Source organism: Haliotis rubra, unplaced genomic scaffold (genome assembly GCF_003918875.1).
Source record: "Haliotis rubra isolate DU_JTF1 unplaced genomic scaffold, ASM391887v1 Scf1485, whole genome shotgun sequence".
Lineage (NCBI taxonomy): Eukaryota > Metazoa > Mollusca > Gastropoda > Lepetellida > Haliotidae > Haliotis > Haliotis rubra.
The window spans coordinates 63-144241 of NW_025765431.1; the positions used below are offsets into that span (position 1 = coordinate 63).

At 40.5% G+C, this 144179-nt stretch overlaps 14 protein-coding genes and 1 long non-coding RNA gene across 16 annotated transcripts in view; 6 read left to right on the forward strand and 9 right to left on the reverse strand.

Annotated features, from left to right (window-relative positions):
• Positions 1–2284: 2284 nt before the first annotated feature.
• LOC124269886 (arrestin domain-containing protein 3-like) lies at positions 2285–5931 on the forward strand. Its single transcript, XM_046704931.1, is given in 6 exon segments — positions 2285–2298; positions 2909–3028; positions 3030–3091; positions 3816–3945; positions 5176–5359; positions 5783–5931. Coding segments are annotated over 6 exon segments (648 nt in total). The 5' UTR covers positions 2285–2295.
• A 5608-nt stretch (positions 5932–11539) lies between these two features.
• On the reverse strand, positions 11540–20307 carry LOC124269895 (D-beta-hydroxybutyrate dehydrogenase, mitochondrial-like). Its single transcript, XM_046704940.1, has 7 exons — positions 20243–20307; positions 18448–18661; positions 17509–17709; positions 16557–16709; positions 14465–14658; positions 13388–13624; positions 11540–11983 (listed from the first exon to the last, which is right to left on the reverse strand). Exons 2-7 carry the CDS (start codon positions 18659–18661, stop codon positions 11876–11878), a joined length of 1107 nt encoding a protein of 368 aa, XP_046560896.1. The 5' UTR covers positions 20243–20307; the 3' UTR covers positions 11540–11875.
• Positions 20308–20567: 260 nt separating this feature from the next.
• Positions 20568–26381, forward strand: LOC124269896 (D-beta-hydroxybutyrate dehydrogenase, mitochondrial-like). The gene is made up of 7 exons (XM_046704941.1): positions 20568–20625; positions 21690–21904; positions 22577–22777; positions 23458–23610; positions 24395–24588; positions 25231–25467; positions 25848–26381. Exons 2-7 carry the CDS (start codon positions 21691–21693, stop codon positions 25950–25952), a joined length of 1104 nt encoding a protein of 367 aa, XP_046560897.1. The 5' UTR covers positions 20568–20625; position 21690; the 3' UTR covers positions 25953–26381.
• Positions 26382–27546: 1165 nt separating this feature from the next.
• On the reverse strand, positions 27547–34905 carry LOC124269897 (D-beta-hydroxybutyrate dehydrogenase, mitochondrial-like). The gene is made up of 6 exons (XM_046704942.1): positions 33972–34905; positions 33370–33570; positions 32223–32375; positions 31020–31213; positions 28261–28498; positions 27547–27756 (listed from the first exon to the last, which is right to left on the reverse strand). Exons 1-5 carry the CDS (start codon positions 34186–34188, stop codon positions 28370–28372), a joined length of 894 nt encoding a protein of 297 aa, XP_046560898.1. The 5' UTR covers positions 34189–34905; the 3' UTR covers positions 27547–27756; positions 28261–28369.
• A 1277-nt stretch (positions 34906–36182) lies between these two features.
• On the reverse strand, positions 36183–41133 carry LOC124269898 (D-beta-hydroxybutyrate dehydrogenase, mitochondrial-like). The gene is made up of 6 exons (XM_046704943.1): positions 40797–41133; positions 39411–39611; positions 38612–38764; positions 38231–38424; positions 37273–37510; positions 36183–36855 (listed from the first exon to the last, which is right to left on the reverse strand). The coding sequence occupies exons 1-5, from the start codon at positions 41011–41013 to the stop codon at positions 37382–37384; spliced, it is 894 nt and encodes a 297-aa protein (XP_046560899.1). The 5' UTR covers positions 41014–41133; the 3' UTR covers positions 36183–36855; positions 37273–37381.
• Positions 41134–43492: 2359 nt separating this feature from the next.
• Positions 43493–46422, reverse strand: LOC124269889 (retinol dehydrogenase 7-like). The gene is made up of 6 exons (XM_046704934.1): positions 46206–46422; positions 45523–45723; positions 44965–45117; positions 44540–44733; positions 43909–44139; positions 43493–43685 (listed from the first exon to the last, which is right to left on the reverse strand). The coding sequence occupies exons 1-6, from the start codon at positions 46420–46422 to the stop codon at positions 43572–43574; spliced, it is 1110 nt and encodes a 369-aa protein (XP_046560890.1). The 3' UTR covers positions 43493–43571.
• A 5977-nt stretch (positions 46423–52399) lies between these two features.
• Positions 52400–69950, reverse strand: LOC124269891 (retinol dehydrogenase 7-like). The gene is made up of 7 exons (XM_046704935.1): positions 69522–69950; positions 55116–55332; positions 54429–54629; positions 53871–54023; positions 53446–53639; positions 52816–53046; positions 52400–52592 (listed from the first exon to the last, which is right to left on the reverse strand). The coding sequence occupies exons 2-7, from the start codon at positions 55330–55332 to the stop codon at positions 52479–52481; spliced, it is 1110 nt and encodes a 369-aa protein (XP_046560891.1). The 5' UTR covers positions 69522–69950; the 3' UTR covers positions 52400–52478.
• Positions 60161–69361, reverse strand: LOC124269899 (U-scoloptoxin(05)-Cw1a-like). The gene is made up of 4 exons (XM_046704944.1): positions 69310–69361; positions 62536–62673; positions 60913–61184; positions 60161–60855 (listed from the first exon to the last, which is right to left on the reverse strand). Exons 1-3 carry the CDS (start codon positions 69347–69349, stop codon positions 60979–60981), a joined length of 384 nt encoding a protein of 127 aa, XP_046560900.1. The 5' UTR covers positions 69350–69361; the 3' UTR covers positions 60161–60855; positions 60913–60978.
• Positions 69951–72700: 2750 nt separating the features above from the next.
• LOC124269900 lies at positions 72701–80694 on the reverse strand. Its single transcript, XM_046704945.1, has 4 exons — positions 80625–80694; positions 76520–76592; positions 75905–76042; positions 72701–72952 (listed from the first exon to the last, which is right to left on the reverse strand). Exons 2-4 carry the CDS (start codon positions 76572–76574, stop codon positions 72777–72779), a joined length of 369 nt encoding a protein of 122 aa, XP_046560901.1. The 5' UTR covers positions 76575–76592; positions 80625–80694; the 3' UTR covers positions 72701–72776.
• Positions 80695–81229: 535 nt separating this feature from the next.
• LOC124269892 (retinol dehydrogenase 16-like) lies at positions 81230–97294 on the forward strand. The gene is made up of 7 exons (XM_046704936.1): positions 81230–81247; positions 82630–82696; positions 89067–89267; positions 89889–90041; positions 91503–91690; positions 96341–96613; positions 97164–97294. The coding sequence occupies exons 1-7, from the start codon at positions 81230–81232 to the stop codon at positions 97230–97232; spliced, it is 969 nt and encodes a 322-aa protein (XP_046560892.1). The 3' UTR covers positions 97233–97294.
• Positions 84439–87622, reverse strand: LOC124269902 (thyrotropin-releasing hormone receptor-like). Its single transcript, XM_046704946.1, has 2 exons — positions 87558–87622; positions 84439–86812 (listed from the first exon to the last, which is right to left on the reverse strand). The coding sequence occupies exon 2, from the start codon at positions 86808–86810 to the stop codon at positions 85569–85571; it is 1242 nt and encodes a 413-aa protein (XP_046560902.1). The 5' UTR covers positions 86811–86812; positions 87558–87622; the 3' UTR covers positions 84439–85568.
• A 6806-nt stretch (positions 97295–104100) lies between the features above and the next one.
• LOC124269893 (glycoprotein-N-acetylgalactosamine 3-beta-galactosyltransferase 1-B-like) lies at positions 104101–107739 on the forward strand. Its single transcript, XM_046704937.1, has 3 exons — positions 104101–104143; positions 105236–105894; positions 107560–107739. The coding sequence occupies exons 1-3, from the start codon at positions 104101–104103 to the stop codon at positions 107737–107739; spliced, it is 882 nt and encodes a 293-aa protein (XP_046560893.1).
• Positions 107740–117280: 9541 nt separating this feature from the next.
• Positions 117281–119054, forward strand: LOC124269894 (glycoprotein-N-acetylgalactosamine 3-beta-galactosyltransferase 1-B-like). The gene is made up of 3 exons (XM_046704939.1): positions 117281–117296; positions 117652–118310; positions 118875–119054. Exons 1-3 carry the CDS (start codon positions 117281–117283, stop codon positions 119052–119054), a joined length of 855 nt encoding a protein of 284 aa, XP_046560895.1.
• A 6740-nt stretch (positions 119055–125794) lies between these two features.
• The window catches only part of LOC124269887, a 40386-nt gene continuing 22001 nt past the window's right edge, over positions 125795–144179 (forward strand). Inside the window, exon 1 of one of the 2 annotated variants that reach the window (XM_046704932.1) lies at positions 125795–125907. The gene's annotated coding sequence lies outside the window, so the exon portion shown is untranslated. Of the gene's footprint in view, positions 125908–135264; positions 135479–144179 lie in introns of those variants that run through there. The other variant, XM_046704933.1, reaches the window with a different exon arrangement.
• Positions 127709–142984, reverse strand: LOC124269888. Its single transcript, XR_006896638.1, has 3 exons — positions 142972–142984; positions 141954–141963; positions 127709–127822 (listed from the first exon to the last, which is right to left on the reverse strand). It is a non-coding gene; the product is annotated as an uncharacterized LOC124269888 (long non-coding RNA).

Here is a 144179-nt window from a genome sequence, read left to right on the forward strand (position 1 = left end):
ATCATCAGTGATGTATTTAAGAAATGTATTTATATCGAGGAAACTAATTATTTAAAATCACTTATCTATGGCCTCGGTGCATGACCAAATATGGACAAAACTACAAAATATTTTTTTCAAAAAGGATGTGGCAAAATGTGGTGCAACATGGATGCAAGAATCTACCTACAATGAATGAATATGTTGTAGCAGTTAGGGCTTGGTCAGGGGCGTATAAATGCACAGGGTTGTCTTGGGTGGTAATAGCCGCTCTGTTTGTGCGCGCTTTTAGCCCTGCCACTTTGTGGAGTGGAATTATTGCGCGGTATAAGTACTGTCATTAATTATTATAAAGATGGCGTATCGAGGATACAGATATAGAGAGCTGTAGCGATATACTCTGCAGCAAAAAACCGTCAGTACGATGAATTCAAAATTAGATAGACACTGTAATCAAATCATTACAGAAATGGACATAATAAGCCGGATCAAAACTTTTTGTGTACGATATCTTTGCCACATCAATGAATAACTCGGCATGAATTTCAAGACATTACGTGAACGTTTGTAGGAATTTCACCCATCGATTAGGATGAAGGCCATTGGCACCTGGAACCACACTCTGAGAAAAGGCCTGGCGCAATAAATCGGCTGGTATGACATATTCCAGTCTCCTCACCTTTCATCCCAAAGATGTTCAACTGGGTTTAAAATCAGGACTAAGGGCATTGCCGCATAATTATTTGACACCGTTCTGCTGTAGGAAGTTACGTGTAGCTCTGGCAGTATGGGCCCGGGCGTTAACATGCTGGAAAATGTTTTTTTCGGTGACGTGCGAAATGTGGTATGACGTAGTCACTGGGCTTGCGGTCGATGAAAGCACCGCTGTGTATACCGCCTCCTCTCTCCCTGGACCAAGGTTCTGGAACACCACAGGACCGACATCTCTGGTTCAGGCCTATTCCACCCCGTAATACCATGATGCTTGCACCTTCCGTATGAGTCTCTTTCCATAACACATTGGTCTGAGTAACTGCTGGCCACGTCGTCGCCATATTCGCATTTCTGCCATCTGCAGTTGTTTACCTACGCACTGACCGACTCTCATCTGTGAACAGAACAGTTCTCCATTACCTGTATCGCCAGTTTAGGGTGTTGTGGAGAAGACAGAGCTGTAGACGTTCACGCCGATGACGAGGGTGAGGGTTATCCGTTTCTGCGAAGGGGAAAATTCAAACTGTCGTTGCTTTTTGCTGCTTAGTATATATGCCATAACATAAGATGCAGACCTTTATCATACGTCCATTTGATATATCTACGAAGTCTTCTGATGCGCACCTTTGACGTAAGTACTGACGCCATGAATGCTTGGCCATCAATATAGATAGTTGGCAAGAACCTTATGAGACGTACCCTTGAGGTAAAGGAATGCTGACACCCTATCGTACGCACCACTGATTAAAATTTTAAAGGTTTCCCCACACGTACTGTTGGTAAATACTGGAATCGCCATTAAAAGAAAATATTACGGTAAAGCCTTCCCTGATGAGGAGAAATTGACATAAATATTTTTTAGTAAAAGCAGCAATATGGCATATCTTCTTTCAAGGATAGCGATAAACAAGCGTATAGTTAGAGGAATATCACTTGAAAATATGTTTCATTGTCCATTGTGCTGTGTAACCGCAGGCCATGTAGATTTACAATCAGTCAGTCCGAATGGAATTAAATATAAAAATAATTACTAAAACAGCTGAAGCCCAAGCGCATTAGAAATAGGTACGGTTGTTCTGCTTGTTACAATATACAACAATATACGTTTGTCTGGACCCTGGATTAAACAGAAGCCGGTTTGCATACACTTACATTTAGAGGCACGCTCATTTAAATAAATGCACGTGGCAGAAGTAATAATGTATCTTTAATCGAGATTGGTAACCACTATTATGATGTTATTTTATTGTTATGCGAGTCCATCCGAAGCCATCGAACGCTGCATTGTAACAAACGCCCCAGCTATAGAGCCGTAATTTAGAATGATAGAATACTATATTAACTAGTACGACCAATGTCTTTGGGATTTTGCAGCGTCGGGACAAAGGGGAGATAACCCTTCTCTGCCGGCGGGACGTTATACATATCCCTTCCGATACCAACTGCCACTCGGACTCCCGACCTCGTTTGAGGGTTCCGTAGGAAGGGGTAAAATTACTGGCTCAAAGTACCATTGACAAGCCATGGAAGTTTGACCACACAACGAAAAGGGCTTTCACAGTGGTCAGTCTGTTGGACCCTCAACACACTGTACCTGGAGCTATGGTGAGTGAGTGAGGTGAGGTGAGTGAGTGAGTGAGTATGGAAGTTTGACCACACAACGAAAACGGCTTTCACAGTGGTCAGTCTGTTGGACCCTCAACACTGTAAGTACCTGGAGCTATGCTATGAGTGAGTGAGGTGAGTGAGTGAGTGAGTAAACTAAACTTAAGTTCTCCGTGGTATGCATGAATTATTGCAATGAGTGAAGATGTCATCAATTATTCACTACTACATACATTACAGATGTCCCCTCGTTGTGGCAAGTGCTGTTTCATTAATGCTGTCGAGTTTAAAATTTTATTGAGTAAATGCCTATACTGCCAAATGTTGATTTAATTGTCCCTTTAAGGCTACGACCAATTCATAACCACGGTTTATCAACCCGTGAAGATCCGGGTTTGAATTGGTGTTTCAGCAACCTACGCTTGTCGAAAGAGACGACTAACCGGTTTGGGTGGTCAGGCTCGCTGACTTAGTTGGAGACATGTCATCGTATCCCAGTTGCGTAGATCGATGCTCAGGATGTCTGTTTGTCAATATATTATTTGTCTTTTTTGTACGTTATCGTGTCTTTCAGCAATATTTTTTGAATGTTTGTGATCTGTGATTGTAGGAAAGTTCTTCAGGTGCAAATGAAAAGAATCTGTGTTGCTTATGCTGTAAATCTGGACCAATCAGCTCCAGGTTTCAAATTGATCGACGTGGCTATGTTCCGGGGGAATCAATTCCTATCAAAGGCAGAAGTCACCAACCACAGCAACAGGAAAAAAATGACGAGATCATACGCTTCAAGATTGTACATGGTCAGTAACAAATTGTGTGATGGAAACATCGTATCCCTGACAATACAGCTTTATGTTTTCCTTTAAATGTTCTTTTTTCATCGACATTACTACTGTATTTGGAATAAGGAAATTCAACTGTAAAAAGGTGTAAAAACTATATAATATTATAACAACGGTTAAAGGGGACTGCTTTAAAAAGTTTTTAACGGCATTGCTTATTTCTATTTTAAATATGGAAAATGAACGACTGTAAAAAGGTTTGAAACGTATATATGATGGTAATGTTTAAAGGGGGCTGTAGTCCATTGTCTAGATCGCCATAATTAGTACCATGTGTTTAACAGAGATATTGCCTGTAAGGACAATCAGGAACTCTCGGATTCCAATTGAATGAGGAATAATGGAACCAAAAGGTGACAGAGTTGATGTAAACATATCGCTAAGAATAAAACGTACCCTTCGAAATTGAATAATTCACTTCAGGTATGAAAATTTCCAGAAGATGAATTTAAAGTCATATTTGGTGAGTTTACACGTAACACTCTTAGCATTGTGTTGCGTCGGCTTTGCATCAGGACACTTGATATACATGCATTGCTATAGGTACTAGATATCATGTAAATTTTACTTCGTTCATGTGTTTTATTGGCTCATAATATTTTGACTTCACATCTATTTTGTAGGTTGTTCGGTATCATGCAAGAGGCAAGACGCGAACAAACTTTGAGAAAATAGGGAAATATCGCATGGAGAAATCCTTCCTGGAGATTCTGATGTATGGAATGGTGACCTTCTAAGGGTACCGCCCGTACCGCCATCAGAGTTACAGGGTTGCAGAATAATCGAAATTAACTACTTTGTGCAGGTATGGCCATACTAAAATTCTGTGAAAAGTGTTTAGTGTAAAAATTTGTACTAATGTCATTGTGTATTTCAATAAGTTAAGCATTGAGAATTAATGGTCAGGCCCGGAGAGGGTTTTATGCTGAGAAGGGTACACCGAATGTTGAATGCATTAAACAGACAAAGGAGATAGAATTTCGGTATACTTTGGACATATATTGAAACAATTAGATCATTAGGATATATGAAGGTTTAAGAAATCTATCGAAATGGTTAGCTCTATGGCACTATTAAAACAATCACAGTGTTGTGTTGTTATCAAAGGGTCGTCACTGCTTGTCACATGAACGAAATCCATCTCAGTATAGGCGCTCTGTGCATTTGGTAAAGGTAAACTGTGCTACCACGTTGTTTTAACTGAATCAGATGTCTCTAGTGGGGTGGATAAGGCAGGGTTTGGCAAAATGGGACACTGTGGCTTAACTTGCATCACACGCTTCACATTTATACATCGAACAATTCTAAACTCTAGCTCAGTAAAGTGGCGGAAATCAAAGATGGCCGCCAATATAGCGAAACGGCTGTCAGTCAGTCATCATTATATCGTCAGACTTTGTATTTTATTCAGAATTATTCGTAACAGTGCTGTACGTGATTAACTATCTAGCGCCCCCACCCCACCACCCCCACCCCAATATATATTCTCAAAGCTCTCTCGCCCGTGTTGACCAAAATGCAAGACGGCCGTCAAATATATATTTTCAAATAAATTTTAGAATTTTTGTAGACATTATCAATATTATTGTTCAATGTTATCAATTTGGGATTAAATCATTATGTCGGTAATGAAATAATACCAACATTATTCTACTCGGTCTTATGCAGTAATGTACCAACATTATCATACTTGGTCTTATGCAATATTTTCGGTGGAAGTTCTGACCAACGTTTCATTTGAAACCGCTTGTGTTGAAGCATTGTTGAACGCTGACGGCTCAATCTAAAAGCAATGTTCTTTAGTTAATAAGGTTTCACCTTCATTCCGCTTAATTTCTGTTCATCCTCCACGGTCACGTCAGCTGAATAAGGAGCAACTTTTGACATTTATTTTTTGCTCTTCGGCAAATCAGATGACAGCTGTCTAAAATGTTCGACTTCATTGTTCGTTTCAGAGTTCTATAATCTGAACCTTGAATTTGTTATGGATATACCACTATGTCTCGAATCTGAGAAATATTTGGTGTGGTTACAGTTTTGTGTGAGTCCTGCCGGACCCGCTTTCAAGCTAGAGATACCACTCGGGGTGACCATCGGGTCCATACCACTCCGTGCCACGCTCCAGCAGTACGGGTTCGCGCCTCCTTCCCAGGGCCTCGGCCATCCCGAGCGTTACCAGGAAGGGGCACATGCTACTGCCCCTCCTGAAGAAATAATGCGTGAGTTTACTTTGCAGTCATCGCACCTGTCACTTATAAGTTCTTGTGTTAAAGTTAATAAAACTGTTACAGCAATATTTACTAGAATATTTTATGTGTCCGTCGATTCAGCCCATGCAAAACTGTAAAAGTTCGTGTTTTCACACTTTGTCACCAGAAAGCATTTTGAATTCTTCACATTATCAGTGTATCAGATGGTACACTGAAGCCCATGTAACTCCGACTGTCATATATGTACCGTGCTGCCATGTTTAACAATCATCAAAACACGTCATCTTATTATTAACCTATTACAAGACTTTCTTTAACAGATCAAGAACACCGTTTGAAATTGTGCATAAATTATTACGTTGTGTTCCTTACGTAAGACAAATCCTTTGTGATTGTGTTACCCTGAAAATTAACGTACCGTTTGCCTTTTAGCGCCTCCATCCTACGCAGAAAGTGTGTTTGGTACTGTGAACATTAAGGACGATGCTGACACGGATTTTACCAAAGGAGACATGAACTATGCTCCTGTGTACACGTACTACAACTGGGAACAGAGGACACAGACCTCGGCGCCGATGTAACAGATGCATCTTAATCAAGAGCATCCGTAACGCCATGCAGCATTCAGCATAGGCTTCTTCGCAGAAGACACATCAGCCACCACATTCATGTCTTCTGCAGTAAATGAGTCTTCATCCATACCATCTGCAAACAGATGAGTTCCATGCAGAATTCAGCCCATCATCTCGACTGCAAGAGATGGAAGTTCATCCATACCACCTTAGCAACATGCATTAATTCAGCCATCGCTGCCACTGCAACAGATGAAAGTTCATCCATACCATCTGTCACGCTATAGAATAATTACACCAGCGAGCCATCACTTCGACTGCAACAGATGAAAGTTCACCCATACCACCGTAGCAACATGCATTAATTCAGCCTTCGCTGACACTACAACAGATGAAACGTCATCCAAAACATTTGTAACAACATGGAACAATTCACCCATCGCCTCCACTGCAACAGGTGCAACTTCATCCATACCAGTTGCATCAGCCATCACCTCTGCTGCAGTACCACCACGTCGCGCGACGATGTTCACAATATTTCATTTGTCTGGACAAGACTACATGTATGCCCTAACAGGACGCTATGATACAGCTGTACTTTGCGGACAATTGTTTTAAAGGCACAATGTCACAATTTTTCGACAATATTTTGTTTTCAATTATCGATTTCAGGCGTAAGGGATAAAATAAGTGTCTTTATTGTAACACTAGAAGGCTAAAGTGAGTGCATCAGGCGTAAGGGATAATAAGTTCAAGCCTAAAGGCAAGGATGGCAAAAAGAATGAAACGACTCGCAGCAACCAAAACGATAATTATAATTCACCCATCACCTCCACTATTATATATTGGGGCATATGCACTCACTTTAGCCTCCTATTGTTACAATAATAGACTTATTATCCCTTATGCCTGAGATCGATAATTGAAACTTCGAGGCGAACAGCTTCCAAACAGATACCACTTGCCATATATGGAACGTAAACAATTGCTCCGTACACCGAAAACAGTCCCACGCGGTGTTGTCGGTGTTTGCCGAACGGGCGTCAATCACAAGTTGCGTTATAGGATATTCGTGAAGAGTGTTCCAAGGGACATAACTCTATGGGGGTTCGCTTGAAATAAAGTTCGGTCGGTAGAGGATGCGAGAGTCGATTTAATGCAACGTTGCCTTAATTCATTGGAACGTTTTAATTTAATATTGCAATTTTAATACGTACTGTTTTCGGAATAAATTATAATCTTCGCCAGAGATATATACCTCTTAAATATTCTGAATTTCCAACTTTGACAAAGTTTAATTTACTAATGTCTTCTCAACATGCCTCAAATCTTCGCCTCAAAGCTCTGGTATAGTATAAGTACCTTGTATTATGTATCACAATATTATTATAATCTCCTTTATGTCTCCTTTTTAAAACTCTTGTATAAAATTTATGTTTTAGTATATATGGAATGCTAGGTCTTTCATGTCTTGATGCACTTGTGTAAGCGCTCGGTATAACTATGTATAATCGAAAGTGGCCTGATATATCTTCCATGCTGCAAATCTCCGACCTTCAAGCACTTGTTTATATACTGTGTAAAACTAATATCTCCATACCATGATGCATCTGTACTTTGTTAAACCCATGGATTACTATATATAGACCGTCCTATTTTCCATGTCTTGATGTTCTTGTATAGGTATCATTGTAACAGGTAGCATTGGATATGGACTGTTATATCCTCTAGGCCTTAAGACTTTGCCTTAAAAAGCTTCACATGTATAATTACCTTGTAAAATTATGCATCATTGTTCATGGATTGTTATATCTTCCATGCCTGGACACACCTGTATAAGTATTTTGCAAAATCTATTGTATCGTCACATAGCCTTGCTGTACTTGCATAAGTTCCCTTATCATGTATGGACCATGTTGTACATAGGGTGATGGCCCATACCACTGTCCCGAATAAAGAAATTTCAAATATGGTAGCTTCGCTAGGGGCTGGTAGTTAGGTTTAATGAGATAAATGCATTATTAGAGAAGTGTGGCGTGATAGTGTGCCTTTAAGCAGAGAACAGAATTTGGTGCAGTTGGGGAAGCGGATTTGGCGGCACCATCTCCCGATCATAGTATGACAATGTTATCAAGCTGCATATAACGTTCGTATATCACTTTTTCGAACCACCAACACTATGAATAATGGACACTGTATACCATGACAACGGAAGGTAATGCTAGCTGTGTTAGTAGTCTAATACCAAAATGTGAGCATTCAAACATGTTTTATAACATGTTTTATTCTGGCTCCTGGATAGATATCACACACAATAACCTCTCTTCAGTATGCAGTTTTTGTCACGGAGGCCGCGTGTAGCCATTTGCTACCTTTGTACAGCGCTTGTGTTCTGCGGAGATCTGCTTCCGTATAATTTTGTGTTGTTGGCTTAACTTTGCCATTGTCTTGTCAGCTACTAACAGTACAAATCATTCTCTTTACATCTTGATGTACATTTTAGTATTAATCACGTTCTTTCTATACATGTATCACACTTACTGTACATATTCTTATAAAGTTGCTGCAGCTAATTCTGTCCGGCAAACATGCACATATATGTTGATCAGCCTGCCAGGTTAACTTAGACGACTACGAAGACAGGTTGTCTTCTCCGACGTCCGCACACGTTTGTTATATAAGACGGGTTGAGTCGAGTCAACATTGACTGTTAGGCCAGCTGCTATTTGTCTCCTGATGATCGCCACTGAAGTCTCGACCTGAAGCTTGGATGCAGATTGTTTAATTTAGAGACAGCTTTCTGTTTTCTGTACTGCTGAAGGTATTGTTTATGTATGTTTGATGTACATTGTTTTATAGCAGTTGCTTCAAATCTTAGACTATACATAATATATATGGGTTCAATTCTCCACATGGCTACAATGTGTGAAGCCAATATCCGGTGTCCCCTGCCGTGATATTGCTACTAACAGCGTAAAAGTAAACTCACTAACTCATTCACTCGATTATTTAATGTTTGTCTTAATAAACTGTGTTAACAAAATCCATTTGTATTCCTTGTTATTGCAATACAGATTACTTCTATTTGTTCATCTGGGAAAACTGATATTCAGATACTGGTGTATTGACAGCTTTGCACAGTGCAGTTTCAGCCGTATAGTCAACGTCGGTTCTACTCGCGGGCAGACTGATGGTTTGTTTGACAAATCGGTTCCCAATTGCGCAGATACCGGGGTAGAATTGGCCTTCAGTAACCCATGCTTGTAAGTGCCGACTAACGGGATTGGGTGGTCAGGCTCGCTGACGTGGTTGACACATGTCATCGTATCCCAATTACGTTGATCGATGCTCATGATGTTAATCACTGGATTTTCTGGTCCAGAGTCGATTATTTACAGACCGCCGCTATGTATCTGGAATACTGCTGAGTGTGGGGTAAAACTAAACTCACTCACTCACCCACTGATGGTTTGTCATACGGAATCTGAAGTAAAGACGTTAATGTGATGCAATATATGACTCCGATTGTAGTGACCTAGTCAATGACCTAAGTGCAACATTTGTAATGGAGATCACGGCCATCTACCAAAGAGAGCTTTCAATTTACAATTATGAACAGTGAGAGGCATTATGCAAATACGATAAACATATGAACTCCATTTCATTCATAATCTCATGCATGTTTTCCAATGTTTTGCAATTCCTAATCAATCCCAATATGTACTTACTAACATCTCACTTTGAAAAGGGCGGTGGGGTAGCCTGGTGGTTAAAGCGTTCGCTCGTCACGCAGAAGACCCGGGTTCGATTCCCCACATTGGTATAATGTGTGAAGCCAATTTCTGGTGTCCCCCGCCGTTATATTGCTGGCATATTGGTCAAAGCAGCGTTAATCCAAACTCACTCACTTATTTTGAAAAGATGTAAATGTCCATCTACTGTCCAGATTTGTAAATATCTTCACATTAATCTCCAAATGGAGGAAATAAAGATGATGATGATGATGGTGATGATGGTGATGATGAGGTATCTGAAAGATTTACGTGTACATGTAAGTCTATACTGTCTTTTGTTTGTCAGTACAAGCCAGACTTGCAATAGCTCGTTATAAACCAAGCTATGTGACCATCCTATCCACGTACACGCGTCTCACTCGCAGATGAGGGATCAGTGATCACTTGCGCAACAAAGGCACGAGGTATAAGGCCATGACAAGCAATACTGTGAACATCGAACCAGAAATGACCCCACTGTGTTACGGCAGCATGTTAATAATTCCAACCTGGGCACAGCATTCACTAAAACCTTCCACAGCGAACCACACTATTGCGGTTTGGCATACTAGCAGCCATGTTACCGAACTTTAAAACTAGGGCTGTGTATTGGCAAATAAATTGTATTGCAATATATTGCGATTCAGATACCCGTATTGCGATACGTATTGAGATATATTGGGAACTTAAGTGTTTGACATTAAGTGACACTAATTGTACATGTCGATCCAGTTTTCTATATTATAAGTACCTACAAATATACGTTATGGTTCTAACAGCAATCGCAAACTTAAGTTGCATAGTCAGGGATTCTATTTCCTTTTTATACATATTTTTAATGGTATGCCGTGTTGTCATTGAATGAAGAAGTAAAACATCTCTTGTGAAGGAAAGTCTGTATAGATTTTACTTTAAACCATAAAAATAAGCACAAAAACTTTTTATATGTTCTTTACCCAATATACCGGTTCTCAGAAAAACATATTGCAATACGTATCATTTGAAAAGCGTATTGCGGTATACCGGTAATACCGTGCAACCCTACTTAAAACGCAGTGTGTGTGGTTTTGTGTGAGGGTGTGTGTGTGTGCTTTGTTGGTTTTTTGTGTGTGTATAGAGACCGGTTTGTGCTTGAGTGGGTTGGTGTATTCCAGTGATGCCCAGCCCTGAGTGATGCTTTCTAAACCTCATTCGTGTAAGAATGTTCCAAATATAAAGCATTGTACATGCAGATAGTCAGTGAGGGACAGAGATCTTCTATATTCTGACCTAGGTAGTTGGATAATCTTCTGGAGGCTTTCTCTTGTGTGTACAATGGGAGCTAACTCTTGCCACTCTCATATTACATCTCAAGAATACCAGCAATCTTATCCTGGATATATATCCGGCCTACTTTTGGATACTTGATCATTGTTGCAGTGACGTGAATATTACCACCTTTGTCTATGGGAGATAACTCTTGCCTCTCTCATATTACATCTCAAGAATACCAGCAATCGTATCCTGGATATTCATGCTCGGCCTACTTTTGGATACTTGATCATTGTTGCAGTGACGTGAATATTACCATCTTTGTCTTTAAAGCTATTACCACTGCTTTTTGCATAGTACTGCAGTTGAAATTGTACTACCAGTCTATTGCATTGTATTATCACGGTAATATTTTATTAATATGTCCAAATATTCCCAACAAAGCTCTGATTGTTTGTCAATACATCTGACTCAACCACCGACAATTGAAATCTTCATCAGATTGTTGTCATCGGACAATATACATATTTGAAAATCATTGAGTAAATATCTTTCACAAGTTTGCCGTAGAAGGAATGAATAACTGTAAAACAAATCAATACTAAACTATACTCAGCCTTACTCAGTATGTATTTACTTTTGCCAAATGTATGTATTATGGGCCTTGGGCCTAAATTACCGAATAAACCTGTATGTCTGGTAATGAATTTGTAGTAATTAGTATGAATTTGTTTACTTAGTTAATTTTAGTACACAGTTGTAAATTACATCAAGCTGCTTTGTTGCTTTCACACTTATTGTTTTACGGGTTGATTTCCGGTTCACTATTTGCATTTGTTTCTACTTCGGAATCAACACGTACTAAAAATCAACACAACTCTGTAATCAGCAGTATTGTTTTGTACGATAGATAACCAGCGCTTTACTCCTCATGCTTCCTTTTTCAGGGCATCAGCAATGGGTCCTCCTCCAAAATAATAGTCTACAACTTTGTCCATCCACGTCTCGGGAAGAACGCTATATAAGCGGGCACACAGCTGAAACGGACAATAAAGAATGTTAGTGAGTGAGTTAGTTAGTTTTACGCCGCCTTAGCAATATTCCAGCAATATCACTACGGGGTACACCAGAAATGGGCTTCACACATAGTACCCATGTGATGAATTGAAGTCTTCGGCGTGACGAGCCAGCGCTTTAACCACTAGGCTACCCCACCGCCCTGTGAAGAATCTTAAGGTAGTTAAGGAAGAACACGCAGTACGAAACTATGATTATTGGACAGTCGCTGGGATACAATAGGTAATCGTTGAAGGTTAGAGGAGGGGTACGCTGCATTGAGTTGCACGTGTCATATGTCCATGAGAATTTATCAGATAGTATGGAAGTAAAGTTTACCTGCCACTTCTTAAACTTGCAATTTGTGTTTGTCTGACATCTTAACTGAATACATTTGCCATTTCTCAACATGTTGCAGTCATATTCAAGACAATGGTGGCGGTGGGGTAGCCTAGAGGTTTAAGCGTCCGCTCGTCACTTCCAAAACCCTGGTTCAATTCCTCACAATTGTACAATGTGTGAAGCCCTTTTCTGATGTACCCCGCTGTGTTTTTGCTGGAATATTAGTAAAAGCGGCGTATATGTAAACTCATCAACTCACGCAAGATAATAAATGACAATGTATACGATCAATTATTCTTGTCTCTTCCCTTTCACACGTTTTGATCACCAAGGAGCCACGGAAGTGAAGCTACACTGTCTTTCCCAAGGTCAGATCGGAGTAAGATATTTTCAATCACATGTTCTCGTACGGATGAGGATTTTGTTATTATTACATTTGCGTATGTCCACTGTGCACTTGGCAATGTGGATTTTATCAGCAGATTTGGTAGATACAGCTGTTGTTTGTTTCTGCATTCTTTACGTTTGACTCCGCTCTGACCATTGGCCTTAGAGCGAGTTTGAGTGAGTGAGTTTAGTTTTACACCACTTTCAGTAATATTCCATATGGTGGCGGCCTCTAAATAATCGAGTCTGGATCAGACAATCCAGTGATTAATATATCATGAACATCCATCTATGCAAGTGGGATACCATGACATGTGTCAACCAGGTCAGCGTGTCTGAACAACCGATCCCGTTAGTTACCTCTTACTGAAGACCAATTCTAACACGGATCTTCACGGGTCTGTGGCCTTAGAGGCGTGCATTAATGATTAAACCGATTAGGTCTCTGGAGTCAATCTTTGATCTATATGATCGTTAGTGTGATCACATGATCATAATATATCTAACCTGAAGTACACTTCAGACATGACACCACATATTGTAGAAAATAATAGCAGTTGTGGGTTGTTGATTCTAATTGTATAATGTGTATGTGACGAAAATATGTTTCCTGAAGGAAAACCTTGTGATTGGAGGTATGTACTGGAAATACTTACACAATATGGGTCGTACAGGCCATTGCTACCATCAGTTAAATATCTTTTTTGTGGTTGCTCGTTCAACAGTGCATCCTTGAAAGCGACCATAATGGGATGAAGAGTAGGGAAGCTGGTTGAGGAAGAGGCAATGGCGGCCTGGAATTGCTCGTCAAGGTAGTCCTTCCCGTAGGTTTGTCTCACATCCTCAGACGCCTCCTCCCACTGCTCGTCCAGGTCCTTCCTGATACGGGCAATCTGGAGTCCAGGGAGACACAATGAATTACACCCATCTGAATGGCGGTTTATATGACATACATGTGTCTACAGTCTCGGGATAGGTGGGTTCGTGGATGGGTTTAATCCTAAAACAGGAGAAGACTTTATCCAATCTTGTCGCGTTAACTTGACAGATGCTCTGTCGTAGACAACTGGCTGTATACCAGAACAGAGTATCGTGCAACAGTATTAATGTGGCGAACACAGCGGATCATTGATGCTGAATCTTGATCAGAGTCTGGGTAGCCTAGTGGTTAAAGCGTTGGCTCGTCCCGCCGAAGACCTGGGTTCGAATCCCCACATGGGTACAATGTGTGAAGCCCATTTCTGGTGTCCCCCGCCGTGATGTTGCTGGAATATTGCTAAAAGCGGCGTAAAACCAAACTCAGTCAGTCAGTTGATCAGAGTCTACAGATTTTCAGTTGCACTAACATGTATCGAATATTACACAACGTTTTCCAATTTCTGCTTTCAAACCCAAGGCGCAACACAAGTATGAAAAGTCAAAGTCGCCATTTCCAGGAATATGTATGTAGACTCGACCGGTAATGAAAATGCTTGTTTATTAAGGGAAACACATTCTTTTATGGATAGACAACTTCTTCATTGCTACAGATGCAACGTTTCGGCGTAGATGCTAACACCGTTATCAAGCAATTCATGAGTGTTAACGGTGTTACCATCTACACCAAAACGTTGCATTTATTCCAAAAAGGAAGTTGTCTATACTTGACAGATTGTTCCTCTTCACCATACCAGCTTCTAGATGCCACTTGACAACATTTTATGCAAATAATTTGTTTGAACTATTTTACATACCCCTTCTTTGTTAAGACACCCTGTGGCCCCACCAAAATGACCTGGTTCCATGATAATGACCTTGACCCCGAACCTCTTCATCTCCAGTCTAAGAGTGTCTGACAAATTTTCTCCTGCCCATTTGGTCATACTGTATGCAGCGTTGGAAGGCAAGGCGAACCTACCCTTGACGCTGGTTACATTCACTATGCGACCTGAAACCAATGGTACATAATCAAACAGAAAATTAGAACATATCGTCACCAGTTAAAACATTCAGATTATTCTACATAGAGATTTTAGTCTGAATACATTTACATACAACTGAATCTGTGCAAAGTGCAGCTCATACAATGTATGTCGTGATGTGATTCACACAACTATGCTACGGTCTATATGTCGTACCTGCAATATGAGAAGTGTTTCACCCTAACTAATAAGAGCTGTCGTGGGGTACATCTTTCCCACTGGATAAGAAGGTTTCCGCCTGGTGATGTCCTCCACAAAAGTTTGCAAAAGTCCAGCGCAAGTTTGGGAAGAGTTTGACACTTGAGAGTGCCAATTCTGGTGATTACGGATGCTGTTCAAAGAGTTTGAAGAAAGTTTATGGAACAACAGACCAATGCGCTGATGCATTTCCTTCATACAGAACGACATTAGTGCACTTTCTTCAACACTAATATTGCCATGCAAGTGCATAAGCAGATTAGTATATTAGTTTAGGCCAACAGTAGAATTCATTTGGAATCCTAAGAAAGAGAAGCCATATCCTTGTCAGCGGACGGAGCTGACTTTGCCTTCTTCAGAAGATACGTTAGATGTATCCACTGGCTTAGAGAGGTGAACTCATGAATAACTGACCCTGATAGTTTGATTTTACGCCGCTTTTAGCAATATTCCAGTAACATCACGGCGGGGGACACCAGAAATGGGCTTCACACATTGTACCCATGTGGGGATTCGAACCCAGGTCTTCGGCGTGACGAGCCAACGCTTTAACCATTAGGCTACCCCACCGCCCCTCATGAATAACTAGATTCACTAGGTTACTTACAGGTTAATCACCCTCACAAGCCCTACCGTAACTACCGTAGTGAGGGTGATTAAACGGCTTACGTATTTAATACGCGCGTAATGCATATGTATAAGGCATGATGAACATGTTTTCAAATAGAGTGAGTGAGTAAGTTTAGTTTTACGCCGCACTCAGCAATATTCCAGTCTATATGGCGGCGTTTTTAAATAGAAATAATTGCCCCAGGGCAGTTCATCAGTTATGCTAATAAAACACCTTCAAGAACAATGGACATAACTTTCCCTAGCGGTTTAACAGTTTTTTATAGTTTGCCCGTAGTTATTAATCACACAACAAAATCAATGCTTTGAAAAAGGACGAAGACTATCACAAGATGAACTGCTTTTATGAGGAGTCGTTAGCCTTGCTGAAACCTTGGTCATGCCCAGTTCAGTCCCCAGAATGTTCCAAACTTTTCTCAAGATAAAGCTAACAGTATTGGCTATGTGACAGAATCGTGTCATGCATGTTTGCACAGTTTGTGTTAGTGGTGACAATTACAGGTCTTTCTGACCCTGGAACATCTTCGAGGCTCTTCCCCTCTTGGACCACGCAGCCCATTTCGTAACAGTGGCAGAGGAAGGGGAAGCATTCACTGAAGTTGACACAATGGTCGCATGGCTAGCTGACTGTTGCATGTAGCCGTTTCAGTTTAACATACTTGATGGGTAGGTTGCCGACTTGTACATATTCGTCAGCAGAAAGTTCCTAAATCACACTGATGCCTGCAGAATCGCTGCCGCGTTGTGCATTTGGTTCAAATGCAGTTTGTAAGCATGAAAATGAATGCACTTCATGTATATTGACAAATGATTAGTTGGTTATTGTTTTACGCAGCATTCGGCAATATTCCAGTTATATGACCAGACAACCCAGTGATCAACATCGTGAGCATCGATCCATGCATTTGGGTTACGATGACATGTGAAGACAAATGAGGGTGTATTATTAATCCTTATAGTGATGGTCAGACGAGTCATATTGCAGCTACTGTATAACGTTGTACTGGTTTGTTTATATAAATACACATTGGTGTACCTCTTGCCTTTCGTATAAGAGGAAGGAACGCTTTTGACATCCTTAGAGGACCAAAATTATTGACGTTGTTAATGTGGCTGTACTGTTTCATGGTAGCAAGCTCTACATCGCCCAGAAAGTTTATTCCAGCGTTGTTGACGAGAGCCCACAATCCTGTAACCAGGAACATAATACTATCAGTAATGTAACAACACAGTATTGGTACAGAATACATGGTATAGTATTAGAGGCAGGTTATGTAAATACATCTTATTATAATGTCAATCTCGATGTTTGCAAATGTATATATATCATATTTGTGTAAATATTGCGTTAATATTAATGTCGGAAACAGATAAAACTTTCAGAGTGAGTGTGTGTGTGAGTGGGTGAGTGAGTATGGTTTTACGTCGATTTTAGCAATATTTCAGCAATATCACGACGGGGGACACCAGAAATGGGCTTCACACATAGTGGGAGTCATAGACTGTGGTTAAATGTTAATGTTAAATGTTCTCAGCGCAGCATTAAAGATTTACGTAAATGAGCTCACTCTGGTTTCAAAGGGCAAACAGAAGCGGGACTTCTAGCATTTGTATTATTATCAACCGAGTCCATTAGAAAACTGTCAGCATATGGGTGCTTACATGTAGGTTTCGCTTAACCATTGTCTATACCAAATATTCTACACAGTTTCCTCTGTCCATCATAACCCATGGGCCATTCAGCGAACAGTTCCCTCTGAATTTAAGCCTCTTGGACAACAGAGGCCACCTCTGACCACAGGGACCAATTTGACAATTTGGCGTCAAACCAGTATAACATCAGTCCCTCTTGTACATCATTACAAGTGTGACTGACTTTGGATCCATACCAAGGCCCGGGAGAAAACATCTATACAATTACATGATGTTATTCGGGAAAGGTCCGTTTCTGGAAAATGAAAAATATTAAAAAACCAATGCTTGCTAACCTGTCATTTTGCATTCGTTCTCGACATATTTCAGACTGTTTGCGACACTTTCATCACTTGAGATGTCCACCTCCAATACATGCATTCGTTTGGACCCCGCCTTTCTCAGCTGCTTTGCACCTTCTCCCTCTCCTCGCAGACATGTGGCTATCACACTGAACCCGATGTCATCTAACGTTATAGCCAAGCTGTGACCAATACCTGTAAATAATTGCAGGCTTTTGTGTGGTGACAGATACATAACACGTGTCTGAAAAATTAATACCTTTCCAAACTGGTATTTAGGGACTGTTCATAATTTATGGCTAGGGGGTGATGATGATTTTAAGGGGGGTCACCCAGTTTGTTATAGGGAGGCAGGGAGGTATCAACACTTCAATGTGATACATCATGCGTTTGGGATTTCTGAGAATGCTCTTTTGCATGACAACTGCATCATCAACACTTAAGTGTGATACATCATGCGTTTGGGTTTTCTGAGAATGCTCTTTTGCATGGGAACTGTATCATCAACACTTTAGTGTGATACATCATGCGTTTGGGTTTTCTGAGAATGCTCTTTTGCATGGCAACCGCATAATCAACACTTAAGTGTGATACATCATGCGTGTGGGTTTTCTGAGAATGCTCTTTTGCATGACAACTGCATCATCAACACTTTAGTGTGATACATCATGTCTTTGGGTTTTCTGAGAATGCTCCTTTGCATGGGAACTGTGTCATCAACACTTGTTTAGACCGAGGGGAATCTGTGTTTGAAGGAAGTCCCCAGCGCCATAAGCTTGTGTTAAGAGGCGACAAAATGGATAAGACAGACAGGCTGGCATCATACCAAATGCCAGGATCCATGGTTAGGATGGCAATCACTGCATTGTCTGGTCCAGAATGGAATTTTCACGGACCTGGAATACGGGGTTTATCAACACACTTCAAATTAACCTGTGTCACAGCCGGTGATGAGAACATATTTGTCTGTAGGCACTGCATATTTGGCAGTTCTCCTTCCGATGACCTGATACGTGTAGTAGACCAGGGAAAAGAATACCAGAGACATCAGCATATGTAGGGTTAGGGCTGAGTACAGCAGCAACAGGAAGGAGAGGAAGAAAGTCACCTCAAATGCCTGTGGTCCCAGTGTCTGGAGCAGGTCCATCTGCAGTGCACAAGGGTATATTGTTAGAGTGTCGCGGAGTATCACATGTCAGGTATTGACTTGTTACATTGACGGGAACATTGTTTATTTGTCTATAGTTTTACGCCGCACTCAGCAATATTCCAGTCACGGCGGCGGTCTGTACCCGGCAATACAATGATTTTGAGATTTTGCAGCGTTGGGAAAAGGGGGAGATAACTCTTCTCTGCCGGCAGGACGTTATACATATCCCTTCCTATATCAACTACCAACGTTTAAGGGTTCCGTGGGAAGGATAAGGTATTGGCTCAAAGGTACCACTGACGTTTGATCGCACAACGAGTGAGTGAGTAAGTGAGTGAGTGAGTGAGTTTCCTTTTGGAGAATGATGGATGCTTCAGGTAGAGCAGGACAAGCTGACCCTTCTTGCAAGCACCTGGTGTCATTACTACTTTCCCGTGATCCATTCATATAATTGCCACTGCTATTTTGTCCTTACAGCTGTTTGTTGTTGTATTCCCATCACGAAAACAAGGATTTTTTCAGACGATAGTCAAGACTGGGTATTCTTTTCTACTGACTTTCTATATTTTGAAACAATATATACATACTTTTATAGAATATTGTGTGACTTTCAGTACATAGACATTGTTGTCATACTTTAGTAGTGTTATGATCACGGTGTCTGTTGTTAGTACATAGTTATTACTTATGTGTGCGACGAAGTGACAAAATATTTTCCAGTTTTCATCACCAGCTTTGAATAGCGCTGTGGTAATGAAAACTGGGAAATAATATAGGAACGCTTGAATATTCCGGTGATCCTTTATTGTTTTCTCTCAGTATATTTTTGCGAATTTTGTTATCGTGGATATTTTCAGATTAAATTAAAGAGTAGATACGTGCAGGTATTTAGACACAACAGTGAGTATGTTACACACTATAGATTACAAAACTTCATATCATTATAAAATGTGTTAACATGAACTGGATTTTAAGTGAGTGAGTGAGTTTGGTTTTACGCCGCTTTTAGCAATATTCCAGCAATATCACGGCGGGAGACACCAGAAATGGATTTCACACATTGTAACCATGTGGGGAATCCAACCTGGGTCTTCGATGTGACGAGCGAACGCTTTAACCACTGGGCTACCTCACTGCTCCTGGACATCTTAACGTCTGTATAAATACAACAAAATCATATAACTCGCAAGTCTAAATAAACTAACAAATTCGTGTTATATCTGTTTTAAAAATATAGTTAACTCCTTTGAAGTATTGATTTAGTTGACAGTATTTTTACCAAGGGTTCAGACCCTCACACCTTAACAAATATTTGTAAAGAATATGTGCCCCAAACTCCTTCAACGGCGTTATTTCATATCAACATGAGAACTAAATGCATGAAAGGAAAACATAATTCCACACGATACAAACAAGTCACATTGATCTCCCACGCTGTCCTTGACGATCAGGTTAGCGCGCCACATGAATGAGGTTTTTACGTTTGGCAAATCGCCTTTCGTCGACTCCCGGGTAGAGGTGATCATGGAACAAAACACAAGTCATCGACTGAAGTAAAGTACATAAAGGAAGTCTTACTTTGTTAGGTCTAACTAAGAAAATCACGCTTCCGAGAATGCTAGTGCATACAGGTGTTGTCAGGATACAGGTCAAGGATACAGCTGTTATCACTTTGAGGCTCTACATCTGGGGATCACTCCAAAATATTAACAATTTCAATAATAATTTACATATTATAGGACATACAATCGCACAAAAATCTATAAAATCCACGTGGTGGTATTTGTAATGGTTATTGTAATTCGGATTCGTTTTAATTGTGTTAACGAAGCATGGTCTGACTTAAGTGAGACGAGGAGACAGTCTAGATGGAACGCACGTGTTTACTTTCCAGTGAGATTGAACCTCGACCCCTGTATCTCGCGTCACGCTCATGTGGAGATATACCCGATCGAAACAACGTAAGTAGACGTCAAATTGCACCGTGTTAATTTAATCTGGTGTTTACATAACGTACCAGCTAATGTTAAACATTTACCTTTGTCAAGTGTACGTGTGGAGTGCAAATAATGTTGTACATGTGTTTCTGTGTACGTGCTATCAACAACGTTGATCTCTATACTTTCACTGTACAGCGATCTTCATCATACTTATTACTTTACTGAACAGACACTGAAATACACGCACTGTATGTCCAGTTAAAATGACTATGTGTCGGTGTCAAGGATTAAACAGCGTGGTAGAGTTAAATCGCCCGTTAAATCGCCCGTTTGTCACGCCGAAGATCCGGGTTCGATTCCCCATGTGGATACAACATGTGGCGCTCATTTCGGCATTCCCCCCGCGGTGATACCGATGGAATATTGCGAAAAGATGAAACTCACTCACTCATGAATTAGACATGTTGTTTCATATTTGTGGAATACATTACCATTTAGAGATGCACATTGTACTTCTTGGTTACGATAAATTACCACAGAGCAGATCTATCAGTTGAGACGTGTGTGTCTTACATTCGCTGACACTGGCAGTATACACCATTTGCTACACTTCTATAAGTCAAACATTACTCGCCAAATCACATCGAGTTACCAGTATCTCTATTGTACCCGTGAAGATCCGGGTTAGAATGGTCTTCAGCAACCCATGCTTGTCGTAAGAGGCGACTAACGGGACCGGGTGGTCAGACTGGCTGACTTAGTTGACACATGTCATCGTATCACAATTGCGTAGATCGATGCTCATGTTGTTGATCACTGGATGGTCTGGTCCAGACTCGATTATTTACAGACAGCCGCCATACAGCTGGAATATTGTTGAGTGCAGCGTAAAACTAAACTCACTCACTTACGCATTCAGTCAATTATGTGCAACAGCAACAGCTCATGTATGTGTGCGTTGATCACTGGATTGTCTGGTCCAGACTCGATTATTTACAGACCGCCGCCATATAGCTGCAATATTGCAAAGTGCGGCGTAAACCTAAACTCGCTCACTCACTCACAGTGCACAATGTCTGTTTTAGAATGGGGCTGCTTGAAACACTGGGGCTCCAGTTCTTCGAGATCACATTCTGTGGATGTATGGCGCTAATGGTCTACGCCTGTCTCCAGAAAGCCGTGCTCGTCAGTTGTTGTGTTGGCCTCATCTTATTTTACACCTTCCGAGTGATACAGGAACGAGGCACGGAGCAGATAACGCCGGATGGCCGATACGTCCTTATAACGGGGTGCGACACAGGTATTGTATATGCCCCCTCGTACCATTCCATTGAAGGAAAGTTTGACCTTTCATTAATACAAATACCTCATTGGCAATGCTTTTCCCTTTATTGGTATGACAATGAAAAAAGGTGAATATAATAAAGGTGAATATAATAAAGGTGAATACGTCAGATGAGAATGAAACAGACTCTCTTGGGACAAAATGTGTTACGACAATTTCGCCCTTTATTAACTGCAGCACGTGTTTACATATCGACTATACGTCTTGCGATTTCGCTTTACATATGCTCACGATATTAAAGAGGTATGTGTAAAACATGCAATAACATCTGAAGCGATGCATGAAGTGGTTACAACGCTGGCTCGTCACGCCGATGGTCCGGGTCCGATGTTCCACATGAATGCACAACGCGGTGTCCATTCTTTGTTATGATTTCTTTTGAATGGTACATCTATTCGATATCATTTGACGACCAGTAATTAAATCCAAAATAAAAATAAAAGGGATTTATTACTAATCAATATATTGACTTAATTTGAACTTACTCATAAATATGAACTTGTACTTACATTTAAATGTACCGTATTCTTCGATTTTGTAGCTGTTTCACTTTACAGAAGTTTGAGTCAAGCACATTTAAGTTTATTGAGGTTTAGACCTTTGTTGTTCTGTTTTACTTGTACTTAGGTATCGGTAAAGTTCTTGCCAAGCGCCTGGTCGCACAAGGCTTCAACGTACTGGCCACGTGTTTGGATGTTAATAGTAGCGGAGCATCGGAACTGAAGGAAGCTGGTGGTGAAACAATGCACGTGCTTCCTCTTGATGTCACTTCCGATGATAGCGTCGAAGCCTGCGTGAGAACAGTTCAACAGAACACTAGCGATAAAGGTAATGAACATATTCATACATGCAAGTCGACTAGTTCATACTAATCTGTAACATGTGTGCCTGCACTGTCCACCGGACTGTTAATTGATATGTTGTCAAAAACAGAAGATTTAAAACTTTTCACAATTTAAAAAAACACACTAGAAAAATGTATTCACAAAATACACTATTGACTACAGGTATTTTAGAAATGATTTCGGTAACCCATGCTTGTCGTAATAGGCGACTAACAGGATCGGGTGGTCAGGCTCCTTGACTTGGTTTACACATGTCATCGTATCCCGATTGCGTAGATCGATGCTCATGCTGTTGATCACTTGATCACTTACGCCGCCTTTAGGCATATTCTAGCAATATCATATCACTGCGAGGGACACCAGATATGGGCTTCACACATTGTACCCATGTGGGTAATGAATCGGTGAAGGATATATAGGCATAATAACATTTTGTTGAACATCACAACAAATAACATAAATGGGGTGTTTCGCCTCTCGTTATTCTACCGTGTTCACTACAGCGCTTGTAGTGCAGGCGTAGTCGCCATGCTGGGGAATTCATTACACATGTCATAGCAGAATAAGGACACAGAGCGGCAAGCATCCTAAGTCAGTTCCTATTGCAAATTCTCATTTCATGCACATATAAACCTATTACATAGAAATAATACCCGTTTTCAGGTCTTTGGGCCATCGTCAACAACGCAGGTGTGATAGGCATGGGGGATGTAGAGCTTCTGACAATGGACATGTATAAGCGACTAGCTGATGTGAATCTCTTTGGAATGATCAGAACTACCAAGGCCTTTTTACCAATGATCCGAAAATGTAAAGGTAAGTCATTTACATGTTCCAGGTATGCTAGTGCTGACGTCATTGCGGATCAATGCATTGCTGATGTCACCCTCATGCGGGTGTTGTCCGGTGAGGTGATGAATCAAAAGAATGCCAATAGAGGAATGTTTGCATGAATACAAAATCAGGCTTCAAATAAATTGTTAAAAAGGTATAAGCTCAGTCTAGTTTCTGGTGCTATCCCATTCAATTCCGTTCTCGATTCCCCATCATGATTTGGTAGATCATGGATGACTCTTTCATACCGACCGCGACCATGGTGAGATCGATATGGTGTCTGCCGAGAGAGCGGAAGGTTCGATGTTCAGTTACTTGCGTAGGCAGTATGGGGATGGCACAAGAAGTAGGCGAGTCATTCGGGGTCAGTATACTGTTTGTTTGTTGTCTGGACCAGACAATCTAGTGATCCACATCATGAGCATCAATCAATGCAATTGGGATACAATGACATGTGTCAAACAAGTCAGCGGGCATGATCACCCGATCCTATTAGTCCCCTCTTACGATAAGCATGGGTTGCTGAAGACCAATTCTAACCCAGATCTTCACGGGTTCAGTATACTGTATCATGTACAACGGCGGCCTGGTCTTTCAGTGGTCTAGCATCAGTGAGGTGCCAATGTTACACAGAGGAAAGGTATGACAGTGAGCTAGACCCATGAAACCGCGGACAATTCACCACCACCGTAGCCAAATCATCCCCCTTAAGTGGGATTACTGAATTGATGCACGAAATATAGTGATGTCTCTTTTTCCTGAAAAGGTCGAGTCATCAATGTAACAAGTGTGCGAGGCGTTGTTGCATTCCCGGCCAACTCCACATACGTTGTCAGCAAGTTCGGCGCTGAGGGCTTCTCTGATTGCCTTCGTATGGAGATGAAGAGGTTCGGAGTCAAGGTCGTTATCGTCGAACCAGGGAACTTCGGTGGGGCCACAGCGCTGTGGGATGAAGCGAATGTAGGTAATTGGGACAGTATATCTCGGTACAGTAGTGATAATTCGAAAGAAATGGAAGACAATTAGTGGATATTTTATATTGCAGTGTTCATAGAAACAATATTCATACTGAAGTTTGTAGAGTTAAATCATCTGTTATGACTCAACCCCTCTAATTTTTTTATCATATTTGAGGACGATTAAGAAACGAATGTTTTCGGTTTTACATCATATTCCAACTTTTGTACACACCATGCCGTTTAACCAAGAACTCGTCATACTTCGAGCAGTGAGTGAGACAGACAGACAGACAGTACAACTGTCTATTTATCGATTACTTCAGTAGATTTGTAACCTTCAAGTACAAAAAATAAATAACAAATGCTTAGTCATGCATGTGCGATCCATTCAAATACATTTGCTTCAAACACTTCGGGTAAATACGTTTCCTTTCCAATGATCTCCAGTTCATATTCCAAGCAGGTTTACAGGTGTAGATGAACTTCTACCTCAGGGTAATCCGGATTGACAAGCTCAAAGTTCACTATTACTCGCAGAAAGAGAAACAAGAAAGTAAGATACATAAAGACCCTGGAAAATACATGAAGAACTTGTTGTTGATGACGTCATTGTTCTCATCAATGACACCCTTCTGTCATGTAGGTTCAGAGGATGAAGAACGCCAATGCAGAAATGATGTCAGCAGCTAGTCATGACGTCATCACGGCGTATGGGCCCCAGTATCTTGACACGATGTTTGCAGGGGCTGTTAAAGGATGTTCTACCTCATTTCCCAATCTCGAGCCTGTCATGGCGGCCCTTGTAGCTTCTATAAGAAGCATTTCTCCTCAAAACCGTTACCTCGTAGACGGCAGCAACCAATGGTTCGACGTTGACTGTGTAAGAATGAATATTTCACCAGTGTAACAAATGCTTTTCGGACTTAGTAACAAACTAACGTTCCATTAACAGATGTTACTCTTTAACACCATGACGTGTTAGAGAGTTGGCCTAAAGTAATTATCAGGCACACGATACAATGGATATGGAATGAGCTTCAATCGAGTATATGATGCAAAGCGTGGATTCAGATAAAAAATCATGTCATTAAATGATTAACACTGTCTTACCGTACATGTGAACAACACGAAAAATAAAAACATAGATTTATTTACAATCATACAATATGGAGATCTGTGTCCGATACATTACTTCTCTTATATCTGATACAACACAATCTAGGTATTTTTACAAGTGTGTTATATTCCACATGTTGACAGGTTATGGCCCGTCTTCGTCCTTTCGTGCCAGTCGGAATCCTGGACTATCTAATGCTGAAGGTGCGAGGACATCCTCCAGTTGCTGCGCAACCAGAGTTCCATTGATACTAAGAAATACTTGAAAATTTGGGGAACATCCTAGAGTGTGCCGAATATGACATATATCTACAGTGTACGTGTAAAATAGTGTTTGAATATACACCAGGGATATTGATTCCAATATATCCACATGAGTCTTAGTGCTGTGTGCAGATGTAGGCAGCATTTGACAGTTGCCTAAAACAGTGCTCTGATACTGAAAGGGGAACCAACAATTCAACCATTAGGAGATGCAGGGTATTAATGATATACATTTGCATTTTATTTATTAATGGTGTAGCATTCGTGTGCACATTGTAGTAAAGCAAGCATTTAATTGCTGTTTATGTAATAATGTGTATATCACTGCGATAAAAGTAATTGATGAATACTTGTAATTATTAGTCTATGAAAGAGCTAATTTATTTCGAATATAAAGAAGTATGTTGTAGAATGTCGCAGTTATCGTCAGTTGTTTTTGACCTCATGTGCGCACCATGTCATTGAGACCATTCACTGTGCAGAATTGTCTCACTGTTGTTGTGCAGAAACCAACGATCATGGGTTCGAATCCAAGTTCGCCCCGAGTTTGTGGTAAATACGCCAGTACTGTGCTGGTGTTTATTTTCTAAAGTCGTGACCTGTATCACTTCGGGCTTTCCTCAGTATGATTGATTGATTGATTGATTGTTGTTCACGCTTCACTCAGCAATATTCCAACTATTTGTTGGCAGTCTATAAATAATGGAGTCTGGACCAGACAATTCAGTGATGAACATCATGAGCATCGATCTACGCAATTTTGATACGATGACATGTGATGCGAGCCTGACCACCAGGGTTGCTGAAGACCAATTCTAACCCGGATCTTCAAGGGTACCTCCCACAGTAAGCTGGCACGCCGTTTAAACTGGAGGACTAACCACACCTGTACTGTGTTATCGAACTCTCTCGGTCACTCATATTTATTTAGGACTAAGTGCTATCTCATACGAGATTGACAAACGTCTTTTAGAAGATATCGACTTGACTAAAAAGTAACAGAACTATTTTCTCTAATCATAAGAAAACCCTACTAAAGCAGAGGCTATTACACAGTGTTGAGTAGATTTGCTATATACAGAGACGACACCTAGAAAGGGTGGTCACATCTTGCCCCAGCACTGCCATCCGCCAATAACACATGCAAAGGAAAGTCAATTGTTCTTTCTTGAAAATACAGAACATACGGTACAAATAAAATTAGGGCATTGTCATGTACACGTTGTGTCACTGGTGACTAAAATATGGAAAGATGTTGGGAAGTTTAAATTTCAAACAGGAAAAATGAAGTATGATGCTTTATTCAGGTAAAGGGCCACCGGCCCATTATACAGGATTATAACATGAGCGCTGTATATAAATACACGTACAATGCAATATTGAGAACATTAATGTAGCTTCAATATCATTTTACAGATATCCCGTTGAAAAAAGAATAGCAGCAAGAAATATATATTTTGTAAATTTATTGCAGATATTATGATTACTGGAACACAATAACAAAAACATTTTGGAAAAATAGTTAAGATAAAACGTAATATGCGATGCAGCAACATAATGTGTTTAAGAATATCCCAGTTCTGTTCATCGGCGAAACCGAAACCCCAGCTGTATAGCAAACCAACTGTAGTTATTATTCCAGTCAGAAAATGCATTGTATTGACCAGGTTATTAACACCTCACTTCACGACGTAGTAGTGTAAAAGGCCTCTTTTGGCAGTGGCTGGAGCCAGAGATAAAGAGCATCCATCACCGACACCGGCAGAAAGTTGCGTAGTCGTGCCATCATCTACAAGAAATACTACAATCTGCAGTGACGTATATATAAGAGCATAAGTCGTCGATTCGTCTAACCTCAGGTGCTCAAGCACATATCATGGCCTCATAGATTTATAACCTGTTATCGTCGGATCACAGAATCGGAAAAGTGAACTTGAACTGTTGCACCCACTTGTTGATCTCTGTGTTGCTTTGAGTGAGTGAGTGAGTATGGTTTTTTAGCAATATTCCAGCAATATCAGGGCGGGGGATAGCAGAAATGGGCCTCATATATTGTACCCATGTGGGGAATCAAACCCACGTCTTCGGCGTGACGAGCGAACGCCTTAACCACTAGGCTACCACACCAGCCCCCTGTGTTGCTTTGAACTGGGAAAGGGAACGGTTGCTTGCTTGCTAAATTTGCTATTTCTTGTTTAAGTTTTAGCTACAATCCAACTTCCGGGTATGGATTCTTTCTCCCCTCAACTTATAGTGTTGAGGAAATATAACAATAAAACATTGTTAGACTTACACACAATACGTCAATCCTGTTATGAATTCCATCCACGAGGTATCGATTGTCTGGGGTTGTGCTCAGTATGGCATCCTCAAATGCATCCAGAACACCTTTTAGATCTTTGTCAGAGGATCCCCGGGATCATCTTAGGGACGCGCATATATGTATCCAAATATTGTTGTCCATACGCTGTTCGTATCTCGTCATCTACAGAGTCTAGTAACTTCTGGTACACTACCTTTTGTTGCTTAACCTGTGATGAAAGAACATAGCATTGTCAAACGAGTGAGATCGTTAGCCTAATTGGTTGAAACATATTCTGTTCTTCATAAATACATTTGATCTTTCCTTTCTCAAATTTGTAAACGGCCACTGGACAGCTGATTATATTGGTAGTGTAGTAAGTGAGTGAGTGGGTTTAGTTTTACGCCACACTCAGCAATATTCCAGCTACATGGCGGCGGTCTGTAAATAATTGAGTCTGGACCAGACAATCCAGTGATCAACATCATGAACATCTATCTACGCAGTTGGTATACGATGACACGTGTCAACCAAGTCAGCGAGCCTGACCACCCGATCCCGTTAGTCGCCTCTTACGACATGGATGAGTTGAAGATCAATATTGTAACCGGGACCTTCACGGGTAGTAATTGAGTGGGTATGATTTTCACCATGTCTAGCCACATTCGGGGGCCATGTGGAATGGGATTCACACACTCCTATGTGGGGAACCAATCTTGGTCTATTGACATGACAACCACTTAGTGGCCCTACAATGATCGCATAGTGTGTGTATGATTGGTACACACAATTAAGCTTTGGTTGTTGGAGCTAAATAATATTTACCGTCATTCTCAATGGCTATATGAGTGTAACACAATGACACCAATGACATGTATTCCGACTAATGGATTCCTGACACAAAGGGAGTGCTGCAGAAATCCCCGGTAAGTTTATATCTTTCGATGCACGTTTAATATTTCAAACTTCTGCTTAACACCGTTAGTTAGAAATATATTTTGCCAACCGTATAGCCCGAGATTGAGTGAGTTTAGTTTTACGACGCACTCAATATTCTATCTATATGGCGGTGGTATGTAAATAATCGAGTCTGGACCAGACAATCCAGTGATCAACAGCATGAACATCAATCTACGCAATTAGAATACGATGACATGTGTCAACCCAGTCAGCGAGCCTGACCATCCGATCCCGTTAGTCGCCTCTTACGACAAGCAAGGGTTACTGAAGATCAATATTCTAACCCGGACCTTCACGGGTATAGCCCAAGAGGTCATAATGTACGTGTCTGTACGAAGTGCATTGAGACGCCAAAATCAATCTGCGTTCAGATGCAGCTTGCAATACTACAAAGATGTTACACTTAAAACGTTTTGGAATTGAACTCACTAGCTAGAACAAATAAAATCTTTTGTCACTTAAATGATATAATACATAAAATATATCGGGCATGAACTTTATGATTTACTACATCACATCCACATTTCACACAGATTATTAAGCCAATCCCTATTAAAATGATGAATGCAAAATAACGTACACGTATGAAATGAATATTCATGTGTGATTCATTTAAGATAAAACCAGAATAGCACGTGAAAACGACACATTCGAATATCGATAATAATCATATGAATGTTGAATTGTTACAGTTACATGTACAAACTAGACACTTTCACACCTATATTGGCAAATGACAGAATGTCTTATGGATCATTTACAGCACTGGTTGAGATGGTAAATATATGCGACCTCAGATAGAGTGCGATCATTTACAGCACTGGTTGAGATGGTAAATATATGCGACCTCAGATAGAGTGCGATCATTTACAGCACTGGTTGAGATGGTAAATATATGCGACCTCAGATAGAGTGCGATCATTTACAGCACTGGTTGAGACTGTAAATATATGCGACCTCAGATAGAGTGCGATCATTTACAGCACTTGTTGAGATGGTAAATATATGCGACCTCAGATAGAGTGCGATCATTTACAGCACTGGTTGAGATGGTAAATATATGCGACCTCAGATAGAGTGCGATCGTTTACAGCACTGGTTGAGATGGTAAATATATGCGACCTCAGATAGAGTGCGAATATGAATATTTATAACGTATCTCCGTTAAGCACAAATTGTATTGCAACGAGGGTAATGCAGATGATCATCTAATGGTAAAAAATAATTCCATCCGCATGAGATATTATTGCACGATGTGCGATACCGCCTTATGTTTATTAAACACCGAACATAAAAAAAACATATGAACCTATTCAAAGTAATAATTTCAAACTTAAGAGTATGTGTGCATAGTTTTGAATGTCACGTCATAAATAGCGGCCCGTAGACGCTTACGTGTCTGTTAAAGTAACCGTTTTACAAGATACAACATGTAACAAATCGAGACCACCATTTAATATACAAATATTTACAGAAAACACTGCTATATATAATAAATATTGGAGGCGGTAAAAATAACATCACAACTATTTTGTAATAATATTGTATCGTTGATTCAACATGATATTATTGTTAATAAAGCAATATTTTTTACTGTTTTTATTGGTTTTATATAATTAATATATATGCTATTTATTCATTGTCACGTACTATTCACAACACAATATTTATTAACAGAATATGATTAATAAATCAATATTTAGTTATTTGGTCATGGTCAAAACCGTAGAGTGCGAAAAGTAATACCGGGGGGACTATATAAGTTGTAGATTATCCCTGGTAATACGTACGTTCTCCACACTAAACAAACCAGTGCTGAGCCCATAACCGCCTGGTTCTATAAGGATGACCTTGACCCCGAATCTCCTCATCTCCAGCCTCAAACAATCTGTGAATCCTTCTGCGGCAAACTTACTCATGACGTAAGCTGTGTGACCTTGACATGCTATCAGACCACGCACGCTGGTTACGTTGATTACGCGTCCTGAACAAAAGCAACGTTCTTAGGCCCGAAGCCGACTGAAATCCACTCGAACCCACAGCTTTTGTTTTTGCAGGTTCTTATGGACGACAGCTCTTTCATCCCCAATAACTAAGAGTATTATTTCCATATTCAAATATAGAGCCTACACATTTTGATCAGGACCCACAACTTTGTATGGTTCTGGGTCCTTAGTGCCTGCAGCTTTTCAGAGTTAAGGGCAAACACTGAACAAAAGGTCAAATGATTAGTCATTTATGGATATCAGCTCTTATAGATTATTTCTTTGAAATGTAATTGTCAAACAAACTGTGTTGATCCTTGCATCTGATGGCGGTTCTATCAGTATTGTAATAGTGCTTGTCATCACGTTGAAACCCTGGAACGGCTGACGCCGAATTTCCCCGTTGCAGTCAGCCGATGCCTTTGAGCTTCTGTCAGTCATGACATGTTTCAGTTTTCATTTGCTGTACAATTGTGATGGCAGACAAGTGAAAGCCCATCGTTTTCACAGACCAACAAATCATGATGCACGTTCACTCCATGCCGGTGTGTTCGGCCGCATTCTCTGACATGGTTGCGTTTTTGCGTTCCCCACACGTTTTCGGTATATTTGTTGCTTAATTCTACTCGCACAAATCACACCTCACGCATGCAGTCATGGGAATATCATATTTGGTATTCAATTTGTATGAATATCAGCAAAACCCATTTTACTACCTTGGCGTTTCATTATATATACACTCTGCAAATTCTAGATTCGTTCTCACAAATTCGAGTTATTTCTGCGGGATGCATAGTGTAAGTACAAAAGTGTTCCTAACCTTTTCTTTGCCTCACTAGAGGTAGAAACGTCTTGCACATTCGAACCATACCAAACAGAGGGAGACATAGTGACAAGGAATTGTTTGGTATGGCCGCGTGTAATAACCGTCGTATTTACGTCAATATTTATTCTTAAATTCAATTCATATCAGTATGTAAACAATATATAAAAGCATATTTTTCTCACCTTTTCTTTGCCTCACAAGAGGTAGAAACGCCTTGCACATTCGAACCATACCAAAGAGATTTACTTCTGCAACTCTCCTGTAGATATCCATTGTCTGTATCTCCACATCCCCTGTGTATTGTATGCCAGCATTGTTTACCAAGGCCCATAATCCTGAAAGGTAACATTACACTTCATAAGTAAAGATTTTAATCAGTATTGACATGTTAAAGAAGATAGACAGTTTAAATTATGGCCTTACAACTGGTACAATTTTGTATCGTTGTCTATATTTTCTGCATTATCCACTGAGTGTTATTTACTTGGGCCAATAGTTTCAATCATAACATATCCATAGATTTAGACCTTGCTTTCTAATAATATAGCGAGATTTGGCTGTGCTTGTACTTGACCGGAATTATGCCGGTGCCAATATAAATACAATCTCGCAGCCCGGTCCGTATATTTTCACCCCAGGCAGGGTCACAAGCTTTTAAGTGCCATTATTCATCGTTATGTGATAGTACGTGGCCAGAAGATCCACCACACCAGGAAGGTGGTCAACCACACAGTGTTGTGTGACGGTCTTTTCTTGTGTAAGATCGTTCCAATTGTGTAATACTGTAACTTCTGCCGACAGTCACTGAGTGTACTGTATATTGAGACTTGTGCTATGTGTAGACAGAGATCTGGAAGCTACTACAAGGTGCTACGATTTTATGAGCCTTTATATTTTGACCCAAGGAGTTGGAGAATCTTCTGTAGTCGTGTTCTTATATATATAATGGAAGCTACTTATTTCCTTTCATCTAACATGATATACATCTGTACAGTAACCAGGAGACCTGTAATTTTGTGGAGATCAGCCTTACCCTGGAAACAGGGTCTATATTGGAAACTTGACCATCGTTCCAATGAAGAGAATATTACATCTCTGTCTCTACTACTATAAACATTGCTTTTATATTTTATACTGCCCTTGAACTTGCACAGCCACTGTGATACATATGTCGAGATTTGTATTAATCTTTATCATATCACATTGTTTTGTTGTTTGTTGGTTCCCCACTGAGTTTTTGTCCTTACTGATTTTTCAGTTAACTCCCCCATTAGTCTTTACTTGGGAATCAAAAAGTGACTGAAGTAATCTAAAGATACCCCAATGTACCTTCTTTGTTACATAGCGTCTTCACCCTCTGAAGACATGAAGCAACACTTTCATCCGAAGTTACGTCTAGCTGTAAAACACACATGCGCCTGCTCCCTGTTGTCTTCAATTGTTTGGCACCGTCACTTTCCTCAGAGAGACACGCGGCGATGACGTTCAGTCCCTTGGTGTCCAGTAGTCTAGCGAGGCTATTCCCGAAGCCTGTGTATGGCAAAAGTCTATATGTTTGGCTTACAACAGGAACTTATGATTTGGGGTCAATGTCTTGTGTACCAATATTGCTGAATTATTATAATTTACCCTCTCTCTACCCGACAACATATCACATAAAGATAGTCAGTAAAGATACAGTCATACATTTTCTTTGTTTCCATGTATTCAATTCGAGTAACCACACACATGCCAATCTTCTCTTCGTGTGTTTGGGCAAATCCTTGACATTAGCCCTGACCTTGTAAGCTTTGGTAAGCAAATACAATTTAATACAGAACTGAAAGAAACATAAGGTTATTAGACTATTTCTTCTAATAAACACTTTTAGGCGTAAATATACATGTAATATCTAAAATCGTACTATGTGTCAAAGAGACGTGGAGACTTACCTGTGTCACACCCTGTAATAAGAACATATTTCCCTTGTGTGTCGACCATCTTTGTGCCTGCTTTGCGTATAAACCAGTAACTAACAGAACACGCAAGACAGAGTAGACAAAGGTTGAGCACCTGTCCCCATAATGTGACAAATACCAGTACTACAAATAACACGCCTAAACTGGTCTCGAAGACACACAAACCAAGCATGTCCACCAAACTAGACATAATCTACAAGAGAGAACAGACTTCCCATTCCACACATAAGTACCGGCACATTTGCCAAAATAGGCTACACGAATTGTCTGCTGAAACGGCACCTGTTCATACTGCAATAGTTCTGTGACGCCTCTATGGCCTACTTCTTTTTTATCTCTTAAATTGCGTGATCTATTTGCTCACCTGAGGTCTTACCGTGATTGAATTTGGAGCAAATGTGATTTCTTCGAACACTCCAAGAACTGTGTGCACTCTAAATCGAGGTACATGAATTTCATGTCTCTTTGTAAACAAAAAAAGAAGTGAAACGCCAATGTTGTGCCCGATATCATCACACATGATAAATACTACTTAGATATTATGTAACAGTAATCGAAAACACAATGAGAATGCTATGTTTTGTCGTGAACCACGCAATCTTACACCATGACGAGGACGTCACGCTATTGTTGTTACAGTTGATTCTCAGCCAGGTCGTGGTGGTTTCAGTCGAAAAGACCATGGTTAAACCGAACCTTTCCTTCAGAGAAATCACTCAAATGTAATGCTTTCGGAAGGAGTGTCAATTCAAAGAACCAAGAGTTTGATAGGTTCTCCATTGCATAATTTGATATAAGACCGCCGTGGGAATCATATTTGAAATTCCATTGTGCTCGTGTCATTTCCTCATTTACTGTTGTAAAATTAAGTGAGTGAGTGAGTATGGATTTAGCAATATTCCAGCAATAACACGGCGGGGTACACCAGAACTGGGCTTCACACATTGTACCTATGTAGGGAATCGAACGTGGGCCTTCGGCGTGACGAGCTAAAGCTTGAACCACTAGGCTACCTCACCGCCCCTGTAAAATTAAGAGAGTCTTCTAGAACAGCTACAACTGGGATGGGATGGTGCATCAACGAATACACCAAAAGAACTTTAATTGCACTAACACATACTAGCAATCAATCCTGTTAGAACATTGGCTGCCTCTGAATCATAAGAAGTGTGTCAATCTTTGAATCGGTTAGTAGTGCAATAGTGTACATTACCGTAAAGCCTGCATCTTACTTGGAGAATGAACCACATGTGAAGTATCCAGCAAACATATAAAATCATCTTTTGTTTTAAGACACTTGTGCTCGATCTTTTCCAGGTGGACAAGCTCCCTCGCATCGGCACTGATGTCAAGCTTTATAAACAAGGCAATTGATAGCTCCCCATCTTTTCCAATATTTTGGCACATTCACTCTGTGAACATATTCATCTTAAAAAACCCCATTCATTTACAATGACGCTGATGGGTGAAGATTTTTGTGTTGGCGTCGCTCGAAATGCAGGAATGTTGATCGATATTTTGTCTCTGAACACCGTAAACACTGATACGTGTGTTTCTATAAGGCCTCTACAGACTGCGGGCATTTTCAGAAATTAAATATTGTGAATAAGGCAGAATGAAGGAAATGAATAATTTATAGTATTACTCTTTTGTACCGATAACGTTACTTCAAGTACTGTGACCTGCGCTGAGTTGTAGATTGCCTAGGTCTGCAACAGTACAATCTGCATCATATCGTCCTGGAAATATTCGAGAAAACTAGATACCACCCACACGGCTAGTGGCCCTAGAGGTTGTGTGTCGAGTTGTCCCATAAGCCGAGCATGTGACATATCAGTACACACTGTAGTCCATGTCCTCAAAAAGCCGCGGCTGAAAAGAAACTTTGAATAGCCGTATCCCCGCTTGGGACAGCTCTCTACTGTTGCTTTTGGAATGTGCTGCGTGTCAACACTGTGTGTCATAAGTGTACGCTTACAAAAAGCCTGTTTGACGCATGAATCTAGATGTTACACCCAATGTGGGCAAATGCAATATTTGCTCGTTTCATGCAATGGACAGGTAATTGTTCTGCCCGATGCACGCAATCGGAAATTTGTATTGTTTTACATGTCTGTTTTTTGTATTAATCAAACGCTATTATTAAATGAATTAACTGTAATTGATAACCACCAATCAGAAATGTGATCTCAAGAAAGTTTATTTTCTAACTAAAACACATATCAAGAAAAGTGTTACGAACACGGTAGACATAAAGGGTCAATATGTAGACCGTCCCTATGTCCTCAGCCTCCTAGTCCTCCAGTTGTCTAAATGAGGATGATCCTCCTGTGTCTCCTAGTTGATCGTGCGGCATCACCACCAACGACGTTGATCATTGCTCATTCTGACTAGTACTGGCTATCAGTATACAGTATAAGGCCCAGATACAAGAATCTAGAGCTGGGGATCAAACCTGCATGTATCACCAACGTTATTCAATAGTAATCATGACACAGACACTAACGTATATCTTCTCAGTGACGTACGCTCGTACGTCAGCAGCTTATCCAGTTAGTCAAAAAGAAACGTAATAATAAAGACACGATACTTTATCGATGATAAAGTATCATATTATGATGAGACGTTTTGAAATAAGTTCTTATACCGTTGTCAAGCAAGAGCGAATTGTCATATCTTCAGCAAACCAACTGCAGTTTACTACTTAAACCGTCAACTAACATTGCATTGACCGGGTTAATAACGCCTCACTTCACGACGTAGTTGTGTAAAAGGCCTCTTTTGGCAGTGGCTGGAGCCAGAGATAAAGAGCATCCATCACCGACACCGGCAGAAAGTTGCGTAGTCGTGCCATCATCTACAAGAAATACTACAAGCTACACTGACGTATATATATGGCGTTAGTTATAACCGTGGCTCAACTAAACCAGTTTCTAATGTGTTTATGCTATTATGAATGTGTGGTTTATCTCTTGAAGCATTCACTAAAGCTGTCACGATGTCAGTCCATCTTTCTCCTTACCTTTACTATGACGCTGATACGGCTTGATATATCATCGGATCCTCATACTCCAAAGGACTACAACTAACCTAAAGATGATGCTATTGAGGCGAAAAGGCCACCCATGGCTCCATTTGCCTTGTGACTGGGGTAAAAAGGGATTGCTTACCTGCAAGTGCAGCCATGTTTGCAGTAAACAAGTTTGGGAAAAAGTAGTTTCAAGACGAAGTTGTATGTCTAAGAACGGTGACCATGTAACAGGGTGTTACTTACGCACAATACGTCAATTCTGTTACGAATGCCATCGACGAGGTATCGATTGTCTGGGGTTGTGCTCAGTATGGCATCCTCAAATGCATCCAGAACACCTTTAAGATCTTTGTCAGAGGATCCCCGGGTTCATCTTAGGGACGCGCATATATGTGTCTAAATATTGTTGTCCATACCCTGCCCGTATCTCGTCATCTACAGAGTCTATTAGCTGTTGGTACGCCTTCTTTTGGCGCTGAACCTGTGATTATAAATAAAATGTATCTTGATCTCACCCAACCTAAACGCCTCTGTGTTAAGGTACATGTACTGTATGTAATACTGGGTGCAGCTCATGAGACAATGCACCAGAACCTATACCTGTTGGTTTGGTTGGTTGGTTGTTTAACGCTGCACAAGGCAATATTCCACCTGTGTGGCGGTAATCTGTAAATAGTAGAGTCTGGACCAGACAATCCAGTGATCAACAGCATGAGCATCGATTGCTGAAGACCAATTCTAACCCGGATATTTACGGGTGTCCTCTACCTGTATGTACTTGCTGCTATTAACGCAAAGTCTGTGAATGCAAGATGATGTCACGTATGAACTGACATACCTAATAACAAGGAAGATACACACTGAACACTTCTGACATTCAAAACATCAATTTTTAACGGGTATGAATGCATAGTTGTCAAAGAGGCGTCCTTCATTGCTGCATGTATACGTTATGTGAACAATTGTCGGACACACGTAACAAATAGAAATATAAAACACAATTTATCATCAGAAAAATATTGGAATATTGTAGTCTTAGCGGCTGTACCAAATACATGCACTTTTTAATACGTTTTGTAAAAGATTATATCTTTAACGGAACGTGTTTTATACAATTTCATTTAATTAATGTTTACTTAATTGGTCATGATTAAAACCATACTGTACACACTCCATATGTAAAACTTTAAGCAATACGTACGTTCTCCACACTAAATAAGCCAGTGCTTTGGCCAAAACTTCCTGGTTGTACAAGGATGACCTTGACTCCGAACCTCCTCATCTCCAGCCTCAAACAATCTGTGAATCCTTCTCCAGCAAACTTACTCATGACGTAAGCTGAGTGACCTGGGCCCGCCAGCAGACCACGCACACTGGTCACGTTGATAACACGTCCTGAACAAAAGGTCACAATATTGGTCATTTATGGAGATAAAAATCTGTCACTCCTCACAGGGAGACATGGTGACATGGAGTTGTGTGGAATGGCCTGGTGTAATGACCGTAGTATTTATGTCACTATTACTTCAAAACTGTGATTCAACTCAGTATAGAAATAATATATAAAATCATATTTTCTCACCTTTTCTTTGCCTGACTAGAGGTAGAAACGCCTTGCACATTCGAACCATACCAAAGAGATTTACTTCTGCAACTCTCCTATATATAGTCATTGTCTGTATCTCCACATCCCCTGTGTATAGTATGCCAGCATTGTTTACCAAGGCCCATAATCCTGAAACATAAAACCTGTATCAATATTACAGTTAGGTATACAATTTGATACATTGTGTATATTAGCTCAAAACTGGTATAACTTTAAATAATTGTCTGCAAAGTTTGCATTAACCATTTATAGATTGTAAGTTAATTATGTTGTTTTACTGAGTGACCTTTCGGTACACATAGTGGTTAACCAGGGGTAAGTGGGTTAGTTTGTCCCGCTCAAGACTCATGTTTGATTCCCCACAGGAGGAGCGTGTTCAGTTACAAGTGTCCCTTCAGGTGTGCCTTGAATACTGCTGAAAGCAGCGATAAACCACATCCACATCTAAATAGCTATTCATTGTCAGGAACCATCAAGATGATATTTTGACACAATGTACATACACATGAACAACGCCAATGAAATTAAGCTCAGGTCATTGTCAAGGTCTGAAATTGTCTGAAGCATGTATCAACAAAGAAAACGTTTAATCATGTTTTGCAAAATGGTGTATAATGTTCAGTCATACGTCAGCAATATGTGTTTTCAAAAGCCATTGATTTGAGGTATTTGGTTGTTAATTTGGCTCGGTACTTTATTAATAAATTATCCCTATGCTTTGAGGTAGTCAGTAGCATATTAACATATCAAATGTATTTAAGACACCCCAATGTACCTTCTTTGTTACATAGCGTCTTTACCCTCTGAAGACATGAAGCAACACTTTCATCCGAAGTTACGTCAAGCTGTAAGACACTCATGCGCCTGCTCCCTGTTGTCTTCAATTGTTTGGCACCGTCACTTTCCTCAGACAGACACGCGGCGATGACGTTCAGTCCCTTGGTGTCCAGTAGTCTAGCGAGGCTATTCCCGAAGCCTGTGTATGGCAAAAGTCTATATGTTTGGCTTACAACAGGAACTTATGATTTGGGGCCAATATCTTGTGTACCAATATTATTGAATTATTACATGCTACCCGTTTCCTACCCTACAACTACGTTTGGCTTAAAAACAATAACGTTTTGGACTCAATACACATAGTTTTATATACGAGGAGTGTTCAAGAAGTTTCCGGCCTTATCATGAAAAATACGATATGTATGAATATCTTTCTACCTATGTTTCAACATAGTCATCCTTGACTTCTGTACACTTGATCCAATATTTCTCCAACATTTGTAACCCATCCGAAAACCACAGTTTGTCACGTGACCCTAAAATGTCCTCCATGGCAGTAATAATGTGTTCATGTGTCTTAAATGTGCTGCCTCGGAAAAAGCGGAAAGAGGAAACAGTCAGAGAGCGCTAGATCTGGAGAATAACCTGGACGTAGGGGGTGAATGAAAGCAAGGAAGGTAACTCCGCCAGTAGTTATTCTAGTGGACAGGTGATTCAAGAAGTATATTTAGAGTTAACTCACCCGTCCCTTCACTCGGCTGAACAGGAAGCTGACAGGGGTAATGAAGACGAAGAACGATTTGATATGCCAAGAATGGCGCTTAAAATGTTTAATGAAATATATTCACGTGAGTAATTATTAAATATGAGGTTGGAAATGTGTGTCTACCTTTGATATTTTATTTTGATATTAAAAATATTTTTCGAACTGAAGCGAGGGAAGTACGTTTCCAACCTATTGGCGCTACAGCTTGCCTGTGAATCAGCACAGCACTGATTTACTGTACTATATGAAGGGCAAGTATCACCTAATGTTTGTGGCATGTCTTCATGAATGTGCTTGAGAGTATATACTTTTTTAAAATTTTGAGCAGCTGTTGAGAGTAAATGGAAAGGAAGTGAAGCTTGACAGGAGTATATATGCAGTTCTAGTTTGTGCAATTCAAGCTATTCATGTTACCGTCATGCTTTAATCCTGATCTATATACACAGGCAGTTTGGTTGTGTCTGGGAGATCCGTTCATTGTCAGGCCGGAAACATCTGGGACATCATTAGTAAATCACTGAATCACACGGTCCTGCTGTTACATTAGGTCTTCCAAACACTGTTTTAATACACAGTCTAAACTTATACCTGTTTTTTTTAAGAGACGTGAAGACTTACCTGTGTCACACCCTGTAATAAGAACGTATTTCCCTTGTGTGTCGACCATCTTTGTGCCTGCTTTGCGTATAAACCAGTAACTGACAGAAAATGCACCACAGAGTAGACAAAGGTTGAGCACATGTCCCCATAATGTGACAAATACCAGTACTACAAATAACACGCATAAAATGGTCACAGATACCACTGGACCAAGCATGTCCACCAAACTATGCATGGTCTACTTCGGAGAACTGCCTTCCCTTTCTCCACTATAAGAATCCTGTGTTGCGGCAACTGTCGTAAGGTTATTGCAACTGGGCTAATTCAGCGATAGGCGCACTGTAGTGACACATTGAATACTGCAACAGTTCTGTTAAGCCCCTGTGACCTAATTCGTGTTATCTCGGCAAACTGCTTGATCTACTTTCAGCTCCCCTAAATCCAGGGTTACAAAGACCTTATGCCTTGGCACGTTGTTCGAACCTTCGTTCGTCCGACTGTTACAACACCTGAATGAACAACACTTTCTCAGGAATTTATACCATATCATGAGCTGTGTGATGTGGTCACAGGTTACTAATCTATTTAAGGATATTGTTCGGACAGCTCAGTTGAAAACTGCAATTTTCATATAAGAACAGCAAAGTTTAATTTATTGCGAATATGAGTTCCTGTAACAATGCTGATATCACAATTTCGAAAACTTCTTCTGGAAACCTAAAGGGTAGTGACACAGGAGTGTAACATCCATGGCAACCGCCATAGCGCGTATAATTAATGACGGTAAGTAAACTGAATTCCAAAAGAAACGTGGATATTACAATTGTTTGAAAGTATTTGAAATGAAACATGTTGAGGCAAAGTGGTATGTGTTCGATGTTCAGATAGGCATTCTGGTCACTGTTCTGATGATACCGAAGTGACTGCTGATGGAGGCCATATTCGACACTGAAATGTTCTTTCCCATGACCCATAAGTGACGTTACCAAATGACGATGTCATACTGACAACATCAAGACACAGTTCTGGTTATAAATATGATGTGGTAGTGTGTGGCCTTGTGCATTGTGCTCAGGTCACAAATCAGTTGAAGTTAAGCAACGCTGGGCGCGGAGAGTTATTGCATGGGTGACCGTGTTTGGCAGCTTGACTCCTGAGAGTTTCTAGGATTTTAGTCCTGCCCGACATGTGATACATATAGTCTCACCTAAGGCAAGTGAGTTTGTTCAAAATTGCCTCTGTTTACCCAGCAGAACATGGGTACTTGGCGGGATATGATATGTGGCTATTAACCTTCTAGCGCCTCACAAACAGCTTGGGTTATCTGGGGTAATAATGATCTGATTGTGCGCTTTGAGCAGGATGTGAAGCCTGGAAAGGCGCGTTATAAATATTCACCATTATTTATTATTTCAAAAGCAAACATCAATATCTTCATTCATCACTGTATCAAAGCTTTACTTTATTCGCGTTCGTTTGGATTCGAGTATATATATATTTCCTCGAGAAGCCTACGCATGTATAATTATGTCATTGAGACATTTACAGTAGCAATAACAACTATTAGTCACTTTTGTTAAGTTCACGTTACGGATAAACGATCACTCGTGAAGATATCCAGCTGCACATTTCCCCAGCCATCGTGTTGATGTGTCGGTCACTTCGACGCCGTGTATATATACTAGCCACATAAAGAAACTGTGCATTATCAAAATATTATCCCAGTTGATAAGTACGATAACAATGTCAAAGGTACATATAAACTTTAATGGAGGGATCATGAGACCATAACAAGTCGGGATAATTTCAATTGAAAAGTCAATCACAATGACGTCACGAGTCCACAAGCGGGACAGGGGTCAAATGACCATGTCACAAGCTCAATAACGGGTATATCCACCATCGGCATTGAGAACAGCAGTGCATCGACGATGCAGAGAGCCTATCAAACGTGCATGGAAAGCTTGTGGGATGTCACGCCAGATTCTCGCAAGTTCTGTTGCAAGGCCAAGGATGTTATCTGACGTCGTGGTCTGATCCCGTGATGACGTAAACGTTGTCGAACTGTGTTGGGGTGGATACGGCGAAGTCCTGGGATGGTTCGGGCAGTCATCACTGCAGTCTGAAACCTGTGGCGAAGGTGGGTCACCCTTATCCATCTGTCCTGTCTTGGCGTTGTTACACGTGGACGTCCAGAACGTGGCCGATCGATGACGTCATTTGTGTTCTGATAGCGTCTCACCAGTGCAGAAATGGTGTTCCGGTGGCAGTGGAAATGTGCAGCCACTTGTCGTTGAGACATTCCCCCACGGACCATCCCAATGGCCTCATGACGTTGTGCAGTCGTGAGCCTTGGCATGCTATGCGTTTCAATAGCCGTTTAATTTTTTGAACGATTGCAAGGGCAGGGGTTGAGCTTTCCAAAGTGACGGAATTGTGGCGCATTCATTTGCTCTGTTTCTCTTTCCCGGAATGCACATGCAACAACGTACTGCACGTCTCAAGGACGAACCCACTGACGTCATGGAACGTGGCACGTGCATGCATGTTGGATACATGTCAATAATCTCTGAATTTAAATCCTTATGTGTCTACACAGGTTTGATAAATTTACATTTTAAATTTTTGTATGCACAGTTTCTTTTAGGCCTAGTATATTTGAAAGAAACTTAAAACAGGACGAGGCCACCCACACATGAAAAATGGATTCGGAAAATGATAAAATACCTTTATTAAGCACTCCTGAGCATTAACTAAATTCATTTACAAATGTTTATTTGCACGTCAGCTTCTTCAATGCCTAGAAGTTGTACTTGCATAGAAAGCTTCTTTTGGCAATGGACGCAGGTAGAAATACAATGGATCCATAATAAATACAGGCAGGACATTTCTGAGGCGAGCCATCGTCTGAAAGGTTAAGACAAGTTTGGATCATGTACATGCATGTGGAAAGATATTAAGAAGCATTAAAGGCAAATACAACAAGAAATTATACCGGAGGTTCAGTACGTTTTCCAAATGATGTTTAAATACCAGAATATATTTCACAGATTTAGTTTTTACATGGTTGATGAGCAATCAAATTTGTCCATATTGAACATATACTTCATACACATTGTTCTTCACTCACACAGTCGCCGTCCACCCTCTGCCCATCAACAAGGTAGCGACTGTCTGGCCGGCAGCTAAGTATGGCATCTTCAAAGGCATCAAGCATTGGTTGGATGTCCTGGTCGGAAGACCCTGGGCGCATTTTTGGCACCCGCATGTATGTGTCCAGATAGTCTTGCCCATACGCTGTCCTTATTTCATCGCTGACATTATCGATCAGCTTCTTGCTCAAAACTTTGTATCGTTCAACCTGTTTGGGGGGTGAATAAAATGCGAACATATAACTAGTTATCAACATAAACACATAAAGATATTAGCATGCATTTACCTGATGAAGGGGCAAGAAGTAGCCCAGAAACGGCGTGTTGTAAATAATGAAGAAGTTGTAAATCAACACCGCACGTTGTTATGTTACTCTTAAATGCCCATCAAACATGTATTGTTTGAAAGAATTCATGCCAAATCAAACTATATAGGAAGCGTAAACACCAGAGAATAACCATTCTCGAATTTCTGCCAATTCCATTTGACGTTATTGGCAAATTGGAGAGGGGGAAAATGATAGGAATAGATAACAACAGGTGTTCAATAAAGATATGGAACATATTCTATTGTAAATACATAGCATAGCAAAGAACCAACAACCGTACGTTTTCTTCATTGAATAAACCAGTGTTGAGCCCAAACATTCCGGGTTCCACGTGAATGACCTTGACTCCAAACCTCCTCATCTCTAGCCTAAGACAGTCGGTAAAACCCTCAAGACCAAATTTACTCATGACATAGCCGGAATCCCCACAGAAGGCTTGTAATCCTCGGACGCTTGTGACGTTAATAACTCTGCCTAAAACACAAACGTCATATGTTGGTAATCATTAATATGTGACTATCTGCATATCAATGGGCATTTTCAAAGAATAAATAAAATAAATCTTCAAAGTTGCTCTCATATCCACAACTGAAAACAAGCAAACGTAGCTCACCTTTACATTTTCTAACAACTGACAGAAAGACTTTACACATTCGTACAGCCCAAAATATGTTGACGTCTGCAGTTCAAGCAAACGTAGCTCACCTTTACATTTTCTGACAAGGGGCAGAAAGGCTTTACACATTCGTACAACCCCAAATAAGTTAACTTCTGCAATTCTCTTATACGCTTCCATGGTCTGTATCTCCACATCGCCTTTGCAGATTATCCCAGCATTGTTTACCAAGGTCCACAAACCTGAAAAAAGAAACACAGCATCACAATGACTAAAACGGTAATATTTTATTTGTCCTCTTCAAAATGTTCATATCAAAGGTTTGGATGTGAACGACCAAATGCGTGGTGTACCAGATTATCATTTGGTGTCGAATGTAACAATTCGGCCAATATGCGAGGCAAAGTGGTTGGAACAAAAGTGATACATTCTTTTATGTACTGAATTGTTACAAAGAAAATGTTACAAACTTTGTAAACCAATTCAGCCATGGTATAATAGTAATGTACGTTTCGATGAAGGTTGCGTTTTTGTTATTCATGTGCGTGCTGCAAAAAGCTAGATATGCCATAATCCAAAACGACGCGAACATTTCAATTCATCTACAATGATGTCTTCGAATTCATCCCAGAAATGCCCTAATGTACCTTCTTTAAAACATATGGGCTTGATCTGTTCAAGGCAGGCAAGAACGCTCGCATCCGAACTGACATCCAGCTGTAAAACACGCATATTCTTGCTTCCATCTTTCTTCAATAGTTTTGCTCCTTCACTTTGTTCAGAAAGGCATGTAGCAAATACCTTTAAACCTTTGCTATCAAGGAGTCGAGCAAGACTATTTCCAAAACCTGAATCGAGAAAACGTTCATGTAAAATCTCTATGCAATGACGCTGATAGATTACTTTGTACGTGCTCAGCTTCGGTGACTACGCCGACACACCATGTAACAAACGATCAAGCTCATACAGTATAGATAAGATTAAATTGGAAGATATATTTTCACTGTCAGCACTTTGTTCATCTTCCTCTCTTTTAGAGTCTTGGTCATCGCTCTCACGTTTATTAATTGTCATCACTCTCACGTTTATTAATTGTCATCACTCTCAAATCATTAATTGCCATCAGTCACAATTGTGTTTATTTGGCCATCATTCTTACGTTTATTAATCGTTATCACTTTCACATATTTACCTGTCATCACTCTGACATTTTTATCATGTCGTTTAATCGGCTTCAGTCTCTTATGTTCATGAATGGTCATCACGTTTAGAAGCTTATTCACAGTTATAATCCTATCGTTATGTGAGGTCGTTACAAACTAAACCTTACCTGTGTCACAACCTGTAATGAGTACATATTTCCCTTGTGCATCAATCCTTCTTGCTCTTGCTCTTCGAATTAGCCAGTAGCATACAAAAATGCCTCCGGTAAGAAGAAAACTAGCAATAGTCAGTCCACATGGTGACACGTACATCAGAAAAAGGGCTAACACACAGAAAAGCAGCTCGGTGGCGCCGAGACCAACCCTTTCAACACAGCGAGTCATCTTTAAACAGAAATGGGCCAGTATTATTCTTAATGAAATCATATATCCCTCTTTTACAATATGTAGTTCATTTCCACAATCGTTTTCAATTAAAGGTTGTGTTATGTCAATGAGGAATATACGGACAATTCGTGTCAGAAAACGGGTCTATGTCAATGTCCTCATATCTGTCTCAACCTATTACTTATGAAGCAGAATTATTGCAATTTACCTGTTTCAACAATGAAAAGGGAAAAGCTGGTTCATCGACGATGAATTTGTAATGAATTGAAAACATTCGACTCAGCACAACTTCACGTCACCTGTGCTATTTTCGTATAACACTATCTATCACTTGCTAGATAAAACAACAAATACACAGTTTGTTCTTCTTAATAGTTCGAAGTTTGGAAGTAAATATGTGACAGTTAAGGACGCAACTCAGGCATGCAACTTTAATTTTAACTTGATAACAGATGTTTACAGAACACCTACAAAACACTTGAAAGAAGACTCACCTCGACATTCAACCGTCGTAATCAGTAACCGTTGACCTGCCAGATTAAAACCACCACGTACACCTCTATTAATAGCCGTTGACCTACGCATCTTAGCGGTCCGGGTTGGTGGGACAAGTATTATGATCAACTAGTTCGCTCGTCACACCGAAGACCCGTTTTCGATCACCCAAATGGGTGTTTAGGTAAAATGACTCTACATATGTGTCAACCGGAGAGCGGAAGGTCGCGAGTACGATCCCCGACCACGTCATACCTAAAGACGTTAAAATATGGTACTTGTTGGTCCCTGCCTGGCGCTCGGCATTAATCGGTGCAACAAGGACTGGTCGGCTCGGAGTCAGTATAATGTGTCTGAGTGGGGTATTCACGCTTCACTACGGCATGGTATCCCAGTGGGCTAGCACTATAAAACCTTCTTAAGTCTGGGCTAGTACAAGCAGCCGCACATACACATACACACGCATGCACGTCGTCATATGAGCGACATATTCTCAAGCACGACGTTAAACCCACTTTCACCTCACCTCACTTCACATATGTGTCAATAATTTAAAGGGGTGTTATAGAAGCTAAGTGGTTAAATCGTCTGTTTGTCACGCCGAAGGCCCGAATTCGATTCCCCTCATGGATACAACACGTGGAGCTCATTTCGGTGTTCCCCGTTGTGATATTGCTAAAAGCGGCATAAAATCACATCCACTCACTCTTAGCATTCCATTAGTATTAGACTCCACTCGGCATATTTCGTTAGCTATAGATATACCTCGCACACCAAAGGCGTAATTCACTGTAACCCGCTAGTGGAACAAGTAGGTTAAACAACGTTGCCACCTACCTTGAGTGGGTGAGTGAGTGAGTTTTACGCCACGTTTAGCAATATTCCAGCAATATCACAGCAGGGGACACCAGAAATGGGCTTCACACATTGTACCCATGTGGGGAATCGAACCCGGGCCTTAAGTCTGACGAGCAAACGCTCCCGGACATCAAGAAATGTCTTACTGGTAAATACCATCGAGTATGCAGCTTGTTACATAGCAACATTTAAGACGTAAACAAGACCCCCACACGGGGTTGTATGTTGAAAAGGCAGTTTATGGCTTCTAAAAGCACATTTGATATATGATCAATCAGTGCATTCGTATGCGGTGTCCATGAGGCGGGACTACGATGATAGTGCATGTATATTCCATTCATAATTGCAGTGAGTATGGTTTTAAGTCGCTTTTAGCAATATTCCAGCAACATCACAGCGGGAGGACACCAGAGATGGGCTTCACACTATGTACCCATGTCGAACGGCCTTCGGCGTCATGAGCGAACATCACACTCACTGGGCTACCCCACCAGCCCTCATATTTGGAGAAATTGGAACCAAGTAGTAACAAATCCATGTTACCAAACAGTGTTTTACATGATATGATTGACACATGAATTAGTGAAACTAATCACAAGGATGCCAAAATGACAGAGATGAGTCGCAGGAAATGATCGTCAGGAGTTGACATTGTGGACAAACAAGTAAATATTTATATTATCGTAATAAACAGCAACTCACCCCCACCTGTACAATCTGTTCAGAATATACAAACACAATAGTGCCACGTGTAAGCGTTCTTCTACACGCGTTTCAATGATTTTAATATACCTATATAATGTGCTACAGTACCGCATGGTGAACGATGCATTCATTTGTCAACTCATCAATACGAGCTTTGCTCAGTCTCGATATATATACAAGTTTTGATATATTTAACACAACTAATCGTAGTGCTTATTTTGTGAACTGAAATTGCATATTTCAGCCAGATGTCGAAACCTCAATGAGAAATACATACTCTAATACAAGCACTCCTATTAAGCACATTGTTATTGGGCAAAATGTATCACTTTTTAATCATTGTTATACGGTAGAGACAATAGGCACAAAGGCAGTTTCCACCTACTACCACATTGGTGCTGTTATTTGACTACGGGTACTCGGTTGTACAAGGCTTATTCAAGGAAATGCTGGAATGCAGGTTTGGCCTCTGAGCGTGAGTGAGTGAGAGGATTGGATTTTACGCCACAGCAATATTCTTAGTCTGTCGTACAGACCCTGAAGTAAATATATCCAAGAAAGCCCATGCAAGTCTAGAAAATGTGGCAAGTCTAGATTTCCTCAGCTTCAGGATGAAGAAAGTCTCAGGGCTCTTTTTCATTATATTTTTTATTTTTTTACTATGAACTTTTTTTCAGTACAAATGTTCATTTTAGAGACTAGTTCATTTTAGAGACTAGTTGTTAGTCTACAATATTCTGTATACTGGGGGATCACATTGTACCCATGAGGGGGAATCGAACCTGATCTTCGGCGGAACGCATTTAACAGAACAGTGCTGTCGATGACATTTATTTAGGACTTGTCTGCGTAGTTTTTCGATTGACTTAGGTATGATTTTGTTTGTTTAACGCCGCCTTTAGCTATATGGTGGAAGTCTGTAAATAATGGAGTCTGGACCAGACACATTAATCAACAACATGAGCATCGATCTACGCAATTGGGATACGATGATTTGTGTCAAATATGTGAGCGAGCCTAGTCACCCGAGAGTTTCGAGGACTTCAGTCTTGCCCCACAACGAGGCACACGTGACACATGTGATCTCACCCAGGGCAAGTGAGTTTGTTCATAAATTGACTCCGGTCACCCAGGAATGAATGGGTACCCGGTGGAATAAGTCATATGACTGTAAACCTAATCCGGGGTAATGTCGTACGCCTTGATCATGCACAAGTGCGTGGGAACAGGTGCTTTATGAGGAGCCATTATTATTATGTACATAGCCAATGCTGCACAGAGATTCAGCGCTTCGGTTAAAACGAAAAACCCGCCTTCCACACTCACTGTCCTCTATATTGCTCGAACAGTGCCGAGACGACATTGCACTATTATCAAGGTAAATATGTTGGTAAACAGAGTAGAGAATATAAAGGGTAGTATATTCCACATTGTGCCCTTTGACAGCGCTCATACAGTGTCGATGGCCGCAAAATCAACAACGGGGCTTATCAGAACGTGGCAAGCAGCTCCTCTTTATTGATTGTGTAGAACAGGAGCATGCTGTAGCTTAAATTCACCTACATGAAACTATCAGGTGTTATAGAGATCACTTACTTCTCTTGTAAGGAGCATTATATAGTACATCAGCTCCCCTAAATCCAGGGTTACAAAGACCTTATGCCTTGGCACGTTGTTCGAACCTTCGTTCGTCCGACTGTTACAACACCTGAATGAACAACACTTTCTCAGGAATTTATACCATATCATGAGCTGTGTGATGTGGTCACAGGTTACTAATCTATTTAAGGATATTGTTCGGACAGCTCAGTTGAAAACTGCAATTTTCATATAAGAACAGCAAAGTTTAATTTATTGCGAATATGAGTTCCTGTAACAATGCTGATATCACAATTTCGAAAACTTCTTCTGGAAACCTAAAGGGTAGTGACACAGGAGTGTAACATCCATGGCAACCGCCATAGCGCGTATAATTAATGACGGTAAGTAAACTGAATTCCAAAAGAAACGTGGATATTACAATTGTTTGAAAGTATTTGAAATATGAAACATGTTGAGGCAAAGTGGTATGTGTTCGATGTTCAGATAGGCATTCTGGTCACTGTTCTGATGATACCGAAGTGACTGCTGATGGAGGCCATATTCGACACTGAAATGTTCTTTCCCATGACCCATAAGTGACGTTACCAAATGACGATGTCATACTGACAACATCAAGACACAGTTCTGGTTATAAATATGATGTGGTAGTGTGTGGCCTTGTGCATTGTGCTCAGGTCACAAATCAGTTGAAGTTAAGCAACGCTGGGCGCGGAGAGTTATCGCATGGGTGACCGTGTTTGGCAGCTTGACTCCTGAGAGTTTCTAGGATTTTAGTCCTGCCCGACATGTGATACATATAGTCTCACCTAAGGCAAGTGAGTTTGTTCAAAATTGCCTCTGTTTACCCAGCAGAACATGGGTACTTGGCGGGATATGATATGTGGCTATTAACCTTCTAGCGCCTCACAAACAGCTTGGGTTATCTGGGGTAATAATGATCTGATTGTGCGCTTTGAGCAGGATGTGAAGCCTGGAAAGGCGCGTTATAAATATTCACCATTATTTATTATTTCAAAAAGCAAACATCAATATCTTCATTCATCACTGTATCAAAGCTTTACTTTATTCGCGTTCGTTTGGATTCGAGTATATATATATTTCCTCGAGAAGCCTACGCATGTATAATTATGTCATTGAGACATTTACAGTAGCAATAACAACTATTAGTCACTTTTGTTAAGTTCACGTTACGGATAAACGATCACTCGTGAAGATATCCAGCTGCACATTTCCCCAGCCATCGTGTTGATGTGTCGGTCACTTCGACGCCGTGTATATATACTAGCCACATAAAGAAACTGTGCATTATCAAAATATTATCCCAGTTGATAAGTACGATAACAATGTCAAAGGTACATATAAACTTTAATGGAGGGATCATGAGACCATAACAAGTCGGGATAATTTCAATTGAAAAGTCAATCACAATGACGTCACGAGTCCACAAGCGGGACAGGGGTCAAATGACCATGTCACAAGCTCAATAACGGGTATATCCACCATCGGCATTGAGAACAGCAGTGCATCGACGATGCAGAGAGCCTATCAAACGTGCATGGAAAGCTTGTGGGATGTCACGCCAGATTCTCGCAAGTTCTGTTGCAAGGCCAAGGATGTTATCTGACGTCGTGGTCTGATCCCGTGATGACGTAAACGTTGTCGAACTGTGTTGGGGTGGATACGGCGAAGTCCTGGGATGGTTCGGGCAGTCATCACTGCAGTCTGAAACCTGTGGCGAAGGTGGGTCACCCTTATCCATCTGTCCTGTCTTGGCGTTGTTACACGTGGACGTCCAGAACGTGGCCGATCGATGACGTCATTGTGTTCTGATAGCGTCTCACCAGTGCAGAAATGGTGTTCCGGTGGCAGTGGAAATGTGCAGCCACTTGTCGTTGAGACATTCCCCCACGGACCATCCCAATGGCCTCATGACGTTGTGCAGTCGTGAGCCTTGGCATGCTATGCGTTTCAATAGCCGTTTAATTTTTTTGAACGATTGCAAGGGCAGGGGTTGAGCTTTCCAAAGTGACGGAATTGTGGCGCATTCATTTGCTCTGTTTCTCTTTCCCGGAATGCACATGCAACAACGTACTGCACGTCTCAAGGACGAACCCACTGACGTCATGGAACGTGGCACGTGCATGCATGTTGGATACATGTCAATAATCTCTGAATTTAAATCCTTATGTGTCTACACAGGTTTGATAAATTTACATTTTAAATTTTTGTATGCACAGTTTCTTTTAGGCCTAGTATATTTGAAAGAAACTTAAAACAGGACGAGGCCACCCACACATGAAAAATGGATTCGGAAAATGATAAAATACCTTTATTAAGCACTCCTGAGCATTAACTAAATTCATTTACAAATGTTTATTTGCACGTCAGCTTCTTCAATGCCTAGAAGTTGTACTTGCATAGAAAGCTTCTTTTGGCAATGGACGCAGGTAGAAATACAATGGATCCATAATAAATACAGGCAGGACATTTCTGAGGCGAGCCATCGTCTGAAAGGTTAAGACAAGTTTGGATCATGTACATGCATGTGGAAAGATATTAAGAAGCATTAAAGGCAAATACAACAAGAAATTATACCGGAGGTTCAGTACGTTTTCCAAATGATGTTTAAATACCAGAATATATTTCACAGATTTAGTTTTTACATGGTTGATGAGCAATCAAATTTGTCCATATTGAACATATACTTCATACACATTGTTCTTCACTCACACAGTCGCCGTCCACCCTCTGCCCATCAACAAGGTAGCGACTGTCTGGCCGGCAGCTAAGTATGGCATCTTCAAAGGCATCAAGCATTGGTTGGATGTCCTGGTCGGAAGACCCTGGGCGCATTTTTGGCACCCGCATGTATGTGTCCAGATAGTCTTGCCCATACGCTGTCCTTATTTCATCGCTGACATTATCGATCAGCTTCTTGCTCAAAACTTTGTATCGTTCAACCTGTTTGGGGGTGAATAAAATGCGAACATATAACTAGTTATCAACATAAACACATAAAGATATTAGCATGCATTTACCTGATGAAGGGGCAAGAAGTAGCCCAGAAACGGCGTGTTGTAAATAATGAAGAAGTTGTAAATCAACACCGCACGTTGTTATGTTACTCTTAAATGCCCATCAAACATGTATTGTTTGAAAGAATTCATGCCAAATCAAACTATATAGGAAGCGTAAACACCAGAGAATAACCATTCTCGAATTTCTGCCAATTCCATTTGACGTTATTGGCAAATTGGAGAGGGGGAAAATGATAGGAATAGATAACAACAGGTGTTCAATAAAGATATGGAACATATTCTATTGTAAATACATAGCATAGCAAAGAACCAACAACCGTACGTTTTCTTCATTGAATAAACCAGTGTTGAGCCCAAACATTCCGGGTTCCACGTGAATGACCTTGACTCCAAACCTCCTCATCTCTAGCCTAAGACAGTCGGTAAAACCCTCAAGACCAAATTTACTCATGACATAGCCGGAATCCCCACAGAAGGCTTGTAATCCTCGGACGCTTGTGACGTTAATAACTCTGCCTAAAACACAAACGTCATATGTTGGTAATCATTAATATGTGACTATCTGCATATCAATGGGCATTTTCAAAGAATAAATAAAATAAATCTTCAAAGTTGCTCTCATATCCACAACTGAAAACAAGCAAACGTAGCTCACCTTTACATTTTCTAACAACTGACAGAAAGACTTTACACATTCGTACAGCCCAAAATATGTTGACGTCTGCAGTTCAAGCAAACGTAGCTCACCTTTACATTTTCTAACAACTGACAGAAAGACTTTACACATTCGTACAACCCCAAATAAGTTAACTTCTGCAATTCTCTTATACGCTTCCATGGTCTGTATCTCCACATCGCCTTTGCAGATTATCCCAGCATTGTTTACCAAGGTCCACAAGCCTGAAAAATTAAACACAGCATCACAATGACTACAAAGGTGATATTTTATTTGTCCTCTTCAAAATGTTCATTTCAAAGGTTTGGATGTGAACGACAAAATGCGTGGTGTACCAGATTATCATTTGGTGTCGAATGTAACAACTCGGCCAATATGCGAGGCAAAGTGGTTTGAACAAAAGTGATACATTCTTTTATGTACTGAATTGTTACAAAGAAAACGTTACGAACTTTGTAAACCAATTCAGCCATGGTATAATAGTAAGGTACGTTTCGATGAAGGTTGCGTTTCTGTTATTCATGTGCGTGCTGCAAAAAGCTAGATATGCCATAATCCGAAACGACGCGAACATTTCAATTCATCTACAATGATGTCTTCGAATTCATCCCAGAAATGCCCTAATGTACCTTCTTTAAAACATATGGGCTTGATCTGTTCAAGGCAGGCAAGAACGCTCGCATCCGAACTGACATCCAGCTGTAAAACACGCATATTCTTGCTTCCATCTTTCTTCAATAGTTTTGCTCCTTCACTTTGTTCAGAAAGGCATGTAGCAAATACCTTTAAACCTTTGCTATCAAGGAGTCGAGCAAGACTATTTCCAAAACCTGAAACGAGAAAACGTTCATGTAAAATCTCTATGCAATGACGCTGATAGATTACTATGTACGTGCTCAGCCGGTGACTACGCCGACACACCATGTAACAACCGAATGATCAAGCTCATACAGTATAGATAAGATTAAATTGGAAGATATATTTTCACTGTCATCAATTTGTTCATCTTCCTCTCTTTCAGAGTCTTGGTCATCGCTCTCACGTGTTTAGTAATGGTCATCACTCTCACGTTTATTAATTGTCATCACTCTCAAATCATCAATTGTCATCAGTCACATTTGTGTTTATTTGGCCATCACTCTCACGTTTATTAATCGTCATCATTTTCACATATTTACTAGTCATCACTCTGAAATATTTATCATCTCTTTTAATCGGCTTCAGTCTCTTATGTTCATGAATGGTCATCACGGTTAGAAGTTTATTAACAGTTATAATCCTATCGTTATGTGAGGTCTTTACAAACTAAACCTTACCTGTGTCACAACCTGTAATGAGTACATATTTCCCTTGTGCATCAATCCTTCTTGCTCTTGCTCTTCGAATTAGCCAGTAGCATACAAAAATGCTTCCGGTGAGAAGAAAACTAGGAATAGTCAGTCCACATGGTGACACGTACATCAGACAAAGGGCTGACACACAGAAAAGCAGCTCGGTGGTGCCGAGACCAACCATTTCAACACAGCGGGTCATCTTTAAACAGAAAGGGGCCAGTATTATTCTTAATGAAATCCTATATCCCTCTTTGACAATATTTTGTTCATTTCCACAATCCTTTTCAATTAAAAGTTGTGTTATGTCAATGAGGAATATATGGACAATTCGTGTCAGGAAACGGGTTCATGTCAATGTCCTCATATCTGTCTCAACCTATTACTTATGAAGCAGAATTATTGCAATTTACCTGTTTCAACAATGAAGAGGGAAAAGCTGGTTCATCGACGATGAATTTGTAATGAATTGAAAACATTCGACTCAGCACAACTTCACGTCACCTGTGCTATTTTCGTATAACACTATCACTCGCTAGATAAAACAACAAATGCACAGTTTATTCTCCTTAATAGTTCGAAATTTGGAAGTAAATGTGTGACAGTTAAGGACGCAACTCGGGCATGCAACTTTAATTTTAAGTTGATATCAGATGGTTGTTTTTTGTAAATATTACAGAAACTTTACAAAACACTTGAAAGAAGACTCACCTCGACATTCAACAATCGTAATCAGTAACCGTTGACCTGCCAGATTAAAACCACCACGTACACCTCTATTAATAGCCGTTGACCTACGCATCTTAGCGGTCCGGGTCGGTGGGACAGTATTATGATCAAATAGTTCGCTCGTCACACCGAAGAGCGAAGGTTCGATCACCCACATGGGTGTTTAGTTATAATGACTCTACATATGTGTCAGCCGGAGAGCGGATGGTCGCGAGTTCAATCCCCGACCGCGTCATACCAAAAGATGTTAAAATGTGGTACTTTTTGGTCCCTGCCTGGCGCTCGGCATTAATGGGTACAACAAGGACTGGTCGGCTCGGAGTCAGTGTAATGTGTCTGAGTGGGGTATTCATGCTTCACTGCGGCGTGGTATCTCAGTGGGCTAGCACTATAAAACCAGCTTAAGTCTGGGCTAGTACAAGCAGCCGCACATACACATACACACGCATGCACATCGTCATATGAGCGAAATATTCTCAAGCACGACGTTAAACCCAATTTCACCTTACCTCACATATGTGTCAATAATTAAAAGGGGTGTTATAGTAGCTAACTGGTTAAATCGTTTGTTTGTCACGCCGAAGGTCCGGATTCGATTCCCCTCATGGATACAACACGTGGTGCTCATTTCGGTGTTCCCCGTTGTGATATTGCTAAAAGCGGCATCAAACCACATCCACTCACTCTTAGCATCCCATTAGTATTAGACTCCACCCGGCATATTTCGTTAGCTATAGATATACCTCGCACACCAAAAACGTAGTTCACTGTAACCCGCTAGTGGAACAAGAAGGTTAAGCAACGTGGCCACCTACCTTGAGTGAGCGAGTGAGTGAGTTTTTACGCCACGTTTAGCAATATTCCAGCAATATCACAGCGGGGGACACCAGAAATGGGCTTCACACATTGTACACATGTGGGGAATCGAACCCGGGCCTTAAGTCTGACGAGCAAACGCTTTATCCTCTAGGCTACCCACCGCCCCCGACATCACGAAATGTCGTACTGGTAAATACCATCGGGTATACAGCTTGTTACTTAGCAACATTTAAGACGTAAACAAGACCCCCAGACAGGGTTGTATGTTGAAAAGGCAGTCTATGGCTTCTAAAAGCACATTTGATATATGATCAATCAGTGCATTCGCATGCGGTGTCTATGAGGCGGGACTACGATGATAATGCATGTATATTCAATTCATAATTTGAGTATGGTTTTAAGCCGCTTCTAGCAATATTCCAGCAACATCACAGCGGGAGGACACCAGAGATGGTCTTCACACAATGTACCCATGTCGAAGGGCCTTCGGCGTCACGAGCAAACATCACAGTCACTGGGCTACCCCACCAGCCCTCATATTTGGAGAAATTGGAACCAAGTAGTAACAAATCCATGTTACCAAACAGTGTTTTAGATGATATGATCGACACATGAATTAGTGAAACTTATCACAAGGATGCCAAAATGACAGAGATGAGTCGCAGGAAATGATCTTCAGGAGTTGACATTGTGGACAAACAAGTAAATATTTATATTATCGTAATAAACAGCAACTCACCCCCACCTGTACAATCCGTTTAGAATATACAAACACAACATTGCCACGTGTAAGCGTTCTTCTACACGCGTTTCAATGATTTTAATATACCTGTATAATGTGCTACAGTACCGCATGGCGAACGATGCATTCATGTGTCTACTCATCAATATGAACTTTGCTCAGTCCCGATATATATATATATATATATATATATATATATACAAGTTTTGATATATTTAACACAACTAATCATAGTGCTTATTTTGTGAACTGAAATTGCATATGTCTGCCAGATGTCGAAACCTCAATGAGAAATACATACTCTGATACAAGCAATCCTATTAAGCACATTGTTTTTGGGCAAAATGTATCACTTTTTAATCATTGTTATACGGTAGAGCCAATAGGCACAAAGGCAGTTTCCACCTACTACCACATTGGTGCTGTTATTTGACTACGGGTACTCGTTTGTACAAGGCTTATTCGAGGAAATGCTGGAATACAGGTTTGGCCTCTGAGCGTGAGTGAGTGAGTGGATTGGATTTTACGCCACAGCAATATCTGTATACTGGGGTATCACATTGTACCCATGAGGGGAATCGAACCGGGTCTTCGGCGGAACGCATGTAACATAACAGTGCTGTCGATGGCATTTATTTAGGACTTGTCTATGTAGTTTTTCGGTTAACTTAGGTATGATTTTGTTTGTTTAACGCCGCACTTAGCTATATGGTGGAAGTCTGTAAATAATGGAGTCTGGACCAGGCACAGTAATCAACAACATGAGCATCGATCTACGCAATTGGGATACGATGATTTGTGTCAAATATGTGAGCGAGCCTAGTCACCCGAGAGTTTCTAGGACTTCAGTCCTGTCCCACAACGAGGCACACGTGACACATGTTATCTCACCCAAGGCAAGTGAGTTTGTTCATAAATTGACTCCGTTCACCCAGCAATGAATGGGTACCCGGTGGAATAAGTCATATGACTGTAAACCTTATCAGGGGTAATGTCGAACGCCTTGATCATGCACAAGTGCGTGGGAACAGGTGCTTTATGGAGCCAATGATGCACAGAGATTCAGGGCTTCGGTTGAAACAAAAACCCGCCTTCGACACTCACTGTCCTCTGTATTGCTCGAACAGTGCCGAGACGACATTGCACTATTATCAAGGTAAATATGTTGGTAAACAGAGTAGAGAATATAAAGGGTACAATATTCTACAGTGTGCCCTTTGACAGCGCTCATACAGTGTCGATGGCCGCAAAATCAACAACGGGGCTTATCAGAACGTGACAAGCAGCTCCTCGTTATTGATTGTGTAGAACAGGAGCATGTTGTAGCTTAAATTCACCTACATGAAACTATCAGGTGTTATAGAGATCACTTACTTCTCTTGTAAGGAGCATTATATAGTACATCGTACAGTATAAGTAACGCATAAGCGGCCGTTGTCCCCGTGGGAAATAGACAGTGTGTTATTGGGCACAATCCGTCTTTAAAAACGATCAAAACCAACACTGGCCACATTACGCAGACATTTTGTCCGACCGATCCCAATGCATAACATTATTTGGCTTTAACGCTGCTTTGAACAGGATTCGGGGCTGTGGGTTAGCCTAGTGGATAAAGCGGTCGCTCATTACGCCGAAGACCGGATTTCAATTCCTCATATCGGTACAAAGAGTGAAGCCCATTTCCGGTTGCCACCAAGCCGCAAGATTGCTGAAATATTGCTAAAATCGCGTAAATTCGTACTCACTCACTCATTAAACAGGATTCTAGTTACATCCCGACGTGTCGGTTTAATGCGCGCGGAAAGATAGACATTATACAGTTTATGCAGAGGTTTGTCATGTGCATGGTGCTAACAAACCCATAACCGGGGATAGAACAAGCATTGGTTTCTGGCGTGCCTAAGGGATGCAACTCTGCACAGCGATTTTCTGTACGAGTGAGTATGAATTTACGCCGCGCAATATTCCATCAATATCACGGCGGGGCACACCAGAAATGGCCTTCACACATTGTAACCATGTGGGGAATCGAACCCGGGTTTTCGACTCGACGAGCGAACGCTTTAACCATTAGGCTACCCCACCGCTCCTTTTCGGTACGAAAGAAGGAACACATCACACAGACATATAAAGTCGTTTAAGTAGGTGTATAAAACATAGATATATCCAGCAGTTCATACACAGATTTCAAGCATTCACACATTAAGATTATGAGAAAAAGGAGAATATTTCATAACGTTTATTACCTAAAGCCGTTGATCTTTAATGTACAATACTGTTAATTCATTATTTACACACCCATCAAACATAACAAGTCCACAGTTAAAACAGAGGAAAAAAACATGTACCTAAAATACATAAAGGAAAACACATATATATTGAAACTTAAACGGTGCCTTCGTCTCTTTAACCAACTGATGTCTTCAGTAGTCACTTCCAGTGATGGAACAGCTCCAAGATAGAACAGGTTTCACACACTGTATTGTGGTAAATAGACGACACATATTTGGTCAGGTAGTCATTTACTTGATTATTTACAATCCGCTGTTTTATAGCTGGAATATTTCTGAATACCTGTTATGATATTCATCATACTGTAGACATGTTTCAACCTGAGAACAGTTCAAGCAATATTATGCATTAAGAAACATATCAGCGTCTTCGTACTGACCTCATCCTCAGCGTGTAGTGAACAGGGCCTAGATTTTCGAAGCTCTCTTAGCGCTAAGGTAGTCGTAAATGGCACTTACAACTATCTTAGCGCTAAGAGAGCTTCGAAAATCTGGGCCCAGGTCAGTGAAAGGAACAGTTTTATCAGTTGACCACGCTCAGTATCAATGTAATCAGGTTCCAGGTCACGTTAGGTTAAGCCGCGTCTTCCCGCACAATACATTACAATCCTTGTAGATTGTATCAACATAGACTCCTTGTTGAAATGCTGTTTGCGAAAAATCTAAGATGACACCTGTTGTCAGTGTAATGGGATGAGATACCCAGCGGTGAACATGAGTCATGTTAGGACGACACCTGTGACATGCGTGTGAGTAATACCACCAGGACACCGTTAACATGGACATCAGGAATACCACGGTGAGACGTCACCTGTACATGTCACGTGTATATGTGTAACACCGAAATGAACCTTTAATATGGACACATGGGTATTTCCAGGAGGAGATATATCAACTGGTCAGGAGGAGACGTCACCTGGACCGGAGTATTGCCAGGAGGAGACGTCACCTGGACAGGAGCATTGTCAGGATGAGACGCATCACCTGGACAGTATTGTCAGGAGGAGACGTCACCTGGACAGGTATTGTCAGGAGGAGACGTCACCTGGACAGGAGCATTGTCAGGAGGAGACGTCACCTGGACAGGAGTATTGTCAGGAGGAGACGTCACCTGGACAGGAGCATTGTCAGGAGGAGACGTCACCTGGACAGGAGCATTGTCAGGAGACGAGACAGGAGCATTGTCAGGAGGAGACGTCACCTGGACAGGAGTATTGTCAGGAGGAGACACATCACCTGGTCGGGAATATTGTCAGGTTACGTCCTGTCACCTGAGCCCCATTAAAGCCAGCATGACACATAACGTGATGATTGTCCCTGCAGGACAGAAGGGTTGGTTTGAGTTAGGCACTGAGTTACATCCATCTGTGTCGCATGTTTCGTAGCAGACTTCCGTCTTCTGGTTCTCCATCAGCTGGCTCCTGCAGATGCTGTGCATGTCCACGTAGCTGCAGTCGCGGAACACAACACGACCTGTTGGAGAAAACGTGGACTTCAGATTGCAATGGAATATACGTGTACAGAAGCTGATCATAGTCAAGGGATTGAGTTTCGGTTTAACGACGCTTTGAACAATATTTCAGTTATACCAGGGTCAGCTATATGAAGGATAAGGTGATCCAGATGTTAGACGTGTACAACTTTCATGAAAATGGGAACCACGGCTATAGTAAATATAACAGGTCGAACTGGGATTCAACTAAGTACCATTGGTTTCTGCCACGCCTAAGACCCGCATCACTGCAGGGCGAATTACATCGCCTCAGACGACAGCGACAGCCGGGCCCCGGATTTGGGCTGAAGCATTTTTCAGTTACGGCACTGCACTTAACCAAATGACAAAGTAAAGTCTAAATGCATCAGAGTGCTGTCGTTTACCATGAAACCCGGGCGAATGGGTAGGGTGTAGACGAATGACTGGTTATAATCGAGGCGATTCTAGGATTCGACTTCGAAACAAGCTCTACACATAAATGCGGGCCTTATTACTTAAGTCACTTAGACCCTACAACATCTGCACACTGGATGATTTAACAATGACAATTTATCACAGTAAAACACATTTATCTAACACATGTTATAGATGGGATTACACTGTCTCAGTAAAGTACAGATTCTGGTACTTCAGTTTAATTGAGTACCATTCGGGATTCGAACACACACCCTCAGAGTCCGACACCTAATCGCCAGCACACAAAGTCACATATGGAAGCCGCGGTGAATGAGTGGGTTTGCGGCTAAATTTGACCACTTTCTATTGTCAGGACAATCATTGTGTATTCATAACACATTTATCATCCAAGTGGGTTATATGCCTGCAGAGGTGAGGTGAGGTGAAATTGGGTTTTACGTCGTGCTTGAGAATATTTCGCTCATATGACGACGTGCATGCGTGTGTATGTGCGGCTGCTTGTACTAGCCCAGACTTAAGCTGGTTTTATAGTGCTAGCCCACTGAGATACCATGCCGCAGTGAAGCATGAATACCCCACTCAGACACATTATACTGACACCGAGCCGACCAGTCCTTGTTGTACCCATTAATGCCGAGCGCCAGGCAGGGACCAACAAGTACCATATTTTAACGTCTTTAGGGATGACGTGGTCGGGGATCGAACCCGCTACCTTCCGCTCTCCGGGTGGACGCTCTAACCACTACACCACGGAGGCGGTTTATATGCCTTCAGACCCCACACATAGCTACGCATACCAGTTGTAAACAATACTCTCTGAATATACCTCGCATTACTTCGTGACATGGAAACAGACTCTTATAACACCTGACACTACAGACATGGAGATGACCCGGTTGCTGTACAGCCTACCTGTTCTGATAGTGCCCGAGTAAGTCACACAAAACTGGGCTCCTTGATATAGTCCCATGCAGTCTGTCGGCTCGACTCTCCCGTTCGCACAGGGTCGGGTGTGGATTGATGTGCACTGGGCACACTTTAGGCTCAGCACTGAAAACTCAACAGAAACAAATACATCATATCTACGTGCAGTCCTCAGTAAACGCGTTGGTGCTTCAATAACACGTATCCATATTATTCTGCGTCGCCCAGAAGGCGGTGTCAAACTATACTCACGCTCTACAGCTTACATGCAATCCAGGCTTCAGAAATTAAAGCGGTTAAAGCGTTCGCTCGTCAAGCCGAAGACCCGGGTTCGATTCCCCACATGGGTGCAATGTGTGAAGCCCATTTCTGGTGTCCCCCGCCGTGATGTTGCTGGAATATTGCTAAAAGCGGCGAAAAACTAAACTTACTAACTTAGAAATAACTTTTCAGGCAAAGCCAGTGGTAATTGTAACATTCAAAGAAATCAGATGATTATGTTACAGTGTTGGTCCGAGGTTGGTTCGGACCATATCCTAGGTTTGGTTTAGTTTGTTGTTTTACGCCGCACTCAGCAATATTCCAGCTATATGGCGGTGGTCTGTAAATAATCGAGTGTGGACCAGACAATCCAGTGATCAACAGCATGAGCATCGATCTGCGCAATTGGGAACCGATGACATGTGTCAACCAAGCCAACAAGCCTGACCACCCGATCCCGTTAGTCGCCTCTTACGACAAGCATGGGTTACTGAAGGCCAATATTCTAACTCGGACCTTCACGTGTCTTCACACCATGAAACATGTGGGCATATATGTAGTACTTCAATTCGAATTCAGCGTCGTCGTGAATGACAACCTAGCACAACAAGAACGTCAGACTGGTAACGAGTACCTATCTCACTGTATCAGTAGACATACCATAAGTCCCAGTACAAACGTTCGAATTTCAAGAAACGAACAACGATTGTCAGCTTTTAAAACTCACTCACTTACTGAGAAAAACACAAAGGTACCATACCACATCCTTATACGATACACCAGTTCCGTATTCACTCTCGTTGGTTCGAACTGAGTAAATCACGTTAATTTGGACCCCATCAACGAGGTATTTTAGGGCCGCTTCTTAGAGCAAACAGATTTGTACTTTGCACAGCCACTTGCTCAAAAAGCAGTGACTCTCCAACTGATCCCAGATGACATTTGTGTGTATCCGTAACTGAACTGAAATGCTAGTTTCACTAGTTCGCAACGCAATACTGTGGAGGAAGCGATCCTTTCTTTCAGAGTACACATTGATGCATACTATGCAATAATACAATACAGCTCTATTTCTGTAACTACATGGGTTCGGTCGATATCCGGTTTACAGTGAAAGTATGCAGTATCTCTACTCCACTGAAGCCCGAGGTATTCAGACTGCTTGCAGTCTGGGCTGACATAACAATTTACCAGGTTTGACGGAGAGAGCCGAACGGAGGTCGCGTTGTTCTTGCAGAAATGGGGGCGGTGGGGTAGCCTAGTGGTTAAAGCGTTGGCTCGTCACGCCGAAGACCAGGGTTCGAATCCCCACATGGGTACAATGTGTGAAGCCCATTTCTGGTGTCCCCCGCCGTGATGTTGCTGGAATATTGCTAAAAGCGGCGTAAAACCAAAAGTCAGTCAGTCAGTCTTGCAGAAATGTGTAGGCACCGGAAAGGGCCGAAACAACTATGAACATATACAAGATGTTCGTACAGCATGATAATTGGCGTCGTAACTTATGAATGTTGAATGTGTACATTAACATAAAACCAAATTATACACTGCATATTTCCCTTATGAGTGATTACACTATAGCTTTGAAACTGCAAGACTTCCAGGAAAAAACCCTTAAGAGGCCATCATGTAATTTATGGTCACTGGCCCTAACTATTACAAAACAGCCAAGTCCCCTGTGCATCGACTCGTTCGGGTCGAGAACGTCAGTTAGTCATTGGTAATAGATATGACAGTGACGGGTTTGACCTGTGATACGGGAACACCACGGCAGGTCCTGGTGACTCACGGACTGGTGCGACCTGCTCTACCTCTTTGTAGGTCACATCTCATTACCAAGCAGTAGTCATGGATGCATGGTGGTCGGACAGACACTAGTCCCAGAAATATGTACAGGTGTCTCATTTAAATACATATATCTAAAACATACAAAATATAATCAAAACGGAGCCCAGATCAATGGGGAATTTCAAACATGACCGATCATTCGGATGAGGAAATCTAGACTTGCCAAAACATTCTGAACTCCTTTAGCAATTAATCTCAACGTGACAGACTCGGTGGTCAGAATGTCCGAGAATGTATAGCACGCCGTTTTCACATTTATTAAGAAATTATCGACATTATTAATTGTTTTATAGATACCATCTTGAATTTGAATATAATGAGTGAGTCAGTGAGTGAGTTTACTATTACGCCACACTCAGCAATATTCCAGGTGGATGGCGGCGGTCTGTTAATAATCGAGTCTGGACCAGATAATCCAGTGATCAACAGTATGAGCATCGATCTACGCAACTGGGATACCATGGCATGTGTCAACCAAGTCGTCGTGTCTGACCACCCTATCCCGTTAGTCGCCTCTTTCGACAAGCATGGGTTACTGAAGGTCATTTCTAACCAGGACCTTTACGGTATCGGAAAACAATTGAAGATATCTTTGATTGATTTCTGATATCCAAAATAGAATCACTGATATCATAAAATGCTACTGTGATATCAAGAAAATATTCCGTGTGTTAAAGATATCAGTAAGACAATGACCATCAAAATGTACATAATTCTATCAGAATTCAATTCAGCATATCTTAAATTCAACTCAAGGTATACTGAAACAGTATATACTTATCCACAGACGCATTATAGATATATTTAATACAATAAGAGATATCTTCTATACAATTAGAGCTATCCTTAACCCTGAGATATCTTCAATTCTTGCCATTACTGATGCCAATAATGAAAATAGATAGATGAAGAAAGATATCAATATATCAGTAATTGATATCTGTAATAAAGACGACAGGAAAGAACAGCAAAAATTAGCTCTATTCGAGATATCATTAATTCATTTCAAGATATCTTCAATTCATTTAAGGGATTTTAAAAAAGGTTAAACAAAACGCTTTTTTATTACATGTCATTCAAACATGAATATATATCACATCTGCACCATTCATTTATGGAAAAAAAACGTAAACATTATAAATATGCACCAAAACTATAACCACTTTAGCCCCGCCCACACGTATGCTTGTTTTTATTTTAGCAGTCGGCCGAATATGGTTGTGACGTCATACCAGAGAGTCCGTATCTTGTGTTGACCTTTTTCTGTAGCGTATACGCCATCATGTTGAAAGTGACAATTAATTAAAGATATCTGTATTTAATTGCAAGATATCAGCAACTGAATTTCATACACTAACAACATCATTTGTATAGTTAATCACATTATGACATTCATTTCGCGATATCACGAATTTTATTACAGATATCACATATCTATATTTATCTCTATTAGAGATATTTTTAAAATTCATTTTATGATATCTTCAATTCAAGATATCTCAATTTTCATTCAAGATATCTAAAACAACACTATTCTCCCTTCCTATCCTTTTCCTGTCATATAGACTATGTTGTTTATACCGTATATAATTCACAGGCTAAGTGTTAGTGTAGGTTTAAGCATGCAGTATTAGGATGCTAGAAGTAGCACTACGGTATGACCGTCGAATCAATTTATCATAATATGGAGATTAGTTTGTCGCATACACGTGCGCTAACAAAATCCATAACAGGTACAGTTTGTATTGTGTATACGGATTGATTACCAATCTCGTGTGTATCTCGGGTTTGACGTTCACGAATAATGAAATATGAATTAAGGAAATCGTTGAATAACCATATGTATTCTGCAACATGTGGTTCGTGAGCTTGAGTAGACTATTATACAATGTTACAGCAATTGAGTCTGAGGTGACGCAGTTCCGGAACGGTTTTGTTGATAATGAATGAGTGAATGAGTATGGTTTTACGCCGCTTTTAGCAGTATTCAAGCAATATCACGGCGGGGACACCAGAAATGGGCTTCACACATTGTACTCATGTGGGGAATCGAACCCTGGTCTTCGGCGTGACGAGCGAACGCTGCAACCACTAGGCTACCCCATCGCCCCCATTTCAGTAATAGATGTCCTGAACCGAGGGTGGGGGCTCCATCTAGACCTGATCAGAGACCGATATTCGGAAAGGATTTTCAGCAAAACAAAAATGACAACTCAAAAATGAAGATCCAAGTAAAGAATTGGTCTTCAACAACTCATGCGTGTCATAAGATACGACTAACGGGATCTGGTGGTCAGGCTCGCTGACGTGATTGACACATGCCATCGCATCCCGACTGCGTAGATCGATGCTCGTGATGTCAATCATTGGATGGTTTGGTCCAGACACCATTATTTACAGACAGTCGTCATATAGCAGGAAAATGGTTGGGTGCGGCGTTAAACAACAAACAAACAAACAAACAAAAGTATAACATCCAAAAATGGAATCAAATGATTTCTTCATTCATGCTAACATGGTTAACACAGCAGATGATAATACCTTGTAGAGGAAACATGCACCTCACTGATAACAGGACCAAAAGGAGGAAGAGGGTTTCATGCTTTAGTTAGGTTAAAGTATTGCATTTATGCAATGTTAACACGCCTGGCTAAAATACTTCTGAATTTAAAAAAAAATAGGAACAAATAATATTTCCCCAATTTTTCTGCAACAATTTTAAATAGTTAATTCTGAACCATCGAACTCAAGGTGAATCCCCACTGGAAACAGTCAAATCTTGAAAGGTCGTGCTGCTTATCACTGAAACATCGCTGTATTGTAAGGCTATATATTTAACGCAACCACACTAAGGCCACATAAAAAAATAGCTTGTTTCTCATCACTTATTTAAAAAAAAATGGGTAGTAGGGAGGATTTTATTTTTTAATAGTTTGGCTGATTTTCTGTACAATGTTAGCGAAAACTTGGAATGCCGGAAGCTGAGACGGATTTCAGGAGTCTGTCGGCTTTATACACGCAAATCTACCAGTGCAAAAAAATAAAAATTAGGGTGGGGCGATAACGAGAAACAAGAAAGTATTTTCATGTGGCCTAACACCACACCCATCCTGGGTATACATTCGTAACTACTCGTGTCATTCCGGCAAGCCGAATGGCGTCTCGTACACCTCTCGTGGCCATGTTTACGACTGGGCCCTGTCTAAGCGCAAACGGGCATGGAGATGAAAATAGTCTAGTACTATTACCAAGGAAAGATAACTCTGAATTTCCAAACATGGCACCTAGAATATCCAATATCCTGTGGGTGGGCAGCAATACAGTCATTTCCTTTGAAAATATGTTTCAGTGTTTAAAGTTTCTGATCCTATAGCTCAAAGTTTATGTTTAAATTGTGCTTTGCATAGTTTTAGCGAAGTTTCAAACTTCAACGGTGCCGCAATTTTCATGCTTCGAAATGCGTTTTACTAGATTTGATTGGTTTGCCACGATTATAATCGCAATAATGGCGTACGATAGGGGTACGAGTCTTCTTGTAGGTCACGGAAAGGGGCGAGTAGTTACGAATGCCTGGGTATAATGTCCATTGGCAGTGTCCGCACATACAGAATCATGTCATGACTGTTCTCCCATACATCGTCCGTCACCAGTTCATGAACTCTGTGACGTCACTACACTATTTGCAGGGCCGAATTATAATTACAGGAAATCACCCACGACCAAAGAAAAACACTTCCCGCAATAACAGGTTTCAGCCCCTCGACTGAATGTGTAATGGGTCCCTGCGATAATATTGACAGTGCTGCGTCTATTCAGATAGAATATCAGTAGTGTATGCCGAATGTTTAGCAGCAATAAGTCAGATGGTCCTAATGTATCGGCGATAATGTCTCCAGTTGTCATTACTGAGTAATTAGATGGTTCCATTGTATAAATCATAAGAAAATCATGAGGAAACGAAACAATGTAGTGTCACCAGAATATGTCAGTTTAAAGTCCCGTTAATTGGTAATGCCGGTGCGCACAAAATGATTTAAAAGTACTTTAAATCCAAATATTGTGTTCTGTTATTCCGGAGTGTTTCTGTAAAACGCTGTTCTTGTCTGTTACTGTTAATCAGTGTCTTGTCTATATGACGTTGTCTGTACCATCTTACATATCGGGTGTGAATATATAGTGGAGATAATGTTGAGATATTGTGTAGAATGTAATGTTATAGAGATGTGTGAAGACAACGTTGTAGGGATATGAGAACACAACGTTATAGTGATATGCGAACACAACGTTATAGATATGTGAACACAATATTATAGAGATATGTGAACACAACGTAAAAGAGATATGTGAACACAACGATGTAAAGATATGTGAACACTACGTTATAGTGATGTGTAAACACTACGTTATAGAGATATGTGAACACAACGTTGTAAAGATATGTGAACACTACGTTATAGTGATATGTGAACACAACGTTATAGAGAAATGTGAACACAACGTTGTAGAGATATGTGAACACAGCGTTATAGAAATATGTAGACCCAACGTTACAGAGATATGTGAACACAACGTTGTAGAGATATGTGTAAAGTATCATACAATAATACAATCGTTCGATCGTTTCTTCGTCGAGCACAAAACGAGAAGTAAGTTTACCACCAGGGTTCAACATGCCATACAATGCATGCATTTTCATTAATGTCACTCAATGGCTGTTAGCGGTGGTTGCATACACCGAAGACGAACACTCTACAACGCAAACGAAAGAATGCGATGCAGTTATTCGCTGTGATAGATATTTTACAGAACTGGCATGTTGTCAATTACACTACATTTTGGGCTGGACGATAACACAGTTGCTTACTCACCTGATGCAATCCGAGCACAGACAGCCACGATCAATACAGCAACACGTGGGAGAGCCGACATGACTTCTTGCAGCCAGGGCTGTGGATCCCGTGATCTCGCCGCAGCACGTGCATCAGCACGCGATGTAAGTTGCACGTGCGTAACTGTAAACAATCCTTTGAAGTGCGAGATCTGACTACATGCCAGCGGTATATACCGGTACAGCAGGTTTGACTGATCGGACGCGGTGCTGTCACGAGAGAAGCGTGGAAGTCGGGCGACTAATGCATGCACGCCGAGTGTTGTGCGAATGGGACGGTGGAAACAGCAAGCTTATTAAAGGCGTATTTCCCACAATGAGGATAGAGTTCACAAAGTACAGGGTTAAACATACCTACTTGAATGAAATTTTTCTTGATTCTCGTTGTGGACTTGTTGTAATTTCTTTGCTTGCTTATTCTTAAAAAACTACATGAACTAATAGCCTCACTGCATTGCAGCACGTGATCTCTTTTAGCCACGCCCACTCAGCCATTGTGGCCACGGCTCATTTGCGCGAGTCTCGCATCAATGAATACTACGGTGTTCGCAAAAAGAGGTAAGTCTGGTGCAAAACCGAAATTTGACTGAAAATACTGAATCATAAATGATAGGTATCGTGAACATTTTTGTAGAAGACTGGGCACACTCATTCACAATTTCATAAAAACACGACGTGTATTTGCGTGTGGGGTTAATAAAGATTATATAAATTACCAAATTCGTAATTTCGAGTTAGGGTTAGGTAATTAAACATACATTGGGTTTTTTTGGGGTAAAATGGACCGAACTTTGGTTTAGTCATTCTACTTTTACCTTGTAAAATGACGTTGCATAAAATTACCCGTCACGTGGTGAATAATAAATGGTCTTCAAGAACTTGGGACAGTGACGTCGAAAGTGACGGCGACGTGCAGAGGACCGGTTTTCAATGAAGATGTATTATATATCAGCAGGAAGCACAAATAACTCCCCGAAGTCCTTGTCCACAAAGTCACTGTAATGCGTATCTTTATGTTACACCGAATTCTAGATACAACTTACCTAATTAATGCAAACACGAATTCGTGAGTCAGAATTTAATAGAAGTAAAATAAATTGCATTTTTAATAGTCCTTATTGTAAAATATGCTGTATGGAGAGAGTGTGTGCCTTTAATTAGGTCCCTCGTAGTTTCCACACTGCCTCAATCTGAAAGGTTATCAAGGAGGAAGTAACCAATTTGTCCAAATTACTCAAAAGCGAATAACGAGCAAGCCCTTTCAGTCGGTGCGGATAGGTCTTTCAGGGGAGATAATTCTTCCTAACTTATTGATGGTTTACCGGTTGGTTGAGGTACGAGAAAATGCATTTAAATTTTCCTTTCAAACGCTCCAACTTGGAAACATATGTCTGAAATATATGTTTAATGGATTGATGTTATTGTCAGTGCATCCAGCGTGTCTAAGTGACATCTACGACAGCAACTCTGCACAGCGAATAGTGGCGCCTTGGAAGACAGGGCAGCCGTTTAACCCGCTAAAACATTTCTGTATGCTGAAATTTATCATAATAAGTAATAATGCCTAAGATCACGAAGAGCCCCTAGGGTAGCCTTGGGGTTAAAGCGTTCGCTCGTCACGCCGAATACCCGGGTTCGATTCCCCACATGGGTACGGCATTGTCCGCCTTGATATTGCTCTAGAATATTGCTAAGAGCGGCCTAAAACAATACTCACACACTCATTCATAGTATATAATGTTTTCGCTAACGACGTGTAAACCAGGCTGACGGCAATAGACTGATAAGAGTGACTGTCACGCGTATGACTTTTCCCCTCGATAATAATAATAATAATAGTCCATTAATATTGCGCGTTTATCCATGCACATTGCATGCTCAAAGCGCTGACATATTACCCCTGGTCAACGAGTACAGAACACTCCATGTGGAGAATACAACCGGTTGCCTGTCAGGCGCTCAAGGTTCAAATTCCGACTACCATCGCAACATACCAGGTACCCAATTTTACAGCTGGGTGGACAGAAGCAAATTTCAACAAACTCACTTGCCTAAGGTGAGACCACATGCGTCATATGTGCTTCGTTGTGGGGCAGGACTGAAGTCCTTGAAACTTTCAGGAGTCAAGCTGCCAAACACGGTCACCCATTTGAGGACTGTCCGCGACCAACGTTGCTTAACAATTTGTGACCTGAGCTCTACGCACAGGACCACACACCGCCACGGTGTGTAACTGTGAAAGGGAGGTAACTTTTGAACGTCTATTTGTCAATGTTATCTCGTCGACTGTCCGCACGTTTTATGATAATGTTAAGCAAGATTCGTTATTGTTGACTCAATAAGTTGTGTGTTTCATGATGAAGAGTAACCACAGTCGAGTAGAGTAAACGTGCGATCCTGAATCCATACTGCTAGCATTGGCGGAGGGTGGGGAAGGATGTTTCAGGGGTTTCGACACCCCACCACCCCTTTGAAAATGAATAAAGACCACTTTGCAGTTAATGTTTTGCACTGGCGGACACCCCCACCCCCCCCCCCCTGAAAATTCCTGGATCCGGCTATGGCTAGTCTGGAATTAAACAACGAATTACGATGTGATGGTAGGAATGGGATTTTATGTCACGTTTAACAATATTGTCTCCAAACCACGATTGGTGGAAAACTGGCCACTTTCTAAATGGCACTGTGTAGTCATCCCCTTGGAAGTATCAGTCCAGCACTTGCGGCCCTTTACTGGTTATATCGTTAACAAAGCATTCTGTCTGTGACTCGTTTCCATGTGTGCACGACTCTCCTTGGCTGTGAAATGCTGACTATGAGGTCCCCTGATAAAAAGTCAAATAAATGGCCTCCTGTCGTTCAACTTAGCAACAGAAAAGTGGAACAATGTTACAGACTAACTGAAATCGGTACACATTCTCCTTTCAAAGCACAACCTGATATATTCTTCAATCAGACTTATAACTAACATTGTATGTGCAGGGGCATGCTACCGACTTGGAGTTCGGCGCCTTTACATTCATATACGGACATCTATAATGACGTATGACGCAATACAGTTAATGGTGTGACGCGCGTCAGCGCCCAAAAAGGAATGACAAACAGTCTTGGAGTAATCATGAAAAGGTTTGAACATTACTGCGAATCAAGAAAACAATATTCATGCCACTGATTTATTTGTGCGAATACCGTACATGCCCTTGCTTTGATAATGTCTAATGTGTATTTGACACGTTTAAACTACAGTCTCCGATATTGGCCGATTGTAAGAATGCGTCCCTTGCAACGGGTAGCCATTGCAGCCATCTTGATCACATGACCGGAAGCAGGAGATGGTGTCATGGTTATCTACGACCTTTGTGGTACACCTGTTGATCTCAGCAACTCCACAGTCACGGACTACCAGATGATCTGAAATAAGATTTACGTTTACCAGGAATAGGTAACAAAATGCCAAACCTCTAGAACCAGCCAAGAAGCAAGAGTATTGTCCATGTGCTTTAAAGAATTGCCGATAACCTAGAAGAGTTTGTTATGTTTTGTTTATCCGAAATGAGTGCTGTATATAGCTAGTGACTTTCATTGTCATTACATCAACAAGGATATTGTGTGTGGTAGGCAGAAATATTAAATTTATAACAGTGTTTGTTCTGATTAAAGCATGGCACCTTCAATCGTTTATCCTTAAATCAAGCCACATGTTTATCAAACCTTGCGAATGTTTGCTGAGGAATTTGTTTCGTCTGCCAAACTAGAAGTAACATTAAACTCAATTAGGTGCATCGTTCGGTTTCTCAAGACCAAACAAATTGCTTATTCTTTACCAAAATTAGTCATGTCAACGTAAAACGTACATTTATAACTTATAAGTATAAAGTACAAGTATAAGTTAACGTATATACTACTGCAAACGTTTTGTTCTTATAAGATCCTGGAAGTGGCCGGTTCACAAAGCACATTATAACATTTAAACAGTTAATATATTTACTGACTTTACATAGAATTTTCTGTTGTTCCATTTTTTCTCTCATTATCTGATTATGGCAATAAGCCCTGGTCGAGCGATTTTGTTAACACCCCCATTCCACAGAGATTTCTGGCTCATCGGCCACTCATCGGAAGCCACCGGTGACCCACCGAAGAGTGTCGAATCACAGTCCGAGATATCCGATTTGTGTTTGTCAACCATCAGGTCAGTGTCCGACGTGTCGGGCGTCATCCGATGAGGCGAAATCGTCCGATTGTCGGACGCTATTTCCGGTCCCAAATCGAGTCAGTGTCGGATGAATGTCGAGTCAGTCGGATGTATGTCAGATTCGTGTTCTGCAACTATCGGATGTGCCTAGCCAACGTCTGATGGCTATCTGATCCATGTCCGACGATTAACAGTCATCGGACGCTCATCTGATTGCAATCTGCAGTCTGCCCGACGCGCCTGATAGTCGCCCATCAACAATTCGACTCTCCTTGGAGGGTAATATGACTGACTGACTGACTGAGTTTGGTTTTACGCGGCTTTCAGCAATATTCCAGCAACATCACGGCGGGGGACACCAGACATGGGCTTCACACCTTGTGCCCATGTGGGGATTCGAACCCGGGTCTTCGGCGTGACGAGCCAACGCTTTAACCATTAGGCTACCCCACCGCCCCGGGTAACATGATATTTAGCACCTTCCGATTGCTATCCGTTGTGACATCGGGGGTAATCGCTCTTTAACTCAACTGCCATCCGACACTTATCGCATATCAAGCGGTGACATCTGACGGCCAATGGACTACAAAAGGACGGTCAGCCGACATTCACATCGCAGAGTTTCATCGGACACTTACAGCACCAAGATCCTGAAGATGGGTCCAAGAAAGAACAGAAATGTTCGCGGACAGAAGGCAAAGAACCAACCTCCCATTCTCCAGGTATGATGTTGTGGTTGGCATCCTCTGTATGCAGCTGACCATGGTGCATGGCTGGGTGCCGGATTTGGATCAGGTTGTGGAGGCAGACACAGGTTTCTATGATATTACGCAACGTTAAGTCGTTGCTGTAATGTTCCTAGGAGACTCTGGAATCTGGCTGCCATTATTCCGAAAGCATTCTTGATGACTCTTCGGGCTCTACTAATGCTCTGTAAGAGTCAAGTTCTTTCTAGAGTATGGCTTCATCATGTGGGTTTGCAGAACAAAGGCGTCATCCCCGATCATGAAGTATGGCATGTTCTGGTTGTCCTTGGCCATTGGCTCAGATGGGAAAATCCTATTTGCCCACTATCCACTGTCTCTTTTGAGCTCAGATGCATTGTATATCTGTGGTCCAGACATGTGTCCTTGACCACCGGTGTCTATCCACAAGAACCATTAGTTCGCATCAACAAGTGCCACGAGGACCACTGAGAAGAAATGTATGGTAGAGACTGCCTGAGTTCTTCAGTATCCTGAGTGCCACGTGCTTGCCATCAAGTGCCCCCATTACATGTGGGACGTTCCAACGCCTCTCGTATTCTTCAGCAATTGCATGCCATTCTTGCAATTGACAGACTTCGTGGATAAACTTGCAAATGGTTTCTCGAGCAACCCTGAAGCTGTATGACAGTGGTGGATACCGGTCGCCATCTGCAAGGTGCCTTAGGGTGCAGGCTATCTTGCGACCAGGTTCAAGGGTTCTCCTGGCATTGGTATCACCCTTCGTGAGTCTTGGTGCGAGTCTCTGGAGTAGTTCATCAAAAGATTCTGGCGTAACTCTCAAGAAATTAAAAAGGCCGTTGGATCCTCCATTCTCAGTTCATTCATGAGTCTGGTGTAGTGCCTTCTTCTCAGCCTCCTCCTCAGGACCTCAAGGGTCATTGCATCTTGTTGCATAGTTTGTTGCTGCAGCATAAAAACAAAGTCCAGGGCTGCAGCGTTGCGAGGAAGTTGATCCATGACTAGAACCGTCAGGAGGTGCAGCCCGCTTTTATACTCGACTGCTGATTTTGGCGACAAATCCGACCAGTATTGGGTCAGTGTCCGAATACCCCACGAATAGTAACCGATTTGTTGGATTGGTGTCGGGATAGTGTTGGAAGTGTCAGATTAGTATCAGGTCACCCTCGAATTATAATCCGACCGTAGTCGGATGCCGCCCATGAATATGGCGGACAGACATCAGGCCGCTACCAGTCTTTCATCCGATTAACCCGATCAATGTTGGATCTCCATCGGATGTTACGGAAAAAGGGGAACCCAAAACAAAGGATGTCTGGTGAATTCTCACCGGAACTCATCGGAACGCAGAAATTTTCGCAAAATTGGGATCAGATGGACTTCTGATGAGGTTCCGACGGTCATTGGAATGGGGGTGTAACCGTAAAATAACTGTGACCTTACCTGTGTTGTCGCGAGCGAAAGACACGTAGGTAGAACAATGCTCAATGTGAGCCGGACAATTAATCAGGAGCAGACCTGTCCCAGCAGTGCAGCTGGGCTTCGTGAGGGACACACATCGATAACACCATATGCCATCAACTGTTGAGAAGAGATGTGAATTCATATGTCTCATAACGCCGATACTACAATGCTACTCTGGAAACCATACATGCGCATATGTAAGTTCTAAAATGACGAGGAACCAAACTTGTTAACCCTACCCCGTGTTAATTACCTCTTATGACAATTCTTCTACAGACCAATAATTATTCTAACCCGGATCTTCATACGATGAAAGTGTAGTCATACATACACACATACACGAATATGTTTCTTCAGATAATGAATAAAGGGTGCAGTTTTTAAGACCAGTCTATAATCTAGGTATATTCTATTAATAGATGCGTAGCTTTTATCCCATGCCCATATTAAGACTGAAAGAAACTGGAATAATTTAATCATATCAAGAAAATGAAAAACAAAAGTTAGCAACTATACATTCTTGAGTTTAGTCACATGAAGAAAATTATAATAAAATTTAACAACAATACATTCTTGATTTGTTTGATGACATACCTTCACCGAGACATCCGATCGTCAGAACAACCAGAAGAAGAATTCTGGACTCCATCGTCGCATGAACAGAAAACTGCAACAGAAAAATACTCTGACATCAGGTTAGTGCCTTTATGTTATGGGCTTGCATTTGTTCGACAGTCTAACGTAAACGGTCACTAGAGGTTACCCCCGGATGGTCCCGGACTCATCTCACATCCTGCATGAATTGATACAAAATTACAGGATGCTTCGGCTTAAATAGAATCCCTGATGAGACGGTATCCCTGTTAGATACAATACAAAGTATCTTTCGTAATTAGAATAAATGCAAGAACCTATAATTTGTTTTGAAAAGCGTTTGTTACTTCGTACTTTTTCATGACCAAATCGTGCAGGTTCCTTCACAACACTCTTGTGACTGTAGATGTCAATTACCGAGAGTGGCGAACTCAATATGTATATTTCTGTGCTGCATGGAAAGTGAAAAACAGCTCATACTGCTTGTCTGAGAGCACGCATTAAAACGGACGAAATAACAATAATGTGTAATTTATTTACACTATATTCATCTCACATTTCTAAATTTCATGTAATCCACATATTTGTGTGATCTTGATAACATAATTTAAATGATGTAATAAATTAAGCGAATATAGGTATCTTGTAATTCTGTTTCTTATACTGGTTCCCTGGAAAGACTATTTTTTCCAACCGCAACTGTGGTCATTGAATAATAATCCCAATAACGAGTTACTTGAGAAGTGTGTTGATCATGCTTGTCAGTTCATGGTCGTTTATATAAGGATATTGCTACTCTTAAAACAGAGAGACATAGGGAAAATAATTAGATTGTTGGTTTGGTATTTTGATGACACAATAGTAACAAATGCAATGTCTATTTTTTATTGAATGATATTATTCTGCCATTCTAAACATCGCCACACGGCGTCTTGAAGCTGCAGTTGACCAGAACATAACATCCCGTTTATGGGACTGGGTGCCGTTGTTCAAAACAACCTTAGCGCTAAGGCTACCTTAAGTCAGTGTTAAGGTATGGGAGTTACGGTCACCTTAGTGCTAAGATCGCTTTGTACAACGGCACCCTGGTATACACGCTTCAACTCATCAAATAATCCGGTTGCTTTAGTGCAATTACACATACCTTTGAGCAACCCATTGTGCAAAATAGCAGTGACTAAGCAAACAAAGTATTATCGGTTAATCCTTTGAAATGTGATTGCGTTGTGGCTAAACTGACCATTGCTGCCATGTGCATGTTACACGTCATGTAGTACATTCATCACATCATGTTTCAAGTAATAAATCAGTCATAAAATGAATAATTACCCTAGATATGCCAAATGGGAACCTTTGTCAGGCAATCCGGCTGGTGCTTCCACTAATTATACCACAGTGATGGATTCATAAACAGAGCATCAAGTTAGTGACGACAAATACACAGGTGTAGGAAGATACTATGAAACATGGACTCCAACGAGGTAGTAGTACCTGTTGTAGTTTGTTTCAATTTAGTTGTGAGTTTGAAACATCAAGACGTGCCACGTATTATTGACGGGGTTGCATATGATATACCTGGTCCAGAGTCTGAATGGAACAGCCTCATCCTCTGACAGTGTAACCAAACTCTCCCAAAGGTTTACCTAACTCATTCGCGCCCACCATTGAAGATCCGGGTTAGAATTTGTCTTCAGCAACCCATGCTTGTCGTAGGAGCCGACTAACGGAATCGGGTGGTCAGGCTCGCTGACTTTGTTGACACATGTTATCGTATCCCAATTGCGTAGATCGATGCTCATGCTGTTGATCACTGGATCATACATGATCACTGGATCATACATGGTTGGCACACATCTCAATTGCGTAGATCGATGCTCATGTTGTTGATCACTGGATCATACATGGTTGGCACACATCTCCATTGCGTAGATCGATGCTCATGTTGTTGATCACTGGATTGTCTAGCCAAGACTCGATTATTTACAGACCGCCCCTATATAGCTGCAAAATTGCTGAGTGCTGCGTTAAACAACAAACAAACAACTTTAACCTTCCCCAACAAACATCCTGGAGCCCCATTTCACTCTGGCATCCATATTGGGTGTTTGGTGTTCATTATAATCAAGAAACTCGACACGGCACGTCAGATAAATGATACTGAACCATGTTCTGGACACATGACCCATGTCATCTCCTATAACTAGATAGAGTTACCATAGATATCAGTTCAGCCAACAGAACCTGGGACTCAACGGTATAAGGTAAAGTACTGTGTTTCTACTTTCCATAGAAACTGACCTTCCCTGTGTATGAGTTCAGTTGCTTGAGTGTGCAAATACTGTTCATCCCTGTGAGATATGGTCCCAGAAGCTGGAGGATTAGCTCACGGGCCTAGCTCACCCATTGAGGTGGACAGTCAACTTGCCACCTTCAAGACCAGACTTCAAGCTGGTGATTTGTCTGTGACTGAGTACACATATAGTGTATCCCATCTCACTGGGTACTAATGTGTGTGGTGTATGAACTGATGTGTATATAAGATGATGTATATAAGATGAAGTTAAGATTATGTATATAAGAGTATTTAAGATGAGTGAGTGAGTTTAGTTTTACGCCGCACTGAGCAATATTCCATCTATATGGCAGTGGTCTGTAAATAATCGAGTCTGGACCAGACAATCCAGTGATTGCATCGATCATGACCATGAACATCGATCTGCGCAAATGGGAACCGATGACATGTGTCAACCAAGTCAGCGAGCCTGACCTCCCGATCCCGTTAGTCGCCTAATACAACAAGCATGGGTTACTGAAAGCTCATTCTAACCCGGACCTTAACTGGTCTGTTTAAGAAGAGAGTATTTAAGATGTATTTAAGATGATGTATATAAGATGAATATAATATGTATATGTATATAATATGAATATAAGGCAATGTAAATTATTAATATGTGTCATGTAAAAATAAAAGTGTTCGATCAATATTCTGTCACAGTCATACCTTAAATTAAAAGGTTTCAAAGTTTACAGGATCATACAACACAGTGACTAAATATCACAGGTGACCAAATATCATAGGGAACAAAATATAAAGCGCACCTTTTGTTGTAGGGGATTATGTCGCTCAAGTGAACTGGGACCCTAAAACAAAAGGTGCTGGGTAAGTGAGAATGACCCGTGGTGTATTAGCCTTCATAGAGTGAGGGACAAACTTTGCAGTTTGGACAACATTCATCGAATGTCTGATAGTTCAGATGAATATTCACCAAGAAAAACTCTTATTTCGAAGCACTGAGAGAAAACCGATGGCTTCAGGAGAAAAGCCTACATTGTTCCGGAAACTGCTCTAGGACAGTAAATTATTCAATATCCAATGCAGTGTCAATGTATGCTAAACAATGAGAAATTAACCAATAAGCTATGCACCTGTGTTAGGTTATATAAATATATTAAGTGTTGTGAGTGAGTTTAGTTTTACGCCGCATTCAGCAATATTCCAGTCTGTAAATAATCGAGTCTAGACCAGACAAGCCAGTGATCAACAACATAAGCATCAATCTACTCAATTGGGATACATATAATTGAAGAACATAAAAATTGGGTGTACTCAATTATCTAATTCCATTCAACATATGTGTACAATGACTGAAGACAACTTGTGATGTGCCATGCAGTGACTTGACTCGAATATTGCAATAGCTGGCGTGAAACAATATTCCCTCGCGGTGCTTCGTTTGAACGTGATCAATTAACACGCATCGGTTGTATATTAGGCGCGCCGTCAGACATTTGACAAATATTCGTATTACATGACCGTTTCTTGATACCCAACTATCTTTCAACACCTACTGCTGGACAGTTTCTACACACATTTAACAAACCAAACTTCTTTCAGAAACGGATAAGAATACCTGTTGTTTTGGTAAAATAAATATTGAGAATATTGATACACATGTACTTACATGCCCGACGCTCAGCCTGTTCCTCAACAATATTTAGAATGTGAAATGAAGCCACTGACACGGATTGTAATGATTTGATTGAGGAGAGGATGTGACGATGGTAGTTATTAACGCCGATGACAGCTCATTAACAATAACCTCACCTTTTCTGGCGTCGAATTTATTTCACGCTGTGTTTCACTTGGCGTTAACGAATTAAAGGTCTGCACTGCCTTGTAGTCATCTTTTGATTAGATCATGGGAGGATGCAACCCTTTTTATTGTTATGATGAGTTAATGAGGAAGTAGTGCTTTCACAGCGCAAGAAATATCTGACGATTATTATCTAGATCCTTCAAATGTGCAAGTGTTAACGTTAATCAACACTTGCCTATTCCAACAATAAACCGTTTTGTAGAGTTGCATCCCTTAGGCGTGCCAGGAACTTGTGGCCGTGGGTTCGAATACCTGATTAGCCCTTTTCATGCATATCGCATCATCATATCCTCGATACTGGTCAAAGCAGCATTAAACATATGTCACGTGCCTATTAACTTACACAGCATTATTACAAGGAGAGGTTGTATCCTGTTCATCAGTATGTTGTATGTGTAAGACAGAAGACCTAGGCTTCGTTTCACAAACACGTATGTGTCTATGTGTCTGTCTATGTGGTTAACGAGTTTGAATTCGTTTCTCTGACTTGTACGGATACTGGTAAAAGCGGTGTAAAATCATTATCATCTGTTTCTTTGACCTTCAACTCGACATGAATGTTTGCGGAAATGTGAGCATATCAGATGACGGCTTACTAAACTGATTTGGATTCATAAGTGGATGTATGCAACACCCCAAAAAGGGTAATGCCACTGCTTCATATGCACGTCTGAATTTTAAAGACCAAATCTAAACAAAAGTAATTAGTTATGTACATCAGATGATCACATAGTTCACCTGGTGCGACATTCTGAGGAGTCGTATTCATAATTTCACTCCGGGAGGTGAGTGAGCGAGTGAGTTTAGTTTTACGCCACACTCAGCAATATTCCAGCTATATGTACATAATCGAATCTGGACCAGACGATCCAGTGAGAAACATCATGAACATCGATCTAAGCAATTGTGATACGATGACATGTGTCAAACATACCTAGGCATTGTTAAATCATTTTCTATTCAAACAAAGTGAGCGAGCCTGTACACCCGATCCCGTTAGTCGCCTCATACGACAAGCATGGGCACGTATGAATTGGCATGTCTAACAACAACATACATGTATACACGTATACACTGAACCCCATTGACATTCAAAACACGTATGAATGCATAGTTGTCAGAGAGGCGTCCTACATTGCTGCATGTATACGTTATCCTGTGAACAATTGTCGGACACACGTAACTTAAAACACAAAACACAAAGAAACATAAAACACAATTTATCAACAGAGCAATATTGGAATATTGTTCAACATATATATACAAAGGATACGATGACATGTGTCAACCAAGTCAGCGATCCTGACCGCCCGATACCGGTAGAAGCTTCTTACGACAAGCATGGGTTACTAAAGATCAGTTGTAACCCGGATTGTTCACGGGTCTTGGAGGTATTGTATGAGAGTAAAATGTCTTATTTGAATAAAATTGCCGTACGAAGTGCTTAATTAACCCGGGTGATAAGTTACGGTACTTGGTCGATTCCGTGTGATGGCACCCCGACAGCGTTGGGCGTCATATTATCGGTCACTAGTTTGCCAGTTACAGACATGATTATGTGCAGGGATATGCAGAAATACGATGACTGGAACAACAAAATCAGTACGAATAGTCAACCAAACGCCCACACTTATAGCAAGTAGGAACATGCCGAGTGTTGGGCGTGTGTAAACGTATCCATAAATAGCCCATACTCAGCTATCCATATTCCCGTACAAACAAAACAATTTGAGGAGTAGGGTTGGGGATTGTTAACAGTGCCTTATGTAATGAAAAAGACGCAGTGGGACCACAGAGTAAATAAACGGGCATCTTTCCTTTCCGCTGTCAACATGAAACTTTATTAGATACTGTCTCAGTTTCAGCTGAAGGGAGACCGGAAGTGAGGTCGTCACGTGACATGTTCTACATTGGTTGTATCGTGATCGCCGTATTCCTCCTCTACACCATTAGACGGAAAAACTGGCCCAGCAAGTGTCGCCACTTGGGAAATATGTTCTGATAACAGGATGTGACTCGGGTGAGAGCTTAAGTTTCCTTTTCATGTGTACAATCTGTGTCAAAATTAAGTGGCACTTAATTGCGATTGTCCTTCAGCTATTAGAACAACGCGTTTGTTTACAGCGTTTGATAATGTCACATAAAGACTTGTGGATGAAATTTCAAGTTGGCAAATCCCGTTTCATTTCATTTTATGGTTTCATTCTACGCCATACAATGTATTTAGTTTCAAAGTGCGACTGATATCATTTTTCGCATCAGTCGTGTGTGTTGTTATATTTAAGTTGTCAGAAAGTATGTAAATACATTCATCATAAAGAAGCAGTTGTGCTGGGCTGTAGTCCTGTGCATAGAGCTCAGGTCACAAATCAGTTGAAGTCAAGCAACATTGGGCACGGAGAGTCCTTGGGTGGGTGGCCGTGTGTGACAGCTTGACTCCTGAGAGTTCATAGGACTTCATTCCTGCCCCACAACGAAGCACATGTGATACATGTGTTCTGACCACAGACAAGTGAATTTGTTCAAAATTGCCTCTGTTCACCCAGCAGAAAATGGGTACCCGGTGACTGTTACGAGACTGTTAACCTTCTAGCGCCTCACAAGCAGCTTGGGTTATCCGGGTTTATAATGATCAGATGGTATCTTAGCGCTTTGAGCATGCCCCTCTGTGGTGCGGAATTCAGCGCATTACAAATGTCCTTATTATCTCATACGTGGGATTTCCATACATGCCAAAAGAATCTACGATTACCTGGCCCGTGTTGTCGTCGGATTTGCGTCCCTTTGGCATGCCAGGAACCTATAACTGTATTTCGAACCCAGAGTTTGCGCCATACCATCGCTCGTGGGTTCTGATAAAGCATTAAGACGTACATCGCGTCAGCAATGGTCATGATGTCCTCCTTCGCCAAGCCGACACGCCGTGATATAACTGGAATATTGATCAATGTGGCGTCGAACACTCACTCACTCACTAGTACTCATGCTCATATTGTGAGACACAATACTATATACTGTGATACTGCAAATATACTGTAATGTATGGTATTTGCTTCAGGGAACGGCAGTTACAGATGTCGGTTTTGGCTTTGGGATGTCGTTTAACGCCGCACCATTCTAGTTATATGGCGGCAGTCTGTAAATAATCGAGTCTGGACTAGACAATCCAGTGATCAACATCATGATCATCGATCTACGCAATTGTGATACTATGAAATGTGTCAACCAAGTCAGCGAGGATGAGAACATGATCCCGTTAGTCACCTCTTACGACAATCATGGGTTACTGAAGACCAATTCTACCCCGGATCTTCACGGGTCTTTCAGTGGCAGAAGCATCACGCGGATTATTATAGTGAATATATAGTGTTGCGTTACGTTAAATATATGCATAACAAATACACATTCCCCGGGGTATAATAATACTACAACCAATTAACATTACCGACATTTTTCAATCTCCTTTTGCAAAATATAGGCTATATAACAAATTGAAAATTCGGTTCAGCTGAGTTAAACTTGAGCTTATCAGTATTTTTAACTGACTCGTAAGCAACGTGCAACCTGTTTTCTTCGTGGCCGCCTACAAGGGATTTTTTCTCATGCTCAGAAATTTATTTCTCTCCAAGGCGTGAAAGCTATTGTTTTCGAATCACAAGATCACGTACCTGCACCAAGCAGATCTCAACATTCTGAGGAAAGCCATTACCCCTAAACGGGTGTTTTGTACATGTTGCATAACTGCAATAACTGCATCATAGCCACAGAATAAGTACACTTTAATGGTAATAGAAGAACATTTGTAGTATTCCTTCAGTTACATTCCTTCCCCTGTAGAAAGTAGGAAGTAGGAAACAGATAGCATCAAAACCAGACATTTTACAGCAGATATAATATACAAAATCTCACTGTAATCTAAAAATAGCTAATAATTGAAAGCGCTAATATATTATAAACATAACTGTAGATTCTATGGATTGTGAATATATTTATAATGTAATATATATATATATATATATTAATAATGAAACAATTTTCTACAAAATGTCTCCATCCAACAAAATCACTTTCTGTTATCTGGGCGGTAGGGTATAATGTTGGTTAAAGTGTTCGCTTGTCCCGAGGGGCCATGCTCCATTTCGTGCATAGGTAACATATGATATTATTGGAATATTGCTAAAAGCAGCGTGAAACCATTTTCACATCTCCCAAAGGTCCTTCATGCATTTTCAAATTCTTTATCTTATTAATTTAAACTGCCCCCTAAAAACTCATTACTGGTGTAGGCACATCATGTTGGTATCACTGGGTAGAAGAGACCCATTGTCGTAAGAGGACATTAAGACGGGTAGTTCGGCTCGGTGACTTGCCTGATGACCTGGGAGCTGTGGGGTAGCCTAGTGGTAAAGGCGTTCCCTCGTCTCCCCGAAACCCGGGTTCGATTCCTCTTATGGGCACAACGTGTGAAGCCTATTTCTAGTGTCCCCCGCCGTGATATTGCTGGAATATTGCTAAAAGCGGCGTAAAACTAAACTCACTCACTAACCTGAGAGACCGAGATGTTGCTTATAATATGATTGGTCTGTCTGGATTCAATCACTTGCGGCGTCAAACATTATTCACTCAGTCGCTCTTAAGACCCCCATAAACACACGAGAGTTGTTATAAGTATGATTAGTTACTACACCTTTATCCTAAGGTGGGGCGAAGGTTATTTTGTTAATCCATATGAATGTGTAGGATGTGATAGTCGTTACGTGCAAAGGGGGCATTTGGAAATAAAAGTCGTGTCCTAGAGATCGCTGTAACGGTTGGCTGTTTAACGAATTTGGAATACGTTATCAGAACAAAACACACCATTCAAAGTACCTCCCCCTTTTTGTCAAGCAGAATTATTGGAAAACAGAAAGCCTGTGCATTTCCTGGTCGTCAAACCTCCTGATAAAAGGTCTCGTGGTTGGGTTCTTGGCTGTCGAACATCGCTGCGTGATACCACACAATTTTTGAAATTCCTCTCTGAATTTGACGCTAAATGTGCTGTATATAATAGGATTAGCTGCACAGTGAAGATAATAAAATCTCAAAAACAAATGGTAGACACTGAGCGTGGCGACGCTTTGATTGAACAAAACATCCCCACTGAAATGTTCAATGACACGTAAGATTAAGTTAGGTAGAAAACTTAGGTAGATGACGACTGTCGTTGTTGCGATCATAAGGGTTGTACGTTTAGGTACGGTGAACATATTTGACTGGTTTGTTGAATATCTCAGAGTGCTTGCCGATATCCTGGCTCTTCTCCACGATGTATTGCTGGATTCAGATATCGAACGCAGCTTCACAGTCGATATCATTTCGCGCATGACCTTTTGATATGGGAGAACAGCTTTGCATCGACACCGCCGAAGCAACAGTAGCTTCCGAGCAACAAGAAGGTATAACACAGCTATGGGAATTGCTCCCAGCGTAAACATAGCCAAGAAAACACATCTGTAAATCTTTGTAAAGATGCTATCTTTGAAATAATCCTGTATGCCACATCCATGGACAAGAACGCCCTCAAACGGTGTCTTCGCAGTCTGATCCCCATATAAAACGAAAGCTGGCCAGGTTAAGCCAAGAGCAAACGTACACACACATAGTCTTAAACTGCGAGCTGTTGTGACAGTCATCTGATTCTTTAAAGGAGTACAAATCTTTCTGAATCGGTGTCCAGCGAACACAACCAGAGCTCCGGATGACGCTGTGGCGCAGAATTGTTCCATGAATACATAACATTTACACAACAGAGGACTTGGAAATGTTGCGTTGTTTAACAAAGAAAGGATCTCAGCAGGTAGAGCAATTGCCGTGCTCAGGAAGTCGAACAGAGCCACTGTTAGGATGAAGCTTCTGGTAGCGCTTTCTTTAAACTGTCTGCTGTACACTATGAGAACTGTGATGTTGCCGAAGAAGGAAATTGGACCCACGAGTCCAGTAAAGAAGATTGCTGGTTGCAAGACAGCTCGGTTATTGGCTTCCAAATCTTGAAGGTATCTCCTTGCTTCAAGGTCGGTTCTTGGTTCATTGATTCCTGCCGTGGCGGTTGGTGTCGTATTCAAAAACGACGAATTGTTGTCCATTGGATTAAACATCTCTGAAATGTACATAAAAATGTGTTCTAAAATGTGTATTCTCTGTAGGAACGTCATCATATATTTTGTTAACACCAAGTACAGATGAGGCTTTCTATGAAGTTTTTTAACTGCCTTGTCTAAACAAAACTGGTTCGTGAATGTCAAGGTCAATGGCAGGACCACTCATATATTTCTATTGTTTCGTCCCAAAATAAACCCTTCTTTCAGTACAGCACCTAAACAACCCTATCCAACCCCGAGTCACACAAGTCAGGGTCTATACCGAAAACCGAACACGATATTCATACTTTATCAACTACGCTATATTCGTTCAACAAGTGTTGATGATAAAATGATGTACATCACAACGTTAATACACATTTTCGTATTCCTGTTCTCACAGTCCAGCCAAGCGTCATGTTAACCTTAGAAACTGGACCTGTGAAAGTACATATAGATTAAACGTAAGTACAAATGTACAAATCACCATAAAGTGTATTTCGTAAATTGGGATTCCATTCTCAGGTATGTCATTGATAGCAGTCTATGACAAACACATCACAAGGGGTGTTTCTGTCTTTGTAAGTCTAAGTTTGTGTATCACACGGAAGACAGCTGAGCATATCATGGCCTATGTGTGAACGAAACTGTATGTTACATGCCATTTATGGAATATACACAAGTATCATGTAAGAACAACATAATATTACCACTTTGTGGATGAAATTATAACCTAAATGTATAAAATGGAAGGCGCATATTTACCGGATAGCACAGTGAGGACAGTGACGATGCTGCTGTTGTCTACGTGACCGTATTGTCACATATGAGGGAGAGGGATGTGCACTGATGAGGATGGGAATGTGGGGTTCGAGATGGCGAGAAATATATTGTATCAAGTCAAGTGGTTATAAACATTCCATTAATCTACGTCGGAATATAACTGACATAATGTTTAAAGTGACAATACATTAAAGTGACCTGTCTCTAAAAACGCTTGTCACAAACAAATGGTCAGAATTCTGTGCAAAGCATGAATATCTTTGGGCATATGAGGAAATTACAGATTGATAGTGCCTGTTTCTTAAATATGAATTTGATTTAAATTCAGTAAAGGCATCATGGGCATCATCATTCATACCTATTATTCTATTGAATTTAGGATAGCAAATACACCATCAGGCAAGGGTAAACATGACCATGCTTCTTACTGACCTAGTTATGTAAGAGGGTAAGGGTATTTTATCATTTTCTGTGTTTTATGTTTGAACCTCGGTAGGTGTTAATTGCAGTCGGACAGACTTTCCACATTAGCTTCCTTTAAATTTAGAGTCGAAGATTGTCCAGAAACTAGTCAATAAAGTGGCCACGAGAAAGACACGAGTTGACATCGTCTTCATATTCGTCACCACTCGCCGTTTTCCGTAACCTTCACAATGACTTGTTCCCCAAGACATGGATGTTCTGTGAAAATTACGACAAACTAATCAGGCTGCGCGTATGACCGGCCAAAGAATCCGCCAAGAATACTTTGTGATTTTACATCCGTCTTGTAACTAACACTATATCCCAAAATATTTGTGTTCATCCTTAATGTTTATCAGTGTAAATCCAATGTGTTTTAAATAGCATCTGCAACAGTTATGACACAAGAAGATACATACGTGAATCATTACGGACACTTCTTTTCACGTTTTTCACTTCTCTTGTGGGGCACGTGTCGCTATTCGGCTGGTCCCGGAAAAGCACGAGTCGTTCACGAATGCAGTCAGTTAATGACACGAGTGGTCACGCACCTAGTAGCCTGTGTTAACCAGGAACTAAACAATGTCTCCATGTGCTACCAGAGGGAGTGTACAGAGCCCCATCTAGATATTTCAATGGGATCCTTCCGAATCACGAACCATAGTGCTGAAACTTCCGTGAACGTCTAGGAGGTACTGATACGCTGAATTAGATAAGTGCTCAACGTACATTGTTCCTATGTCAGCCTTACATCAAGAAGAGATAACTTATTTAACAGGCGAAATAGAATTCATGTAGTTGTTTTCATTAAGTTTACAAAGCGGTACTTTCCTTTCCAACGATATGCATATAACATAACAGCACCCAGGAAGCAAGACATTTTGGTACTTCAAATACACAGGTATTGTTATTTTTCCTGATATAATTCTATTTTTGTATTTTTATAACTAACCTTGCTGCGGATACGCAACGTACATTTGTTCTCTTTAGGCATCAACTTCAAATTCATTTTCTTCAATGTTCTTTTAGGTTTTGGTCATCAGCTGGCACAACGTCTGGATGAACGAGGATGTAACGTTATAGCGACGTGTCTGTTAGAACGAGGGTCCGGAGCCACTGAATTAAAACGAGTCTCATCTGAGCGCATGCGCGTGCTGTGTCTTGACGTCACTTCCGATAACAGCGTCGGACAATGTATGGCGCGTGTGCAAAGCATAGTTGGCGAGGCAGGTGTGTATACAAGCATACATAAACTCCGAATGTGTTTATTAATATTCATGCTGAATTTAGGACCCGTGAAGGTCCGCGTTAGAATGAACCTTCAGTAATCCATGCTTGTCGTAAGAGGCGACTAACGAGATCGGGTGGTCATGCTCGCTGACTTGGTTGTCATCGGTTCCCAATTGCGAGGCTCGCCGACTTGGTTGTCATCGGTTCCCATTTGTGCAGATCGATGCTCATGCTGTTGATCAGTGGATTGTCTGGTCCAGACTCGATTATTTACAGACCGCCACCATATAGCTGGAATATATCTGAGTGCGGCGTAAAATTAAACTCACTCATTCACTCATGTTGAATTTAGCAATATTGGAGAAATATGACAACAGGGCACACTGTCTTTATGCAAATCTTAGGCCATGGGCATGTACATGGATGTAGTACATATGAGTGTAAAAGGTCACGTGACCGCTAGCGGAATATGCATATTAATGAAAAAGCTGAGGTAGCAGAAACTGTTTTCGCGATTAAAATATAAATAATAATATTTGTGCAGTAAAACTGGGGTACATGTTTCTGGTGACTTTATTTTGTTATTGCAATTTTCCAGTTTTCTCCTTTATTATATTCCAGGCCTTTGGGCGCTTGTTAACAACGCTGGAACCATGCCGCTTGGCGACATAGAGTTTTACAGCATGGATGATTTCAAACACACAGCGGAAGTCAATATGTTTGGCATGGTGCGCGTGACCAAATCCTTTTTGCCTCTCATCAGAAAATGCCAAGGTATATTACAAAATACGAAAATGGTAAGAGGAACAAGAATGATTTTCTTATTTGAGTTTCTTAGTTTGCCTTTCGTAGACATCTTTTCTTGAACATCAATATTTTTTTGTTTTCTTTCCCACAAATTTGCAGTATTTGAAACATGTTAGGGGTTGAGTATTTGCAAATTCACTTCATAATTCTTTCTCCATTCAACCAATTATATCATGCAAAAATAAGCAAAGATTAATGTTTTACTAAGTGTGTTGCACCAGTGAATATAGTCCGTTTGATTTCATTTGAGACCTATTTCGTGTTAGTGAGTGAGCAATTCATCGGTATCAAATGAAATCAAACGGACTGTAGTGATGGGTAAATAACCGAAATCAGTTCATCAACGGTTTTCTTTCCGTATTCAATGACATAACAGTGCAAACTCGACTCCTCACGAGTTTAAAGCCAGGGATCACCTCTGTATCACATTGGGTACAAATGCCTGTCACGTTTCCTACTAATTACATATTTTATGTTGACGCCGTGTTTTTCAAACTGAAAAGGTAATATCAAGCGTCTCGCTTGGATAGCTCGTTCGTTGGGCATTCTTTTCCACTATCGGTCTTGTGCGCAGCTCTTCAGTGTGACAAGCTGGTACCACCACCCTTCTAGTTGATTTCGTTGTGCGTACAAATGATGATTGTCGTGAAACCGAGGACCCTTCCCCAACCAACCCGTGACCAATGATTGTCGTAAGTGGCGACTAACGGGATCGGGTGGTCAGGCTCGCTGACTTGGTTGACACACGACATTGTATCCATCTTGCGTTGGTCGATGCTCATGGCGTTGATCACTGGATTGTCTAGTCCAGACTCGGTTACATACAGACCGCCGCCATATAGCTGGAGTATTGCTGAGCGCGACGTTAAACAACAACCAAACCAACATTCCCCTACCTGATTAACCTTTTTCTCTGCATTTTCCCGTCAGTGTGCAGTCAGGGGCGGTGGGGTAGCGTAGTGGTTAAAGCGTTGGCTCGTCACGCCGAAGACCAGGGTTCGATCCCCACATGGGTGCAATGTGTGAAGCCCATTTCTGGTGTCCCCCGCCGTGATATTGCTGGAATATTGCTAAAAGCGGCGTAAAACTAAACTCACTCAGTCACTCACTCAGTGTGCAGTCTCGAACCAATCACATTAAACAAACAACAGGAAACTACGCCTTGAAACTAGTAACACAACATTCGCTGTCATCACATTCTCCCCAAGACACACACAAAAATAAAAATGTCTCTTTTTGTGTCTCTCCCTCTTTATTGGCAGTGGGCGCTTCAACACTGATACCGAAGTGTAAAATAGGTTTCATGCTCATTCAACAGTATACATAAGGGAGATAACTCTACCTTCCTACTCCGACGGTGCTGCGAAATCGAAGAGTCTGATAACTTTATTCACCGCTGTTTCAGTCCAAAATGTCTGTTCGTTGCAGGTCGAATTGTGAACGTGACGAGCGTCCAGGGACTAGTCTGCACAACCCACTGTGCTGCTTATAACATCAGTAAATTCGCAGGAGAGGCGTTTTCAGATTCGCTCCGAATGGAAATGGCACGGTTCGGAATCAAAGTGTCCATTATAGAACCTGGAAACTATGGCGGAGGAACGGGGATGTTGGGAAATGTGAGCTGTACAGGTAGTGTGAGTGAGTAATGATATTAACCTCTTTTGGCAATATTCCAAAACATCACGGTGGGGAACACCTGAGATGGGCTTCACGCAGTGTGGAGAATCGAACTGGGGCCTCCGACGTAACCAGTGAACATACACCTATCGACTGTAACCAATTTCTAGTGTTTTATGTATGAACTGAGTAAAACCTTTTATTCTATCGACACAAATCTCACTGCTGTATGTCTGAATTGAGCCAAACACTTTTACAATATCGACACAATTCTCAGTGTTTCGTGTCTGAACTCAGTAAACCCTTTCACAATATCGACACATTTCTCAACGTTTCGTGTCTGAACTCAGTAAACCCTTTCACAATATCGAAACATTTCTTTGTGTTTCGTGTTTGAACTGAGTAAACCCTTTCACAATATCGACACATTTCTCAACGTTTCGTGTCTGAACTCAGTAAACCATTTCACAATATCAACACATTTCTCAGTGTTTCGTGTTTGAACTGAGTAAACCCTTTCACAATATCGACAGAATTCTCAGTTTTCGTGTTTGAACTGAGTAAACCCTTTCACAATATCGACACATTTCTTAGTGTTTCGTGTTTGAACTGAGTAAACCCTTTCACAATATCGACACAATTCTCAGTGTTTCGTGTCTGAATTCAGTAAACCCTTTCACAATATCGACACTATTCTCAGTGTTTCGTGTCTGAACTCAGTAAACCCTTTCACAATATCGACACAATTCTCAGTGTTTCGTGTCTGAACTCAGTAAACCCTTTCACAATATCGACACAATTCTCAGTGTTTCGTGTGTGAACTGAGTAAACCCTTTCACAATATCGACACAATTCTCAGTGTTTCGTGTCTGAACTCAGTAAACACTTTCACAATATCGACACAATTCTCAGTGTTTCGTGTTTGAACTCAGTAAACCCTTTCACAATATCGACACAATTCTCAGTGTTTCGTGTTTGAACTCAATAAACCCTTTCACAATATCGACACAATTCTCAGTGTTTCGTGTCTGAACTCAATAAACCCTTTCACAATATCGACACAATTCTCAGTGTTTCGTGTCTGAACTCAGTAAACCCTTTCACAATATCAACACAATTCTCAGTGTTTCGTGTCTGAACTCAGTAAACCCTTTCACAATATCGACACAATTCTCAGTGTTTCGTGTCTGAACTCAGTAAACACTTTCACAATATCGACACAATTCTCAGTGTTTCGTGTCTGAACTCAGTAAACCCTTTCACAATATCGACACATTTCTTAGTGTTTCGTGTTTGAACTCAGTAAACCCTTTCACAATATCGACACAATTCTCAGTGTTTCGTGTCTGAACTCAGTAAACCCTTTCACAATATCGACACAATTCTCAATGTTTCGTGTCTGAACTCAGTAAACCTTTTCACAATATCGACACAATTCTCAGTGTTTCGTGTCTGAACTCAGTAAACCCTTTCACAATATCAACACAATTCTCAGTGTTTCGTGTCTGAACTCAGTAAACCCTTTCACAATATCGACACAATTCTTAGTGTTTCGTGTTTGAACTGAGTAAACCCTTTCACAATATCGACACAATTCTCAGTGTTTCGTGTTTGAACTGAGTAAACCCTTTCACAATATCGACACAATTCTCAGTTTTCGTGTTTGAACTCAGTAAACCCTTTCACAATATCGACACATTTCTCAGTGTTTCGTGTTTGAACTCAGTAAACCCTTTCACAATATCGACACAATTCTCAGTGTTTCGTGTCTGAACTCAGTAAACCCTTTCACAATATCGACACTATTCTCAGTGTTTCGTGTCTGAACTCAGTAAACCCTTTCACAATATCGACGCAATTCTCAGTGTTTCGTGTCTGAACTCAGTAAACCCTTTCACAATATCGACACAATTCTCAGTGTTTCGTGTTTGAACTCAGTAAACCCTTTCACAATATCGACACATTTCTCAACGTTTCGTGTCTGAACTCAGTAAACCATTTCACAATATCGACACATTTCTCAGTGTTTCGTGTTTGAACTGAGTAAACCCTTTCACAATATCGACACAATTCTCAGTTTTCGTGTTTGAACTCAGTAAACCCTTTCACAATATCGACACATTTCTTAGTGTTTCGTGTTTGAACTGAGTAAACCCTTTCACAATATCGACACTATTCTCAGTGTTTCGTGTCTGAACTCAGTAAACCCTTTCACAATATCGACACTATTCTCAGTGTTTCGTGTCTGAACTCAGTAAACCCTTTCACAATATCGACGCAATTCTCAGTGTTTCGTGTCTGAACTCAGTAAACCCTTTCACAATATCGACACAATTCTCAGTGTTTAGACTGTGTTTGAACTCAGTAAACCCTTTCACAATATCGACACAATTCTCAGTGTTTCGTGTCTGAACTCAGTAAACTCTTTCACAATATCGACACAATTCTCAGTGTTTCGTGTTTGAACTCAGTAAACCCTTTCACAATATCGACACAATTCTCAGTGTTTCGTGTTTGAACTCAATAAACCCTTTCACAATATCGACACAATTCTCAGTGTTTCGTGTCTGAACTCAGTAAACCCTTTCACAATATTGACACAATTCTCAGTGTTTCGTGTCTGAACTCAATAAACCCTTTCACAATATCGACACAATTCTCAGTGTTTCGTGTCTGAACTCAGTAAACCCTTTCACAATATCAACACAATTCTCAGTGTTTCGTGTCTGAACTGAGTAAACCCTTTCACAATATCGACACAATTCTCAGTGTTTCGTGTCTGAACTCAGTAAACCCTTTCACAATATCGACACAATTCTCAATGTTTCGCGTTTGAACTCAGTAAACCTTTTCACAATATCGACACAATTCTCAGTGTTTCGTGTCTGAACTCAGTAAACCCTTTCACAATATCAACACAATTCTCAGTGTTTCGTGTCTGAACTCAGTAAACCCTTTCACAATATCGACACAATTCTTAGTGTTTCGTGTTTGAACTGAGTAAACCCTTTCACAATATCGACACAATTCTCAGTGTTTCGTGTTTGAACTGAGTAAACCCTTTCACAATATCGACACAATTCTCAGTGTTTCGTGTCTGAACTCAGTAAACCCTTTCACAATATCGACACTATTCTCAGTGTTTCGTGTCTGAACTCAGTAAACCCTTTCACAATATCGACGCAATTCTCAGTGTTTCGTGTCTGAACTCAGTAAACCCTTTCACAATATCGACACAATTCTCAGTGTTTCGTGTTTGAACTCAGTAAACCCTTTCACAATATCAACACAATTCTCAGTGTTTCGTGTTTGAACTCAGTAAACCCTTTCACAATATCGACACTATTCTCAGTGTTTCGTGTCTGAACTCAGTAAACCCTTTCACAATATCGACGCAATTCTCAGTGTTTCGTGTCTGAACTCAGTAAACCCTTTCACAATATCGACACAATTCTCAGTGTTTCGTGTTTGAACTCAGTAAACCCTTTCACAATATCGACACAATTCTCAGTGTTTCGTGTCTGAACTCAGTAAACCCTTTCACAATATTGACACAATTCTCAGTGTTTCGTGTCTGAACTCAATAAACCCTTTCACAATATCGACACAATTCTCAGTGTTTCGTGTCTGAACTCAGTAAACCCTTTCACAATATCAACACAAGTCTCAGTGTTTCGTGTCTGAACTGAGTAAACCCTTTCACAATATCGACACAATTCTCAGTGTTTCGTGTCTGAACTCAGTAAACCCTTTCACAATATCGACACATTTCTTAGTGTTTCGTGTTTGAACTCAGTAAACCCTTTCACAATATCGACACAATTCTCAGTGTTTCGTGTCTGAACTCATTAAACCCTTTCACAATATCGACACAATTCTCAATGTTTCGTGTCTGAACTCAGTAAACCCTTTCACAATATCGACACAATTCTCAGTGTTTCGTGTCTGAACTCAGTAAACCCTTTCACAATATCAACACAATTCTCAGTGTTTCGTGTCTGAACTCAGTAAACCCTTTCACAATATCGACACAATTCTTAGTGTTTCGTGTTTGAACTTAGTAAACCCTTTCACAATATCGACACAATTCTCAGTGTTTCGTGTTTGAACTGAGTAAACCCTTTCACAATATCGACACAATTCTCAGTGTTTCGTGTCTGAACTCAGTAAACCCTTTCACAATATCGACACAATTCTCAGTGTTTCGTGTCTGAACTCAGTAAACCCTTTCACAATATCGACACTATCCTCAGTGTCTTATGTTTTAACAGTGAACTATTTCACAATATCGACACTATCCTCACTGTTGTACAGGGGCGGTAGGGTAGCCTTGTGGTTAAGTCGTTGGCTCGTAACACCGAATACTCGGATTCGATTCCTCACATGGGTACAATGTGTGAAGCCCATTTCTCGTGTCCCCCGCCGTGATATTGCTGCAATATTGCTAAAAGCGGCTCAAAACCATACTCACTCACACAGTATTATATATATGACGTCAGTAAACCCTTTCACACTATCGACACAATTCTCATTGCTTTATGTCTATTTCAGTAAACCCTTTTACACTATCGACTCAATTCTCAGTGTTTTACGTCAGTGTTTTACGCTTTTATACTATGCATTTGACACAATGTTCATTGCTTTAACAGATGGAAACCCATCGAAAGAACTACGATAGGATGTGGCGTGAGGCAAGTGATGACGTCAGAGAGGTCTACGGCAGACAATACCTGGAGGATTGCTACACAAAACTGATTGCTGCAGCCAGACTCGGACGCAAAGACCTGACCCCTGTCCTTGACTGCATGGAGGATGCGGTGTTAGCGGCAACACCCCGTCATCGATATCTGATAGATGGAGGAAACTCACTATTTGATATCTACTGCGTAAGGGGTTTAGTCTTCATCACGTTGTTTGCGGATGTCATAACACCAATAATCTGTTTTTATAGCGAGTGAGTTTGGTTTAACGTCCCTTTTAGCAATATTCCAGCAATATCACGGCGACGAAACCAGAAATGGGCTCCACACATTGTAGCCATGTGTTGAATCGAACCCGGGTCTTCGGCGTGAGGAGCGAACGTTTTAACCACTAGGCTACCTCACCGCCCTGTTTTTCGCAGCCACCATTAGTGGTACGATCATTAGCAGTATATGCATTAGAGTCATTTGATAAATATTTCAACGTTATCTGTTACTGTTGATACTTTTGAATGCCCTGAAGAAAACCCAAATGCTTATGAGAATGAATTAATGTATTGTATTCTTATGTTAGACAAGGATCCAATGCTAATTCTAGTGTGGCTATCAAGTGCGAGTCCTGCATGTTGTACGGTCAATAATCGCTAGCTCCACATCCATCAAAGTCATTGGTCGCTGTCTTACAGGCGTCAAGAACTGTTTGCCTTGTTGATTGTCATTACCGTTAATTGGTGATCGTGTTTCAACTAACTTATTTCATTGTTATTTTCAGGTTCTTGCTCGTCTTAAAGCGTTTATTCCTACACCTCTGTACGATTACATAGCACGGGAGTATCTGTAGACGGTGAGATGGTGAGACTCATTTGAATTTGTAGTTAGGAAATAAAGTTTGCTTTACCCCTACTGTTGTGTAATAAATCATAGCTTTGCCATGAACGTTTATAGTCAAAGGAAAAGGACGCTAAGATGGTTCAGTACAAAAATGTATGAAATATACTTGTGAAAGGTAACACCTGTGATTGTGCGCCTTCCAATCCTTACTTCAGCGGGCAAGAAGGCGAGTTCTATGCACAAGACTTCCTCCTTGCCCCATATTTTTTTAACTTTTGGCGCTTATCTTATATATGAAGCTGCGGCATTGAAACATATGCTCGTCGTATATCGTTCATGTATGCTATGACCGAATTTGCAGACATTTCCAAGCATTAACTCAAAAGTTGACACCTCAGGAAATGCTTTATCACACAGTATCGCCAATACATTCCTCTTAATTGTAATTTCCGAATCTTTACTAACTGTACTAGGGTCGGAAATATGATTATTTCTTTAAGTGAAGTGAGTGAGTGATTTTAGTTTTACACCGATTTTAGCAATATTTCAGCAATATCACGGCGGGTAACACCAGAAATGGGCTTCACACATTGGGCCCATGTGGGGAATCGAACCCGGGTATTCGTCGTAACGAGCGAACGCCTTAACAACAAGGCTACCCCACCGCCCCTCCTCAGGTGGAGCAACACTTGTAAGGTTGTACATTTTCAAATGTTTTCATACCTTAGAAACTTATGCATGATTCCGGATGTCAAGGGTATCTAATAGTACACTTATTATGTTCATATTACCAGTACAAACACAAGATGATCACATAATTTTCCACTTTGTGAAATACTTTCACATTGTGTTATTTTCTCAAAAGCCTTTGACATCAACGCTAACATGACCGACGAGGGCCTGGCTAAGATAAGCATTGTTATGCAAGCGGACATGTTTCCATTAGATCCCCAGCTTAATCTCTTCCCTTCAACCCGTTTATCAGTTAGCGTCTCTGAGAACCATTTAGAAGTTGGACCAGTGAGGAAGGATAAGAAACTATGAATGATCAACTCCATATTACAAAGAGGGGGCGGTGGGGTAGCCTAGTGGTTAAAGCGTCCGCTCGTCACGCCGAAGGCCCGGGTTCGAATCCCCACATGGGCACAATGTGTGAAGCCCATTTCTGGTGTTCCCCACCGTGATATTGCAGGAATATTGCTAAAAGCGGCGTAAAGCCATACTCACTCACTCACTCACTATTACAAAGAGACCGACGTTTAGATGTCGGTTCCAGCACCGTTATCAAGCAAGCGATGATCATTTGCTTGATAACGGTGTTGGAACATACACCATAGATTGTTATCTGTCCGTTTTCAGTTGGGTTTGATAGTTGGGTTTGATAGGTGTTTAGGTTTTGCTATATGCTGTTGCTCTCTCTTCTGTTATCGGTGTTAACTGACGACAACAATTACAGTATGCGACAGTGCTGTTCTTGAACACGTGATTCCTGCATTCAGGGGACGGTCTGGACTAGACAATTCAGTGATCAACCACATGAGCATCGATCTACGCAGTTGGGATGAGATGACATTTGTCAACCAAGCACGCGAGTCTGACCACCCGATCCCGCTTACGACAAGCATAGGTTGCTGAAGACCAATTCTAACCCGGATCTTCACGGGCTCAAACAATACTGACTCTGTTCCTCCTAACCAATAGGTTTGTTCAATTTATACAATACAAATAAAGAATATTTTATCTTTCCACGTCAGTGTACCTGTGGTACAAGATATATGATTAACAAATTACGTTAAGCAGAGCAATAATAGGTCTTCAGTGGTCAAATGAAATCTCAGCTAATAGCATTGGCTGTTGTACCATTCTACTAAAACATGAATTGCTGTTAAATAACCACTGTAATGTGTGTTTTCGAAGAAGATTAGCACATTTTGCCTTATATGTGGTACTCGTTCGTTACAAACACACGCAAAGGCAAATAGTATTAATATTGGCTATTGATAAAGCGCCTGTTTCCACGCGCTTGTGCATGCTCAAAGCGCAAACGAATAATACCCCGAATAACTCTGTGAGGCACTAGAATATTAACAACCATATGGCTTATAGGTGAGGTGAAATTGGTTTTAACGTCGTGCTTGAGAATATTTCGCTCATATGACGACGTGCATGCGTGTGTATGTGTATGTGCGGCTTATTGTACTAGCCCAGACTTAAGCTGATTTTATAATGCTAGCCCACTGAGATACCATGCCGCAGTGAAGCATGAATTCACCACTCAGACACATTATACTGACTCCGAGCCAATCAGTCCTTGTTTTACCCATTAATGCCGAGCGCCAGTCAGGGACCAACAAGTACCATATTTTAACGTCTTTTGGTATGACGCGGTCGGGGATCGAACCTGCGACCTTCCGCTCTCCAGGCGGACGCTCTAACCACTACTCCACGGAGGCGGTCCCAAATGGCTTTGTGACGAAGGTAACAGTGTAGTGTACCTCAGTGCAACCAACCATAACCTTTGTTGTTTTAACGCGTCTAACTTTTGGGAGGACACCGACTTATCAAACCGGGTACCCATTCACTGCTGGATGAACAGAGGCAATTCATGAACATACCAACTTGCCTAAGGTGAGACCTCATGTGTCACGTGTGCTTCGTCGTTGGGCAGGACTGAAGTCCTGTACGCGATCAACGTTGCTTAACTTCAAGTGATTAGTGCCCTGGACTCTATGCACAGGACCACACAGCACGACACCACTGGTAAAAAACCAGAAAAGTCCGGGAGCTTATGGTACACATAAAAATAGGTCATTTCCAGTGGGAGTCTGGACTTGCTTCATTTTTTATTTTTGCACTGGAGAAAGGGTTGGTTGGAAGAGAAAATGTTGAGGTTCTAGGACCACGCGACAGACTTCGCATGTGTAAGGTCCGAACGATGCAGATCGAATGTTCTTCGTACAAAGAGGGAAATGCATTTAAAACCCTACAAGTCAAAACATTGATTACACAACAATCTCGCTTCCTGCTGATTGGGTTCAGTCCTGTTGCGCAACTTAGTACAATATCCAGTCCAGAATTTTGAGATCAACTCATTCAGTTTGATACATAAATATTAATCAGTATTATTTGATACATCTAACCACTTGTATATTGCAACACTACGCTCCTTCTAGTCCTTGCAAACACGTCGTGCAGCGTGCTCTGTCGTACAGCGTGCTCTGACAAAAGGAAATCTGGAAATCGTGGAAATCTCAAAACGAGGCTCGGCCGCTAGAGAAGTTTGGCGGTCTGGTACGGACTTGATATTATATCAATCACATTGTGCGTTATAAAACTACACTGAATAAGTTTTAAGAGTTTAAAATTAAATTTAACTTGTAAATACCATTTTCTTATGAAACAGGGAATTGGAATTCAGAGTAACCATAGTTGTTTGTGGTGTCTCTGTTTAGTTTTACCCCGCACTCAGCAATATTCCAGCAATATTGCGGTGGTCTGTAAATACTGGAGTCTGGACCAGAAAACCCAGTGATCAGCAGCATAAGTATTGATCTACGCAATTGGGATACGATGACATGTGTAAAACAAGTCAGCGAGTCTGACCACCCGATCCCGTTAGTCACCTCTTACGACAAGCATGCATTACTGAAGGTCAATTCTATCCCGGATCTTGACGGGTTTGGGAAAAAGTGAATCTTTCTAACCATACCAATCCATTACATTCAGTGTCTTACAATTAGTTATAGCGCTGGATATATTTGTCACTGTGCTGTTTGCAGGACACGTATATAGATCTGGGCAAGCAGAAGCTGTACCTACATTTGTGCTGATCACAGCTGGTGACTTCATAATTTCTATTGGAACAATGCATTTGACGACTACCGGCCTGGCGGTGTTGATCTGGACGAGGTCTGCCGATATATATATACGAATGCCATGTTCTATAATCCTATTTCTAATGCATCTAGCACGTCTGGAATGTCTATACCAACTTGATATAACCGTTGATATTGGCGAAATACATTGTGTTGTTTGTAATTACATATGGAATGACCTATAATCCATATCATGAGACTGACCATGCATATATCCATGAACCGTTCTCACAGGCTACACAAATATGTCGGCCTAATGAAACAATCTGGGTCAAAATCGCTCTTCAGCAACCCACGTGGTCGTATGACGGAACTAACGGGATCGGGTGGAATGAATGAATGAATGAATGAATGAATGAATGAATGTCTTTATTTCCTCCAGATAGGTCCGAAGATCCTCAAAACATCATGGTTATATAATTATATAATTAACAGAATACTCAACAAACATACACACACACACAAATATATATATACATAAACATACATAGAATATGGGAACATTTCCCCAAATATATACAGGTTATTAGCAGTCAGGTATTGGCTAGATTATTACCACAGGTAATTGAGGATATCTTTTAGTTTATACAAATACTTTGAGAATTCTAAAATAGTGAAATGCCTTGTTATTTCATCAATATCATTGTTATTGGCCCCAAGAAAGAATGCCAGCATGTCATGCTCTTCCATCATCTCTATATTGATATACATGTCAATATCAAGATTATCGATTAGAGTTGAGAAAAATACATCTCTCTCTGAAAGTAGAGATGCACAGTTTAGCACAACATGGTGATAGAAATCGTTAGCGAATGTATTACATTTTTTACATTCTTTTGATAGTTTGCTTCCGGATCCAATCCTTATTACATATTGCAATTCTTCTCTCAGTTCTGGATATAACAATACCATGCTGTAAAACGCATGAGGTGAAAGTGCTGTATGGATTTTAGAATATCTAGACAAGTCATACCGCTTGCGAATATCGATGTTGATAGTGTCATGACAATGTTATGTGTAAGTCCTTTGTGTATATCATTGAATATGATGAAAACTTAAACCTGCATATGTGTGTGAAAGTTACAGTACAAGCAAACTGTTCACCAAAATATACTCCCCATCAAATGTTTAGACCCACTGAAAACACTCACTATATGTGTGCGTGCGTGCGTGTGTGTGTGTGTGGTTACATCGAAGATTGATTTCACCACTAACTTCGGGGAACCAACTGCAAACCTTATGCAAATTAATTGCACGAGGATCATGCATCAAATTGTTGAAAAGCATGTCCAAATATTATGCATGTGAACAGTGCGTTTGGTGTAAAGTTTGGTTAAGAATTCGCCAATTTTCACTGAGTTTTATCATTTGTTGAACTCAGGACAATAATCTTTGCAACTGTACGAATTTGTTTTGTTTTTGTTCATGTGTAAACAGTACCATTAAACAGTATGGAATATTTTGCAAAATTTAGTTTAGAACAGTTGACTGCAGTAAGGGGCTATATTTACACTAGTGAGTCTAAACGTTTGATGGGAAGTATATTATCTAGGAATATTTGGAATTCAGCGCGTTTACATCAATACCAGAATTGTTCCAAACGGCAAGAAATCGGTTTTTCAAGAATGAACAAAGTATGGTAGACACAGTTATCAGACATCTCATTTATCATTAACAGTTTATGAAGCTACACACTGCCATTCAAATTCAATTTAAACTTTCTACTATTCCCTTAACTAGAAATAAATGACAACAATTTGCTCCAATATCCCCTGTCATACTGAATTATTAATAGTCATTTTCAAAAGAGAACACCGCTTGTACTTTCTGAAAATGTGTTAATGTGTACAACAGGAGCTGGGAATTTTGTAAACACGTTATGACAAATATATCACTTGTCAGGTTCTCAACATCCCAAAGTCTCCAAAGTCTCACGACATTTTCATGAAAACTGTGGAATGAAGTTAATTTCTCATTTACCCCGTCACTTCCAAGCATCAATAAGAGGAATTCACTTTTGACGTAGATTTACAATCCATATAGCAAATTTTGGGGCAATTTAATCACTTTCCATTAAATTAAGCGTTAGTCATGGAATGTCGTACGTTGTGTTACAGTCTTCAATTAATTCCGTAATTAATAAATATAATTATAATAAAGCCCAACCCAAACAACTTTGAACAGACACAATATGTTTTTGATCATCTGAATATCGTATCGGTGTACCTTGAAACTCTTAATTTAAAATCTTTCAGTCCGTACAAATTGTAAACACGTTTATCATTCAAATATTTTAAGGTATCAAAATGCTTTTTAGATATTGGAAGAGGATTAAACGCTGTTATAGAATAGTTACCAAGCAGATATCATCCAGTGAGATTAAGTGCCCAGTTCTAATATAAAGACAAAGATGATATTGCATTATTAATAATTAGCTGTGATAATGATAAAGATCATGTCAGGATATATTTTAAACTCACAATTGTGAATTATGTGCAAAAGTGGATCTCCAGGCAATGTGTTACAAATTACCTCATTGCGTCACTGATGATGCACGCTCGCGAATCATTTCTGGTAATATATTTCAGTTATATTACCGAACAATTGTTATATATGGTAATCCACGATGATGTGGTTCTCATGTGATTGTGGGCGGCAGAACAGTCATATAGATTTTGTAATCTTCATACGCCTTTATACAAGATGGTTTTCGCCGTACATCTGTTACATGCTGAGGTATACGTACGCTCAAAGAAGACAAGTTATATGATTCGGACACACTTGTTGTAAGGAATGGCAACGTTCAGTTCTGTTGCAAAACTATCTTCGGCTGTGATAGTTTGCTTGACTTTGACGACTATTTTTGTTGGGTACTTTCACAAACAACAATACCGCTTTGAGTCAATAGTGAACACTGTCAGTTCACAAGATGTTCATTCAAGGGAGGTGCTGAATTTATTGAAGGACTCCCGCGAAGAATTCCAGGACTCACTGGGACAATACATGTCTGGAAATATAAAATTTGAGGATTTGCATCTTCATAAAGGTTAGTTTTAGTTGGCATTAAAGTCTTTCAATCAGTGAGTAGGTCTGTTTCACACCACTGTGAAATTTACGGAGAGCATGATTTAAATCTTATATCCGCGTGAAAGAAAAATGCGCAGCTATATATTATTCATATGGAATAAGGAAGTTGCATATTAGATTAAGATATATGACGAGTACATTTAATTATGATTTATTTAGAATAAATGTAAAACAATGACGCATCATGTCAATGTGACCATGCATGTAAGATTGTTTTTCATTACTTCCTTGAATGTCCGTTGTATGCTATACAAAGACATAAACTGTAAAAATCTTTATAAAATATTGCTAACAATAGAACACTTATTGGTATAAATCTTATCATACATGGCAATGCAGGTCTCTCAATGATTGGAAACCAGAATGTTTTCAGATATGTACATATCTATATTTCTCAAACAAAACTTTTTCTCATCATCTGTTGTACATATCCTAGCCTATGTCTGCCACTTATGTACATTGTTGTAAGATGAATTGTGTAATTATTAGGAGAGGGCTTTTCTAAGTTGAATAACTTGTGCCCAATACTTTTCTTGAATGGATAAAATATGTTTCAATTCAATAATTGCGCGCTATGTATATGCTATGAATGAAACCCTGAAACAACGCAGGCCAAGTATATTTACCACTTTATTAATTCCATGAAGTCACAAAACAGCTGACACACCAAGAAGTTGATTGCTAAAGACCAACTAATCCTAACACGGTAGGAACACGTGCAGGACGCCATTTGTTTCTGGATCTGGTAACACCTGGTACATCTATCATGTGGTGACCCTTTTCGTCTTAGATATATGACGAGACCTTATGTTTTACTTCAACGTTCACTCTCTATGCAAAATACATGTTTCCCCAAATTTCACTATGTGAGAAACCAATTTCTAGTCTCACCATAGTAGTCTTGCCATAATATCGCTACGTGTGGCGTAAAACGTTTTCACTCCACTCCATTCACACGTTTCAAGCTTCTCTCTAATTCCTTCCTCGTCTTTGCATAGTTGCAATAATTCAAACCCTGTCGATGTAACTGATTCCTGCTTTATTTAAACAGACACTGATGCCATATCCAAGGCTCTATATCAGAAGGAGCGGGTACTCTGCTGGATTATGACGACACCAAAGAACCTGGATGTTAAAACACGTGTAGTTCGTGACACGTGGAGTAGGCGCTGCAACAAAGTCCTCTTCATGAGCTCTGTGACAGATCCAAAGTTCCCTACAATCGGATTAAACGTGTCGGAAGGCCGAAGGCATCTGACGGCCAAAACGATGCATGCTTTCCGCTACATCTACGAAAACCACTTTGATGATGCTGACTGGTTCATGAAGGCTGACGATGATACATATGTTATTTTAGAAAATCTCCGATACTTTCTGACGTCCCAAAACAAATCCGAACCTGTATTTTTTGGCCATCATTTTAAGACAATTGTCAAACAAGGGTACAATAGCGGCGGAGGGGGATATGTGCTGAGTAAGCAGGCACTGAGGCGATATGGGGAGAAGGGACACGATCCCAAACTGTGCCATCCTGATGGTGGTTCAGAAGATGCAGAGTTTGGCAGATGTATGGAGAACCTGGGGGTGAGGACGGTCAACACAACAGACGCCCTCGGGAGGAGCAGATTCCACTGTTTTACTCCTGAGATACACTTGGAGGGAGGCTACCCGAAATGGTATTACCAATACGATGCAAATGGTGCCAAGAAGGTACGACAAACACAAAATATTCTTTTTCTCCTGTTGAAACCTGTATCTATCTGATTAAAATCTGACAAAGCCTGTGTAGCAGTTAGTCAGGTGTATCATTCTATCAGCACTGGTTTCAGTTTTTGCAAGAATGAGAATAGATTTTCTTGAATTCTTGGAAACGAGAAACTGGTCGAGAGTATGATGTATACAGCCAATGGTCAGATGTTCATACAAAACATTATATATTATTATTATATATATGTTCATATTCACGGTAGATTATGACCATGATAACGTATATTCACATCTTAGCAAGTTGTGACAAGGTCGGTCTACAATGGTACACCCAGCCTTTTTAAAACGCTGCCCTGACAAAGAAAGCTGTTTAAACCGGAAATTCCAAGCAAACCACCCCTGCACAGCTCAGCTTTCTCAACAGGGAAGGTAACGATGGTGTCACGCTCTGTGTACATCGAGGGGAATCATGTATTCGAACAGACACAGTAACACTTCGATCAGCTAAATATTTATCCTCATATTCCAGTCTCCTTAATCTTCAGGAAAGAACTACTGAATACAGCCATATAACAGTATGACGCCTGTATCCATCTATCGAGCATATCTACAATTCCTATAACTACTGGCTGGGTGTTTGGATCCCTACGTCCATTAGATGGTACTCTGGAATCAGTATCGACCGGTCAAGTATCATGGCGGGGGACACCAGATATGGGCTTCACACATTGTACATTGGGGAATAGAACACGGGTCTTCGGCGTGACAAGCGAACGCTTTAACCACTAGGCTACCCCACCGCCCCTTATCAACACAAAAGTATCCACTCAATATTCACATTGTTATCCACCCTTTTGTTAGGGAGTATCTCTCTCTGTCTGTCTGTCTGTCTGTCTGTCTGTCTCTCCCTCTCTATCTCTGTTGTGTTTTAATGATAATTCATCGTGATAAAAACTGGTCACAGGATTGATAAACATATTTTGTAACAGCTGGTCAAGTTCAGTGACATAAGATTGACACCACTGATATGAGCACTTCGTTCGCTCTTGTATATCCACCAGTCCATTGTGATGATATATCAACCCAATTTATGAAAATCAGATATGATATTAATGTTATAACGAGTATGAACCATCAAATACTCAGAAGTAGAACGACCGGTGAAGATCCAGGTTTGAATATTGATCTTCAGTAACCCATGCTTGTCGTAAGAGTCGACTAACGGGATTTGGTGGTCAGGCTCGCTGACTTGGTTGACACATGTCATCGTATTCCAATTGCGCAGATCGATGCTCATGTTGTTGATCACTGGATTGTCTGGTCCAGACTCGATTATTTACAGACCGCCGCTATACTGACTGACTGAGTTTGGTTTTACGCCGCTTTTAGCAATATTCCAGCAACATCACGGCGGGGAACACCAGAAATGGGCTTCACACATTGTATCCATGTGGGGATTCGAACCCGGGTCTTCGGCGTGACGAGCCAACGCTTTAACCATTAGGCTACCCTACCGCCCCTACCGCCGCTATATACCTGGACTATTGCTGAGTGCGGCGTAAAACTAAACTCACTCACTCAGTTCGTAACTCCTATTTACAATATGAAATCGACATCGGCGTATTCGTTAGCATAACGTAAAAGTCTCACGGAAAACATCTATTTCAGGGCGCAGACAGTGTTTCCGACTACGCCATCTCCTTCCACTACGTACCCCCACAGAAGATGTACTTTCTGGAGTTTTACATCTACCACTTACGACCGTATGGCATAGTGTCCGGCACTCAGGAGCTCAACAGACATGTGAAGGTGAAACCAGGAACTTTGATACAACCACATGCGAAGTGACACTGAGAACGTCATTCGACTGATGACGTGTTCGACATCTAAGTTACATCACCTGCTTGGTGGTAGTCGTTTCACAGAGCGGCATTATAACCCTCTGTTCGACAACGTAATATCTCTTAGAATTATTGCTTTTAAACTGTTTCATTTTTGTACATTGTTGGGTTTATCTCGTTTGCATAATCGTGCTGTAATCATGTATATATTAACCGTCAGTTGTGCCGCAGCAACATATACTCTTACAAAAAGTAGGGGAACCTGAACTTTGAATTTGGTTAGGAAGTATAAGCGTTAACCAACCTTTAAAAGACTGTACAAACAACTATGGTCATAAGGAAGTGCAAGTGGGGATGTACTCTCAAAACATTCATTATTATCATATCAACATTGAATTGACTACGATATATCTCCCATTTTTGTCAACCGTAAATTAGAAATGAAGTTCCCCTACTTTTTTTGAAGAGTAAATATTATGGCATTTACAACCTTATTTGGTTCTCCTCGTGGCCGTGTCTGTTATCACATTAATAATGACTAAAGGTATTTCCAAATAGGCTTGAGATCTCGCATGGAAACGATTCATTCATTGAACTAATTCCCAGTTTGTTTGTTGTTTAATGTCGTACTAGACAATATTCCAGCTATAAGGTGGCGGTGTGTAAATAATCAAGTCTGAACCAAACAATCGAGTGATCACCAGCATGAGCATCGGTCTGTGCAATTGGCATACGATGACATGTGTCAGCCAAGTCAGCGAGCCTGACTATCCGACCCGACAAGCATGGGTTGCTGAAGGATATTGCTGTGTGCTGCGTTAAACAACAAACAAAACACTGTTTGCCAGCTCTAACAACAAGCACAAGTTTCTGAAGACCAGTTGTGGAGTGGAAATATAAAGGAGATTATGTTTTGTATATTTATATAAATAAAAGCATCCCCAGGAACATGTAAATGCAGGTATTACAGATATATCCGACAAACGTAGAAAGTCTTTGTACGTTTACGTTTACTTTTTACTTCGTCGTAAGAGTGAGTAGGTGAGTTTAGTTTTACGCCGCAGTCAACAATATTCCAGCTATATGGTGGCGGTCTGTCTGGACCAGACAATCCAGTGACCAACAGCATGAGCATCGATCTACGCAATTGGGAACCGATGACATGTGTCAACAAAGTCAGCGAGCTTGACCACCCGATCCCGTTAGTCGCCTCTTACGACAAGCTTTGGTTACTGAAGATCAATATTCTAACCGGATCTAACCGGATCTTCACGGGTACTTCGTCGTAAGATGTTGCCCTGGACATCTTCGGTTTTAACAAAGAACTGAATACCTTATTCGTATTTCATCGTGTCGGATGTCATTTGGTTACAAGTTCATTTCGAAACAAAATGCTTTTATCACTTTTTTGAATCATATGATCGGGATGTCCATAAACCGACTTGTAGTTCCATGTTTAACGGAGATGTATGTCAGATGATGAGTGTATGGATGTGAGAATGTATATAGTATTATACGGAGGTCGGCAAAGAGGGGGCAAGCGTGACTGGCTTTTGTGACGAAGGGAAATGGTCACAGGAAATGGAACGACATATGGCCGTCTTGACAAAATGTATTTATCTGTTAAAAGGAAGTAGATTTACCGGTCAGTAGACTTTCATCCCTGTCCCTTACTGTGGCACAAATGTAATCATTTCAACGCGACATTGTGATTACTGTGTTTGAAACTCAGTGTTATTCATGATTACCATTTCGCGATTACCATATATGGAATTAAATCTATTAATAGTGGAAAAAAGAGTTAATTTTTAAGCAAAGTTTGCGTTCTATGAAAAACGCTACTGTATTGGATTTCGAAACACTATTGTGGCGGAGGGTAAGCCAAGTGGTTAAAGATCCGGGTTTAATTCCGCTTATGGGTACAATGTGTCAATCCCATTTCTGGTGTCCCCCGCCGTAATATTGTTGGAATATTGCTAAAAGCGACGGAAAACCATATTCACTCACACGAAGGACTATCGGCCCACTACTGTGTACGGATCCGCTGATTGTTAGGTTTATTCCTCAGTTCGATGCCCACTATAATCCTTGCTCTGTAGGCACTGTGCTCATGTATATATGACTTCATCAAATATCGTAGGAAGGAATAATATATTACCCTCCATGTTGTAACCTCAGAGGTGGTCTTCTCCAATACGTTCCGTGTTTGAGTCAATAAGCGATTTTCTCTGTTACTTTTTATCGTTTTAAGTCAAATGTATTAGTTTTGTAAAACTCATGCCTGAATGTCAGTTTTTGAAACAACATGTACTCAGCTGTATTGTACTGTACATAGCTTTTTGTGAAAATTCAAAATACCATTTCTGTCTGAATCTCTGCCTGTCTGTCACGCCTTTGTATTGACGGTCACGCCTCTGTGATAATTAAATTTAGATTGTTGGGTTTGTACGTATCAATCAGCAATCAAGGTGATCAATATAGAACGGAAATATGGAAGTGATGCCCACTTGCTTGATAACGGTGTTAATATCTACATCAAAACGTCGCATGCATTGCAATAAAGAAGTTGATTATCCACAGAACTTAGTTTTTCTTCATCTTTACAACAGATCTTCTAAAATGCATCTCATAGAATAACAACACTATAAAGTATCTAAAATCACGAATCACCATACATAACTGTACCTCGGAAACCTATGCTAGTCGTTAGAGGCGCACTGATGGATCAGTGAGATTATAGGGATAGAGCTGGTTCCCAACAACCTGTGTTGGTCGTAAGTCGCGAAAACATGGATCCGAGAGGTTTCTTGGAAAGGGCTGGTTCCCAACAACCCGTGTTGGTCGTTAGCCACGACTGGGTGGATCCTTGAGATTTCAGAGATAAGAATTGATGGTCGTTAGCCACGACTGGGTGGGTTTCAGGAATAGGACTGGTCCCCAACAACCTGTATTGGTCGTTAGCCACGATTGGATGGATCCTTGAGATTTCAGAGATAAGACTTGTTGGTCGTTAGCCACGACTGGATGGATGTCAGGTTTCAGGAATAGGACTGGTCCCCAACAACCTGTATTGGTCGTTAGCCACGATTGGATGGATCCGTGAGATTTCAGAGATAAGACTTGTTGGTCGTTAGCCACGACTGGATGGATGTCAGGTTTCAGGAATAGGACTGGTCCCCAACAACCTGTATTGGTCGTTAGCCACGATTGGATGGATCCGTGAGATTTCAGAGATAAGACTTGTTGGTCGTTAGCCACGACTGGATGGATATGTCAGGTTTCAGGAATAGGACTGGTCCCCAACAACCTGTGTTGGTCGTTAGCCACCATTGGATAGATCCGTGAGATTTCAGAGATAAGACTTGTTGGTCGTTAGCCACCATTGGATGGATCCGTGAGATTTCAGAGATAAGACTTGTTGGTCGTTAGCCACGACTGGATGGATATGTCAGGTTTCAGGAACAGGACTGGTCCCCATCAACTTATGTTGGTCGATAGCAGATGGATCCGTGGGAACTTTGTACCCATGTGGGGATTCGAACCCGTGTCTTCGGCGAGGCGAGCAGACGCTTTACCACAGGGCTACCCCACCGCCCCTGGTGGAAAGGGGCGACGTGGCTGATGTGTGGGCTTCCAATTGGTCAGTATCGGCAACGTTGCTATTGTGTGTCAAAATAGTGTATCATGATTACGTATAATATCAATACCTTGGTTGTGTGGAACCGGCTCGATTATTTACAGGCCTGCCGCCGTGTACCTGTGTAACGAGGTGAGGTGAGGTGAAATTGGGTTTTACGTCGTGCTTGAGAATATTTCGCTCATATGACGACGTGCATGCGTGTGTATGTGCATGTGCGGCTGCTTGTACTAGCCCAGACTTAAGCTGGTTTTATAGTGCTAGCCCACTGAGATACCATGCCGCAGTGAAGCATGAATACCCCACTCAGACACATTATACTGACTCCGAGCCGACCAGTTCTTGTTGTACCCATTAATGCCGAGCGCCAGACAGGGACCAACAAGTACCATATTTTAACGTCTTTTGGTATGACGCGGTCGGGGATCGAACCCGCGACCTTCTGCTCTCCGGGCGGACGCTCTAATCACTACACTACGGAGGCGGTCCACGTGTGCAATGAAGCGATCTTTAAACTTTCTTTAAGTATGAACAGAGAGTGATCCTCATCCATTCTGTGAGTCCATACTGTGAGGACAATTGTATTTCAAGTAAAGTAAACCATCTTAGAATTAAACACAGTACATTTGTTGGCAGTCTTCTAAATCGTCTGGAACTCAATTTGCGAAGCATGGATGCATGATAAGTATTTTATGTGCGCTTCGTTGATTATGTCGACTAGATAAAGGGACGTAACACCAAGCACCAGTCGAACCCTCTTCAATTTTGTGTTCTTACTATTGCTGTCTCTTTATCCTCATACTACTACTAGTGTTGCAACAGCTACAACAACATCAACTACTACTACTACCACACCAACAGCAACTACTACTACTACTACTATTACTACAACAGCTACTACTGCTAAACCGTGGAGATCCGTGATCGGGTGGTCAGGCTCGGAGACTTGGCTGACGTACGTGGCGTCGTATCCCAATTGCGCTGATTGATGCTCATTATGTTAAGCACTGGATTGTCTGGCCGAGACTCGATCATTCGCCGTCACATAGCTAGAAAAATGCCTGCTGTCTCCTTAAACAACACACAAACAAACATAACTACTAGTACTACTGCTACTACTACTACTACTACTGCTACTACTACTACTACTTACAATAATTACATTAATCATGTTATAAAAATTAAGGGGGTCTTCTGGTTCTCTAATATGCGACATAGTATTTATATATGGAACCCTTACATTGCCTTAGAGCTGCAACTTTTAACATTAATATTATATATTATGACTTCTTGACATTCTTGTTTTATTTCCAAAGAACTCATAATGACTACAAACCCTTATGTAGAACTTCAATTCTGCTCTCAAACAATACAGTAATAGGAATACAATGTATGTGATTATTTTCACATTTATCAACAATTCATGCATTGAGAATACATTTATTTTACAGTTTGTATCTTTACAACTACAACTCGTTGGAGGATCCAAGGGGGGTTCAAGGGGTTCGAACCCACCCCACCCCCATTGAAAATTCCTGGTATTTGTGTAAGTGTATCTGTTGGCTCAGAATACTTAATTAAAGTAGGACTTGTTAATTCATACACACAGTACACGTGTCCTCTGCCTGCATAACTGTTCAAATTCTGTAGCCAAATGATCATGCGTGTGTAGGTGTATGTGCGGCTGCTTGTACTAGCTTAAGCTGATTTTATAATGCTAGCCCACTGAGATACCATGCCGCAGTGAAATATGAATTCCCCACTCAGACACATTATACTGACTCCAAGCCGACCAGTCCTTGTTTTACCCATTAATGCCGAGCGCCAGGCAGGGACCAACAAGTACCATATTTTAACGTCTTTTGGTATGACGCGGTCGGGGATCGAACCCGCGACCTTCCGCTCTCCGGGTGGACGCTCTAACCACTACTCCACGGAGGCGGTCCCAAATGGCTTATATGACGAAGGTAGCAGTGTAGTGTACCTCAGTGCAACCAACCATAACCTTTGTTGTTTTAACGCGTCTAACTTTTGGGAGGACACCGACTTATCAAACCGGGTACCCATTCACTGCTGGATGAACAGAGGCAATTCATGAACATACCTACTTGCCTAAGGTGAGACCTCATGTGTCACGTGTGCTTCGTCGTTGGGCAGGACTGAAGTCCTGTACGCGATCAACGTTGCTTAACTTCAAGTGATTAGTGCCCTGGACTCTATGCACAGGACCACACAGCACGACACCACTGGTAAAAAACCAGAAAAGTCCGGGAGCTTATGGTACACATAAAAATAGGTCATTTCCAGTGGGAGTCTGGACTTGCTTCATTTTTTAATTTTGCACTGGAGAAAGGGTTGGTTGGAAAAGAAAATGTTGAGGTTCTAGGACCACGCGACAGACTTCGCATGTGTAAGGTCCGAACGATGCAGAGCGAATGTTCTTCGTACAAAGAGGGAAATGCATTTAAAACCCTACAAGTCAAAACATTGATTACACAACAATCTCGCTTCCTGGTGATTGGGTTCCGTCCTATTGCGCAACTTAGTACCATATCCAGTCCAGAATTTTGAGATCAACTCATTCAGTTTGATACATAAATATTAATCAGTATTATTTGACACATCTAACCGCTTGTATATTGCAACACTACGCTCCTTCTAGTCCTTGCAAACACGTCGTGTAGCGTGCTCTGTCGTACAGCGTGCTCTGACAAAAGGAAATCTGGAAATCTTAGAAATTTCAAAACGAGGCTCGGCCGCTAGAGATGTTTGGCGGTCTGGTACGGACTTGATATTATATCAATCACATTGTGCGTTGTATAACGACACTGAATAAGCGCAAAGAACACATAACAGGTGTTACCAGTGAGCCAGACGAATTTCTGAATCAATTTATGATCTCATCAACCAGGGTCAGTCTGTGACGTCTTAGTTAAGGCCATGCTGACTACACCTCGCCATAAAATATAGTAATACGATTAAAGTTTAAAATTAAAATTAACTTGTAAACACCATTTTCTTATGAAACAGGGAATTGGAATTCAGAGTAACCATAGTGTCTCGGTTTAGTTTTACGCCGCACTTAGCAATATTCCAGCTATATTGCGGCGGTCTGTAAATAATCGAGTCTGGACCAGACAATCCAGTGATGAGCAGCATAAGCATCGATCTACGCAATTTGGATACGATCACATGTGTCAAACAAGTCAGCGAGCCTGACCACCCGATCCCGTTAGTCACCTCCTACGACAAGCATGAGTTACTGAAGGTCAATTCTGTCCCGGATCTTCACGGGTTTGGGAAACAGTGAATCTTTCTAACCATACCAATCCATTACATGTAGCTTCAGTGTCTTACAATTAGTTATAGCGCTGGTTATTGGTCACTGTGCCGTTTGCAGGACACGTATATAGATCTGGGCAAGCAGAAGCTTTACCTACATTTGTGCTGATCACAGCTGGTGACTTCATAATTTCTATTGGAACAATGCATTTGACGACTGCCGGCCTGGCGGTGTTCATCTGGACGAGGTCTGCCAATATATATATACGAATGCAATTTTCTATAATCCTATTTCTATTGCATCTAGGACGTCTGGAATGCCTATACTAACATGATATAACCGTTGATATTGGTGACACACATTGTGTTGCCTTTAAATACAAGATGGTTTGCGCCGTACATCTGCTACATGCTGAGGTATACGTACTCTCAAAGAAGACAATTTTTTTGATTCGGACACATTTGTTGTAAGGTATGTCATTTGGGCATTTTGAAACGTGTGTTATTGAGATGTACTAATAGAAGGAACTTGGTCATTAAGGAAAATAACAGTGGGGGAAATTTCATTTCATTTTTCAATACATGCAACTGAATAATTTGTTTCAATTAAGTTACTGTTTTCAGTGTATCTTGTATCACATTTGATAAATCTGTTGTTGTATTTCAGTCTGTTTCAACGATCGGCGGTTCACTTTGATTACTTTTTTTTGTTTGGGGTTAAAAGGCGATACCGATACCGTGGCAACCGAGGATCAACCGGCAGGTGCCACAGATCTACAGGCTGTCTGAAAGATTGAAATATCGACACTTCACCAGTAACACAACTTTTGGAATGGCCACGTTCCGTTCTGTTGCAAAATTATCTGCGGCTGTGATTGTTTGCTTGACTTTGACGACTATTTTTGTTGGGTACTTTCACAACCAACAATACCGCTTTGAGCCAATAGTGAACACTGTCAGTTCACAAGATGTTCATTCACGGGAGGTGCTGAATTTATCGAAGGACTCCCGCAAAGAATTCCAGGAGTCATTGGGACAATACATGTCTGGAAATATCAAATTTGAGGATTTGCATCTTCATAAAGGTTAGTTTTAGTTGGCATTAAAGTCTTTCAATCAGTGAGTAGGTCTGTTTCAAACCACTGTGAACAGGCTCTTAGCTAATTTACTGAGAGCATGATTTAAATCTTATATCCGCTTGAAAGAAAGATGTGCACCTATATATTATTCATTTGGAATAATCTCTCTAAATATTCTATTTCAGTGTCAAGTGTTCTCGTCATGATATGGCTGAAATATTGCCGATGTGACGTTAAATAATAACTCACTCACTCACTCATATGGAATAAGGAAGTTAAATGTTTTGCACATTAGATTAAGATATATGACGAGTACACTTAATTATGATTTATTTAGAATAAATGTAAAACAATGAGGCATCATGTCAATGTGACCATGGATGTAAGAATGTTTTTCATTACTTCCTTGAATGTCCGTTGTATGCTATTTAAAGACATAAACTGTAAAAATCTTTATAAAATATTGCTAACAATAGAACACTAATTGGTATTAATCTCATCATACATGGCAATGCATGTCTCTCAATGATTGAAAACCAGAATGATTTCAGATATGTACATATCTATATTTCTCAAACAAAACTTTTTCTCATCATCTGTTGTACATATCCTAGCCTATGTCTGCCACTTATGTACATTGTTGTAAGATGAATTGTGTAATTATTAGGAGAGGGCTTTTCTAAGTTGAATAACTTGTTCCCAATACTTTTCTTGAATGGATAAAATATGTTTCAATTCAATAACTGCGCGCTATGTATATGCTATGAATGAAACCCTGAAACAACGCAGGCCAAGTATATTTACCACTTTATTAATTCCATGAAGTCACAAAACAGCTGACACACCAAGAATTTGATTGCTAAAGACCAACTAATCCTAACACGGCAAAGGGATGTAACTGTGCACAGTGAATTACAAAACTTCATATTGTGCCACCTTGATTTTCCACCAACACAGTTTTTCAACCCAATCTTCATTGCAGTCACAATGGCGGAAGTTAGAAAAACGGTCAGTGCTTACTATAGAGATTAAGCAAATTAGTTGAATCCAAACCTCTGCCATAACCTTAAGAAGACAGTCATTTGTACATATGTGGGATCGACATGAAGATGATGGGAAGGCATGTTTCCTGCATATTGTTCAATTCAATCAAGATAACAAATTATTCAACAGAATATTATACCCGCTGTGTTTGTTTAGAAGACCACATTACAGGACACATGGGAAACATGTAATTTTATGTAATAATACTTTGAATATAATCTACAGAAAACTTCTCGTAAAAGTTGCATTTGACACTTTCTAAACATGTAACGATTATTATAGGTGGCAACCTAACGTTAGGGGACTGCATTTTTTGCAAATATCTTTTTTGTTTTCGTTTCAATGTAAAAGTGTTTACATGTACCTTCATGTTTCTCCGTGACTTAACAGGAAGCTATTTCTGATGTCACGGTGATCGCCTATTTAAAAAGATACCTATATAACTATCATTACTTTTTCATAATAGTTTTGATCAACTCATTCCGGGCGTTGGTTCAATTGATGTAATGTCTGACAGGAGACGTAAGCATGTGAACACGTGCAGGACGCCATTTGTTTCTGGATCTGGTAACACTAAAATCTGGTACATCTAAAATGTGGTGACCCTTTTCGTCTTAGATATATGACGAGACCTTATGTTTTACTTCTACGTTCACTCTCTATGCAAAATTTGTCCCCCAATTTCACTATGTGAGAAACCAATTTCTAGCCTCACCATAGTAGTGTTGCCATAATATCGCTACGTGTGGCGTAAAACCTTTTCACTCCACTCCATTCACACGTTTCAAGCTTCTCTCTAATTCCTTCCCCTCGTCTTTGCATAGTTGCAATAATTCAAACCCTGTCGATGTAACTGATTCCTGCTTTATTAAAACAGACACTGATGCCATATCCAAGGCTCTATATCAGAAGGAGCGGGTACTCTGCTGGATTATGACGACACCAAAGAACCTGGATGTTAAAACACGTGTAGTTCGTGACACGTGGAGTAGGCGCTGCAACAAAGTCCTCTTCATGAGCTCTGTGGCAGATCCAAAGTTCCCTACAATCGGATTAAACGTGTCGGAAGGCCGAAGGCATCTGACGGCCAAAACGATGCATGCTTTCCGCTACATCTACGAAAACCACTTTGATGATGCTGACTGGTTCATGAAGGCTGACGATGATACATATGTTATTTTAGAAAATCTCCGATACTTTCTGACGTCCCAAAACAAATCCGAACCTGTGTTTTTTGGCCATCATTTTAAGGCAAAAGTCAAACAAGGGTTCAATAGCGGCGGAGGGAGGTATGTGCTGAGTAAGGAGGCACTGAGGCGATATGGGGAGAAGGGACACGATCCCAAACTGTGCCATCCTGATGGTGGTTCAGAGGATCTAGACTTTGGCATATGTATGGAGAACCTGGGGGTGAGAACGGTCAACACAACAGACGCCCTCGGGAGGAGCAGATTCCACTGTTTTACTCCTGAGATACACTTGGAGGGAGGCTACCCAAAATGGTATTACCAATACGATGCAAATGGTGCCAAGAAGGTACGACAAACACAGAATATTCTATTTATCCTTTTGAAACTTGTATCTGTCTGATTTAAAATCTGACAAAGCCTGTGTAGCAGTTGGTCAGGTGTATCGTTCGCTCTTGTATATCCACCAGTCCATTGTGATCATATATCAACCCAATTTATGAAAATCAGATATGATATTAATGTTATAACGAGTATGAACCATCAAATACCCAGAAGTAGAACGACCCGTGAAGATCCGGGTTTGAATATTGATCTTCAGTAACCCATGCTTGTCGTAAGAGGCGACTAACGGGATTTGGTGGTCAGGCTCGCTGACTTGGTTGACACATGTCATCGTTTTCCAATTGCGCAGATCGATGCTCATGTTGTTAATCACTGGATTGTCTGGTCCAGACACGATTATTTACAGACCGCCGCTATATACCTGGGCTATTGCTGAGTGCGGCGTAAAACTAAACTCACTCACTCACTTAGAAGTAGGACAGTTCGTAACTCCTATTTACAAAATGAAATCGACATCGGAGTATTCGTTAGCATAACGTAAAGGTCTCACGGAAAACATCTATTTCAGGGCGCAGACAGTGTTTCCGACTACGCCATCTCCTTCCACTACATATCCCCACAGGAGATGTACTTTCTGGAGTTTTACATCTACCACTTACGACCGTATGGCATAGTGTCCGGCACTCAGGAGCTCAACAGACATGTGAAGGTGAAACCAGGAACTTTGATACAACCACATGCGAAGTGACACTGAGAACGTCATTCGACTGATGACGTGTTCGACATCTAAGTTACATCACCTGCTTGGTGGTAGTCGTTTCACAGAGCGACATTATAACCCTCTGTTCGACAACGTAATATCTCTTAGAATTATTGCTTTTAAACTGTTTCATTTTTGTACATTGTTGGGTTTATCTCGTTTGCATAATCGTGCTGTAATCATGTATATATTAACCGTCAGTTGTGCCGCAGCAACATATACTCTTACAAAAAGTAGGGGAACCTGCGCTTTGAATTTGGTTAGGAAGTATAAGCGTTAACCAACCTTTAAAAGACTGTACAAACAACTATGGTCATAAGGAAGTGCAAGAGGGGATGTACTCTCAAAACATTCATTATTATCATATCAACATTGAATTGACTACGATATATCTCCCATTTTTGTCAACCGTAAATTAGAAATGAAGTTCCCCTACTCTTTTTGAAGAGTAAATATTATGGCATTTACAACCTTAATTGGTTCTCCTCGTGGCCGTGTCTGTTATCACATTAATAATGACTAAAGGTATTTCCAAATAGGCTTGAGATCTCGCATGGAAACAATTCATTCATTGAACTAATTCCCAGTTTGTTTGTTGTTTAATGTCGTACTAGACAATATTCCAGCTATAAGGTGGCGGTGTGTAAATAATCAAGTCTGAACCAAACAATCGAGTGATCACCAGCATGAGCATCGGTCTGTGCAATTGGCATACGATGATATGTATCAACCAAGTCAGCGAGCCTGACTATCCGACCCGACAAGCATGGGTTGCTGAAGGATATTGCTGTGTGCTGCGTTAAGCAACAAACAGAACACTGTTTGCCAGCTCTAACAACAAGCACAAGTTTCTGAAGACCAGTTGTGGAGTGGAAATATAAAGGAGATTATGTTTTGTATATTTATATAAATAAAAACATCATCAGGAACATGTAACTGCAGGTATTACAGATATATCCGACAAACGTAGAAAGTCTTTGTACGTTTACGTTTACTTTTACTTCGTCGTAAGAGTGAGTGAGTGAGTTTAGTTTTACGCCGCACTCAACAATATTCCAGCTATATGGCGGCGGTCTGTAGATAATGGAGTCTGGTCCAGACAATCCAGTGACCAACAGCATGAGCATCGATCTACGCAATTGGAAACTGATGACATGTGTCAACCAAGTCAGCGAGCTTGACCTCCCGATCCCGTTAGTCGCCTCTTACGACAAGCATGGGTTACTGAAGATCAATATTCTAACCCGGATCTTCACGGGTACTTCGTCGTAAGATGTTGACATGGACATCTTCGGTTTTAACAAAGAACTGAATACCTTATTCGTATTTCATCGTGTCGAATGTCATTGGGTTACAAGTTCATTTCGAAACAAAATGCTTTTATCACTATTCGAATCATATGCTCGGGATGTCCATAAACCGACTTGTAGTTCCAGGTTTAACGGGTATGTATGTCAGATGATGTACCAAGCTGAAATGATGGGTGTATGGATGTGAGAATGTATATAATATTATACGGAGGTCGGGGGCAATCGTGACTGGCTTTTGTGACGAAAGGAAATGGCCATAGGAAATGTAACGACATATGGTCGTCTTGACAAAATGTATTTATCTGCTAAAAGGACAGTACAGGAAGTAGATTTACCGGTCAGTAAATTCTTTTCATTCCTGTCCCTTATTGTGGAACAGATGTTAATTATTTCAACGCGATTTTGCGAATTCTGTGTTTGAAACTCAGTGTTATTAAAGAGCGATTACCATATGTGGAATGAAATCTATCAATAGTGGGGAAAAGAGATATTTTTTAAGCCCTGTTCTATTAAATACGCTTTTGTATCGGACTTTGAAACACTATTGTTCCGGAGGGTAAGCGGTTTAGTGGTTCAAGCGTTCGCTTGTCACGGGTTTTGTTCCCACCATGGGTACAATGTGTGAAGCCCATTTCTGGTGTCCCCCGCCATGATACTTGACCGGTCGATACTGATTCCAGAGACCCATCTAATGGACGTAGGGATCCAAACACCCAGCCAGTAGTTATAGGAATTGTAGATATGCCCGATAGATGGATACAGGCGTCATACTGTTATTTTGCTGTATTCAATAGTTCTTTCTGGTGTCCTCTGCCATGATACTTGACCTGTTGATACTGATTCTAGAGTCCCATCTAATGGACGGAGGGATCCAAACACCCAGCCAGTAGTTATAGGAATTGTAGATATGCCCGATAGATGGATACAGGCGTCATACTGTTATTTGGCTGTATTCAGTAGTTTTTTCTGGTGTCCCCCGCCGTAATATTGTTGGAATATTGCTAAAAGCGGCGGAAACCCATCATGGGCTCACTCACACGAAGGACTATCGGCCCACTACTGTGTACGGATTCGCTGATTGTTAGATTTATTCCTCAATTCGATGCCCACTATCATCCTTGCTTTGTAGGCACTGTGCTAAGTAATATGATTTCATCAAATATCGTAGGAAGGAATTGATTTATTCTGCTAATATATTACCCTCCAGGTGGTCTTTTCCAGTACGTTCCGTGTTTGAGTCAATAAGGGATTTTCTCTGTTAATTTTTATTGTTTTGAGTCAAATGTATTAGTTTTGTACGCCAAATCATGTCTAAATGTCAGTTTTTGAAACAACGTGAACTCAGTTGTATTGTAATGTAGCTTTTATGAAAATTAAAAATACCATTTCTGTCTGAATGTCTGCCTGTCTGTCGATCAAGCCTTTGTATTGACGGTCACGCCTCTGTGATAATTATATTTAGATTGTTGGGTTTGTACGTATCAATCAGCAATGAAGGTGATCAATATAAAACGGAAATATGGAAGTGATGCCCACTTGCTTGATAACGGTATCAGTATCTACACCGAAACGTCGCATGCAGTGCAATAAAGAAGTTGACTATCCACAGAACTTGGTTTTTCTTATCTTTACAACAGTACTTCTAACATACATCTCAAAGATGTTACAACACTATAAAGTATCTAAAATCGCGAATCACCACACATAACTGTACCTCGGCAACCTATGCTAGTCGTTAGAGGCGCATTGATGGATCCGTGAGATTATAGGGATAGGGCTGGCTCCCAACAACCTGTGTTGGTCGTAAGCCGCGTAAACATGGATCCGAGAGGTTTCTTGGAAAGGGCTGGTTCCCAACAACCCGTGTTTGTCGTTAGCCACGACTGGGTGGATCCGTGAGATTTCAGAGATAAGACTTGTTGGTCGTTAGCCACGACGTGATGGATATGTCAGGTTTCAGGAATAGGACTGGTCCCCAACAACCTGTGTTGGTCGTTATCCACGATTGGATGGATCCATGAGATTTCAGAGATAAGACTTGATGGTCGTTAGCCACGACTGGATGAATATGTCAGGTTTCAGGAACAGGACTGGTCCCCATCAACTTATGTTGGTCGATAGCAGATGGATCCGTGGGAACTTTGTACCCATGTGGGGATTCGAATCCGGGTCTTCGGCGAGGCGAGCGGACGCTTTACCACTGGGCTACCCCACCGCCCCTGGTGGAAAGGGGCGACTTGGCTGATGTGTGGGGCTTCCAATTGGTCAGTATCGGCAACGTTGCTATTGCGTGTCAGTGTATCATGACAGCATATAATATCAATACCTTGGCTGTGTGGAACCGACTCGATTATTTACAGGCCCGCCGCCGTGTACGTGTGTAATGAGGTGAGGTGAAATTGGGTTTTACGTCGTGCTTGAGAATATTTCGCTCATATGACGACGTGCATGCGTGTGTATGTGTATGTGCGGCTGCTTGTACTAGCCCAGACTTAAGCTGGTTTTATAGTGCTAGGTCAATGAGATACCATACCGCAGTGAAGCATGAATACCCCACTCAGACACATTATACTGACTCCGAGCCGACCAGTTCTTGTTGTACCCATTAATGCCGAGCGCCAGGCAGGGACCAACAAGTACCATATTTTAACGTCTTTTGGTATGACGCAGTCGGGGATCGAACCCGCGACCTTCCGCTCTCCGGGCGGACGCTCTAATCACTACACTACGGAGGCGGTCCACGTGTGTAATGAAGCGATCTTTAAACTTTCTTTAAGTATGAACAGAGAGTGTTCCTCGTCCCTTCTGTGAGTCCATACTGTGAGGACAATTGTATTTCAAGTATAGTAAACCATCTTAGGATTAAACACAGTGCCTTTGTTATCAGTCTTCTAAATCGTCTGGAACTCAATTTGCGAAGCATGGATGCATGATAAGTATTTTATGTGCGCTTCGTTGATTATGGCGACTAGATAAAGGGACGTAACACCCAGCGCCAATCGAACCCTCTTCAATTTTGTGTTCTTACTATTGCTGTCTCTTTATCCTCATACTACTACTAGTGTTGCAACAGCTACAACAACATCAACTACTACTACTACCACACCAACAGCAACTACTACTACTACTACTATTACTACAACAGCTACTACCGCTAAACCGTGGAGATCCGTGATCGGGTGGTCAGGCTCGGAGACTTGGCTGACGTACGTGGCGTCGTATCCCAACTGCGCTGATTGATGCTCATTATGTTAAGCACTGGATTGTCTGGCCGAGACTCGATCATTCGCCGTCACATAGCTAGAAAACGCCTGCTGTCTCCTTAAAAAACACACAAACAAACATAACTACTACTACTACTACTACTACTAAGAATAATTACATAAATCATGTTATAAAAATTAAGGGGTCTTCTGGTTCTCTAATATGCGACATAGTATTTGTATATGGAACCCTTAAAGGAGAATCCGAACGAAAACAAAACTTTTGATATATTGTAAAGGAAATTCTAAAAGTCACATTCCGTAATTAAAATTGAACAAAAAGTTTGTAAAATAGCAATAAAAACACAAAAAACGTACTCGTATTTCCGCCAGGCAACAGAATACACCATCGTACCATTTACAAAAACGACAGAAACAACACGATTTGGACTTCTGTAGCGCTTGGTCTTTGGCAATATGGCGGACTCCAGGCACATTTGACGTCACGAGCGGAAAGGTCACGTGGGTTCCAGCGAAATATGCATAATGGCCGAAGCTGAGATTTACAGAAACTGTTTTCGCGAGTAAAACATAATTATACATAATTTTTAATTGAAAATTTGGGAATATGTTTCTGATGACTTTATCTTTCACCCAGCAAATTATTGCAATTCACTCGTATTCTCCTTTAATTTAACTTGCCTTAGAGCTGCAACTTTTAACATTAATATTATATATTATGACTTCTTGTTTTTTTTCCAAAGAACTCATAATGACTACAAATCATTAAGTAGAACTTCAATTCTGCTCTCAAACAATACAGTAATAGGAATATAATGTATGTCATTATTTCCACATTTATCAACAATTCATGCATTGAGAATACATTTATTTTACAGTTTGTATCTTTACAACTACAACTCGTTGGAGGATCCAAGGGGGGTTCAAGGGGTTCGAACCCACCCCACCCCCATTGAAAATTCCTGGTATCTGTGTAAGTGTATCTGTTGGCTCAGAATACTTAATTAAAGTAGGACTTGTTAACTCATACAAACAGTACACGTGTCCTGCATAACTGTTCAAATTCTGTAGCCAGCAACCAATGCTGACAGACGACTTAGTGGATTGGGTGGCCACGCTCGCTGACGTGGTTATTTCCGTGGCATCGTATCATGATGACGTTGGTCACTGCTCACAGTATCGGTGACTGGATTGTCTGGTTCCGTCGCGATCACTCACAGGTCGCTGTCATATAAAACAAACAATAAAGAGTCATATTATATACATATTTTTAATATTTCCCCAACAAATCCGTACACCAGACTTTTATTATAGATTTGCTTTATTCGTAAAGCATCAGTGTGTAATGATTCTGTTTTATACAGGAAAACATGCCACTGATGATGTGTCTGTTATAAAACCCATTTAAAATATATTAATAAAACAGCTCACCTGAGATTCATAATGACAGTGTTGGCTCATGAGTTACGTAAAGACAAATTACAAAGTTTATATATTCCAATTATGATGACACCAATTGTCCAGTTTTGATTTTGTTTTAAACATATTTCATTCATGAGAAAATGATTGGTACAACTTAAACGACTTAGAACACCCTCTCCTCGGTATTTACATATTTAAATCCTATTTACATTCTTTATACAAGATGGACAGAAAAGAACAGAAAGATGGGAAACAGTGGAACAATTTCAAGAATTAAAAGAATCATTTTGGCTGTGAAATACTAGTATATGTCTGAACAATTTTAAATATGTTTTGATTTATGCGAACAGTCAGATCTGCATTGCCATGTAATAGTAACTCATAATTTATATTCATATTGGTAACACTGCGTAAATTCATCAGGATGGCAGTTTTCTGTGCAGTATATATAATTAACGCTCAAACAGGTAATGATAAGAATTTTCACAAACATTTCCACAAGGACAACTTGGGTTATGTTTTATACCAACACAGAATAGATCATAATTCAACTGACTACACATGTAACGTAGTTTTGTAAGGATGATGTTAGCGTTTCCAGTTTATGGTATCTGTAAATAAAATATATAGATAATAGAATGTTCAATAAACAACCCTCTTGGTTCTCCAAACAAGTCAAACGCATCGTTGATGATTATATGAATGGTGTCTTTTGTCAAAGGGAGGGCGGGTAACTCTTGTTGGACTCTGCACATAGGCGAGAGGGCGCTGATTGAGGATCCGTTTGTGTCAACGTGACTGTGGTTCTTCTATTTCACCTTTCGGGCGTTTGTTTAAGGTGTCAACCATTTCGCCGATCCCTCCCCAACAGTGACACGATCTGACGTAAGTTACAACACAGTTTCCGAAAGCAGTGCTTAGTAGTAACATGTGGAACAGTCGACAACACTGTAACACATCCGTTACTTCATTGTAACAGTTTGTAGCAATACGTTTAGGCGGAAAAGGGAATGATAGTTTGAATGGGTCTGGTACGAATGATTCTATCAAGAATGACGATTGCATATCACATGAAGATGTAACGACTACTTCCGTAACCTCGTATTACTAAGAAATATGTTGAGATGCTTCATGTTGTTTGACATTTTTTAACTGACCACGCTACAAGTATCTTGGATTTATTTCATTTAGCTGAATGTTTTCAGCACATGCAAGATCAGCTGATCACGACGATGGCAATACCTCTTACTGTATCATCGTGTTGTCAGCACTTTGTTGAGAGTTGGGGCAAAAACATCCATACCAAAACTTAGTTTATGTCATTAGAACATCTACCTGTTAACAAAAAGGGGTGGTGGGGTAGCCTAATGGTTAAAGCGTTGGCTCGTCACGGCGATGACCCGGGTTCGAATCCCGACATGGGCACAATGTGTGAAGCCCATTTCTGGTGTCCCCCGCCGTGATATTGCTGGAATATTGCTAAAAGCGGCGTAAAAACCAAAGTCAGTCAGTCAGTCAGTTCATAAACAAGTGTAGGGGTCTGTTCAACAAAGGGAATTCAGCACTGCGATTTTGATTGGTTTGTTGTTTAACACCGCACTCAGCAATATTCCAGCTATTTGGCAGTAGTTGCGACTGGTAAAATGTATGTTGGATTATCATAATCACAATAATTACTGACAACATTTGTATAGATCACTAAATTTGTAAGCATTACTTGGAAAAAAGAAAACAACCTGATAGCATCATCAGTGCTCTTCAATTTATAACCTATGATTACACAATGCCATTTAGAAAGTGGTCAAATATAACATATGTTATATTTGGGATTAAACTTTCTAAGCAAAGTACAGATTCTAATACTTATGTTGAGTTTCATCCAGGATTCGAACCCACACCCTCGTAGTCAGGCACCTCATTGCCAGCACACAAAGCCACCGTGACTTCAGGGTACCAGCTATATGCTCTCCTTCATTAGTAGGGCAGTGAGGTAGCCTAGTGGTTAAAGCGTTCGCTCGTCAGGCTGAAGATCCTGTCTTCGATTCCCCACATGGGTACAATGTGTGAAGCTTATTTTCTGGTGTCCCCAGCCGTGATATTGCTGGAATATTGCTAAAAGCGACGTAAATCTAAACTCACTCACTCACTTCATAGTAACATTTGTAGACATGTATTGTTCATATTCAACTCATTAATAAATACCAAATTTCAATGCATTTTGCATTCCAAATATTTCTTCCAAATATTTGAACTCTGTCAGTGGGGTGCATTACACATACAGGCAATCAGCTTTGATATTTTTCTCACAAAGCATTCCTCAACTTTACCACGGACACCTAGCAGCAAAACACACCATCTCAACTAATCCATATTTTAATACTTAACATTGCTGACGTGAGTCCTGTTACAGCAGTATCTGATGGAAAGAAACTCCAGAGAATGGATAGATATGTCATAAATTCTATTCTTTAACAATTTTATATTGGTTGATCTCAGATGGTGAGTTGACAAGACTCTTTCATACGTACAAAAAGGGATACGGGGGCTCCAGATAACTTTTGGGGTGTGGGTGTACTTACACCTCATATTGCAAGTGGAGGTGTACTGAGAATTTTGATGGAGTTGCTGATGTGGTTTGTTATTTATATATATTAAACAACTTTTGAGCCATTAAACTTCATATATGTTAGACATACAAATGTATTTATGTGCGTACACGATACGCTTGTAATCTCATATTATGTCATACTTCATTGATTTTTAGGCATACATTACGCCTGTACGCCCCTTATCTGTAGCCCTGGATACTGAACCAACCTGTTGTGATGTGTTGCTCTATGAGACGTATTTGTGTTATACATCGTTAAAAAGAACAGCTAAAATGATAAGGTTTTGGAATAGTTTCAGGTAAAAACTAAAATGTCAAACCATTTAATCATTTATGAAGTTTATTGTTTACATGTTATATCTAAACTGACACTAGGAAGGTACCTGCACTAAGTTACAAACTCTTTGATGTGTGAGAGGCTTGTCTTTTAACAGCATTCGGTAAATGCTTCAAGGGCATATTTCTCCATGTGTTTCATAAGTACTAGGGGCGGGGTGGGGTAGCCTAGTGGTTAAAGTGTTCACTTGTCACATCGAAGATCCAGGTTCGATTCCCCACATGGGTACAATGTGTGAAGCCCATTTCTGTTGTCCCCCCACCATGATATTGCTGGAATATTGCTAAAAGCAATGTAAAACCAAATTCACTCACTCCAATGGGTACAACAAGTCCAGTAGTTTATCGGTCCTACTCAAGGATCCACCTGACCTGGGTACCCAAATTGCCTGTCACAGCTCTACTCCATAATATCTGTGATACCATGACCCACAATCAACCCCAACACAAATGTTAACCACTCAGTCCCCATTTCATTTCAATCAGGGGTGGTGGGGTAGCCTAGTGGTTAAAGCAGTCACTCGTCATGCAAACGACCTGGGTTCGATTCCCCACATGGGCACAATGTGTGAAGGCCATTTCTGGTGTTCCCCACCATGATATCGCTGAAAGCGGCATAAAACCCCACTCACTCACTCATTTCAATCTCACAGTAAGTCCTAGACTCTCTCACAGTCCCTGACCTATATTATGTTCCCTTCTACCTAACCCTTATAAGCCTTAATTGATGCAAGTGCAGTTTTTCCTCAGTCACCTATCAGGCTAGCTCCCCCTTTCAATGTAAATGGAGTTATTTGTTTCCATATATAATATATGTGTATAAAATATATTTTCAGAGACTTGTTAGTCTAAGCTGATCCATAAGTGTTTTTGCAAGATGTGACAGTCAGTCATTAATTAAGCATTATGGCTGGCTGGAGTGGCCAGTGGACATTACACATTTAATAGACATTTATCATTTGATACATTCAGAGTGCACTTACTTGAAAGTGCGAAGTAAAAAATTGATATTTGCTTGTGCTTGCAATTAGCTTAGAGCAGGTGAAGTGATAAAGGCAGCTGTATATGACATGTATGACCTGTGTCCTATTTCACACAGTTACCTGGGTGTGGTGACTCATCGTCCTCTATTGGGGTCCTTAGTTATACCTTGACACGGTATCATTATACCAAGATCTCTCTCAGTCAGCTGATCTGCTAGATCTGTGGGAATTACCACCGCGATGTTACCTTGATATGGGGCGATGGGGTAGCCTTGTGGTTAAAGCGTTCGCTTGTCACGCTGAAGAACTGTGTTCGATTCTCCACATGGTTTCAATGTGTGAAGCCCATTTCTGGTGTGCTGTTGTGATATTGCTGGAATATTGCTAAAATATTGTTAAAAGTGGCGTAAAACCTAACTCACTCACCCTTGGATTAAAAGGTAAAAATACCTGCAACAGTAAATACATGAATACACAATGCCATTTAGAAAGTGGTCAAATGTATCATATGTTATGTTTGGGATTACACTTTCTCACTGAAGCACTGATTCTAGAGCTGTTTGAGTTGAAACCACTCTGGGATTTGAGACCACTCTTTCAGAGTCAAGCACCTTATTGCCAGCACACAAAAACAGCCATCTAACCCACTCAGACAGATTTTATTCAAAATGTTAACTTTGCCCCTCTTTTGACTGTTCCGGCTGTGATAGAAAATACTGGTTTGCAAAGTGAAACAGTGAATCTGTCGGGTTTCATGAAACACAAGTATTTTACTCTGAGCCTCAGCACAAAATGGCCTTGGTTTCCTGTACCTTTGCCTGCTATGCTTGTAGGCAAGTAGCGGTAGTAATAATCATGCTAATCATGATTGCTGATGAAACGTTACTCCAGGACATAAATTGACAGCGTTAAACTGAAATACCCAATACCCTGGAGCGGAGTCAGTTTCCTAGCCTCTTGCCATACCTCAGCTTGTGCGTCATCTTCTGAAGTTATATGAAGCATTTATCATATAAAATTATCCAGAAACAAGTGTTTTCCAGGTGGCTTTCCTTCCTTATCAATAGTTCAAGTTTCTGTTTATAAATAGGCAATACATCTTCTTGTTAACATAAGTGTTTCCTTATTACTTATGCTATCATGATTATATATTCATGCTCAATAAAAACCATGATCAAAAGGTTTTGCTTGTATTATTATTCATGGTGTTGGCTGTGTGTTACACCATTGCCACATTTCTCTTGGTTGTATTTTCCTGGTAACCAAAACCTGGTAGTTTCTGTGTCAATATAATTTCACAAAGATCCAAATATGAAATAGATTATCACAAAGTAACTAAGGCTTCAGATTACTCGATTAATGTAACATTATCATCTTTTCAAAAGAGAAAAACAGTTTATTTTATAAATACATGTATATAGGTCATGTTTTGAATTCCATAGGGGTTACTAAGAAACTGAGTGAGTGAGTGGGGTTTCATAGCGCTTTTAGCAATATTCCTGCAATATCATGGCGGGGACACCAGAAATGGGCTTCACACATTGTACCCATGTAGGAAATCGAACCTGGGTCTTCAGCGAACACTTTAACCACTAGCAGTGCTCCAGATAAGGGCAGTATCTGCTTATGTGCGGCTAAACAATATGCACGATACAGTAGGAAATAATTAAGAAAACATTGCAGATACGTACCACAACAATGGTGGACGGTCTAAGAATCATTTACAGACATATTTATTGGTAAAAGTATTGTTTTATTGTTTATTGAAATGTTTACACAAGAGTAGCAATGTTGTGGTGCAGATATGAAATGAAACACAAGATTACTGATACTCCATTCGATTCCATTCAGTACTCTAAATGTACTCTTAAGGTTTTCCGGTATTCCTATTTTGAACAAGTAAGGAGTATGTACTCTTGATGTTGAAAGATTATCTGGAGCCCTGAACTAGGGTAACCCCACCGCCAAGAAACTAACTGAATGTTGGTATTTGAGGAAAGTGTTCCTCTCAAAAAGTCTTGACTTGACGTCAGCCATAAGGCAACTTGATGATAAATCATAGACCTTGAATGTAGAGGACTGTTACATACTTGACCTTAATAGTGTGGCCTAGATGTCTAGCGATGCTTAAATACCATTGTAGAAGATTATTACATGTAATCTAGAGCTTGTGAATGTTTTAAAGTCATACAAGAAATATTGTTGGTAAGATTAGCAGGTGCACAGTATGTCATTGTAATTGCAATACATACTGAACCCAAAAAAGTGTTGTTCGTGAATACTTTTGGGGATGGTTTTTTTTAATGAAATTATGAGTTCTTTCTCCCAAACTATAAAAAATCTCCCCCAAATAATCCACGACCACTAAATGTTCTTATTCAGTATTAATGTTATTGGACTAATGTCCAGATTTTCAGCAAATTTTGTGAAATTTATTTCTGTTCAGGTTTCAGTACAGATCGCTAATGCATACTTATGAGGATAACTTAGGAAATGCAGTTTTGATTTCTTTTTGCGAATAATTAATTATAAAAATATATCATAATAATCTTCACCTGATTCAAAATGTTTTGTTCATCCTTTGAAAACATACCTTACTGCCAACATAAATCATTGTCTGGTAGTATTTGGCATATTTTGACCATCACAGACGCAACTTTCTCATTGTGGGAAAATATCCTCCTCTTTCATATCTGTAACAAAAACCCCACTTATCATGCTTAGCAATCTTGTAATCTAAGTATGCTTATAAATCTTGTAATCTAACTATGTAAACTGTATGTAAAGTTTTTTTTGTATTTGTGTGTGGTTGTTGTTTAATGCCAGGTATATGACGTCAGTCTGTAAATAATAGCGTCTGGACCAGACATCCAGTGAACAACATCATGAGCATCGATCTATGCAACTGGTGAAATTGCTGAAGCCGTCATAACCTGGACCTTCACGGGTGTTTTACTTTATGTTTGACATAGTTAGTAAGGACTACTGCATGTCAAGGAGGGTGCGCCCTGGACTGAGTAAGTGAGTGAGTTTTGTTTTACTCAGCAATATTCCATCTATATCGAGTCTGGACCAGACGATCCAGTGATTAACTGCATGAGCATCGATCTACACAATTTGGATATGATGACATGTGTCAACCAAGTCAGTGAGCCTGACCGCCCAATGCCTTTCTTACAACAAGCATGGGTTACTGAAGATCAATTCTAGCATCGATCTTCACTGGTCGCACCCAGGACTGATCCCGGTATAGTTGAGAGATCGCAAAGCCATCTCAAGATAGAAGGCTGAAGAAACATCATGAACAAATATGTCCTAGGGTAAGTTAAGGACAAAGATTCTGTAGAGCTTTGTAAGCATGTTAGGCTGATGTATGCCTTCATATTCTCCTCCATAACCATTTCAGTGGAAATATACCATATGGAACAATCTGTTGAGCTATTGTCAACTTGAACTTCATTGTGTTGCAAAACAAATATATTTCATGAATGTTTTTCTTTAGCTGTTTCTCATAGTCCCTGCTGTTTCTCATCGAAGACCCGGGTTCAATTCTCCACATGGGTACAATGTGTGAAGCCCATTTCTGGTGTCCCCCGCCGTGATATTGCTGGAATATTGCTAAAAGTGCTGTAAAACCTAACTCACTCACTCCCTGCTCTTTTCGACAGCAAATGTCATTAAAATTAGCATACACTTTTAGCTTCAATAAAATCAGTCCAGACCATCACTTGATTGTCTGGTTTATTTACATGATGCTGTTGTATGGCAGGAGTACTTCTGTCTGGCATACAAACACTTTTAATGAAACATTATTTGAACGGCAGGTGCTAGTAGTAAGGTGGAACACCTGGTGTCAATACTGTCATCATTAGTCATCTGTGGTCCATATGGTGGTGCATATTAGTTTTGCCAATATTTGCCCTTTACTTTTACTCCCAGTAATAGCTGTACAGGCCAATATTTGATAAAGCTTAGTCAACGTTGGTTGGTCCATTACACATAAGTATATAGGTATGGGTGTAACAGAGATGTACATGAGAGAGTTCACTTTGCTATAGCGGGTCTAAGCTATGGTAAGTGACACAGGCTACATTACTTATATTGATGTTATACAACTACTTTGTGCAACAGTGCAGATTTCTATTTATTTTTGGGACGGTGGGGTAGCCAAGTGGTTAAAGTGTTAACTCGTCATGCTGAAGACCCAGGTTTGATTCCCCACGTGGGTACAATGTGTGAAGAGCATGTTTGGTAACATATGCCCATGTAAAGGGAAAAAAGTCATGTTAAACTACCCCCCTAGCTGGTTTAAATTCTGCCCTGAAATTGGTGTGGTTTAAGACTAAACCTGCTTTGAAATTACCAGACATGGTTTAAATCAGGATTTAGACTCAGACTAGGTTAAACTACCTTAAAACCTGCTTCGAACTTACGGCCCATGGAGTCCTCTGCCATGATATTGCTGGAGTATTGCTGACTCTGGCATGAAACTGAACTCACTCACTCTATTTATTCTTGTTTGAAGATCATCACAGGGTAACCAGTCAGTTAAAAATTAGATGTCACTGATTAACGTGACTGTGATGACTGAAGTTAATATCAAATGGAGTGGAGTGTAAAATACTTTTCTCAATCTTTATGCTGAATGTATTTTATCTGAAACAACGGAAGATAGTGATTTGTGTTTCAAAAGAGCCATCCTTACATTAATGTTTGATGAATGAAACTGAAAAAGCAGACCGAAAAAAATGATTATCACGACAATTCTACAACAGTTGTTATATATTTACTTGAAATTACAGGAAAAGATGTTTGATTCAGATTGAGAATGTTCTGAAATGTTACTGTTTTTATCCCAATCGTAAAACCATTAAACTCCATCTTCTGGATAAAATGTAACCTTTTGGGCTGCAAATTGTTTAAAATGATGACTTATGTCTCTGTACAGTTGTGAACAAGTCTTAATCTCTTTACACGTTGGCGACTAGGAATTCAGATTGGCTCCAAGGTAGCTGAATTGGCTCCTTGTGAAAACATGTCAGGCGCCTCTCGGCTGCAAAGCCCAAAGAGTAAACGTGGAGTTCTGTTGAGCAGGAACATTTAGCTGTTGTCACTCAAGGACATTGTTTTGCTATTGTTCTTCCATCCATCTCACTCATCACTTAAGTACTGAAGATAATTTTATCTACTGTGTGTGAAACCTACTCATATTATATGTCACATCTATTGTTCTTTTACATTTGTTTTAATTGTTATCAAGTGGTATGTGTTGACTCCCAAGTTGAGACTAATAAGTTAACCGGGAATCGGTCCATAAAAGAACTATGTGTGAAACGACCCAACAACAAAGCTATTTGATTTAATTCATAATTATATTATAAAATTCATTAATTTCAGCATTAACTAATACAAAGGTAAACACACAAATGATTGTGAATGTATACTACCTTGTGTTGATTTTCCCTCCATGTCAGTTCTTTTAAATACATGAAACCTAAAAGTTTAAGTTAAAAGTTTAACTGTAAAATGAGCGTATTCTCAATGCATGCTTGGTAGATCCAGAGGGGGTTCAGGGGTTCAACCCCCTCCCCCTTTGAAAATGACTTAAGACCACATTGAAGAGAGAGAGAGCAGAGCCAATGTGGGGGTTTTGAACCCCCAACCCCCCTTTCAAAATTCCTGGATCCCCCATGGCATGAACTGTAAATTATGAAAATAATCACATACATTGTGTTCCTATTTGTATTGTTTGACAGCAGATTTGAAGTTCTAGCAAGAACTTTTACAAAGGGTTTGTAGTCATGAGGTTTTCAAAATGAAACAAGAATCAAGGGTTCATAATATATACAATATTAATGTTAAAAGTTGCAAATCTAGGTGTTCCATACATAAATACAATGCCACATTATAGAGAACCAGAAGACCCCCTTAATTTCTATAACATGATTTATGTATTCAGTAGTAGTAGTAGTAGTAGTAGTAGTAGTAGTAGTAGTAGTAGTAGTAGTAGTAGTGTTTCAGACAAAGAAATCTTGAACAGGCTGAAATGATGGTTTGTGTTATTTTAAACTTGAGAGAATCTTCTATCTCCATCTCATATTCTCCAATGAAGAGTTCTAGTTAACAGAGGGGGGACATCTTGACGTGGGGGGTGTAAACAGCATCCCATGAGGTACAACACCAGCCCATGCCTGTATGCAACAGGGGGTCATGTAGGCAAGCTCATTGATAGAGATGCTGAAGTAATGGATCGAGTTACAGGAGCATACAGCTGTCAGCTCCTGAACTAACTTCACACACTCAGGTCCTGCCCAGATGTTGAGCCCATGTCTTATGAGATAATGGGAAGACTGGCTAACATTTAGGGCTTAGTAGCCAGTCTGGGTTTGCCGCCTTGCTTTGTGTAGGGTTTGAAAGTTAGATTTGCGTTTGTTGGTACCTGGTGGATTGGGATGGTGTGAGGTGCAGTGCATTGTGGAATGACTGTTCACTGGAGTGCACTTTGCTGTTATCAGAGCTGGAGATAGAGGTAGGATTCTATCAGTGTTTTGTGTATGTGGTGAAAGTTGATTCAGGCGGAGAGATTGGTGTTTCTTTTTGTGAGATTGGGACATGCATTGAGAGAGGTAAGAGGATTTTTGTTAAGTTTGCGAGACATCGGCTGTGGTTTCTGTCTGGTCATGACAAGGGAGAGGATTTGTATCAAGGGCGAAGATGACTCTCAGGGTTGAATTGTGGAACATTTAACACAGTAAATGACTTTTATCTGATTATTTTGGCTTCCAGAGCTTTTATTCTGACAAGAATTAGTAATAAAGTAGATTTACTGCAGTGGCTTGGTTAAAAGTTAAAAACTTGAGCATGCACAAAGCTTGTTCTGTGTAAGGATGAATTACTGTGGATGGCAGTGTGTGTTGATGGATGTATACGTGTATATTTCCTGTATGTTAATAATAAACCTGCCATTTTGATTATGATACATAGGCTGTGTCTGAAAATGCTGCTATTGTATTTAAATTTACAAACTTTGAAATTTGATGTTCCGTTATTTGGGTTATGACAAGGATACTTTCTATTTTTATTCTTCATTCTAAACAGTGGATAATGATGAAAACTTGCTGTTGTCAAACCTTCTGATCTATATCGATGATCAAGAAGTCAACTCACTAGGTGCTGTGGTATGCGTGAAAGATAGGTAATAGATAACCTATGATTGACCTACTGACCATAAGGGCACTTGTCGCTAATATTGCACGACCGCAGTTACATTCTCAGGTAATGAAACTTGCTGTTTTGAGTTGGTGAAGACTGAATGTACAACCAATGCTGAATGTTATGAAATGTATGAATTTAAAAAATATTGCTGGAATATTGCTAAAAGTGCTGTAAAGCAAAACTCACTCACTGACTATATTCCAGCAAATCCTGACGGCCTGGTCCACTCTAGACTGTCATCATGCTTAGTCTCTGAATATATAAAATTTTGATTGAATGAAATAATTCCTTTAATTTGAAAAGGAGCCCCAGTAACATGGAAATCCTGATCCTGAGGAAGATCAAGACTTGCGTCATTTTGGGCTTCTCCATCAGAGAAAGGGTTGAGCAGAAGGGAAAATAATGTGGTTCAGGGACTGTGAGGCAGATTAGGTCCACACAAATTCTATAATGTTGAGCGTGGACTATTGACTGTGTACTTTACAGTGATAATGGTTTCAAGGATCCGATTATTTATGATACAATAATGTGACAGCAGTAATTGTTTTCATTTTTATGATTAATCAATACCCACTTATATGTTAACATGCAGATCTGTTCTTGATGATTTTGAAACTGAAAACCTTGACAGAATTTTGGTGAAAATTGCAGGCTTTCTGATCGATGATTTATCCATAAATAGTTTGCGTGTCGATTCCGGGGTACTGTGAGTCTGCGAGATACAAGATCGGATGGCTACAGTGTGTGTCTGACTGACCAAATGTCGCTTGGAATAACAATGAGTATTGATTATCTCTGATGCCATCAGCAAATGGTATAAACCTGATTCCTGCTTTGGAAAATAGGATAAAATTGACAATAGCAGAACAAAACAACTTTCAGTATGTTGATTATTCTCATTTAGACTGACGGTGGGCAGAGTTGCATCCCTTTAAAGCTTGTGAGTGAGTCTAGTTGAATGCCCTTTTAGAAATATTTCAGCAACATTATGTCGGGGGACACCAGAAATGGGCTTCCCACATTGTACCCATGATGGGAATCGAAACCGATCTTTAGCGTGACAAGCAAATGTTTTAACCACTAGGCTACCCCATCGCCCCTTAAAGCTTGTGGCAACCTTTGGATGATTGTTAGCTCAAATCCCAGATTTGTTCTTATTTAGGTCTAAGAATTGTTAATTTTTTCCTCTCTATGTTTAAAACGGCATTAAGCCAACTAACTCATATATTATCTTTATTAGTCTGTCACACAGACCATGATTTGTGAGTGAAACGATAAAATGAACCTTGTAATTGTGGCGTATACATATCTCCCGATTTAATTACTTCAATTTCGAGTTGTTCATACATACTGTTGGGAATGTGTGGGCAATCGGATCAGTGTGTATATATGGCAAACGGCAAACAGTTCAAGCGTTAAGCATGTTGTTTTTTGTAACACTTCTGAATCAAGGCTGTTAGTTCAGGTGTTGACACAGTCCACTGTCCTGGTTTCTTCTATTGATCTGTCAAGCACCTTGGCATTTGGGTAGTGTGGTAGTGAGGACATGGGAAGGAATAGCCATGGAAGTGTCTCGGGCTTTAGATTTGCTGTGAAGAGTTATCCCAAAGCAAGAGCTGTATATGGTTTGTGAACTTTCCCGAATTGTCTTTGTTATTGATCTAAGTTAGTCAGCACCCTATCTCTGTGAATCTTGCTAAAGTTATAACCCTCCAACACCTGCTTCACGTTATGCTGATTGAGCTGATGAGGAAATGATATGGTACTAAAAGATGTTAAAGCCTACCCACCTCGCTGATATGGAATCAATGACAAACAGCTGTTTGCTATTTTTTGGTTTGTTCGCCTGTACTCTGTTTTATTTTACCGAGGACCTGTGAAGTTCCGGGTTAGAGCTGATTTGCAGCAATCCATGCTTATCATAAAAAGCAACTAACAGGTGCAGGTAGTCATTATCCCAAATGTTATCAGAAACGCCTACTTCAAATTGACTCCACCCGCACCCGTGAAGATCGTGGTTAGTATTGGTCTTCAGTAACCCATCATTGTCGACAGAGGCGAATAACGGGATCGGGTGGTCAGGCACGCTGACTTGGTTGACACATGTCATCGTATCCCACTTGCGTAGATTGATGATCATGCTGTTGATCACTGGATTGTGTGGTCCAGACTTCCATTATTTACAGACCGCCCCCAAATGGCTGGAATATTGCTGAGTGTGGCGTTAAACAATGGCAACCAATCATTTTAGTTAAAGGGAAATTTACTTGTTTTCCACTGGTACAAATGCTATAGTAAATATATCTACATTTAAGAGAATATATGTTATGTGATATTTTACATTCACAGACAAACATATGACTGAAAATCATTATTAGCAGACATGATCATTATGAGACCAATGCACCTGTCAAAGAACAGACTGCGTTCCCTTTGATATTGTGATTTTGCAGTATTATTCAAGTAAGCCATACTCTTTAAAATTCAGGCTTTACAACGAAACCATGAATTCAATATGTACAGTAATGGGAAAGAATGTAAATTTTCAAAAGAACAAAATTAATTTAGTGTAAATTGTAAGTAGTTATTGTTATATAATTAATTGGGTGATTGGTGTTTGACATCCCAGTAATGAAATCAATTTGGAAATTAGGATGACAGGTATAGGATGACAGGTATACACAGGTGCTAATTGCTGATTGACAGGAGTGGTATTGTTAATTACAATTGACCAGGTGTTAACTCAATTAGCTTTGTGCGTAATGGAGGTGGAAGAAGGCATGTCAGGCAACAGATATTGTTACATGAGATTATACATGTATAAGAAGGTAATTATGTGGCTATTGGGAGCTTGTTAAGAAAGACAGATGACCAGTTGAAGACAAAGAACTGTGTGTGTTTTTAACACATTGTTTTGAATATAACAAATCGGTCATGAGAGTCATGTCAACTAGTAATGTAGTTGAAAAACAAATAGTAGAACCTTTTCTTATTTTCATATTTTCATTGGCCTGATTATTTTTATTCTTGAAGTATAGTATATGTTAAAACACATGCATGAATAATGACATTTTTGGGTGGAAATGTTTTGATTTCTTTCTGTACACAAATATGAGAGGAGAGAATTTTAGCTAAATGTTTTCAGTTGTAACAATTTTCAACATTGTGAATACTAGTTTTAATTCCTTAAGATAAGATGAATCACCTTAAGAGTGACATATAAGTACATTAATGATCAAATCATATGTACAATCACTGCATACTCTGGTTTGATCTACAGACAGCCATCATATAGCTGGAACATATTATATACACCTAGTGGTATATGAAAGTGTTTTCATGGTATTTGGAAAAAAAGAAATGATTTTTGCTAGGAAAAAAAGAAAAAGGAAAAAAAGAAATACTTTTTTCATACTCTATTACGTTGGATACTCATGGTAATACCACTTCTTTTACTTGTTAGACAAAATTTTGGTGAGTTTATTTTGCCAATTATACTCACAACTTCATAAATATATGTTACACACACAATTTCCCCATTTATTTCTTTTTTTTCCAGTTTCTTTTTTTCCCTTACTTTTTTTCCGCTTTCTTTTTTTCCTACATTGTTTTCATGACATAACACCATCCCAATATAGTTATGTTTTTGTAACAGTTGTTATGTCAGAAAGATTGATTGGTAGGACATGCCTACCATTTTTTAGTTTTTCCTATGTGTTAGGTGATGGTTTGTGGAGTGCATGCAAGTTTTTCCTTCTGGGTGATGTTGGAGTGACCATAAGTAGTCAAACTGATGATGATTTGGAGATTTAAAATGTGTACACATTCCACATATTAGTGTTCGATCGAAAGTAGTGTGATTTGTCTGAAATGTATGGCAATCTGAAGGGGGTGCATTACAGTTGCATAATCAAAATTTGAAGGAATTTGAATTTTGAAATTTGCCAGAAGTGGTGGTGGGGGTTTGGAGATAGAGCTGAACTATGGGGTGGTTTGGTTGGTAGTTGTTTTGCTTGTTTTTATGTTGCTGGTTTTTTTCTGGTTATGTGTTTAGGGTTTAGTCTAAACGAAACTGTATGTCTTATATATTGAAGCACTGAAACAAAGACGATATCGCTCTAAACTCTAACTTTCTATAAAATGTATCATCGTCTGACTCCTGATTATCTGAATGATCTTGTACCAGGTAGAGTATTTCAACAAAGCAACTATAATCTTAGAGATAGTACTTCCATTCAAACTACTAACTGTAGAACCCAAAGATATTCTCAGTCATTTTTACCGAGCGCGATTATGTCGTGGAATTCATTGCCCGATGGAGCTGTAAACGCTATTTCCGTGAGGCAGTTTAAAACCATGATAAATCCAACAGAAACTGACAACTACTTTGATTTAAATTTTGGGACTAGATTTTGTCAAATCATCCATTGTAAGCCTCAAGCTCGGCTGTAGTGATCTGAGCACGAGACAGATATAATCGACATATATCAGAAACAGCTAAGTGTTCATGTGGTCATTATAACGAAGACGTCATTCACTACCTTTTACATGTCGGAAGTATCAAAATTTAAGAACAACAGTGTATTTTTATATTCAAGGATACAATGTGAAAACTACCTTATACTGATGTAACGGCAAGCATTGGATAACTCAACAAATTGTGACATTCTAAACTCATTACACCAGTTCATTTCTAAAAGTAAGAGCTTCCAGTGATTATCACCTCTACATATACATGTATATTCAACGCAAGACAAGATTTATATAACTTGATTTTCTACGGCAGCTCTTTTCGTTGCTAGGCACAACCAACACCATAACCAAATATTTATTATTCAATCATTTTTCCGAGTGTAATTTTGTTTCAGTAGTATTCTTTTCTTGTCAGACTATTTCAAATATGTATCCAGCTATATTGGAACCGTGTACTGGAGCGGCGTTCATATAAGCCACTTGGCTTGTTCGCCTATCCAGGTTTCTGTATTGACAGAATAAAAATATGTTTAAACCATATATTGAAGGTCAATAGAAATGCTTTGTTTCCCTCACTGCAGAATTTTTGCATGTTCATATATCAGAATGGCTCTTTAGTGATAGACAGACCTGTAAGACAGGTTATTAGTTGGTTTAGTTTTATGCCGCTTTTAGCAATATTCCAGCAATATCATGGCGGGGGACGCCAGAAATGGGCTTCACACATTGTACGCACCCATTTGGGGAATCAAACCCAGGTCTTCAGAGCGAGTAGCAAACGCATTAACCACTAGGCATCCCCACCACCTCCAGGTTTATTGGAATCAAGTAGCGAACTGTTACAGCCTTGGTAACAAGATTGTTCATTATTGACTATAAATATATATATCAATGTTTAAGACAGGTGTATGCTCCAGGATACTGTTGGTCTGTGTGTGGCAAGATGCTCTGTGAGCAGGGCTGAGTTGATGAGGCTCTGTTGATGTGACTACTGACACCCACAAATCTCACAAGTGCGTCAGAGCATGAGCATTTAGTGTAGTTTATTTGACAATAGACATCAGGTTATTCCCACCAATGTGACAGGCCTTGTTACAGTAGTAGATAGCCATGGATAATGGCATAATTTTCTATGGATCAACCGCTCTGGAATTGTAAATTGTAATGGTATATCAACAGGTGAAAGAAACATTGTGGAGGAGTAAAGTCTGAAACTTTATTGTTATGGACTTTATTATGTGTCATGGGGGGAGAAGTAGTTAAATACATATAAGTGTTTCCAGTCTGCTGATTTCAGATAAGATGGCAATTGTAACTGGAATGCACCTTACTTAAGTGCACATGAGAAATAATATTGTTTCCGATAATCTGTGAAAAAAAGTCATATACATATTGTTGGAAATACAAGAAATCATCCCATCCCTGAATATCAATTGTTGGGTCCCTTTTACAGTGGCTGTTGTATTTATGGTGATGTTTTGCCAAACATTATTAACCAGTTTCAGTTTGTCATAATGATATTGTAATAAGGTCTTTGACAGCCTGATAATATTGCTGATGCTTTCTCTTGGTGACTGAATATATTCCACAAGATTTGCGATTAGAATAATGGGTAGTTGAAAGAAGACTTAGTTGAAATATTGTATGGTGTGCATGTCACATACAGTGCTAACTGACCCTGTAAAATGCCAGTGAGTCAACTAAATATCATGTATTCATGGCAAACATTCAAAGCAGAACACACAGAAGCATCAAGCACTAGCTTGTGAAATTGTCAACACACGTTTTAATTTGGAAGACAACCTAATCTATATTAGTTCAGGTGGGAACATTTGTCCACTCAGAAATTTCATGTCATTCACGAAGTGCTGCGACAAGGTTGTGTTTTTCAGAGCTGATCGGTTTCTTGTTCTTGCACACATAAATAGCTGTACGCTCAGTGTGATGCACCGAACTTGTGCTGCTTGTTTAGCCTTGTGTGGGGAAACCAACTGACTGGAACATAGGTTTTATGCTATTTCAACAATGTGATTGTACATATTAGATTTGTGTCTGCTGCAAAACACAACATCAGTTGTGTTTATTGTATGTGAAGGAGGCCATTTTGTTGTCAGATTTTATCAATATAAAAAGGGAGGTGCAGCAATATCTGAAGAATTGTCCTAACACAGAAGTGGAGAATGTTGCCTGTTCACGACACAGCTGGTATTTATTGCCTGAACAGTTGATATGATGTGGCTTTTAAAGCTGGTAAGCTGTTCATTCAACAGTATGAGTGTGTACATAAGGACACAAATAGTTCATGCTTCAGTGCTATTTCTGACATTGATTAACTATTGAAAGTGGAGTGCTTGGTGTCAAACCGTTTTAATGATTAGATGCCAAAGGTCATGGGGTCTAACCTATTTCAAACATTGCTTTAATTGAAACAATCTACCATCTAAAGTGTTGAAATAACATTGTTTTGAGGACTGTGTTTTCAAGAAATCCAGACTTAACCAAGTTATTGTGAGAAGATTTAGTTGCCCATGCTTATGAAATGTGTTCATTAACCAGTTTTGTACCTTTGTCCCAACAAACAGAACAGAGTTTTATTCTTGTAAATCACATACAGTGATATAGAGCATGCATATATACAGGTGCAAGAATTATATATCTAGTCCCATAAAAAATCAAGCATGTTAGTTGATTACACAATGCCATTTAGAAAGTAGACAAATGTAACATATGTTATGTTTGCGATTACACTTGCTTAGTAAAGTACAGATTTTACTTTTGTTGGGTTGAGTCCTATCCAGGAAAGTGGTTAAAGCGTTGCTCGTCACGCCGAATACCCGGATTCGATTCTCGACCACACATGGGTACAATGTGTGAAGCCCCATTCTGATGTCCTCCGCCGTGATATTGCTGGAATATTGCTAAAAGCGGTGTAAAACTAAACTCACTCACTCACTATCCAGGATTCGAACCCACACCCTCAGAGTCAGGCACCTTAATCGCCAGCACACAAAGTCAGCCACCTAACACGCTCAGCCACCACGACTTCCACTTTCTGTGCTGGCAATTAGGTGCCTGACTCTTGAGTGTGTGGGTTCGAATCTCGGATGGGACTCAACCCAACAAAAGTACTAGAATCTGTACTTTACTTAGAAAGTGCAATCCCAAATATAACATATGTTACTTTATGTTAGTTGAGACTAGCATAATAGGGTTTGATGATTACTTTAATGACAGGACCTTTACAATGAATTTGGTAAAATGAATATATTATGTGCATCCCTTGGATGCAATATTGTTTTTTCCTGCATCCATTTAAACATTCGTGTGTATGAGATGCACACATTAGGTGAAACGGGTTTGAACCTATTTTATTCAGAAACGAAGAATAGGATTGGCAAACATTAGCCTAAATGGGTTATATTAATGTCGTTCCATAACACATGAATTAACTAAGGTTCCCATTCATGCATTATGTTGTACATAGAATTATAACAAGCTGTTAAAAAAAAAGAACAAATCTGTACTTAACTGTATCATATCTT

Bases quoted from the DNA above. Each gene is read 5' to 3' on its own strand.
- LOC124269895 (XM_046704940.1), bottom strand. From the start codon at position 18,661: ATGGACCTGCTCCAGACACTGGGACCACAGGCATTTGAGGTGACTTTC. The intron at 17,710-18,447 runs GTTAATTTGAAG...AATTATTTACAG, and splicing joins CATCACCGGCTGTGACACAG to GTATTGGTCACAGCTTGGCT. The intron at 11,984-13,387 runs GTAAGTATTTCC...TGTCCGTTTCAG, and splicing joins GCCTGTACGACCCATATTGT to CTGTGTGCCCGCTTATATAG.
- LOC124269896 (XM_046704941.1), top strand. From the start codon at position 21,691: ATGGGGCTGCTTGAAACACTGGGGCTCCAGTTCTTCGAGATCACATTC. The intron at 21,905-22,576 runs GTATTGTATATG...ACTTGTACTTAG, and splicing joins TATAACGGGGTGCGACACAG to GTATCGGTAAAGTTCTTGCC. The intron at 22,778-23,457 runs GTAATGAACATA...ACCCGTTTTCAG, and splicing joins ACAGAACACTAGCGATAAAG to GTCTTTGGGCCATCGTCAAC.
- LOC124269897 (XM_046704942.1), bottom strand. From the start codon at position 34,188: ATGTCTAGTTTGGTGGACATGCTTGGTTTGTGTGTCTTCGAGACCAGT. The intron at 32,376-33,369 runs GTACATTGGGGT...GTTACCTTTCAG, and splicing joins GACGCTATGTAACAAAGAAG to GATTATGGGCCTTGGTAAAC. The intron at 28,499-31,019 runs GTACGTATTACC...CTTTCATCACAG, and splicing joins GTTTGTTTAGTGTGGAGAAC to GTTAAGCAACAAAAGGTAGT.
- LOC124269898 (XM_046704943.1), bottom strand. From the start codon at position 41,013: ATGCATAGTTTGGTGGACATGCTTGGTCCAGTGGTATCTGTGACCATT. The intron at 39,612-40,796 runs GTAAGTCTTCAC...TGCCATACACAG, and splicing joins TATTACAGGGTGTGACACAG to GCTTCGGGAATAGCCTCGCT. The intron at 38,765-39,410 runs GTACATTGGGGT...TTTATGTTTCAG, and splicing joins GACGCTATGTAACAAAGAAG to GATTATGGGCCTTGGTAAAC.
- LOC124269889 (XM_046704934.1), bottom strand. From the start codon at position 46,422: ATGACTCGCTGTGTTGAAAGGGTTGGTCTCGGCGCCACCGAGCTGCTT. The intron at 44,734-44,964 runs GTGAGCTACGTT...TTTGTGTTTTAG, and splicing joins CCTTGTCAGAAAATGTAAAG to GCAGAGTTATTAACGTCACA. The intron at 43,686-43,908 runs GTGAGTGAAGAA...TTAACCTTTCAG, and splicing joins AGAGGGTGGACGGCGACTGT to ACGATGGCTCGCCTCAGAAA.
- LOC124269891 (XM_046704935.1), bottom strand. From the start codon at position 55,332: ATGACCCGCTGTGTTGAAATGGTTGGTCTCGGCACCACCGAGCTGCTT. The intron at 53,047-53,445 runs GTACGGTTGTTG...ACCCCCAAACAG, and splicing joins GTTTATTCAATGAAGAAAAC to GTTGAACGATACAAAGTTTT. The intron at 52,593-52,815 runs GTGAGTGAAGAA...TTAACCTTTCAG, and splicing joins AGAGGGTGGACGGCGACTGT to ACGATGGCTCGCCTCAGAAA.
- LOC124269899 (XM_046704944.1), bottom strand. From the start codon at position 69,349: ATGAAAATGCATGCATTGTATGGCATGTTGAACCCTGGTG. The intron at 62,674-69,309 runs GTAAACTTACTT...TTGAGTTTTCAG, and splicing joins TGGCATGTTGAACCCTGGTG to TGCTGAGCCTAAAGTGTGCC. The intron at 61,185-62,535 runs GTAGGCTGTACA...TTTCTCCAACAG, and splicing joins CTCGGGCACTATCAGAACAG to GTCGTGTTGTGTTCCGCGAC.
- LOC124269900 (XM_046704945.1), bottom strand. From the start codon at position 76,574: ATGGAGTCCAGAATTCTTCTTCTGGTTGTTCTGACGATCGGATGTCTC. The intron at 76,043-76,519 runs GTATGTCATCAA...TCTTCTCAACAG, and splicing joins GATCGGATGTCTCGGTGAAG to TTGATGGCATATGGTGTTAT. The intron at 72,953-75,904 runs GTAAGGTCACAG...ATCTTATTTCAG, and splicing joins TTTCGCTCGCGACAACACAG to ATCATCTGGTAGTCCGTGAC.
- LOC124269892 (XM_046704936.1), top strand. The intron at 82,697-89,066 runs GTGAGAGCTTAA...ATGTTCTTTTAG, and splicing joins GATAACAGGATGTGACTCGG to GTTTTGGTCATCAGCTGGCA. The intron at 96,614-97,163 runs GTCATAACACCA...TGTTATTTTCAG, and splicing joins TCATCACGTTGTTTGCGGAT to GTTCTTGCTCGTCTTAAAGC.
- LOC124269902 (XM_046704946.1), bottom strand. From the start codon at position 86,810: ATGTTTAATCCAATGGACAACAATTCGTCGTTTTTGAATACGACACCA.
- LOC124269893 (XM_046704937.1), top strand. From the start codon at position 104,101: ATGTCTGGAAATATAAAATTTGAGGATTTGCATCTTCATAAAG. The intron at 104,144-105,235 runs GTTAGTTTTAGT...TTATTTAAACAG, and splicing joins GGATTTGCATCTTCATAAAG to ACACTGATGCCATATCCAAG. The intron at 105,895-107,559 runs GTACGACAAACA...CATCTATTTCAG, and splicing joins ATGCAAATGGTGCCAAGAAG to GGCGCAGACAGTGTTTCCGA.
- LOC124269894 (XM_046704939.1), top strand. The intron at 118,311-118,874 runs GTACGACAAACA...CATCTATTTCAG, and splicing joins ATGCAAATGGTGCCAAGAAG to GGCGCAGACAGTGTTTCCGA.